General features: G+C 34.1%; 16 protein-coding genes across 16 annotated transcripts; 9 read left to right on the forward strand and 7 right to left on the reverse strand.

The window, feature by feature from the left end:
• Positions 1-7,322: 7,322 nt before the first annotated feature.
• TRIADDRAFT_58466 (uncharacterized protein) lies at positions 7,323-10,435 on the forward strand (the record flags this gene model as incomplete). The annotated part of the gene is made up of 7 exons (XM_002114502.1): positions 7,323-7,374; positions 7,567-7,644; positions 7,818-7,953; positions 8,747-8,849; positions 9,571-9,628; positions 9,784-9,880; positions 10,345-10,435. 7 exons carry the CDS (start codon positions 7,323-7,325, stop codon positions 10,433-10,435), a joined length of 615 nt encoding a protein of 204 aa, XP_002114538.1.
• Positions 10,436-26,604: 16,169 nt separating this feature from the next.
• On the forward strand, positions 26,605-27,420 carry TRIADDRAFT_4071 (uncharacterized protein; the record flags this gene model as incomplete). Its single annotated transcript, XM_002114503.1, has 1 exon — positions 26,605-27,420. A coding segment is annotated over one exon (816 nt), but the record flags the coding sequence as incomplete, so codon positions are not given.
• Positions 27,421-33,796: 6,376 nt separating this feature from the next.
• Positions 33,797-34,360, reverse strand: TRIADDRAFT_6667 (uncharacterized protein; the record flags this gene model as incomplete). Its single annotated transcript, XM_002114671.1, has 1 exon — positions 33,797-34,360. A coding segment is annotated over one exon (564 nt), but the record flags the coding sequence as incomplete, so codon positions are not given.
• A 5,316-nt stretch (positions 34,361-39,676) lies between these two features.
• Positions 39,677-41,043, reverse strand: TRIADDRAFT_17956 (uncharacterized protein; the record flags this gene model as incomplete). The annotated part of the gene is made up of 3 exons (XM_002114672.1): positions 39,677-39,765; positions 40,135-40,218; positions 40,956-41,043. Coding segments are annotated over 3 exons (261 nt in total), but the record flags the coding sequence as incomplete, so codon positions are not given.
• A 14,107-nt stretch (positions 41,044-55,150) lies between these two features.
• TRIADDRAFT_28327 (uncharacterized protein) lies at positions 55,151-58,354 on the reverse strand (the record flags this gene model as incomplete). Its single annotated transcript, XM_002114673.1, has 8 exons — positions 55,151-55,314; positions 55,427-55,571; positions 55,685-55,744; positions 55,860-55,913; positions 56,064-56,142; positions 56,507-56,556; positions 56,715-56,837; positions 57,788-58,354. The coding sequence occupies 8 exons, from the start codon at positions 58,352-58,354 to the stop codon at positions 55,151-55,153; spliced, it is 1,242 nt and encodes a 413-aa protein (XP_002114709.1).
• Positions 58,355-59,763: 1,409 nt separating this feature from the next.
• Positions 59,764-63,520, forward strand: TRIADDRAFT_58471 (uncharacterized protein; the record flags this gene model as incomplete). Its single annotated transcript, XM_002114504.1, has 11 exons — positions 59,764-59,808; positions 60,239-60,279; positions 60,765-60,826; positions 61,044-61,123; positions 62,261-62,314; positions 62,466-62,506; positions 62,596-62,656; positions 62,736-62,816; positions 62,992-63,054; positions 63,134-63,205; positions 63,383-63,520. 11 exons carry the CDS (start codon positions 59,764-59,766, stop codon positions 63,518-63,520), a joined length of 738 nt encoding a protein of 245 aa, XP_002114540.1.
• A 1,412-nt stretch (positions 63,521-64,932) lies between these two features.
• On the reverse strand, positions 64,933-65,229 carry TRIADDRAFT_17418 (uncharacterized protein; the record flags this gene model as incomplete). Its single annotated transcript, XM_002114674.1, has 1 exon — positions 64,933-65,229. A coding segment is annotated over one exon (297 nt), but the record flags the coding sequence as incomplete, so codon positions are not given.
• A 2,064-nt stretch (positions 65,230-67,293) lies between these two features.
• Positions 67,294-70,270, reverse strand: TRIADDRAFT_50586 (uncharacterized protein; the record flags this gene model as incomplete). Its single annotated transcript, XM_002114675.1, has 11 exons — positions 67,294-67,390; positions 67,519-67,520; positions 67,642-67,693; positions 67,861-67,910; positions 68,119-68,168; positions 68,754-68,820; positions 68,948-69,094; positions 69,227-69,302; positions 69,435-69,530; positions 69,667-69,837; positions 70,077-70,270. The coding sequence occupies 11 exons, from the start codon at positions 70,268-70,270 to the stop codon at positions 67,294-67,296; spliced, it is 1,002 nt and encodes a 333-aa protein (XP_002114711.1).
• Positions 70,271-71,369: 1,099 nt separating this feature from the next.
• Positions 71,370-73,118, forward strand: TRIADDRAFT_58473 (uncharacterized protein; the record flags this gene model as incomplete). Its single annotated transcript, XM_002114505.1, has 4 exons — positions 71,370-71,531; positions 72,424-72,554; positions 72,687-72,757; positions 72,913-73,118. 4 exons carry the CDS (start codon positions 71,370-71,372, stop codon positions 73,116-73,118), a joined length of 570 nt encoding a protein of 189 aa, XP_002114541.1.
• A 1,976-nt stretch (positions 73,119-75,094) lies between these two features.
• Positions 75,095-77,454, forward strand: TRIADDRAFT_50587 (uncharacterized protein; the record flags this gene model as incomplete). Its single annotated transcript, XM_002114506.1, has 7 exons — positions 75,095-75,283; positions 75,518-75,747; positions 76,060-76,154; positions 76,281-76,420; positions 76,533-76,847; positions 77,008-77,112; positions 77,200-77,454. The coding sequence occupies 7 exons, from the start codon at positions 75,095-75,097 to the stop codon at positions 77,452-77,454; spliced, it is 1,329 nt and encodes a 442-aa protein (XP_002114542.1).
• Positions 77,455-78,632: 1,178 nt separating this feature from the next.
• Positions 78,633-84,099, forward strand: TRIADDRAFT_64116 (expressed hypothetical protein; the record flags this gene model as incomplete). The annotated part of the gene is made up of 11 exons (XM_002114507.1): positions 78,633-78,677; positions 80,439-80,662; positions 81,299-81,422; positions 81,547-81,629; positions 81,992-82,057; positions 82,253-82,307; positions 82,451-82,552; positions 82,676-82,749; positions 83,155-83,272; positions 83,431-83,532; positions 83,626-84,099. The coding sequence occupies 11 exons, from the start codon at positions 78,633-78,635 to the stop codon at positions 83,743-83,745; spliced, it is 1,113 nt and encodes a 370-aa protein (XP_002114543.1). The 3' UTR covers positions 83,746-84,099.
• Positions 84,100-85,107: 1,008 nt separating this feature from the next.
• Positions 85,108-87,081, reverse strand: TRIADDRAFT_58476 (uncharacterized protein; the record flags this gene model as incomplete). Its single annotated transcript, XM_002114676.1, has 2 exons — positions 85,108-85,394; positions 85,584-87,081. 2 exons carry the CDS (start codon positions 87,079-87,081, stop codon positions 85,108-85,110), a joined length of 1,785 nt encoding a protein of 594 aa, XP_002114712.1.
• A 417-nt stretch (positions 87,082-87,498) lies between these two features.
• TRIADDRAFT_58477 (uncharacterized protein) lies at positions 87,499-88,978 on the forward strand (the record flags this gene model as incomplete). The annotated part of the gene is made up of 4 exons (XM_002114508.1): positions 87,499-87,586; positions 88,031-88,193; positions 88,583-88,744; positions 88,882-88,978. 4 exons carry the CDS (start codon positions 87,499-87,501, stop codon positions 88,976-88,978), a joined length of 510 nt encoding a protein of 169 aa, XP_002114544.1.
• A 978-nt stretch (positions 88,979-89,956) lies between these two features.
• Positions 89,957-95,713, reverse strand: TRIADDRAFT_58478 (uncharacterized protein; the record flags this gene model as incomplete). The annotated part of the gene is made up of 18 exons (XM_002114677.1): positions 89,957-90,310; positions 90,404-90,535; positions 90,676-90,792; positions 91,139-91,186; positions 91,294-91,397; positions 91,554-91,663; positions 91,908-91,996; positions 92,124-92,231; positions 92,435-92,548; positions 92,652-92,727; positions 92,829-92,908; positions 93,288-93,350; positions 93,450-93,551; positions 93,761-93,862; positions 93,973-94,126; positions 94,252-94,444; positions 94,845-95,033; positions 95,335-95,713. 18 exons carry the CDS (start codon positions 95,711-95,713, stop codon positions 89,957-89,959), a joined length of 2,514 nt encoding a protein of 837 aa, XP_002114713.1.
• Positions 95,714-99,231: 3,518 nt separating this feature from the next.
• TRIADDRAFT_28293 (uncharacterized protein) lies at positions 99,232-102,739 on the forward strand (the record flags this gene model as incomplete). Its single annotated transcript, XM_002114509.1, has 7 exons — positions 99,232-99,387; positions 100,035-100,114; positions 100,547-100,597; positions 100,813-101,214; positions 101,498-101,621; positions 101,797-102,065; positions 102,244-102,739. 7 exons carry the CDS (start codon positions 99,232-99,234, stop codon positions 102,737-102,739), a joined length of 1,578 nt encoding a protein of 525 aa, XP_002114545.1.
• A 2,667-nt stretch (positions 102,740-105,406) lies between these two features.
• TRIADDRAFT_58480 (uncharacterized protein) lies at positions 105,407-110,900 on the forward strand (the record flags this gene model as incomplete). Its single annotated transcript, XM_002114510.1, has 18 exons — positions 105,407-105,451; positions 106,258-106,375; positions 106,971-107,071; positions 107,326-107,394; positions 107,677-107,799; positions 108,077-108,205; positions 108,360-108,470; positions 108,556-108,638; positions 108,751-108,865; positions 109,054-109,130; positions 109,214-109,293; positions 109,377-109,489; positions 109,575-109,874; positions 109,963-110,106; positions 110,187-110,327; positions 110,405-110,511; positions 110,623-110,677; positions 110,835-110,900. 18 exons carry the CDS (start codon positions 105,407-105,409, stop codon positions 110,898-110,900), a joined length of 1,977 nt encoding a protein of 658 aa, XP_002114546.1.
• Between the last annotated feature and the right edge of the window lie 271 nt (positions 110,901-111,171).

Here is a 111,171-nt window from a genome sequence, read left to right on the forward strand (position 1 = left end):
TTACCAAAACAGAGTCATTTCACACCAGGAGCAAAGCATAAATGGATTTACGTCAAAGATACTGGTAATGCACTTACATACCTATGTGCAGCTTTTACACTTACATTATACACTGTAGTAACTTAACTTGCATAACCTTCCTGTATCATTAGCTGCTACAACTATAATCTCCCTCGATAAATTCAGAGGAAAATTTGAACAGAGCTTGGAAATTTTAACTACTTATCAACTTAATTCTCCTAGAGCTGTAGATGCTTTTGTTGTAAAGGTAAGATGAAACTGTTTATTCCGATTTGTCGTTTGCAACCGTTTTGTGCTTTTACTAATGTAGTGAACTTGGTAACGTGTTTCTACAGTTTGATGTGACGGTTTACTACTGTGATGATCTTACTGGAACATGTAGAATAGCTGATTCTCGGCTTGTCCTACCAATAGCAGTTACTGAAAAAGAAGAGGCCGTGAGCTCACATTCAATCGCCCTAGACTTTATAGTCCAGTAGGTATACTAGCATAGTGCTTTATGGGATAAACCTGCATAGTTAAAGTCTCTGGGTAGTGATAATTGCCGAAATTATAACGAATCAGTATCGGATTGAATTTTACTATGAATGAAATCCGCTCAGACACCCAACTTTTGCTTGCGATTGCGATGCTGAAATATAATTATAGCACTCAATCGGATACTCTGCAGTATAAGTCTTACTTTTTGATTCATAAGTAATCATTTTGTCCGTTCCTACGAGTCTTAATTTTAAATACTAAATATGAATCATTTTCATATTAATATCAAGCTCAGATAGTTAAGTATTTGTATCAGACACGGCGTTTTAAATTATGTACGCTAAAAATAAAACTGAGTACGCTTATAATTTACTTAATGGTATTGATAATACACGGCAATTACTCTAGAATTGAACATCATGAGGCAATGGTACCCTATAATTTAATTTTAACATAAATAATTGACTAATATAACATATATAATTAGATGTATCTATAGTAGATTCAGTAATAATAATTTCGATGGTGCTGCTGCAGCAATCTGCACGTACAAATTTAATGTACGTTTTTATATTACTTTTTGAAGAAAATTGACATTTATACAGTATTATAGTGGTGCTGCGGTGAAGTAATATTTGGATATTGATGTTAAATTAAATTAAAATGGGCCTATGATTAATATTTTTGCTGTTATAGTAGAAAAATGTTACAAAAGTTAATTTTCGACAGTTATAATTATTATCTGTTAGTGAATGTTATGGCTTTATTACAGTTTATTATTAAATTATACGAAAATGATTAAAGAATATATGTGTCGAATATACGATAATTTTAGTATTTGCAATTAGAAGATACGATTATGGTTAGTCAAGACCAAATCACGAATTTTTTGTGAGTGGTCTCATAAAACCACATTCAGACTGTAGCCTGATATCATTAATTTTAGTACTGATACTTTATATGTTTACGTTTAAATGGTACTACCTTATATACCAAATTTACGAAAAGACATTATAACGAAGACTGTAGCTATAAAGACTAGATGTTTGGTAATCAAGATCATAAGGAAGTCTTTGATATTTGGATTGATGCTGCAGATGCTGACTTCGACCAATGTTAGCTTAAAATTATATTAGTCACTCTAGAGCATGAAATAGCATGGACACTCTGCAATTGATGAATTTACTATTTCTCGGTAAAGTAGAACAAGTAAGGTGCGCTGTACTCGGTATAGAAAGCTTCGAGTCTGCGATATTATGCACACTGTGTACGCACCACAGTACTGTCCATACTGCAATCAGTTGACTACAATTAATGATACATGCTTATCCTTTTCACATGTAACGAAAGGTGTTCTTCATTAAGCTAGCGCCTGCTATTATCACTAATAAATCACAAGATCAAACACTAGATAGAGCTGGAATATATTTGATGAAACAAGTGCTTACTTATAGGCAATTATTATATATATATTACCAAAGTGCGAATGGAGTATCAATTATTGAAATCAATTTCAAGGATGTAGTTCGTATATGTGTAATTACTGTTCCGTAACGTTTTACCAATATTCCGTAGCTGAGGTTGCTTACATACGCGTATATGTATGACGTATACAGTAGTAATATAAGTCACAAAATAAAGTGGATCGATGATGGTATTCCTTTGGTTGCATATTGTGTCATCATGTCAAAATGATTGGAAGGAGTTCGATTCAAAAGCGACTAAGACTACTGCGTAGTGCATAGTTTCTGTGAAAGTGTTATCAGCACTATAGCCGAATGTTAACATTCGATAAGCTTTGAAGGATTATGATACTATAGAAATTGATATTCCTGCAACTAAGAATGATTTAGCACAATAAGATACAGTATAATCTTATAATATATAAGTATATTGTGCGAGAATAAATTTATAGCATCTAAAGGTAGATTTATATACTTATTCAAAATGTAACGATGGAGTTGAGATCCTACAGTAATCGAAGATTTAGTAAATTTATTCAACTGTTTAGATATCGTATCATATTCCGTCTTATGCCGTTTATTTATGTTGTCTGGTCGCTTCGTGATTAAATTATCATGATAACAAAGATGTGATTATGAACGATGGAATTATGCCACATATACATATTAGAGATGTGCTATAAACAATGATGTTAAATTATTTGGTTAATAAATAATACAGGCTTTTAATAGCCGTAGTGACTTTACGCAACATATAAATCTATTGTTAGCATATTTCGTATATGGGTAAACGGCAGTAGTATGATAGCTGTTACAGTATAATTATCATACCGTAATGCTTTCGTTTTATCATTGGCAATGTACATTCTTTTATTCATCAGCTGTATCAGGCAATGAAAGTACAAGCAGCATTTAATTTCAGTAACTAAAATACGGATGCACAACCTAATTATAAAAGTTACTCATATTTTTAATTAAGGATTAACAACGGTATTACTTCATGAAATCCTATTAATTTAATACATTCTGAATCCTATTTAGGTTAGATGAACCAAAATTTAATGTCAAATAACTTACACACACAGCTAATAAAATGCTACATTTTAATATGTTAAAAGTTATGGTATTAAAACATTGATACAGACATTATGGTTTATTTATCCTGTATTAGACTTTAGGTAAATGGTAAAATTATTTTCATCAACAGTAAATGAGTTCTAAGTGCTGTATTGCTAGCGAGATATCCATAACTTACAGCGGCTTTCGCTTATTAATTATAGCCTTACATATCATTAGATAATGCAATTATCTTAACCCACCTCATAATTTCAGTTCGCTTTTATGCCCTCCTTAGGACCAGTATATGTGTTTTAAGATATAAAGTAAGTGCAATATGTGGCTGAAATATCGCCTGATTATTCATTAATAATGACCAGTCCCGTAAAATGTATTACATGCTAACATTGGCAATTATTGCTTGCTGCTTATGTGCTGAGTACAACACCAAGTAAAACTATAACTCGTACGGTATGGTGTGCGGCAAGTTGGTTTTTATAAATTGGCATCATTGTTATAACAAGATATTGTAAATTTTTAAATTCGAGATTTCATTGTTACACACGCTGAGACTATATAACTTCAGTAAAACTAGTTCTATAATCATATTCTCAAAAATTGAGCTTATTATTAAAATGCTCCATCTATATGAGATTAGTCATCATACCTTTCTATACGTATTTTAATTATATTTAACCGATTTAGCAGAGATATAAGATTTAGCATGTCTCATGAGTAAATTTTAAGTGAATATTCTAAAAGTCAAAATATTGCAGTTGGTGAGATTAAACAAAGCGCTAAATACTTTTACATTTAATGCTGCTATATTAAACTTGCCTATAAATTTCCATGCTGTTCAGCAATATCTCTGATCAGATTTTGAAAAGCATAGAAAGCAGTTGTTCTGTGGCGGTCTCGCCACATAAATTCGCTTAGATATCCAAGAATTTCTGGAGCATGACAGCATTTCATTGATTTCAATTCCCCTTTGTTTGATTCCAATAAAATTTGTGTGCTCTATATCCACATCATGCACGGAATCAATGAACCATAACGGATGATTTGCGGTACCATGAGCAGCGACATTCGATAGCTGAGCAATAATGCAGTATCCTCTCTATTCGTTAGAATATATCTACAATAATTTCCGGAGTTGTATGCTCCTGAATAATAGATAAGAGCGTGGCAGGATTCCTTAGATGTACAATCTGCGCAAAACCTAGTTCGGGTACCTGAGAAATGCTAACCATTCTTAATACCTATATCTCAGAAGTTGTTGGGCGGCCGCGGTCTTGTTGAACACACTAATTTAAAATTAACTAATTCGTATTGTTTCCTTGTTTTAACAATTGCTGCACTGTCTGCACATCTATAATTTTAAACAAGTTTATAAAAAGGACGAAAATCTTCTTGATTGATATTAAAAGAACATTACATCACATGATATTATTTTGGATTTGTGTCTAAACAGATTCATCTACTTTGTATTACACTATCCTATTTCGACCTCAAAGGACAACTTTAGTTTGTAAAAGCTTTCAGAACATACTTCTCTAAACTATCTGTATACATTACAGGCAGTATTATCATCAATTCCGATGTCTTCGCTGGCTTCTGTTAAAAGATATTCTCTTGACTAATTGTCACAAATTTCGTTTGTGACAATGAATTCTTCTTCTATGATTACCAGTAAAACCTTCTACCGTATTGTAAATCTGCTACCACGTGTCACTACTTTCACTACCTTCGTGAAGGATCTTAGTCATCAGCAAGAGTCAGTCTAGAAGTTTACTAGGTAATATTACAAAGCTATCTTTATTCAACTGTCGTTCCACTCAGCTTAAATTACTCTCGTCTCTTTTTAAGTACAAATGCACTTCCTTAGATACTTGTGCCAAATTCCACCTGTACAATCTGTTAATTATTTTCTATACTGTAATATAGTCTTTTTCTATACACTAGTAATTATATTAATAGAGCATATATATGTGTTAATTAATATATTGTGTCCTAATTTAAATCAGCTTAGTGCCTAACAGATTGCATGAAAGTGTGACAACCGTCATTTTGATTATTACACGTATTTAGAAAAAGTACGTACTTAACTTAAATCTACGCAGTTGTTAATGGAAATCCATTATCAGTTGAATATTACAATTTTACAATAATATTTACAACTGTCTATCTCTAAATCAACTACATTATCACATTTACTGTCTTAAACCATAGCACTAATATAGAATAAGAAGAAGCTATTTCTACAGAAATATAACACAAATGATACATAAAAGGATATTCATCTAATACATTTAGAGGTGATGTAAAAAGCTAATATACGGTAGCGATAATATTTGGAATAAGTTATTACTGTATCATAAAATATTCGGAACATGCTATTTCATATGATAATTAATATATACGTTCGTAATAAATGTGCTCATATGTTAATATGGATGTGATGATGTAATAAAAGGTAATATAATCTATATTACGATAATATAGTATATGTATTTGGGATAGGGTTTAAATAAATGAGCGATAGTTAGGTTTCATCCATGGTACAGTATACCTATATGATATTGATTTTACAGATACTGTACCGTATCGTAAAGGCAAAAACTTCATCATGGAGAACACTACATGATTATAATTGACGCGACAAAGTGTACAATATGAAAGTTACTATTGCCCTCGTCGTACGGTGTAATGTTACCGGATGGTATGCTCGCAAATGATGCTTCTGATATGTAGAATCTTAAGGACAAAACCACTCTTAGGAATGGCCGTAACATATATATGTATATAATATCTTAGAAAGAGAGAAAACGAGAAGACTACGAGGAGAGCATTGGTTGAAGAATACAGTAGATTGAGCGTACTCCGGATATACTTATCTTACCTAGCACAACAAATATGGATATTTCCCGTATTAGCTAGGGTACCACTGCACTACGTATTAATTAATAATCCCTGGTACCCTTAAAGTCCATTTGCCAAAAAAATGTTATACATTTTGTACATTCTTCAATTTTAATTATTTTTCAGTTCCTCAGAGCTTAACTCTCGATAAAGTTCTCAGCCAAGCTTAAGCTATATTCTCAATTTGGTTCCAAAATATTTTCGAATTTTCACAATAGATTGGGTAGGGTCCATTAGACCCCACTTGCAGCTGAGCGTCGTTATAGTAACACTGTGGCTAAGTATACAGTTTAAAGACTAATAAGAACCATTTATTACAGTCAATTGCATCTACTACTTCTTCTGCTAGTATCAATGACCTTTGAGTAATGTCTAAGAATTACAGCTGGACTAACAAATGCAAATAAGTTACGAAATATGAAACGATGTATAGCTGTTGCATAGAAAGTGATATGACAGCCATTCTGTAAGGGGTTGTAAAACCCACCACTACAGCTTGGTACAGAACAAACTAACGCTATAGTTTCAAGTTATGAAGTAACATGTACTAAAAGTAGTATCTTCTTTAGGACGTACTTTTTCAGATATAAATCTAAACATTAAGTTCACCATTTGGTTAAAGTGAATGGAGATGTAAAACACAACGAGTAATAAAAAAACTCAATAAATTCCTTAGCCTAGGTGTAGAACGCCGGCGGCGGGTAGCGGCGCAGCTTTACTGCGTATTGTATCATTTAAACTTTACATTATTTAAGGCATATAATTTTTGTATTATTGAAATCTTCATGACTAATCACCAATTGTTTTAATTGGAACTTCAATTTTTCTCTCTTGATCGGAAACAAATTCCGCTTGTTATTTTTTGTATCGCAGTTTTAATGTAAATTATAACTACTTTTATACAAAGAAATTGTACGTGAAAGCACGGTCAAACAAATTGCGTCTGTGAAAACAATAGTTAGTAGTTTATTTGCATAAGGTAGATATTGTTCAAAGCTTTGCTAAATGACTTATCAGTTCGAATTGTTCGTGTCTTACAATAGCTTTCAATCAGCATCCGATGTTAAGAAAACAATAACAAGTACGACAATTTATGGCCTTATATAGGACAACTCTGACGTTTTGCAGTATTACGTAAGCAAGGCTTTAGAGCATCCTTACAAACCGAAAAAATTTTCCGATGTAACAAGTTTTCGCAGCTTTTGATCGAAATATATATTCAACATACAGCATCAGATTTAATTGAACTAGTATCGAAACAAGCTAGTTATAAGTTGATTTTAAATCGATATTTAATACATCTGGATAAAGAACCAAGATTGGATAGAAGTTACAGGTGGTCAAGATTCGTTCAAAGTATCTTCAGCCTGTTATACAAGTAGTATGGCCTTGCCTCAATTAATTCTGTGTATTGCGCTGCTATCATGCTCTCACGGTAAGATATTTAATACGATTTTGATATTTCTGTAATAATAATTGTAGATCATTAAAGCTAAAATTGTTTCTAGATATAGAATATTTTACAAAAGAGAAACTTTAACATCACTGTAAAAATTTCCAAGTACTAAAAATCTATGAACCGGTCATATGAATCATTAATTTCAACTCAACAATTACTTTTGTCTAGGTGCAACCATTATTAACAATATTACACCGACAACAGGCAGCACGGCAGGAGGCACCCGAGTCACAATTTATGGGGAAGGTAAAATTCGTATATTTGATATACTTCAATCTTTAATATTTCTATTCTAATAGAGACTATGTCCAATTATACTGAAATCTATGCATAAACAATATTAAAAGTAATAAAGCTAGAACTATTGCAGTTGCAAACTGATATCCATGCAAACTTATACCTTTCATTTGATTAACTAGAATTCAGTCAAGATCAATTCAATTATGATGTCCCTTCTCGTGGCAATATCGTATACCTCTCTTCAGATCGAAACTTACTAAGATGTGATGTTATCACCTACTTAAGTAACACAAAAAAAATCGTCTGCGATACACGGTAATACATATTAATGTAGACCGCATAATAAAACTACTACTCTTTTTCATTTTTCGAAAATTATTCGTTCATGATACTTGTAGCTAAGACTACTACGAGCGAACTTCGAATAGTACTTCTCTTCCTATATGTGACTGCTCGATATATACTACTAACTACTTCATAGATAACTTTACTATTATTAAATGTAAAGTAGTTGAAGTCTCTAAAATTCTAACTAAAATATTACAGCAGTAACATTGATACTGCTTCGGTGCACTGGAAAATATTATATATATACATAGCACTGTCATTTATCCTTTTATAAAATATACTGCATTCTATCGAATTTATTATTGTATGGACCATACAGAATATCTTGCATCAACTTCGACTTTAATATGCAATAGTGCGCAATTTACGTGGTCATGAATATGCCAGATTTTTGGATAAAAGAAACTTCAGTTATGCTAGCCTCAGTATTTAATACTGTACGTATTTATATATATATATACCATTATTATTAGTAACCTCTACGTGACAAATAGAGACCCCTAAATTAGTTACGTACGTAATAAACAGAAATCTACACCAATAACGTTTACTATGTCTGCCGTAATAGTTTATTCACGTAACCATCTGTGAACCACTATTATAAGTATTATTATTAAAATTATTTATTATCCTGGAAAATATAAATGCTGAGATAATTATTCCAATATTAAATGACATTAAGTAATTAATTATCTCATAAGGTATTGCATTACGATCACAAATTATCTGTTTAACTATTACTATTACATATTTACATTAGACCTTCACCTTCCTCTGAAGTATATAAATTGATCCTTTTCGTTGACGGTGTAAGAATTTCCGAAAATAGTGGAGCATACTGTGGCAGTCAATGTAATTACCAGGTATGTAAACTATATGAAATCGTAAAGTTAATACTGTACGTAATCAAAGCTTTATCCTCTATTCAGTTGCATCTTCTAATAGAACTAACTTTTGATGTTAATTCATTCAAGTAAATACTTCGTAGTTATCAACGGCATATTTAACCTACTGTCAACAAATTAAAATAGTATACAATGCAATGTTCTCATATTTAATTACTGATAAAATAGCAAATGTCAAGGTTAATATACTAATAGTTTGCTTTTCAAAATCATGATAGCAATATTTTACATTGGAGCCATAATAATATATTCGATTATACTAACGGGCATACGGAAGTTGCCGTAATTACTGAGAAATACTGTAGAGTATAACATACGAAAATAACGAAATAATAAACTTAGCCTTAGTTCGTACTATGTTATTTGATAAGGCTGTATTATTACAGATAACCTTTATTATAGTATTATACTGTGCAATAATCTCCATAATACTGTACACTAAAACGATTGAGACTCCGCAACCTGTGATATCACCTATAGCCACACGGAAACATCAATAAAATACTTGTAAAGACATAGTAAATTAATCTTAAAGATTTTGTTATTGCTTTTTAGAATATAAATCATTAAAAATATAAAATGGCTCATAGTTAAGATTTTATCTCAGATATAGTGAAATATAATTAATTAATGTGATTCTTCATTTAATGCATCTATTTATCTCATTCTCTACCTTTAGTATTCAGAAAGTGTTTCACCGACTATAACTGCCATATTACCGAAAAGTGGTTTACCGGGTAAGTGGCGTAGTCAATTTTTGAGAGCAGAATGTATTACAAAATGGATAATTGCCTACTCCTACAAATCACAAGCTAGTTTATGTATGTGATGCTCACTGTCAGAATTATTTTACTATTCGCTTCAAAATATACTTTACTTCTTCTATACATAGGAACCATAATAACAGTAAAAGGTCGAATTTTTACCAATTCTGTTAACAGTATTCAAGAACTTGAAAACGATGCCACCGATGTCAAGGAGATTGTAAGGTACATTGCACCGTAACGTTATTATGAGAATAAAGCAAATGAACCTAGCAGACAGTATTCTAAGAAGAAATTTTTCATTTACTGAATACTCACTCAAAATTCAAAACCATAGTGATAATCTAACTCAAAATAGTGTTATTAATTTAAAATTATGGCTTATCTAACGAACCAAAGCTAAATATGTGCGTATTATGCAATCTACAACTCGCACTAATTTAATTATTAATTCTTTCCGTGTATCTTTTACCACTGATAGATTATATTTTGGCAGCACCAGCATTTGCAATCCAATTGATCCGTCCACAAATGATGTGTATGGAGTATTAAATTTATTTTTCATGATACAGAAACCAATCATAATGATAATTTGTTCGATGTTGAATACCGCAATTGTTCCCACCCCAATACAAATAATTTTGCCTGAAATTTAAGTGATTTTATAATGAAATTATCTACTATCATAGATACGGCACTGCAATGAATTCTGAAACATCTACCGAAGGCTACATCAAATGCAAGCTATCAACCACAATAATCGGTAAATATAAGTTTTAGCTATAAGGAATAATTTCATCAGGGTTTGAGATTGACGGACTAATTAAAAAAATCCTTAGATTCAATCAATGGATCATTTATCATTTCTACTCTGGGAAGGTAAAATAATATTATTTTAAATACTATAGCAAATACATAACAGCTGTTACTACCAGTTATATGTGTAAGGCATCTATTACATAGCGATTAATGCGAAAAAAGTAATGAGACTTTGTATGCTAATAGATCTATACGAACTAACAAGGCACTAGTCGCGGACTCCCACCTAAATTTACACCTGTTTCAAACTCATGCTGGTAATAATTAATTGCCGTTTATTACTGTATTAAGCAATTAACTAGAAATGATCTTTGCGAATGAAGCAATCACTATCTATACAATAACTTTGTAATGTAGCGAGGTCACGATTGTTAGGGGTATCATCTTGATTGTAATTAATTATACACGTATAGCTATAAAAATTTACTAACAAGGTGTAGTGCAGCCCAAATATAGCTTAAGATTATATACAGTATGTGTGAATATCGTGCATGACGTAATTACTAGGCTAATTAAGATAGATACGCTTGTATAGGTGCTAGATCGTAGAGTGAGATTAAATATGTGAGGATTTGTATCAGTAATTGCAATACGGATTGTAAAAGTTATTAGTCATACTGTTTGGCACCTCCAGGTACGCTAGAGGTGTGATGTTAGCCTTATTAAGGTAGATAATGATTTATGTGTCACGAAGATACTCTGTACACAATTGTATATAAGCAGGAGATTTTATCTCCGAAGACAGAGTAGCCATAGATAATCTAGTCCTTGGTAGAAGACGTAATTATTGTAATAAAGTGATTTTCCTTCAAGTTTTGGAAGTCGTTGCGTTTCGATAGACACATTATTACACAAGGGTACGATATTTATAAACCGCTTTCTTCTAATACTCTTGTAGCAATCTCAAATATCATTCCAAATGTGGGTAGCACAGAAGGCGGAACAACTGTTAAGATAATGGGTCAGCATTTGGGTAGCTATCCAAACAACACCCGTGTCGTAATAGGAAATGTAGATTGCCAAGTTGTCAATATTAGCAGTAATTTAATAACCTGCATTACAGGAAAATCATCAGCGCCTTCGGAAATGTATTCAGGTAATAGTCGTATTAATTTCTAATCACGCAAGGTACAGTAAGAGGCAAAGAAGCATGAGCATTCCGCTAAAGCTTTTAGCGATCTTAAATAATCACTAAAATTATTCATTTAAAGTGTATAAAATTTGATAGCTCTAGCTAGGCTGCGAAGATATACTGGATATTAACCTATAGACTAAACATATGTAGGAAATAGAGGTATGCTTCGTGAGATATGGCTATCCAGCTTTCCTAGTACACTATCAGCGATTAGCAACTTAAATTCGACATCAGCTGATTATCGGTCGGAAATTGTCCCTACCGCTGCTATGCCAACATCAGCTTCTTTTAATGAATCTATCCGATACAGCCAGCGACTTTCCGGCTACTTTGTTGCTCCAAAGAATGATGATTACTCCTTTTTGATAAAATCTGACGACGACAGCGAACTATATTTCAGTACCTCTGAAAGTGCAAAGAATAAGGTACAGCAATTGACTGCATCAGACGGTACTATTAGATGAATTACATTACCTCCTCTAAAATATTTAGTTCATGCCGTCTCTGGCCTAATGTACGAGTTTTACGTATAAGAAATACTAATAATTCACCCTATTAGCAGAGATTAATTGAGAGGTTGCACCGTATAACGGTATAATTTCGCTCAAAAACAACAGATAAATACTATTGTTCTTTTCAATTAAAGTTTTTAGCCCTCGAGCATAAAATGAATTCGATTATAAGACTTGCTCTTCGTTTATCTTCAAACTATAGGTAAAAATTGCATCTTGTCCGTCATGGTCTAGCACCTGGGATAAGTATTCAACGCAGAGGTCAAAGAAATTGAGCCTTAAAGCTGGAAAAATGTATTACATAGAGGCTCTTCATAGGCAACGTTATTCCCATGCGGACCTTCAAATTGGAGTGCATATCCATAACACTAGATACCTAGAAGCACAAACTGGCCAAGCTATAAACGAACTGCAACAAATTGTTGAAACTACTATCGTCCAGAAAGAAATACAGGTAAGAATGTATTTCAAAGCCGTATCTTCTTTCAATTTTATATTATTTGAAAGTAATTTCCATTAGCGATATTGAACTATTAAATCGGTGTTTGTAAGTGAAATACTATTTCATTACTGCTAGAAATGTAAATAGTACTAAGCCTTTTAACGTTGCCGTTTACTCACTGAACCAATCTTGATCCTATTTATTTTATGTAGATTCTAACTATCAATAATTGGGATAACGGAACACTCTCTGAAAAGCAAGAACTCTACGTTCCTTTCTGCTTGACTGGAAACTACTTTCAAATCATTTACAATAATGAATCAAAGGAAAACGAATCAATACCTTACTGCGAATACTTAAATAGTTATAGGCTAATATTTAACGGCATGGAAACTAAAAAAATACATCCTAACACTACGGCTAAAGGCTTGGCCAAAGCATTAAATAATCTAAGCACCGTCAAAGCTATAGGATACCTAACCGTGATAAAATATCACAATTCCACCGGTAATAAGTACATTATCGAATTTCCAATCAATTTAGGGCCCCAAAACATGATAAAAGTTAGTACACCAAATTACAATGAGACCATTACGATTACGGAAATACGTAAAGGTAGAGCACCTTTACTTGAATTTTCGCTTGATTGGGGCGGTCAAATCTCAGATCCGGTTCAATTTGATATAACTGCCAAAAATCTACAGGCTAACTTACAGTGGTGGTTTGGAACATGGTGCCTTTATTTAAATGCTGACCCATCCGGAAAATCGCATCCAATACCCACTGCTTATTTTTATCAAGATTACGAAGGCACCAATTCTAGTTCTGAGTCCGGAAAACGGGTTGCTGACGTTCTGGCTAGATGTGGCAGGAAATCATTAAAAAATCCATATTATATCTTCCGTGCTGGCCACACTCGTGATACTAGTGGCAAGACCAAATCTGGCTTTGATGTGCAGAGAAGCAGATATGTAAGCAGTAAATCAAGCAAACATTACAGCTAACAGCAAGCCAACGTAATCATTTAAATCACTTCTACTGGCTGTCAGAATATAGCAGAAATGTCATAAAATTATAGCATTTGGTAATTATATTTATTACTGATATTAATCAATTTTTTCCTACATAGGTCTGCTTTTCTTACAAAGGCTTAATTAAAGATTCCGTAACTTTTAAGATCGAATATCAAAATGACGCGGGCGACACTTATCAATCCTGGAGAAGCTACCAATTTACTGCAATACAGGACAATAAGTGGCATGATGCCTGCATAGACATAGTGGAAAAAATAAATAGTGATAGCGGCTATTTTAGCAAACGGGCATCCATCTACACAAAATATATTGTTAATGAAGTCCGAGTCTACAAGCTGAACGGAGATCTATATATTGATGACACTTACATCGGCAAAATCAAGCCCTGGAGTATGTGTAGTATCCACTTAAGCCGATGTGTAATTAACTTTAACTTTGTTCATTGAGCACATAATATAAGAAATAGATAAGTTGTACTGCTGCCGATACATCCAAGTAAGCGAATAATTGATAGTGTATTCTTTTTTATGCCACAGTCTATACCTATCGAGCCGCTGCTCAGCCTAATGGAGCGATCATTGAGACCGTTAAAGTAAAGAAGTTGAGTGCTGGGTCATTTGAAATTGAAATGAAACCATTTGCATGTGCTCACAATTTAGGACTTATAAAGGTTGCTCACTCAACAATTACTCAAACTAAAGAAAATTCCAAAATTTATCGCGGAGATAAATGGCACGGCAATGCTACCGTTACTGTTACAAGGTCTGTATATTTGTGTATCTATCTTGCACACAAAAGATGCCATTGAATGTCTCTAAAACAGAAAGAATTATTTGAAATCCACATCTGTACAGCAGCTCTACATAGCAATTTGTAATCGTATGGAGCTAAGCTACTATAGCAATCTAGTCTTATTTTGTGATATTCATGGCTGCATTTATTTTACAGGACACGAGCTGCAAGCCCGCCAATCGGAGGAACTTTCGACCTTAGCTTTCAGGGCAATACCATCAATAATATCAAAGCAGATGTCAGTGCCGTCGAAATGAAAAACCTTTTAGAATCTAACTTCAATATTGGCGTTGTTCAAATAGAGCGTAGTGGCTCTTGCTCCGGTTATCGGTGGAACATTAAATGGATGTCGCAAGGCGGCGACAGGGCAGCTATTGACATAAAAGGGTCCTCTCTTACTGGTCTTTCACCAAAAGTTAACTCGCATACTTTAAGTGACGGGGGCATCTTCTTACGCCCAATTCCTGGTGATATGCTTCGAACCGCATCTCTTTTACCTCAGGCAAGACTTAGCTTACGAGTATTTTATGATGCTTTCTTAAGTACGAATTTATTTCTTTAATAAGTTGAAAGGGTGTAGTTAAATTAGGTAGAAAAATTACTGAAAAATACAAAACTTTTAATGACTAAATTTTAAAGCATGTATTTAATTTTTACAGGCTGTGGTAAATATTAATCGGATACCATCACTCTGCACAGGAGACTGTGTATACCAATACCAATTATCGTCAACGCCTACAGTTACTGGTATAACCCCAACTTCTGGCACAGGTGGCTTAAATCATTTAGGAACGGAGATAAAAATTTTCGGCACGGGTTTCGGCACCTCCGTAGCAGCAGTAACTGTAAAGATCGGAAAAGTAAATTGTTACGTAACGAAATGTGCTGACAATAACATCACTTGTCACGCTGGAATAAGCTCTGGGGGCCTTCGTCTTGTGGAAGTCACAATAACTAATAAAGGTAATTGAGGCTTTAATAGCCAACGAAACCCGCTTAATTTTGTATCATCAGGATTACAAAAGCGGTAATTGATAGTCCTAGTGTGGAACACAACTTTTAAAACATTAAAAGAAATTAATCGTAAAAATGAAAATCATAAGCTAGTGTCGGAAAAACAGAATTATTTCTAACAATTGGACCATAGTCAGGTCTAGACCATACTATTTCTACGATTTAAAACAGGATAAATTTCAGATATATCGCTAAATTAAAATGTTGGACATTTATAGAATTGTCAATAATCGTGATAGTTCTTACACAATGTCAAATGAGATTTGTGTAGGAACTACCACAATCATTGCCAATATTCTGTAAATTCTGCTGAAATATTATATTTATGCCTACAAACTATACACGCTTTGAAAGTATGAGGCATTAAAAATTATAATTACTTTAATAGAATTTAATAGATTTATTCCATGTTAGCCCATTAGAATAAGACTATCAAGATCTTTAATGTGATTACGATATCTAATAATGTCTTTAGGTAGAGCTCGCCATATGTCTAATATTCCGACTAATGCGCAAGGAATCTACTTCCAGTACCCAGTCTTGATAACCAATATCACACCTTCAGAAGGTAGTGCAGGCGGTGGAACGATCTTGACCTTAAGCGGTAATGGTTTTAGTTCTGTAACTGGAGAAATTGCAATAACTGTCGGTGGAGTAGAGTGTTCTGTAATCGGAAAGAAATCAAACATAACATCTGTGGCATGCATAACTGGTCAATACTCGCAAGTAGCCCCGGCTGCGGTAGATGTTATTGTTTCCGTTAAAGACGTCAATGCAACAGTCGTTAGTGGTTATACATACAAAAACACAGGCGAAATTACCTCCTTTAGTCCGAATAAGGGCAGCGTCCTAGGTAAGTAAAAGAATGTAAATCAATTAAGCATATTCTGATCAAAACATTTCTTAGCACCTGATGCTATACGATGTGCTTGCAGGTTTTACCCACAATTTTTTTAAAGGTACTAGAACTATTTCTTTAAGTTAAATCACTACTATTTCATCTATGATATTTTGTAGGAGGAAATTTAGTTACTATCAACGGAAATAATTTTGGAAATTCCAATAATTTGCAGTTTCCGGTACTAATTGGTGTATCCCCATGTAAAATACAAACATACAGCAATACTCAAATCACATGCATTACCACTTCACACCAAAGAGGTACTTTTAAACTTCAGGTAGCCATCGAAGGGCGTGGCATGGCCATCATAAATGGAAACGCTAACTACGAGTACATCTTCAAAATCCTGAATATAATTCCAAGATTTGGCTCTATTACTGGAGGAACAGAAGTTACAATCAGTGGAGAAGGATTCGGAACAAACGCATCCAATTTCATCATAACTCTCGGCTCATCAGATTGTAACCCGATATCAAGTAATGCTACAGCTATCAAATGTATTACAGAAAGTTCGTTGAAGGAAGTGCAAATTGATAACTCAGGCCATAGTAAAGAATTTGGTCTTGGCTACGCATGGAACAAACCAAATGTTACAATTACTGTCGGTACATTTATCAAGTGGAGTTGGTCTGCAGTTGATTATTCATCTTTACGCTACGGTGTTGTTCAAACCAGTTCTAAAGACTCAACATTTTATGATGGAAGTGGATTCATCAGCCAGCGTTCCGCTACCGGTTCGTTCAGGCATCAGTTTACTGTCCCTGGAGTTTACTACTATTCCGCAGGTAATGTCGATGGGCGTGATCTAGTTAAAATGAATGGTATCATCAATGTCATAGTAGAAAAAACTGCAAGTGCAACTTTTTCGCTAAAAACTAAGCAAGGTTATGAGGCGAATTACGTTAACGAGGAGGTGAACATGACATCAGACAACTCAGGTTGCTCATTCGGAGATGGTCGCACTAGCTCAATCATTGGGTGTGTAGATCCTAAACCGTCAAATATCGAGCCAACCATGTTTAAATTTACTTGGTGGAGATGCAGCACCCCCATTATCTCTACAATAGAGCCAAATATCGGTACAAGTGCCACCAATATTGTAATTCGTGGTAAAGGATTTAGTACCACTGCCTGTCAAAATATTGTATCAGTAGGGAATTACTCCTGTTCAATATTATCATCTTCTACAACTGAAATCGTTTGCAAGCCTACTTTGCAAGGATCTATGACTCCTGGAATCCGTCAGGAGATAAAGTTGTTAGTTAAAAACTTAGGCTACTCATTAACGACAATTGCAAGTGTAAGTAAAAGATCTTTCACCTTAATGCCAACGATCTCCTCGGTGACTCCAAGAACAGGATCCATTGCTGGTGGCACAGTAGTGACAATTACCGGTGATGGCTTGTCAGCAAATAACATAGAACCTGTAGTTCAAATTAATGGTTCACTTGATTGTAAGGTCAAGACTAAATCATATACACAAATTACTTGCGTAACTCCCAAGGTCTTATCCAGTACAAATAACTTAGATGTGAAAGTTCATATCAATGCTGTCGACAGCGTTTGTCATGGAAATGCATGTAGTTTTGCTTTCACGTCAGCTAGGACTCCCACGATAACCAGCATTAACCCGACAACTTTTGTCAGTGGGACTACAGTTACTCTTTCAGGTTCTGGATTCTCAGCAAACTCATCTTATATCACTGTCAAAGTCGGCAATTTTAGATGTCCAGTCATAACTGCATCTAAATCATCAATATCTTGTAACACACTAAACGTAACTTCAGGTACACACAATATTAGTGTCTACGTAGCCGATAAAGGCAACGGTAGATTCCAATCCGATAATAAAGTGACAAATCAAGCTGTAATTACAGCGATTTCTCCATTGCATGGCAGCTTATTAGGCAACACCTTACTGACAATATCAGGCAGCGGTTTTAGTAGCAAGAAAGATACTTCAGTCAAAATAGGCGGAACATCCTGCACAATTCAAAGTGTAACAACTTCACAAATTAAGTGCAGAACTACGGCAAAGACCGAAGGCAGCTATGACGTATCCGTAACATCGCATGGGATAGCATATCCCAAACAAACATATAGCTACAGAGCAAGCTCAACACCATCTGTAACAGGAATTAACCCAACAGCCGGCGAGAGAGGAACCACAGTAACTTTAACGGTAACTGGAATAACTTCGGGAATCTCTGATATAAATGTTAAAATAGGAAGAGCGAGTTGTATTTTGCAGTCATTCACTGGTAACACAATTGTTTGCACAACAACAGCAAACACTGCCGGTAATTATGATGTACAAGTCATATCTGATGGTGATGGTAAAGCTTCAGGAACGGCTCAATTTAGGTATAGACTAAAGGTCGTAAGTGTATCCCCATCCAGATCTTTGCTAGGCGGAGGCCGCTACATCACCATTCAAGGTAACAGTTTTGATGTACTAGGAGGTACCACTGTCAAAGTGTGTGGCATTATATGTATACAAGATCAAAATACGAACCTGACCGAATCAATTGTAACTTGCGAGGCGCCATCCATGAATGTTAATCAAATGAATGATTTGAATTGTTCTATCGATGTTAGTACCAGTTCCGGACAACAAGCAACACTTGCTGATTCTTTCAGATACTTAGCGTCTGGAACCCCTGTTGTAACCGCCATATTTCCTAATCGAGGTGGTACCGCTGGCGGCACAGCAGTCACGATAAGTGGAACAGGTTTCAACACACAGCCAGGTAAAATTTCAGTGTCCATAGCTGGTACAGCATGTTCGATTAATTCTCTTACATCAACATCGATTAATTGTACGACCGGCCCACACCAACGAACCGAAAAAGCGCTTGTGAGGGTTTATACTACCCTCGGTAACCGTGCAGGCCTACCAATCTACAACACCACTGATAAAGAATTTTACTACGCTGACTTCTGGTCCTCTAAATATACTTGGGGGGGCAGGGATCCTCCAACGGAAGGAGATTATGTTGTGATCAACAAAACCCAAACGGTTATTCTAGATGTTGATACACCAATTCTAAAATTTCTACTGCTGAAAGGAGGAAAGCTCATATTTGACGAAAAAGATCTTACCTTGAAATCCGAATACATTCTTATAACTGATAAAGGCGCACTCCAAGTAGGTACTGAAGACAAGCCGTTTCAACATAATGCCAACATTATTTTATATGGCCACGTGCGTTCCAAAGAATTACCTATTTATGGTGCTAAAGTGCTTGCCGTTAGGGAAGGAACATTAGATCTCCATGGTAGGCCAATTCCTGTTACTTGGACAAGGCTAGCATCAACCGCCCATCAGGGAACTACAACTCTCAACTTAGAATTAGCAGTAACATGGCAGTCGGGAGATAAATTAGTATTAGCTTCCACTAGTACCAGTCCTGAAGAGAATGAGGAGGTAACCATTGCGAGTGTTACCAATGGCGGGAAAACGGTGCTACTACAGTCGCCTTTACGATATACACATATCTCAGTATCTCAAAATATTGCAGGTCAGACCATTGAAACCCGCGCAGAAGTTGGTTTATTAACACGAAATGTTGTAGTTCGAGGGTCGAAACATTCAGAATGGATTGAATTTGTCAAGGAATGCCCTGTCGACTTTGATCCCGGCCAGTTTGCGACTCAAACCTGCTTCTTAGGTCGTTACGGGAATGAAACACTGAGCGATCAATTCGGTTGTCATATTATGATGGCGTCAAAAGAAATGGATAAAGATCTGATCGTTGGGAGGCTATCGTACATCGAAGTAACTCATGCTGGTCAGGCCTTTCGCCTTGGAAGATACCCAATTCATTATCATTTAATGGGAGATATACAGACATCTTATGTACGTGGCTGTGCCATACATAATACGTTCAACAGAGCAGTCACGATTCATGGAGTTCATAAATTGACGGTAGAAAACAATGTAGCTTATAACACCATGGGACATAGCTTTTTTTTGGAAGACGGTATCGAAACAGAAAATATCATACAGTACAACCTTGGTATCTTTACGAGACAATCTTCAAGCTTGCTTAATGTAGACATCACGCCAGCAACATTTTGGATAACTAACCCCAATAATACTGTACGCCATAACGCTGCTGCAGGTGGCACTCATTTCGGTTACTGGTTTAAAATACCAACTCACCCTGAAGGGCCTTCATTTACTACAAAAATTTGCCCAAGGAATGTCAATATCGGCCAATTCTATAACAATTCAGCTCATTCTTTCGGTCGCTTTGGTTTATGGATCTGGCCGAATTATCATCCAAAAGTAGGTGGCAGTTGCAATTCCAATGTGGATGCCCCGGTAAAATTAGAAAAATTTCTATCCTACAGAAACCGTAAAGGTGCTGAGGGAGTAAGCAGCGGTTCAACACAGTACGTAGACTTTACAGTAATGGATAACATACAAGCAGGTCTAGAAATTCACCAGGTATCAGGTAAATGGGGAGAACAAGGTCCTCTAGTGCATAATTTGATTACGGTTGGCCATAGCCAAGTCCAAGGTCCTACTTTTATCTGCCAGCAAGCGGGCTTAAAAACCCCCAAATCTTCTAGGCTAACAGTTAAAAATGCTACGTTTGTCAATTATGATCGCACTGGCTGTTGGGCTTTAATCCCTTGCGCTTTTTGTAAAGCCAATCAAGGTGGATTTCCAACAAAATTTGAAGAAATAGCGTATTTAAACTCACCTAACAGGGTGCGGTTCAACTATGCTCATGAATGTATTTATGAAGACACTGATGGAACGTTAACTGGTATAATCGGAGGTAGTTATGTCCCTTGGAATGACAATTTGCCGCTATCAAACTGCGTCAAGGGTGAAGTAGAAATAAGCGATGAAGCTCCTGGCGCTAAATGTGATGAAACGGTTGTAATCAGACGTTTATCATGGAATCAGCCAAGTCCGTCAGCTTTACTATTTAAAGATACAGTTCTTACCAATCGTTTCGGCAGTAGTGTGGTACCTTATAAAAAGAAAAGGCTTACCCATCCTAAGGGTTGGATGGCCACCCTTGTTATGGGAGAGGACTACAACATGTACTGGAGAAATGCTGCTCATTTGGTAAATATAAGCTACACAGCTGGATTCTACGAATTAATGAGCGAAGATTATGTTTACATGAATCACCAATTGACTCAGATACCGGACCATTTCGCGACGACTACTAAGTTTATGAATATGTCCGACGGTTTACCAGATCCGCTGACTGCAGAAAATGGAGAATGGTTTTTTAACCGTACAACTAAGTCCTTTTATTACATTACCAAAGGTAGTGAACTAGAACAACCGCTATATAAACGCAATATGCAACCGAAAGTTTACCAATGCTACTTCAGGGATTGTGTCAAACCTGTACCTAAACCAGCTCCTAGACAGCGTCCTTCAGACTATCGGTTATGGTCCGAGAAAGGTAGTTGGAATGGTAAAGTTAATAAGGCTATACCGAAGTTTGGGGAAGAGATCGTAATTGAGAAGGACTGGTGGATGGTACTCGACGTAGTTGATCTACCCTACTTCAAAAAAATTACTATTTATGGAGCTTTAGAATTTGACGATAATTCTGATAAAGTCTTAAATACCTCCTACATTTTCATTCACGGTGGCCAATTAATTATTGGGTGGGAACATAGTCCGTACACCCATAAAGCACACCTTATACTTAGTGGAAATCATCAAACACCTGAAATAGTTTTAACCAACGGACCTGTTTTAGGAGCCAAGGCCATCGGTGTTTTTGGCTATCTTGATTTACATGGTAAACCTAAATCAACAACATGGACGCATCTAGCTCAAACAGCTCCTGTTGGTGCTAATGAGATCACGTTAGAAGAAGCAGTCGATTGGGAACTAGATGATGAAATAATTATTACTTCTTCTACGTACGAACCTTTCCAAACCGAAAAAGCACAAATTTCCCATATTTCTACTGATAAGCGCACTATTACCCTATATCAGACTTTACGCTATTCTCATTTATCTGCTGTTAACATGGTCAGTGGGCGCCAGTATGCAATGAAAGCGGAGGTGGGATTACTAACACGTAATATTGTGGTTGAAGGAGCAGAAGATGCTATCGGATCGCTATCAAAGCAAAGCTTTGGTGGCCGTATTTTAGTAGGATCATTTCAGCAGAATGATGGTACAAGATTTACAGGTAATGCCAGAATTGACTACGTGCAATTTAAAAACACTGGGCAGGAAGGATATCGAGATTATTTCGATCCGCGATTTTCCATTGCGTTTCTGGATATTGGTTTCGTTCCGGCTATGAATCAATTTTATTCTTACGTTCGAGGGTGCAGCTTTCATGACGGATATAATACCGCAATCGGAGTTTTCGGCACTGAAAATATGACCGTATCAGACAACGTAATTTACAAAACTGTAGGCTCTTCGATTCGAGTTTGGGGTCGAAAAAATCGAATTATTCATAACTTAGCTTCTTTGACGCTAGCCGTCGCTACCTACAATGGTAGATATGAAGAAGAAAATACCGAATGGGAAGCAAGTTTTGAAGTACATAAAGCCGTTGAACTAACACTGCGTGATAATGTTGCCGCGGGTTCCCAACGCGCCGGATTTCGTATCCGTGGCGAAAAATGTTATAATATCAATCCGTCGATCAGTTGGTCAAATAATATTGCACACTCGAACATCCATGGTATCATGATGGGTTTTCAAGACGCAGAACCAGGCTGTACAAGAATTGCAAACTTTGTTTCTTATCGTAATTACGATTACGGAATATTCTTTTATCAATCATCCCGTATGATAATGTATAATGTTACGTTGATCGACAATGTCTGCGGTATTATGCCGTTTGTTTATGCTCCGGCATCAGTGACACATTTAACAGCAAATAAATTTGTTCGCATCCAAGAATCCATGATTATAGGTACAAGTCCAAATTTTGATTGTAGTGCTGACTTCGTGATCCCTAAAGATACTGCCATCACTAAAAAGCATCGATGTCCTAAACCTGCCTCTGGTGGTAGAGCCGGGATATTTATGACCAGCTTCGTCTCCGGTACAAATGCAGCCCCCTTTAAACCGTGGCATGGAGTCAAAAATTATCCTGCTATCAACGGCATAACAGAAATTTCTTCTGTTATATTTGCTAATTTTGGTATTGCTTGCGGAAAGCGTGATGTAGCTATTAGTTCAAATAAAAAAACACCTGATGCTATTCATCCGATTCAAATGTCTGGTATTACGCTGGACAACGTCTATGAATCATCGAAGTTATACTTCTTCCCCCCAAGTATCAGCTGGGTCAATCCATCTGATTGTGTCGATATGGATTGTGATGGTCAAAAACACGCATTGATAAGAGATTTAGACGGAACCTTTCTAGGTAAGACTGGCAATACAGCTATTGGCAAAGCGGAATATGAATGGGATGGAGATCCCAGGCGTGGTTTAGGTGATTACCGAATACCCAAGACATTTTTAACTGCACTAAACGGATCTCGAATCGCCGTAAATTCTGTAGCGCCTTATAAAGGTATTGTACGCGGAAATCGTACGTCTTCTAACTGCAACTGGGTAAGTGAATGGAATGCTTATAGGTGTTCAGGACTCGATCACCAAATGTTTATCATAGAGAGCATGGATAAGGATACCGAAACGCGTCGTATTTCCCCAGTAGCTCTCGCTGCAGATGGTTACCTGGACTTATTAAATGGTCCTCAAGACTTTGGCTGGTGTCTTGGCTATACTTGCCAAGAACGTTTATCTACCTTCTTTACTACTGTGTCAACTGGAAAACTCTACGATGTTCACTTCACAGGAACTAACCCCCAGCACTTACGATTGCATTTAATCAATTCTAATTATAATCAAGCCATTGTTGTTGGGATCTTTTATTCCAATCCTCAACGTCTTGATGTCTATCAATTAGGCACTTATGTTAACCCCACTAACGCTAAACTTAGTGGTAGTACCTTCGAGTATCTTCCGAAAGATCCGAAAAATCCTACTAAGTTTATTCCTAACTTTCATGGAATAAATGGATTGAACTATTACGATAGTGCTAAACAAACCCTCTATATTTTGGTTCGAGGAAGCAACCCAATCGATATTATCACAATGCCGATAATACAGCTCTCCTTGAAATTGCCCGCGATTACGATAGACGAGTTTTTTGAAAAGAATTTAGTTAATAATATTGCTGAATTACTAGGTATCGATAAGTCAAAAGTAAGGTATGTTGAGGCCATTAATGAGCAATCGAATACCAGACGAAAACGAGCTTCTAGTACTATGACAGTTATTGTAGAAATTGGCAATCCACCAGCACCAACAGTTAACGTTGTTGCAGAAGAATTTTACGAAGTAAACTCTACTGACGGTATTAACTCGACTTTACTTTTCCCTCCTCCTACTTCTGCTACAACTAATCCAACTCCAAGTTCATATCCTCAAAATTATACCGGAACTTCAGAGCAGATGACCCTTGTTACACTGCAAGTACTAGCCAATAAAGTTGTGGAGGTCGCCCAAATTGGCGCTTTTCACAAAAAAGGTTACAATCTTCTAGAAATTACTGTTACTGATCCAAGCTCTAGTCCTCAAGATCCACGAGAGGGGAATCCGTATACAAATACATCTGACTCACCAAATGGAACGGTCTTATATCAAGAGTTACAGGAATCACTGAAACTAAATTCAAGCTCTTACAATAGTTCATCGTATACATACCTAATTGCCGGTCGACTACATTTGCAAATGCAACCATCCGGAAGCAACGAAACCGTTTCGCTTCCTACTCAGCCTAGTTTAGCAATGCTAGATATAAATGGTAATCTAATAAAGCAACTTGGACATCGTTATAGCTCTAATCCATGGACAGTAACGGCATATTTAAAATCTGGATACGGTCACAACGATGCTTTCATTGGTGGTAATAATACAGTTTCTTTTTCTTCTGGAATTGCAAATTTTACTGATTTAAGTATTTCTCATAATGGTACGTATGTACTATGTTTTAACGTTTCTCAGCCAATAGAAGCAAACTTTAGTATTTGTTCTCAAGAAATAGAGATATTAGAACGTATTTTTTACCTAAAAATGATACGAGAAATTGCTGGAGCAAATGAAACTGTACCATTTCACATGCAACCAGTTGTGGAAATACTCGATGCAGCAAATCATGAAAGAATTACTAATCTAGGCTGGAAAAAGCGTAATTGGTTTATGCACGCCAAAATTGTAAATCAATCAATTGATGGAAAAATTGGCGGTCAAAATGTATTAAATCTTCTCCATTTACAAGAAATTGGTCTCGCTACATACGAAAGTTTAAACATCAATTACGCTGCTAAAGATTATGTTTTAAGTTTTTCTTTAATAACAGAACCGAAGTCATCCTATACAAATTTATCAACTAATAGTGCTCCTTTTGAAGTTAAAGAACGTATGTTTTACCTAAGTGTTATTCGACAGCCCAGAAATTGCAATGAAACTGTTGCATGTGGGCAACAACCTGCACTCGCTATTCACGATAAAGCCAACGGACAAATTGTGAACAATATAGGCTGGCGAGGTAGAAAGTGGTTCATTCAAGCGTACTTAGATGGGAACTGCTCAACAACGCTAAATGGTCAAACGAGACTTCCGATACCAGCTAGCGGCATAGCACAGTTTACAAATTTAAGTATATATGATTCTGGTGAACAATTCTCATTGTTTTATAATGTTAGTTTAGATCAATATTCTGCGACTTATTCTGGTTTATCGGTAAAGAGTAAGAAATTTAACGTCGGCATGAGAGAATTCTACCTCCATGTTACCATGCAACCTTCTAATGCCAACGAATCTGTAGTTTTCGGACAGCAGCCGATAATAGAAGTTCGTGATGTCGGTACTCAGAAGATTGCAACGCCATTGAAAGAACCTTGGTATATATACGTTTCTTTAGTCAAGAACCCATGGCCATTGGAGAGTAACGTTTCTCTATTGGGTACTAAAAATGTGACTGTATTTAACGAACGGGCAAGATTTCAGAATCTACTGATAACGAAATATGGTATCGGATATAAGTTAAAATTTATATCCACACCTGCGAGCAAAGTTATTAGATCAAAGTTGTTTGAAGTATTTTATGTCAATAGCTATTCTCCGGTTTTTAATGAAACTAATAGCTTGTATAAATCTACAATATCAGAGAATGTTGAAATTAGAAGTTACGTTGTTACAGTATTTGCAACAGATAATGATACTGGACCCCAAGGTAAAGTGTACTATGAAATAACAAATGGAAATTCCGATGGTGCATTTGATATTGACAAGACGAACGGTCGTATCGTTACTAATGGATCACTTGATCGAGAAAAAGTTTCAGTTTTTACGTTAACAATAACAGCATATGACGGAGCAGTGATCGAGAAAAGACGATCTACAAACGCAACAGTCATTATTACATTGCTTGATGTCAACGATAATACTCCTTACTTTGCAGAATATCCAGCGCACTATATTGTTCCAGAAAATACACGGATTGGCGAAACTGCTGCTATAATTGATGTTCGCGATCCTGACGCTGGCGAAAATGGGGCACTAAATTTTACGATGCTTTCATGTGATTTATGCGGCTACTTCATACTAAATTCCACTACTGGAGCTTTCATTACTAATAAGAGCTTGGAACTAGAAAATTCGACTACATTACTACCGTATACAAATTTTACGTTTAATATTCACGTTGCAGACCGTGGTACTCCACAGCCCAGAGCAATTACTGGAATAGTTATCTTAACAGTTATACCGACTAATGAATATGCACCAGTATTTACTCGAACTAACTTATCCCTAACATTAGCAGAGAACACGAAGGTTGGACATTTAGTAGTGAAAGTTTTAGCTACAGATCGAGATATCGATCGCCACGGTATCGTGGATTACTACATTGAATCAGGAAACTTTCGTAAGACATTCTCTATTGCTAAAACAAACGGTGAAATTATTTTAATGCAACCACTAGATTATGAAACATATTCGTCGTATAAACTCGTAATTACAGCACAAAATGGTCAAGATTACAAGAAGGCTACAAAGATGACCGTTCACATAACGGTTACTGATATACCAGACACAAATGGAGATGTCATCTTAATAGAAGATGTTTTGCCAAAAATTGCACCTTATCAAAGCGTAGCATCATTTGCTGGAATACCTAGTTTTAGCCCAATCAAAGTTATTTTAAAGTCAAAGCAAGGCAAACGGACCGATATCACCAATGATGTATCTCAAACTATTTTTGATAGTGAAGCAACACATAATTCTCTAATCGTTAGCCGTCGTAATGGCACGACAGTAATTACCGCTGAACGAGCTACTGTTAACCGCCTGAAGGTTCGTGTTATTAATGTCGGTATCATTGACGTTCCATTAATCGCTGTAGATTATACAAGTCTACAATTACAAGCATTTTTATTCCCAAATATTAATAAGGAGGAAGTTAGAAAGGTTTATCTTATCGGCCGTAGTAAACAATTCGTCAAAGTCGTTTTTTATGCAAAGATAAAAATTAGTGACGGCGAAGTTATTGACGTAACTGATAGTAACCATACCAAATTTTCAATATCGTACAAAAGTTCTGCCAAAGCCGCGTTAGATTCTACCATCAAATCGAACAATGTTCTAACCGTTAATAAAAGCAGCCCAATCGGTAAAATTATTATACATGGGTCTTTCGCTAATCAATCGAGACAGGAACTAGTTTTGCACGTTAGTCATGAAGCTGTCAACATTTCTTCTATGCTATCGGTCAACTTAAACCTTCGAAATAACACTCTGTATGGCACGGCAAATTCAACGATTGCCAGACCAGAAGTCGTGATGAAAATGGCTAACGGAGATAAATTGATGATTAGCAACTTTGTAACATACCCAAACCTAGTGACATTCACTGTGTCAAAATCGAAATACGCTCGCGTAAACCGCACAACAGGCATAATAACATTACTAGCCAACTATTATGACCCTGTGATTTTTACGGCTTCATCACTTGATAAACCATTCATCAAGACCTTTATTTCATTTTATTGCAATGTAATACCAGGTTTAGGAGGCGTCCATCTTGGCGAACTTGTCGGGCCGGCAATTGGAAGTTATCTAAAAGGACAAAATGTCAATGTTAACGTCTATGTTAATCGCGGCTCAGCTAAACTGGCAGCTGTTAATGTCCTTATTAAATTCGATCCCAATAATATAAAAGCAATCAGTTTTACTCCTAGTCATGACAATGATATTATTTTCGCTTTATACAATACCACTATAAAGGTTGGAGGTCTAATCAATGCTGCTGACAATACTTATGGGATAATGTACAGGATTGGATTTATTTCAGCGATAATAATGAAGCCAGGTTATCCAAACATTACTGGGCGTCCTTTGGAGATTATCGACAATTCTCTTCAATATTTAAACAGTAACATTGAGGTAAAGAAATGTGTTAAGCCCGCAATGGGAGACAGTAACGGAGATTGCAGTTTTAATATTATGGATGCAGCATATATAAAGATCGAATCCTCGAAAGCCTTGCAGCCTCTAAATGTATCACTGGACTATGACCATAATCAAGTTGTCGATTATGCTGATGCCTTATTTTTAGTTAAAGTATTTTATAATTTAGCGAGATTTATCAAAAGCGTGTCTGTTAATATCCCACACAATAAAACTGACTGCAAGTTGAAGATCGTCTTGCAATTAATGAAAGGCTACGGAGAAGTTACCAGTGACAAGCCTGATCTGTATGTTGCATTCACTTATGGTAATAATTCTATCGCACACTTTATGTCCACTTCTCGATTTGAAGTCGGTCAAATGATGCGTGAAGGCACCGTTACAGGCAATACTATTAATGGGGTAATTGTGAAAGCCGAAAGTGATAACGCTAGAAATTACCACATATCTGCTACAACAAGCCATGCAATAGGTAAAGTTGGAATATCGATATTCCAAGTACTGAGAGATTCAAGAAACTCGGTGGGAAATATTGCAATCTCGTCAAGCGTTGGAACGAAACAACCCTATTTATACACTGAAACTGTTAAAATACAGCTCGCTAGTAATCTTAGTGTCGTTTATAAAAATGGATTTTCTCCAATGCAAATCTATAATATAAACACTTCGACCTATCTATGTTACTATCCTATTACCACGAAACAGGTGATATGGAAATTTGAGAACGATTATGATCGAGTTGTAAAGCATAGAGAAGCGCAATTTTACACCTTTATACGCAGTATCATAAGTTCTAGATACCAAAGTATAAGCTGCACGGGCTTTAAAATTAGCAAAGGTAGCATTTTAGTCCAGTTTAATGCTACCGCACCGTTTGATCAATTGAATCGGTCGTTGGTAATAATGTACACAGAAATCCAAGCTGGAATTTCTATATCATATCATGGACATGTGCTAAAAACAGTAAAGGAAATGTTGGTTAATGGTCAACAATACTTTGGCACAGGAGAACGTCCTGGATTAAAAGGTGGTGAAGCTGCCGGCATGATTATTGGAATCAGTTTAGGAATTATAATCACGATAATTTTGGTTTATGGTGGCTATAAATATAAAACTCAATTGTCTAACAATGCAAGAGTTTCTTCAGTAGAGCTGCCTAATGACACAAAAATAGCCAAGTCCAAGGTTTCATATGAAGGTTCCTTCGATAATTACAACTGTAGCAAGAGTGATATAAAATCTAAATGCCAAAGCGAACAACATTCTACTGAAATTACTGTGGAATCAACCATAAATAAAGTGCTTTTACCAGATATTGGAGATTCTCTGGCTTCACCGTCAAAGAATGAGGAATTTACTCCTTCAATACGTTTAGAAAATGGCTTACAAAAGTCACCATCTGTCAGTTCAAATATGGGAAATAAATTGTTGGTTGATAACTCTCGTAGTCGTGGAATGTCCATAATTTCGTTACCTCCAAACTATGTAAATGAAACTGATGCTATGGGTAAGTGCGATAGACTAGATATTATGTATTTGCAATCATATTTTACATTCTAGATAAGTAAGGAAAAGATTGTGAGTTACCAGCAATATACCCAATAATTGTTTACCAAACTATTCTGCAGATGGAGCAATAAAAATGTCAGTCAAGATTAAAAAATGCAGTGGATCATTTGGAAACATTGGCGTTATAAGTGTTTTACCGACGGAATATACCTTAGCAAATATTCGTGCGGTTATCCTTAAAGTCCTTGGTGAACAATTGATTGGTAAAGAATTCATCTTCATTTCTGAAAAGCTTGATGAAATTCACCCAGCAAATGAACGGAAAGCTATTGCAAGGGATATTTTCCATGAGGATACAATTCTCATCAAACAACTTAAACTGCTGTGTAAGTATATCATTTTAGCATTTCAGTAAATAACGTATATATAAATGAAAATAATTATGTTACCAATGTACGTAAATGCGTTATCTTCTGTCCCGATTTTGAAATATCAAACAGCTGACAATCGTTCAGAGACTTGTACTTGCGGAAACCAAGCGAAATTCGAATGTTGCAGACAGCAATCATACTGTAGTATCAGATGTCAGAAGTTGGATTGGCCGTTCCACCGAGCCAACTGTAGAAAGCCTGCTTTGGATAAGATTTAATTAACGATAAAATAACAGGAAGCATTCCTTAGTATATTCTTCTAGCATTATCTAAGACTAATATAAACTCGCGTTAGCATATTTATTGGCGGCTTTTATCATTTACGGCATCGTAGACTTCGCTTTAATCGAATAAGTTATGGTCAATGCCGGCATATTTTGTACTGTAGCTCTCATACAGTAGCAATAATCACAGATATTACGTATAGAATTATATAATTACTAGCATCAAGATAACTACTCGTAAAAATATGCTCATGATTACAATCCAGCCTGATGCGAGACTTCGGTAATGTTACAACCTAAGTTGTTGCTTACAATTTAATTGTCTCTTCGTATTCACTTTTAATATTACAATACCATAAATCTCTTAATTTCAATCAGCACAAACGACCTTAGTAACTAAACGCATAAATTTATCAAGTCCTAAGTTGTAAGTCTTGATACTCGTCTTGTATTCATCCTATGTTCGAAATTTTATTATATTTATTGTAGTTATGTTTCTATACCGTTATTTCATTTTTATCTGCATTTAATAATAGCACTAAATTGAGGGTCAAACTTAACCCGACATGATTTGACTTTTAGTTATATGAACAAATTTAATCTCAATCTGTGCCTATTAAATGTCGCCTGAACTACTAGGCCCGAACGTACAATTAATTAGTGCTGCTAAATATTGTCCTTTATGTTATCCACTTTACAACTATTTATTGACACTAATAAACAATCACATCAAATTTATATTGTATAATATAGCGAACCTTAACTAACACCTTAGATGATGTTACCGAAACGAGTCCTTCATTGAACCTAATCCTAACTATAAATAGTTCTCGGTTTACGAGTCCGCAAGTTAACGTCTAATGAAGCAATATTTGTACGGGAAAGTATGGTAATATTGCGCAGTACATGTGATTAAATAACTTCCTAATTGTAACTTTAACATGCGTGGCATCTGAAATCGCCGCAATGTAAACGAATATCCCTGATTACATAGTTCATATTTTAAACAATCTACAATATTGCCAACCCTTAAGTTAAGATAGATCACTATCACTCAGCTATATAACTTATTTGGTGACCAATAACATTCTTAAAATGCCTCTCCCGATGTATAATAATGTAATATTATTGTATAGACGTCACTAGTAAACTCAGTCATTGGTAAGAAGTCAAATATCGTGTTTTTTAAATGTCGTACAATATTCTAAGAACAGAGCTGCGTTCTTTTCCGTAAATTATAAAACGAAACTGCAGCTCTTACAGAATTGAAAAAACCAATGACTACATTCCTTGTTCCGTACTTTCCGTGTTAATAACCTGAATTAATGTATGAACAACTACTAGCTCTTCTCTATCTGGAAATTCTACTGTGAATTACGTTACTGAAGTAATTTTTTACATTTATAATGGGCGGGTGTAGACGAAAATCAAAATCATTTTGTATCTGTTATAAAACCAGCTAATTGAAACCAATTCCAAAGGATAGCATGATAAATCGTACGGTTTATATGAAATTTATGAAGTACGTGTCTCATGTAGAATTAACAAGCCATATTACTTTAACAAGAATGAGAGTTACAGAAATGCTTCAGCTATCTCAATTCTATCCCAAATTTCAGAATATCCCGAAGAAAAGCATGCAATCATTCTATGGTTCGGTCAATAATTATGCTACTTGCCATTCCGATGGAAGTATCTATAAATTTAGTCACTGTAAATATGCCACGATTAGAATCGATGATAGCTAAACATTATTCCGCTACAGTCAATTAATTACTGGTAGAACCTCCCACTTGTGGTACTTCGCGCACTTGCACTGTTAATTTACTTATAACTAGTTAATATTTAATCTGAAGTGAAAGTAATACTAAACCTGTATGTTGTATGTACTTTTAGTTATCTTGCTCAATGTGATATAGTGCACTCTGCGTAAGTGGTTAACAGTTTCTGACACACTAATTTAATAGTTCATTCAACCCAGTAGCTATTATATCCAATATACAAAATGCGTCTTCACAAAGCGTGTTGATTCTTTAAATATCCAGTATTCCTATGTATACATTCATATTTCTATTAAGTTTGCCTGGATTATTGCAAGCGAGTGCGAGATCATTCGAAAAGCAAAATTATTTGTATTTATCTGATAGGATATTATTGATACAACGTAAAAGCAAATTAATCTAATCAATTCCATTCTTAAGATACATTAAGTCGTAGATTGATAACGTAATCAGGCACAAATTTTCGATACAGGTTCTCTATAGTGATAGAAAATGTAAAGTAAAATGTTTACTAGTTAAATTTTGTTCACGAAAGTTCTTGCGCATGGATATCACTAAACAAGAACAAGATTATGAAACATAACACAAAGGCTCAATGCTAGAGAATCATTGAATGGATCATATAATAAATCAGATGATAAACGATGCATATCACCTTTATACAATTGATGTGTAGACATCTACAAATAAAATCAAATGCTTCATCTCATTTTACACAAATACAGCATTATAGAAGCATTATGAAATGAGTTGATATAAAAATAATTATGTTCAATAATATAATTTACAATTTTAATAAGCAATTTCACCATCACTTGCTAAATGTAAGGTTTGATTTGATCATATCACCTCTGATCCACCATTTAATGAGTAACAAATGAATTATTAATTTTCTAAAGTACCGTATCTTAAGACTTTAGGCATGATTGTATGGTACATTCCCTTATTTCTACATTACCCCTTAACAACAGCTACTATCAATTGCTACAGCGCTCGAAGAATTATTTGATAAATCCTTTCTATCTACACTAACTGATGCAGCATTACTGAAATTTTCACCAGGTTTAATACCATCCCAGCCACTTTTAGGAGATAGCAGGCCTTTTTGAATAAGTTTATAAATATCACGAGCCAAAGTTGAAAATGCTTGATCGACATTGTGTTTGATCTTGGCGGATGCCTCTAAAAATTGCATTTCATTAACTTGGGCAAATTTTTTCCCCTCTTCTACAGATACTTGGCGCTCTTTTTCCAGGTCACATTTACACCCAATCAATATAAAAATCAGTCCATGTGGCTCGGAGAAGCATTTGGCTTCTTCCAACCACGAATGCAAATGATCAAAAGTATCCCTGTTACTAATGTCGTAAACCAATAAACAACCTACTGAGTTACGATAGTACGATCTAGTAATGGAACGAAATCTTTCTTGACCAGCAGTATCCCACAACTGTAACTTTATGTTTATATTATTTCCGATATTAACAATCCGTGCGTTAAAATCGACACCAACAGTTGGATCACAAAAATCGAAAAATTTTCCATCGCTAAATTGCCTTAATAACGATGATTTGCCAACAGTACTATCACCGATTAAAATAAATCGGAGCTGATAAGCGTAACCATAGTTTTCCATGAACTCTACTGGCTGAATCTTTTCTACGTCCAAAGAGAGATACAAAATTTTTAGTATTGTAAAGTATTACAATAGTGAAGAATGAATAACTAAAAATCTTTCCGGGTAATAACATTACCACAACTGATAATATAGAATCAATTGCACAATTTTATTTATTGTTCAATGCTAATGTATGACAACACTTCTGTACATACGGTATAGTGAAGTCCTGTATTCATGTAAGAAGATTACGAATACAGAATACAACGCTTTCACGTAAGTCAAAAAATCATTCATGAAAGGTTCAAATACCTGTCTTTTACTCCTAGTGCTTTACGATAACGATAAAAGTGCAAGATGTCTTTCCTGTTAGTTGATAATCCTTTTCCACAAGCTTGAATCTTGATGATATTTCTTGCCTTGCGCTATGTAATATACAGTACTGTACATACAGTAAACAGTACCTCGAGGACAGTACAGTGTACAGTACAGTACTGCGCGGTACAGTACATACTGTACTGTACAGTACAGTAACTGTTGTGAACTGTACTGTACACTGTACAGTACACTACTGATTCTACGGAACCTGCAGAGTGCAGACTACTGCAGAGTGAAGATAAACGCACTCTATGCAGTGTGTACGGTGTACTGTACAGTACTGCTGTAGGCGTAGACCAATATACTGTACAGTACAGTACTGTACAGTGTGTATCAAAGTATTTTGTCACTTTGAAAAGCATCAACCAGTGATTTTAATAAGCAAATACTGATTAAGAGTTGTTATATTCCATAGCATTCGAGTTACATTCTAACTTGACATCTAAATTTTTCCTTTACATAGTCTTGTTTAATCATAAAATCAAATTAAACGCGAAATTTTCTACAGTACCAAGTAAAGACACTCGAGATGTTTTGTGCCAACACTCGCTTTGCTGATAGCGTAGGGTACTACTGTACAGTGTACAGTACAGTATGATTCACGATACTCGTAGAACAGTACAGTACAGTCAGCAAAATGGGCGCTGTGTTTTACATCGTCTAGAGAAGTGCGGTATAATTATAGTGCGATGGTGGGAATTATTCCGTCACTTTTTATGAGTTTTTAGCGGCGATTTGTCCGCGACTGTTGTCACAGGAAGCTGAATTGATTAATAGCGTAAATAGAAATAGAAAATCGATATCGATAATCTATTCTGCAAAGCACACGAAAAGAAAAGAGATAGATACATTTACTTGTACTTTACTTATGGACCTTGCAGTCAGTAGTATGCAAATTAGCGTTAATCTATGTACTGTACTGAGTAACGAATCAATATTATTATAAGACACATACAATACCAGTCAGATCCTTCAAAAAGTTATACAAGTAATAGCGAAATTGCCACGGCGCACGAATAGAGCATAAAGTTTATTGGCCTTAGCAAGTAATGCTATTTATTGTCTACGTGCACGGATGTCAGTATGCGATACAGACTTAGTACACAACGTTGTGGAATGGAAATTATTGCGGTTGTTGTACTGTATATTACTATCTAGGGTTAATACTAACAACCTGTAGCGCCGCGTAAATTAAATTTTAACTTAAGATTCCTTCAGTATGGACTAGCTGAGTAATACTCTAGTTATAAGTCCTAAGTACTAAAGAAAGTAATAGTAATTTGTATGAAGATTTTACAGTCCTAAGTATCAGGATAATTATCCGGCTTATCTTAGCCAGGTGTCGTTTTTGAGTTTGACTAATTTTCAAGTAAGGAATTACTATATATAAATGCCTGACACTCCGGGCAATCTACGTAAAACCCCCTGTTTTACAATCTGGACAATGTACAGTACAGTATATGAAAAAACTTCTACTATACAGTATACAGTAGAATGCCCGGACCCTTACATGGACCGTAACTTCGGGTTTTGGCCGTAACCTATATATACAGTATATATGCAGTATTTTACGTATTAAAAAGTGTTACAAAGAGGATAATGCCAGTTAGTTAGCAATCTGATAGGCGAAGGCGAAGTGAGCATCGTCGAAATGCTCGATCGTTGCGTACATTAAATCAATCTGAAAGTAATGCAAGAAGTTCTGACGTACACGATACTCAAGGAGATCAGAACCAGTTCGTAGACAGTCGTATTGAAGGCTCATACTACTCTCAATAAGCTTGGGAAACAAGAGATTGTACACGTAGTTGAAGTTATTGTAAAATTAACTACTAAATCCTATTCTTTCTCTTTCTTGAATTGCAAAGCGACGGCTTATATACTAACGCCGTTCACACTTACAACGCATTATAATTACAAGTTTGTATAACATTGAATTCGCTAGTGTACGCAGTACAATCCACCATTAACACGAAGAATTAACAAGTGTACGTTAACACTTGTAGAATACCATAAATATTCAATCGCAAGTATTATTATGTAACCTGTGATAATAACAAGTTGTAACGTACTACTAACTCTAGGTATTATTGAGTTAGCGCAAATACGCAAAAGCAATCTTAACTGTACAGTGTTATTACTGACTGACTCTGTACAGTATATAGTATTGCATCGTACAGTCTAATAAATATAGCGTCGTATATAATAACGATCTGTAAGTTCTGTACACTCAGTAGACTCGGTACAGGACTATAAAATGGCAGGATCATGGATTACTAAAATTACAGACATAGCACTGTACGAGTACTTTTTGCAACAGAAAGATTCGCGTCTGATTGCCAATTTTGTCAAATCCTTTTAACTGGTTCGTGTTGCCGAGAAATTGGTTACACTTTAGGGTTTTTACGTGTAGTATTAATGTAGTACACGGATGTCCAACGGTAGATGATAGATATATCATTGATCATTACTTTGCTTACCGTGCAAGTGTATACATTCACATAACACTGATAATTATATTTATATATATCCCATATATGCGTATATATAATAATGCGGATGCGCTTTGCTGCCGGTTTGTGTGATTTTGCATGGCATTTTATTCATTAATTAAGCAGACATTACAACGAAATAAATAGCAGTAGGAAGATTAAGACTGCAATGTAGTATCTACACCACTGATACGTATCATAGTCACGCTAACAATTTTTCTGTTGTAATACGTACTGCTGGCCAATCTCTGTCAGTGAACTACAGATTTTTACTGTTACACCTAGTATACCTAACTTACGACAGATCAATTAAGCAATTAAAACGAAGCAAGGACCCATTGATGGATATGTCGGATCTTTATTCCTGTGCGAACTATCGTAGATATTATAAATCATACCCCTTAACCATTAAAGTTAAATATTACAAGGAGTCTGAATATATCGAGATAAAATAACAATTTTAAGTATTGAGAGAATCCTTTTAATTTTGAAGCATTAGGCAAAATAACCATTACCTGAATTAAATGTTTAATAAACAGATTTAATAGCATAAATACCATATCTCTTGAAGAAGCTCCACAGTTAAAGTCAGAATAACGCTTATTGTATCTTAATTTAAGTTTACCGGTCATTCAGCATAACTGTGAGCCAAGTATTTTGGGCAAGATTGAAAATGGCAGTTACAATACAGAAAGAAATCAAATATCTCTACGAAGCATTAGTAGTAATTAATAATTTCAATGACATAATTCTCTGAAAGCAATTTTTGTAAATATAAGTATTGATATCGAATGATAAAAATAGCTAGGGCAGTTACCATAATGTGAAAAGATTCAATCTATAGCAATAATAACGTCGTAATTTTGCAACATATGATAATTTATACTTTTTCTTTGTATTCTCGTATCGCAATATTCAATAAATAGATATGTAATATTTTTATGCACATATCGATATACCGTAGTTTTACTAGTAACTCTGTTTTATAACTGAAGCGATAGCACCGCATCACATAGCACATGCTAATGCAAAGCTTCCATAAGGTGTTGATAAGGAGTAAAGAAAACTTATTCCAAAAGCTTATGCTGAATATAATATAACGAAGGATCTAATATTTAGATAATACTTATATAAACCTAATCGAAATCCTTAGATAAAATTTCAAAGGTGATATCTCCTTGCATAACCAGTGCCAGTCTTAATTCAGGGAACCAGTTCGAATTCAATATCAACTGACTATTCCATCAGGGCGTTGTCAAGAATAACTCACAGAATGGATAATAATAATAAGTACTACAATATGCAGCACTCTTAACATATCAAGACTTTCAAAAAGCCCTAATTCAAAACGTGTTGATAAATCCATCAGCACTTATCTGCCATATCTATGCAGTCATGTGCATGGTTAGCACCAAATGAGTAAATAACGACGGCCAAGTTGCGAATCCAAGGGCACAGATTAATGATGGTACTGATGAAAATTTCAAATGTGTACTTATCAAGTACCCATAAAGATCGCCAGGCTTTCAGATACGAAGCCATGATATTTAAAAAGTCGTTACAATAAAAATAAACGAATAAATTCGGTCGTTAATTGCAAAGAACGGTCTTAACAGGGGCCGTAAACATAAATTGTAGAATGTAATTTCAGAACCATAACCGATATTACGTAGCGCAGAATTAATTATGTTAAATACAAATTTATCTTGTACTGGTAGTTTCGGAACGAAACAAAATTTGCAAAAATTTGCTGCTGCTTCACACCACAAGCACGTATAGAGTTTTAAACTTTAAAAGATTTCATTGTTTGAGAAATGCAATCATAAATGAAGTAACGTTTGATTAATATAGCTTAAGTTAGTAAAGAAAGTATTAACAGACTAAACTAGCTAGATCATAAATGCTCTCAATCGCAATCAATATCTCTGAAATGCCGCAATATAAAATAAAATTATTCTGAGTTAGAACCTTTTTAAATGAAGTACACTGTCTTCACTTAGTGAATTATGAGGATAGAAAATACTTTAAAGGAAGCAAAATCAAAATTATGAGGCAGTCGATCTGAAATATAACGGTGATAGTTGTATACTTCAGTGCAGCACAAGAAATCAAACTGTACAGTAAGTTTAATAGATAGCCAAATCACAGAAATATCTTGACGAAGTGCAACTATGTTAATTCTAATTAGTACACTTCAAGGAATAAATGAAAAGAATAATACAATATTTGGTACTTTAGACGCATGAAAATATGTCTTAAAATGAAACTGAGTTAAATCTAATCAAGGTTGGAGATAAGCCGTGATACATTATTCCGTGAGATGCAAAAGGACGAATCAGTATTATCGTGAATGCTCGCGACTTTCACCTTTCAGATGTTTACTGAGCAGGGTCGACATTGACGATGACGGTTGCTGAGGCTGCTGTTGCTTTTTATTCATTGCTTCCGCTTCTCGAAAGTGTATTTTGCTGTGGCGTCTCCTTTCATCTGAACGAGCAAATTTTCGACCGCAAACATCACATTCAAACGGTTTTTCACCTGGATTTTATAATACCATTTCAAAAATTTAACAAGGAATAATTCAACTTTGAAACAATGTCGCTATAATAGATCATAACCAATCACATTCACAACAATATTAATGCAGCATTTAAGGAAAAAATTATACAGAAGTATTTATAGCAAGTAATAAATCAAGCAAGCATTTGAGAAGCAATAAAACAAACGATAACCAAACACCAGTCAGGAGCATTAACCTAATGCTGTCTAAACGTCAATTAGCACGTAGGAATCACATCAAAATTATTCTCCTACGCATCCATAAATAATTGTATTTATAGTTTCTATCACATTGCTCTTCTTAACTTCTTAGATAATATCTTAAATAAAGATCTTGGGTGTACATACCGGTATGAGTTCGAATGTGAGTTGTTAAATGGTCTGAACGAGAAAAACTTCGCATGCATATCCGGCACTGGAATGGCTTTTGACCTTATAATATTCCAAATTTGTTTGTTAGAGCGTAAAATTTATTCCTTAATTGATAAGCTTCGTATTATTCAGACCGAATGTAACACTACGATATAACAAGCCAATTATTTCAGAGCTCCACATTTGTAAATTCTTCGAAACTGGTATAGATTCAGCCGCAAGAATTTTCAAACACAGCAGCTAATCATTCTTGCATGTAATGTAATGGTACTATCCAGTGCTAATATTATTAATTGGATAGTAATTAATATACCGTACTAACAGGCTCCTAAGCATACGTACAAAATGTAGCGTTTAAGAACACTCTTTTTTAGTTCGTTTTATCAAGTTTAGTTGCATAGCATGATGATACACTCTTCTGTTTGCAACCTGCTATTTGCTAGTAATATAAAATTGTGCAATGTCATGCATACTTCCTTCAGCAATCTATAAAGGGCTTTTAAATTAAAAACATCTATCGAATATCAACTAAATTCGTAAAAGTAATAAAATCAATAACCCTATAAGGGCCTAGACTCATTATGGCGGGTATGTAATTAATCGCATAGCAAAGCTACGTAAAATGGTCTGTAAAGTATTTGCCTTGGAAGTCTAAAGGCTGCCTATTTCATTGTCACTTCACAACTGGAATGGCAAAATCGTATGTAACAATACTATATCATTATAGCAATAGTATAAAATCAGCAGAATGAAGAAGACATCGCCATTGGGCGAAAATGTCAGTCGATAAAACTTACCAGTATGAGTTCTCATGTGGCGTGTAAGTTCATCAGATCGAGAGAACCTACGTCCGCAGCCTTCAACTGGGCATCCGTGCGGACGTTCACTTGGCGGCGTACGGGATCGATTTGAAGCACCACTTTTTTTTTTGGGTTTAGTGATTTCCTTACCACTTTTTATATTTAAGGACATTTGCTGTGAAGTAGACGAAGTTGTCCGTACATCTTGCGGTGCAGTAGTGTGAATATTCTGCATCAAGATATCCCTTACGTTAGCTTGATGTGAGATAGTGACAGCTGCTGAGCTAAAGGTTTGTTGCTGCTGCACCTGCTGCTGGGGATGGGCAAACGTCGATGGCATCATACCACTTAAATTGATGTCTGGCCACTGAAGTGAAGCAGGATTATTAGATAGTTTTTGAAATGGAGCCGTTAATCGCGGTTGCGATTGTTGCTGAACTTGTTGGAGTGATTGCATTCCAGTCTGTGAAGTTTGCTGATGCTGCGCAAGCTGTTGGTGTTGATGCTGTTGTTGTTGACTTTGTGGATGAAAATGGCTTTGCGAACTCGTTGTACCCCAAGTATTAGGAACAATTGGGCTGATTAAGGGTGGATCGCTCAGCCAAACACTAGCATTATGAGGTGCCATCGAAAAGTCAATGGCATGGGGTTTTACGTCCTTATACATCGGTAAGTAAGAATGTGGAGTTGGCATAAATTCCGTAAATCTGGGGCCTTCAGCTGCTCCATATTCTGGAATTACTTCAAGCTCACCTGATTATGATTTAAAAGTGACAATGATGCCGTATTTAAATTATGTTGATTAATATTATATAACTGAAAGAAATGCTATACAATCATATTTGTATAATATTGTATTTGAAGTCAGATTAATGAAGCAATTCATTCCACCGTTTAAAATATAACCGTATACTCGTATACGCTTACGTATAATATCATACGTATTTAAAGGTAATGCATTACTGCAGCAGTAGACCTTGCGACAACAGTATCTGTTGACTTCTATAATAGTAGAACCCTTTTTACGAAGGATTACTCAGTGTAATTAGTCCAATTGTTGCGTAGTGATTAAGTCTATACGGAAAGTGTAAGAAATAGAATGATAAAAAATGAATTTGTTGCACTTCAACGATGAGCCTGCTATGCTTGAGTTTGAGAGAATTCTGACAGCTGACGCTTGGATCACCGTACGGTTTTAGTACAACGTATGTACTGTGTGTATACTGTATTGACTGTAAGGTACGTTACTTCAATATCGACCCCTTCACGGACTCTGAATACATGACTCTAATTTTACATTTTTGTGTACCACCATATTTTCAATTTACGAGTTAGCTTGGTGCAAGTCAAATTCTCGTAGTATGCAATCTATTGAAAGTAAACTGTAATGCAGAACTAGGAAATCAACTACTATACTAAAAGACAACGACCACTACTTTAGTATGACCTACAGTGCTGCACAACGGGCATCACTAAAGAAATTTTCTAATTTGTAAACCGTATACAGTATGGTACTATTGCCTAATGTCTTAACATGTAGAAGTGCGATCGAAAATTAAATGTCGTTGAAAGTGTGAATATCATTCTGAACTGCATTACTACTTGAAGGTGAAATCCGAAAAAACATCAAGCGATAGATTAGGTACTACCTGGTACGATATACGTATGTTATGACGATTCGTACGATATACTACAAATGTTTAAGTGATGATACCATCATTGTAATGATATAATTGTCAACTCTACTTTCTCAACTACTGTACTCGCTGTACTGTATGCTGCCAGACTGTTTCGTGTTACCGTTCTATACAAATAATATCAATGAACCATTAACGCAATACACATCGGGCACACCATGGATCACTAGGTTTCATTGCTATCTTGAATATTGTACAAAAACAACAATCAACATGGATAATATATGACTCCTACAGTGTTGATATTTGAATGGTGCTAATTTGCCAATCTATCTTAAGTTAAAGTGCTACTTTTACAGTTCACTGGTATAGTGCAGGTCATCTAGGTTATAATCTTAGTTACCAATAAGCAATTTTTAATTATTATTAGAAGCACCATGAATTGTCAGTTGCCTATAACCAACAATGAACATCATGACTAGGGTTCATAGCAGATTTAACATCCATAGTAACTAGGCATACAACAGAGAAATGCTGGATCAAGCGAGACCCTTTCGCTGATCCGCTAGTCATGCTAACTTTGTAAATCTTCAATAAAAGGTTTTTTAGGAACGCTACAATAATTTCTAGCTTCAAGTTGGCGTGTCCAATCATTATTTTCACATATAATACACCTTACGGCATACGCTTTACTACAAAAGTAGCGCCAAGTAACATGGCACTAAACAGTCTATGATATATAAATGAACTTTTGATAATACTGGTGTCTAGCATAATCGATTACAACGAGGCTTTTAAGACTATCTTTAATGGACTGTGAAATTTTAGTCTGGGATAAAATGTCCAATACTATTAACTGCAGTATTGCAAACGATTCAAGCCAACACTACACGAATACCTTGTACACTATAATGTACAGTATAGCAGAAAACGCAATACAAGTTTAAGTTACCGGTTACATGTAATATCCGAGCCAGGAATTCAACGCAGTGTACTCTAAAATACACTCAAATACAGAATATATCCAATCGCATAATACGTTGTCCTGAATTTACCATTTTCCAATTCAGGACAACAACGTAACATTCTAAATTATATTACTGTACCTGTATAAACACCGGACGTATCGTGTAATTCTTCAGCAGGCAACACATCTGCGGCAACAGAAGCCATCGTAGTTGTAGTGCAGCTGGTAACAATGCTACTTTCCTTAGTAGAAATTGGTCGTGAGGTTAAAGGAGGTTGTAAAAGGCTGGACGAGTCGGTTGTGTATGCTAACTGATCAGATGCAACTTGAGCTAAGTTGTCCAAAGCTTCCATTAAATGAGATAACAGTAGGTTGAAAATGTTATGCTATTTTTTCCGATTCCTTGTGGTGTAAACACGATCTATCTCCCCTATATAGCGAAATAAGAGATTAACTGTTATTACTACCAAATGGAAGCAAAACGCTTTACGTACAGTACCACCGTGCTGCTCATAGTGGTCCAAAATAGCCTAGTACTGTACAGTGTACAGTACAGTACAGTACAGTACAGTGCTGTAGTCAGTACAGTACAGTACTCTGAGTGCAGTACTGTACTGGCAGTAAAAAAAATTCAACTTCAGTACTGTAGAGTACAGTACCGTGCTGGACAGTGTACTATAGTACATGTACTGTACTGTACAGCACGAATTTGAGTATTGTACTGTACAGTACAGTACTGTAAATCACGTATCAGGCGCAAGAAATACAGTACAGTACAGCACTGTACAGTATATTTTGCATCATACAAAGTAATGTACTGTACTGTACAAGTGTACAGTACAGTACAGTACAGTATGAAGAATGCTAAGTGCGCACAAAATGTACAGTACTGTACTGTACACTATACAGTACGGTACACCGTAAGTAATAACACTGAGCTTTAGTACTGTACAGTACAGTACTAAAGCTCGTAAGATAGCGGTACAGTCCTCTGATCATCATGATGTCCACAAGACTGTACACTGTACCAGTTATTGGAATTATGGTACTGTACTGTACAGTATGCCAACTATACAGTACTGTACTGTACGTACAGTACAGTATAGTAAATTACAGGTTCTCAGGCGTGAGTACAGTACAGTGTATACTGTACACTACAGTGTACAGTATACACTGTACTGTACAGCGGTCAGGATAATAGCAGAACTCCTACTGTACAGTACAGTACTGTACAGTGTACAGTATACAGGCGTACGAATCAATAATTTGGCTCACAGTGTGGTACCGTACTCGACTGCACTTACAGTACTGTACTGTACAGTATTCTGTATTGCAGCTAAGAAGTTATACAGTACTGTACAGCAGTGTACAGTACTGTACAATGCTGTACTGTACACGATAGCTACAGTCTACTGTACTGTACACTATACAGTACAATGTACAGTACATGTCAGTACTGTACTGTAAATACTACTCAATACGATCGTAGCTAGTACAGTTTACTTAGCAGATGATGTCAATAATGTTCTGTATATCCACTGTACACTGTACAGTACACTGTCACTATACATTACTGTATTACTTACGTCTTAGTGATCAACTGAAATTTTTAAAAGGAGTTATAATTACTTATCAGTCACCACAACGCAGTAGACTATAATCGTCTGGCGAGTTGACGATGTATGATTTAGTTGGACTTACCTTTAAGTGCACACTCTAGCTGAATATAGCGCAGTGGGAGGAAATAGCTATTGCCAAATGTGACACCGACTTTGGCTGATGATCATCAATGGAAAATATTACTTCGAGGTAGTATTCGTATTTACGGTTTACCATCAATCTCACTACAGCAAAGATAACAGTCTTAATCCAAGAAAATAAACCGGCGAACCTGAACGAGGCAGCGATTACGACAAGTGTTGCGATATCATAAAGCAGATTGGCCAGCAAGATCAAAAGTTGTTATCAATCCCTGATAACGATAACGCAGAAGTCGTGAGATTGGTAACACACGTTACCAGCCGATGTTGACTGTTGCAATTGAGATTAGCGTAGTAGTAACTAATTACGATGATTAGGTAGGTGGCTTTTTAACAAGATGCTTGATACTTAAAACTGAACTGCAATCGTGGGCGGTCCACTATTTAAAATAACCGATTATTTTACTGGAAGTTGGTTATTAACATTTACCCAATAAACTGTCTTCTATTTTTAGGGCACACGTCAATGTGACGTTTTAATTAATTCCGTATGCGGCTTAATACTGTTGAAGTGGTGTGGGAAAGAAGTACCAATGATCTGTGGATCGAAAATGCTGTACCAAGTGATTGACATTTTTATTCTTAGAAAGCGAATACAAAGGAGAGGAAGGGCAAATAATATCATAGAAATCGAAAGAGCACAAAACAATTTCGGGAAGAAAGTCTTTCGGCCATCCTACAGCATTTATCATCATCTGCCCTTTGTTCAGGCTCTTGTTCATTTTTTGTAAATTGATAGCTATTTATGTTGCCTTGAGTCTACATAGACATACGATACATATAGATGGATAACAGCCAATAGAACTACTATAATGTAAGGCAATATCAGACAAAAAAAAAGATAAACGAACTCAAATGCTTCATGATTTAATTGAACGTACACTATACTCAGATAGTACGTGCGTATATGAATGTATATATATAAAGTACAGTAGACTATGAGACAATAGAGTGTATCACTTATGCCACAACCAAGCATGCACGCATATATTTATAAGTAATAAATGCCTCTCTAGGTTATGTATGTCCTTATCAGCTAACTAACCCCTCTTCATCGGCGTGCCTTACCGGCTTTGTCATCAGCCGTAAATTAGAAATTCATTACCGCTATCCCAACCTTTATGTTTTAGTCGATGAAGCATATGGAAAATACAAAGTAAAAATCTTGAAAGCTTATGATGAGATCAAATTTAGAATAGCCAACTATTCGAGTATGCTATCATTCATAAAGTTATATTGCGTAGGCAGTAGAAGAGTAAAATACCGCAACACGGATAACTCAGTTGCGCTGATATAGAAGGACTTAGTTTGTCATTGACGCCAACCTGAATGGAAATCTAACATATCCATTAAACTATTATAATTATAGAGCAACTGACACTCACTTCATAAGACCGGAATTTTTTCTTTCTTCCCACCCACTTTCTCGCAATTGTGAAATTTATACCAAAGATAAAATGAAACAACGTTAGCATTATTCTATCTGATACAATGTCGACAATGCAAAAACTTTCAATAACATCCTAAAGCTATCAATATTTGATTTAATATTATTATCAGCTATTCAATTATGCATAAGTAAATTAAGGTTATTATCAGTTGAATATAACTTCCAAGAAATTTCTTCAAGCAGTATTATAGGTCATACATTCAATCAATACCCTTTTATTCATCATCGATATATACTAAGAAAAGACAAAAGTCACATAAAATAAATGATATACGATTCTACTACAACCTTTCTTACCGTATATACAACACTACTGCGCATAACTAGGTATATAAATTTAAACTTATTAATAGTAGTATAACTTCACCAATGCATCATCCACAGTTGTAATTTGTTATATTCGATAGCTTACTTAATGCAGGTTTTAACTAAATCTTTAATAGATATTTAGTACCATTGATAAGTTTCGAATCATCGACACTGAATCAAATACGGCACTTATTTGAACCCTGTAATAAAGAGCAGGCACTACGGCTATGAATTTATTATATTAATAACACGTAATTTTTGCGATGATATAGGATGATACGTAGATGCACTACAAAGTACGCTTATTGAGATAACATCATCATTTTGGAATCTGACGGAATATCTTTCAGCAGAAAAACTTTCAGATAAGAGATCAAGAAGTTATAAAAATGGCTGATGAATACACAGTAGTAGCAGGTAAAAGCACTTTACAACTACGGCGAAAAGGGATAATTTTAAAATATTATGATAAAATTTAATACATATCAGTACAATGACAAAGCTTAGAATTTTTGAACAACAGACCAAAGAAGCCATATGATAGTTGATTTACATATTTTTACTTGTTACGAACGTTATTATTCTGTACTATAAATTCTATTATATTAACTTGACAACGGCTGAATCAAGAACCGTTAGTATAGCACAGTATATATCCTTCATATAGATTAGGTAGTCAATTAATTCGTAAATTGCTACAGTATCATTGTAAAATTAAGCCAGGTATATCCTATACCGAGACCATATAAATTATTATAAGTATTCCCGCATATTCGAGCGCATACATTTACACAAGATTCATTAAATTACAAGAAAAATAAGATTTCGATATAGCATATTAGTATTTCTTTTCGTAGCCTGCATAACATAAAATCAATAGTTGATTCGCATATCTGCAAAGCTTTAATTAGAACTGTACAAAATAAAATTTAGCATTAACTGTACTGCTTACAAATTTGGTACTTCATATCATTCATGCGAATGATCAAGCGTTAATATTTCACTTATAGTACAGTAACGTTCACATATGCATATGTTAATGTTAGCTATTTTGATAACTAGCGATGAGCTGGCTACTTTGGAGGCCGTTAACTAAAATTTTATTGTCAGGCCTACAGGTTGTGGCCTCCTTTCAACTCACATATCTGGAAAATTTTAAAGTACTGCTTATAACAAAATGAACCTTTGTCGACGCAACAGCAGAATTCTTACTTGCATAATAAAAACGCTGATATCATGTTTAACTTTTTACTTAAAGTCCCAGACGTCAGCACTTCAAGCCATCGATTGTAGACGATTGAGCAAGATGTAATAAACTTTGATTCTCTAACTTAAAAGTTCTTGACGACCACTTACCCTTCAAAAGCCAGTGAAGTCAACCCTTGGCAATAAATTTAGTCCCGTATGTTTCTGAAAGCTAAAGGAACATGAAATAAACTCCCAACATTACACTAATGTAGTAAATTTGTACTATGCCGCTTCTGAAACTATAGAAAATCTGAAATCTTACGCATTCTATTGATATCAAATGCTAACAACTAAACGCAAGCACAAGTGCAGGCATAAACAGGAATTTTATAAATATACTAAGTTTCAAACAGATGCTTACTATTACAATTAATATTGTTAAAGCTGGCTCTAAGTACCCGGGACTACTCGTATCTCACAGAATATATCTTCTATTTAAAGTAAAGCGAGATATTATTAACTAGTAAAGTATATCTGCACGAAAAAAAACGTAATTCTAATATTGACATAAAATATTAACATGGGAATTTGCGACTTAAAAACATTTATTTTTGGATGGTTACATTTTAATAGCGGTAATCAAGACTATCCAAATAGTTTTGATGCACTACTCTACCTCTACAGTCACTGTACGGTATCTTTTCAACCGTATTCATTTAGAAGTACTCCCTCAATTATTAATTATTGAAATATTGCATCTGGTAATAAATCAACGTCGATCAGTCAAGCGCCAATAAACTGTGAAAGCAAGCAATCGCAATTTCCTCCATTGAAGGTACTAGAAATCAGACATAGAGAGTCTATAGTATCTAGCTTCTATCAGAATCTGAACCATAAGATCTAGTACTGTAAGTTATATACAGTACTGAAGTAGTAGTTGCCGTAATTTAATGACAAGTAATTTATCTCCCACTATGCTTTACTATCACAAGTTTTACCGCAAATACGCATATTTAAAATAAAGTTAAAATTTGAGATCGAGCTGCCTTAATGTATATCCATTACATCTGTTCAAGATGGATTAAGTTTAAAAATTGTCTACGATATATGTTTGCGTGATAAATTGACAATATCGTAAATAAATAGATACCCTTTATTACGATAGCATAACTTGACGTATGCATATACTAAAGTGATATCTCATCCGGTTATAATGCACAATAGCATTTGTAAAATATACCTGCAATGTCATGTAATGCTGCCTTCATCGGATTTTGTTTATCTGCAGTCACTATCCATTGATCAAATGGCAAAACTTATTTTTGCTTTTCATAAGCTTGTAATTTATCATTTTAACTATAAATCCTGAAAACAGAGTTTCAGTGAAGCACAGTGCTATAATATGAAAAATAAAAATATCTTCTTTAGGGTTCAGGAATTAATATTTTTTAAAACCAAAAGGTTTTACTTAGCCACAGTATTACTAACTGTTTAACTATTATACTAAAGGCAGGTTGTTCCTTAGAAATGATAACTTTCTATTCATGATATATTTTCAAAATTTGCACTAGATATACCGAAAACTGCAATGTTTTGCTGCTAATATACTTTTATTAATAAGATAATAATAAATATAATTTTTAGTATTAAGTAGCTTGATTACACCTAATGTCTCGTCAATTACAGTAAAGAATATCTTAATATTTAATATACATCTCTATACTACCTGAATTTTTACTTTACGGGAGTAAAATTTTGGGGAGAACTGCGAATGATAATATATTATATTGGTTATTAATAGCTTTAAATAATTTTGCTCAATATGAGGGTATACGTGTCAGTTATCAATTTTTAATCACTAAGTACTTATAGCTAATAGTATTTTAAAATTAAAGTTAACGAGATATTTGAAGTTAGTTATCTGGATTGATTAGCGAGTATGTTACTACATTAATAAGTACTATTAGTAGTGCTCCCAGGATCATGCTTACCTTGATAACACTAAATATCGGTTGCAATTTCAAAAATATTGCAAAATTCATGCAAATGCTGCTGAGATATCCTTTTACTACATTAAATTTAACCTTCACACTTTAAATATACGAGCATTGTCAAATATAGACGCGTTACATATTCGAGGAAACTTAAAGTATAACATCTATTTCTAATTTATAGACCTCACATTAATTAAAATCCCTAAATTTTTTTATTTAATGCCAAAAACCCACCTACACGTACATGTGTGACATAAAAATTTGAAAACTTACTTATAGGGTGCGCTCTGGTATTTGCGATAGGTAGGTGTGGTCAGTTGTTAACAATCATAGAGCCAAATAGGTTTGATTTTACCTCTATGACAATAATACCGATTCACTCCAGAATTAGGATACAGTGTTTAACATACAGGAAACTTTAGATGACCGAGATATTGTAGTAAAACTTAGAGCGGCAGCGCATGCTTCTGGCGAAGTATTTACAAAAGTATCAAAAGATTGTAATAAATAATGCGAGATTCCATTTCGTGCAATATACCTCTTGTGTTAAACTTTTTGGCAATTTTGTATTGATTTCCTAAATGTGTAATCTTGAAGGTATTCTTAATTATTGTTGCCGCATTTAACACTATTATCGTAATATCGATACTATTACTATCTAAATATAGCACTTTGCCATTTTTATTTCCCATTGTACTAGAGCAGAAAGTATTTTTAAACATTTAATTTAATTTATAATATTAAATAATGATTGAGATATAAACAGCTTTTAATGCAGGCAAAATGCAAAACAGTAAGTTGACTGGTTCCTTAATATTTATTTATGATCTTTTATTTATCATTACTATTTTTTTACTATAATCGTTATTTATATGAATTTATTTTTACATTTTCCATAGCTTTCTACGCCTCTTTTATCCGCTATTATGTGTTAAACAATTCTTTTTATCCGACGACTGATCAAGGGTAATATTGGAAATATATTCACAAAAAAAATAATTATAAATTACTCAACCTAATACATTTAAATAGAATTAAATATTTCTAACGTTAGATTTATAAAATACAATGAGCATCGTAGAGAAAATAATAAGTTACCGTAAAAATCCACCAAAACCGTTGCTAATATTCCAAATAAATAATCTAGCAATCGAAAATAAATCGGAATTACTTTATAATGAAATTCATAATAGCAAAGCAGATACGGTTAAGCTATATCCTTGTCATCGATACAAATACTAATCATTATTTTCTTAATTGTAAGTTGAAAAGTCTTACATAATACATGACTTTGAAAAGAGGTTAAAAAATAAAAATGCACCTAGTTATTTTAGGAACTGTTTCAGGCCCGGAAATTGTCCAACCAACAATAGATAATACCATCAATGAACAATATGCTTTGTGAATGGTATAACAATGAAGAAAAAAATAATAATAAATTATATTAAGAAGTTTTCAGTTTCAATACGTATGCATTCTTTTCTTTTTCATTTTAGTCACGATGATAATTACTTATCAGAATTTAAGTCATGAATAGGTATAATTTTTTAATATAATTTAATAAAAATAGAAGCATTCCTATTCGCTATAAAAAATATGATTATAAACTCGAATCAATTGTATATGCAAATTTTGTTATGAGCAGAATCAAATCTGTGACCAGCTACTGAATATAGATATTTACAAAGAAATTTTCTTCCCATAATTTGATGAATATTTGGCATGAGCGCTAATTCATACCATAGCGCCAGTACACACAGTAAAATTAAAATTTGATAATGCTTATGATCTCCGTTACGTCAACTGCTTGGAGATTTCATTCAATTACAACTCGTCAAAAAATAAATCTTTTTCATTACTTTTACTTGAAATAACAAAGAAACAGTTATAAATTTTACTTCTAGATAGTAAATTAAGCATAAACTTGCAATAGTTTTATAATGGTAAGCGATTGTTAGGTCTTACACTTGAAGATCAACTTAAGACTTTTATCATTAATGTTACGGATACCAAGATTGATTGACATGTAATATTTACAAGCAACTTCCTGTTCATTCCATTTCTTATATATCAAAAGTCATATGTTCGTTCCTGTTTTCTTATTAGAGTTGTTAATATTATTTTATTGATAAGATTATACAAGCATTTACGAGAATGTTTAATATTGTAATCTTAGGCACCTCGAAGTTGCTTATAGGAAACTCAGAATGTAAGTTAATAAATAAGTCCAAAGCACATCCCATTTTCGTAATCAGTTTAGTTGTTTATCATAATGGCAAAAAAACAACTATATGAGCATAGTGTATAGTATTATCTCAAGATCTAAGAACATAACCATCCACTAGTCGATATACTAGCTTTATACCAGAATCTCAAATATAGTATAATTGTTTAAATGGTTTAAGTTAAAGTATGCCGTAGTATTTCTTTATTTTTACTTTATACTTTATAAAATTATCGAAACTATTAAGCTTTCTGCATGTTTCTTGATGTTCATACATATTCTTTGGACATTGTATAGATCTTAGAAGCAAGAAATTAAATATCTGATTTAGTCATACTTATAAATATTCAGTATAGGTATTTCTGATTAATTACTTTACATCAGTAAAGGTAATGACTGATTACATAAATCGTCGTTGTTTTTGTGTCGCATATTCCGGTAAAAGTGTCATTTAATGCAACTCGCAATCTTACATAACAGAAATATCGGCAACAAACACTCTTAGATTGGCAAAGTACATCGATAATTTAATAATAAGATATCGTCACATTATGATAAAATACCTGAAAATGATGATATAATGCTTTTAATATCCTCGATTCTACTAAAGTAATTGGATTTTAGAATAATTTTGGTAACAAATAGGTCAGGTAATTGTAATCATTACATTAGAAGGGAAGCATAATTTATATCAAAAATTCAATACTTCATTCCAAAACTAGAAATAATACTATTTTACTTAATGCGGTAACGTTTAATTTACTAAATAATGGGTAATATAATGTATCAAGTATGTATAGCATTCTCTCACTAAACTTTAAATTAAATGATTAATCTATTGACTTTGAACAAATGATGCAACTTATTGCCTTCCTAAACATGCCAATCTAATGATTTGCCCTTCAAATATGGAACTGAAATAATGAAGCCGTATACGCGTATATTTTAGTAACATCGAAAATATGACTATATATATAGATACTGCAAAGGTGCTATACAGTAAAGCCTAATCATATCAAGCTGTAGTTATTAATACAGAAGAAGAAAATGTTTCTGCCTATACACAATGCAATCATCATTCACAAATTATTTGACCCTCGTAGGAGTTAGCTTAGCGATATCAGAAATTCTTGATATTCTAAATGAGATATAGGAAATCATCATAAAGTTTCAATTTCGTAAGATATCTTGAAAGTAGAAGCGCTTTATAACGTTTATCTACGCCTTTAGTAGTTCACCTGTCAAAAATATGCAAGCTACACTAGATGCACCTAGTATACTGTTAAAGATTCCGTAATTGGTTACTTATTTGCTTACTTGTGACTCAGCACGACAAAATCTGTAAATAGTAATGCAGTTTCTGGACCACTAGGACGTGCTTGAGTGAGAATACAAGGTAAAAGAAATTTCATTCAAATTGATGATAGAGTATCAGATTATATTTGCAGTCTTATTTCTATTATCAACCATCTACTATCATCCCAGACTGCTGCGGCGTGTCATATCTACTTCTGTATCTTTACTCTTTACAAGCGTTATTTCCCAAGGTAGAAATACTACGGACTTCTTTTCATATCACAATGCTACAATTGTTGCAACAGCCATTCCTACGCATGCATTTTCATGTTACTTTACGACTGCTTGAATACTGGTCTATTTTATAAAGTTTAGATAGAACCCAACCTACATACAGTAAGCAACTATGTTTAATTTACACACGTTTTCAGTATTTTTCGAATGGATGCCCAGCTAAGAAATACTGGAAACCATGAAAGTTCAATGGAAACTTTCATCTTGCTATTAAAATGGGCGTTTATACTGAGTTCCAACACACTACAAATTATTGGACGCGCAAATATTTCCGATATTCTGTCCTAAGTGTACAAAGCGATTTACCATCCTTACTATGTAAATAAATATACTAGTAATTTGCCGAGCGTTTGGCTACTTGTATCGAAATTCCCGATGAACATATTTTTACGGTATTCGCACTTTACAAAGAACTTAGGTTTTTGATCAACGGCCGTTTTGGCATTCAGAAGTAACGGAGAAGAAATCTACATGCTACTCAATGCACATTTGCAATTGCGAACGATACAACAGCCTTTTGTAATATGGATAGATGATAATTTAGGTCAGAGCCTAGCTGTCGACGAATGCGATGTAGCAAGAGAACATACCGGTAATTGTAATGCATTTGATAGCTATTCTAGTACCTGAATAAATGGAAGTATGAGCAGGGCTAATACTATCTCTGCACGAACAAGTCACATCTCATCATCGGTAGCGCAAGCAAAATTAATTGAAAACTAAGATTTATTTTCTTTAGCCTGCTATTTAGATTAACAATGCATTTTAATTAACTCCTGCCGATTAAGAAATTTATAAAGAACTGCAAAATTATTTGCAGCAATACGCGATCCACGTACATGTAATATTATTAAATTACCTAAAGAAGGAAAACGTGGTATTCCATAATACGCGTGTCTTTTAATACTAAATTGTGTGAAACAGTCATGAAATAAGTTCATTTCTGTGATATTCAAACGGCTTTGCAAATTATAATATAGAATATTGATATCTTATCTCTTATTTCATAAAATCATTTAATAGGATTAACATAATTTCAATTTAAGAGAGCCATGTTAGTACGCTGCACCGGTTTACGCGAAGGATTCTATAGTTTCACCAATAATGTCGATACATTCCTTTAGCTCTTTTTCCGTCATTACAAGAGGCGGTGCAAATCGAATTTTGTCACCATGTGTCGGCTTGGCTAGCAGACCGTTATCTCGCAAGCGTAAACAAATTTCCCAAGCATTAATATCTACCGAGATAATGATTATAATTATAAATATCTTGCAAGACATTAACGATGAAAATCGTGTATCCATAACTAGTGCGTAAGTATAAAAGTACAGCAACGTTTCCGTATGTACCTTGTTTATTGTTAATAACAATTGCTTGTAGCAGCCCCTTTCCTCTTACCAACGATATGATATCGGGATTTAATTCCCGTAATCCACTCTGTAACATTGAACCTAAATACTCGGCTCTCTCAGCTAATTTCTCTTCCTCGAGGACCTGTAAGCAAAATTAATAAGCTTAACAATATTCTACAGCTAATAAAACTTTAAATGTTCAAAACAATCACCTAAATATCAGTACGATTGACTTAGTATCTACACACAACGTACCTGCAAAGCGGTTATAGCTACAGCAGAAGCAAGAGGATTGCCTCCATACGTTGAGCCATGCTATTGTTAAAATGATAGTTAAATAATAACATCTGAAAGATCATGTCTAAGGCATAGCAATATTATGAATCCTATCTCAGCCTAACTGAAAAATTTGCTAAGAATTAGCAAATACCTGTCCTGGTTTAATTGTTAGCATAATTTCATCATCACAAAGAACAGCAGAAATCTATGGATATAAATTGATGAAATGAATTCAAAGAAAACGGGGCTAATTGTATGCGGGCTTACATATGCATTTAAAAGTAAGTTATTTCACGTAATCGAATAGAAAGTGAGTAAATAATAATATAATCAACAGCTCCTTGTTAAATCTAACCGGATAGACACCACCAGATAATGCTTTACCAAGTGTCACTATATCAGGTCGGACATTTTCGTGATCACAGCATAGACGTCTACGACCGAAATTCGCAGTTGAAATTAGTAACGGCTGATCGTATAAATGAAACTAAATATGGTTAAGACATCTATTGACAGAACACTATTATCGTGACCTGAACATTAAGAAGCAAACGTTAAATCTACATATTAGTAGGTGAAAGTGAGCTTACTCGTACTACTAGAATAACGTAAGAAAATATAGCAACTATACCAGATTACATAGCCTACACGGTATTTATCCATCCGTTAGTAGCAGTACAAGCGAGTCAGTCATTTTAATAAGGTTTTATATAACAAAATATAGTCAAGACTTCATAAATATCTGAAAATCTATATAAAAATATATTATTGTAATTTAATTCGGACAATTCGTACTACCTTCCAGTTCGACCTAGACCAGTCTGCACTTCGTCCGCAATGAAGAGTACCTGTTGTTAGAAATCACAGTCGCTAAATTTTCAAGTACAGTAAGTATTATCAAATTACTAGTTTGCCAGTATTATCAGCTTCTGATTTAGTAATGCACATGAAAGTACGATAATAGTATGAGCTAGAATATTGTTAATCCTGATACTCAATGTCTTACATTATGCTTATTACAAAGCTGACGAACACTGGAAATGTAACCTTCATCAGGCACAACCACGCCGGCTTCTCCTTGTATAGGCTCTATCATAAAGCCCGCTACATTAGGATCTGATAAAGCCTTCTGTAAAAACAATCCACAAGAAGTTCATAAATAACACTCCAACCAATCCAACTTCGAGTACTAGTGAAATTGATTCTACGATTTTCACGTCACTTGCTAAATCCAAAGTCAATTAAGATTGTTTAGATTTATGTTCGTTAAAGGCAAGGGAAAATATTGTTGCCGTACTATCATATCGGAGCTGAATCATTAATTTTCCTCAAACATATTCACTTACAACCAATTTATAACTTTTTAATGTACATTATAAGAACAGTACATATAACACATACACCTATTGAAGGTCCGATCTTTCTAAATTGATGTAGTGTGATATCGTGTTATATCAGGGTATCTTTTCTATTAGGTAGTAGTTCCTTGCTGTACGGTATCGAGATTCAAATGCTATTTACATGTATTACTACATACGCTCAATCTCCATAGTGAATTATAACAGAACAGATTCGTCCGCGCTCTGATGGCGACTACAATAAGCTGTAAAGTGCGCCTAAAGTCGACTGCGAATGTATGGCATGACATTCAATATTAATGAAAACAAGATATAAATGATATGACCAATGAATATACTGTACTAATAATAATAACAGTGAAAAACTTTTAAGTGCAGTCCCGTTTTGTAGGTGCTTAACTGCCTTGGTATAAGTGTACAACTATATTGTGCACAACAATTCATTAATACGTAGGTTAAATAATTACTGTATAACTAAATGTACATTGTACATTCTATATCATAACTCAAAAATGTAAGCAAGAAAGGGGCTGGGTCGATGTCGGTAGAAAGACTCTTATAACATTAGAGTATATAACATGGACCGTGGCATATACAGTGTAGCACAACGAATGTAAAGTTTATACCAGCATGGAATAGTGTTGAATTGAAATATTCAGTAAATTAATTAGTAAATCCATAAATGCAATATTTCAGAATACTATAAAACTGTACCACTTACATCAACAGCTTGTAAGTCATTGTAGGGTATGATTTCGAAATTAGGCATGAAAGGCCCGAATCCACCTCGACTTTCTGGATCGGTTGATGAAGAAATTGCTGACAGGCTTCGTCCCCAAAAGTTATTTTCTGCAAATATAATCTTAGCCTGATTTGCCGGGATGCCCTTCACGTCATATCCCCACCGACGAGCCAGTTTGACAGCAGTTTCGCAAGCTTCAACGCCAGTATTCATTGGTAAAACTTTATCGTAGCCGAACAATGAAGTTATATAACGTTCATATGTTCCGAGCTTATCATTATAAAACGCCCGAGAGGTCAGGGATAATACTTCAGCTTGTTCCTTCAGAGCATTGACAATTTTAGGGTGGCAATGACCCTGATTAAGTGATGAATAACCACTTAAAAAATCGTAATACTTTTTATCTTCAACATCCCAAACGTTTACCCCTTTACCACGTGCCAAGGCAACAGGAACGGGTGCATAGTTATGAGCACCGTAACGGTCTTCAGCCTCAAATACTTCTTCTGATGGTGATAGTCTCTCCACCTTTGAAGGCTTACACATCCGAACAGTAGAAGTTCCAACACAACGTCGGAATATGCCTTTCACTATTTGACTACTTCCATATTTCGTAAACATTTTCCTTCAATTAACAATTAACAATCAATGGAAGAACTGATCAGACGTATATAGTCCACAGTTGAATTTATTGATTTGGTGGCGAGTAGTAGTCAAATAATGATGTACAGTACAGTATACTGTAGCACGGTACAGTACTGTACAGTGTACACTGTACAGTATACAATACAGTACAGTTAACGGTACAGTACATCCGGTGATTAAATCTGCTGCTGATTAGTTGAATCTTTCGAATAAAGAAGTATACAGCATTTCATTATCAAATAAATATTGAATGAACCCTTAAGGTAACTGTTCAATCTTTATGCTCTAACTCCTACTCGAACATGCATTATCAGTCACAGTCATAGCAATCGAATATTATAATCAGTAGCCATTGCTCTAGCTTGGTAAGAATCAGCAGTGCGCTCTATACTGTACGTTCTACTACTAGAAATAAATAAGTTCTACTGTAGTTTGAGGGTTTTTTTTTTTTTTTTCTACTTTATGATCCAGGTCTTCTTTAGTCTATGACTACAGTACAGTACAGTACTATTACAGTGTACAGTACATTGCATAAGAATGACCGGCGTGATGCAATCATGTACTGTAGGCTGAGTATACAGTACTGTACAGTACAGTACTGTACTGTACTGTACTGTAGTACTGTAGAAAGAATTTATTGGGAAAATTCTTTCTTTTTTCAGAACAGTACAGTACCAGTACAGTACTGTACAGTACTGTACTGTGCAATGTACTGTACACTGTACAGTATAGTACTGTACAGTACATACTGTACTGTACTGTTGTATTCTGCTCTGGAATATAGTTATCCATTTTGGGCCACCGTACTTACCTCACAGCAAGTAATTTACCTAAACTAAGTGCCGGCGGTTAGTACTAGTTAGCACCTTGGTTTAGTTGCGGGGGGGAAATACTGTATTTTTGTTGATTTTCTGGCGATAAATGCCAGAAAATTATCGTACAGTACTGTACACTAGTAATACGACTATAGTGCAACTGTAAACAAAATCAAGAATAAATAAAATAATTCTAACCTCAAAGACTGGGACTCGGAACGGATAGGACGTCGCCGAGGCTTACTGTAATTGCTGAAACGACTACTAAACTATACTGTATACTGTACTGTATACTGCAGTTTAGAGCACAGTACTGTACTGTATAGCACAGCCATACAGTAAGGTAACTTCTTTCATTTAATCAAGACTTGCTCAATTTATGTCGACAGAAGACGAGAGAAATTTTCAGAAATTTCAGAGTCATCCAATCCTATCAACAAACGTGAATTGATATCGTTCCAAAGAGATATTATAGCGGACAAAAAGTGCTTTAGTATGCCCTTTAAATTGGGATTTGTTCTAAACAAACGTTATATTGGTGTAAGTTAATAAATCGAAATCCGATAGCAATGACTTGTATTGGTAGATGATGTTTTGCTTGTACAGTACCACAGCACGAAAATGCGCCTGTGTAATAACAATCCCGATTAATAAATTACCTGTTCAAATGAACGTGAAGATATTAATCCGCACAAAGCCATAAATTAAAAGAAAATGAACAGATAGACTGATCAGATGGCTATCCTAAATATGTTCCTTATACGTTGAACACCAAATAATACAGTACAAAATTTCGCAACACTGAACTACTGACCAAAACACAATTCATAGATCCATCCAATCAACAATTTTTGATAATGCCGCAATAAATAACAAAGATAGAATTTATATCGCGTAAATAGAACAGGAATGCCACCTTCGTATCACTCTATAAATCATAATAATTTTTTTAATTTCGTTTACTGTATAGGGAGACAGGCGGTTAGATGAATACTGTAATGAATTACAACAGTAAGTACAATGATAAAATTGCTGTCGCTTCACAGTAATAAAATTAATTTTATTTTATTTTATGTTGTAAAGTGATGTAAACTCGTGTAGGCGTAAATGGATCACCATCATGCACACAGTGCAATATTGTATAATCATAAAGTAGTACCATGCTGTAGTGTAGTAATTGTACTATACAGTAAATTTCTGCATATTGCATTTAGTCATACTGTACACTATATTAAACAGCGTACAGTATCATGGACTACTAAAAGTACATCATGGTATTTTTAGTAGTCTATGACAGTATATTCGTTAGCCGCAGTTATCCATAAAAGTATACACTGAGTTCTTACACTGCATATTAAGAAATATTACTACTGAAAATAGCAATGATGGCAAGTAGTGCGCAGTATGCTTTAATTGTATCAATAGCATCAGAGGCATAAAATGTAGTGACTTCTGCAATATTGTAAGGATTTTAAGTGTCATTATTCAATTTTTAGCGTGGAAAGCTGTGCAAAGAAGCTATTAAAGGATGGCAAGAAATGCATTGACGTTGGGAAAGGTTCAAAGCATTGTTAGCTGTACCTTTAGATGTATTATTTACAGTGGAATTCGTTAGCATTATACCTTTCTGGGCACTTTGCATAGTACTTTTAGAATAATAACCTAAAAATGAGAATTTATCGCATAGACTGCTCATAATTACGTAAATCTAATCGAAATATAAATCAAATTATTATTACGATGCATGAGTATGCCTGTTTTATCTTCCTTTGCAGCAACCATGAAAATTGAAGAGCAAGTCTTTGACTGCTTATGCGATGTGCATAGCTGCGTTGGAAAATCAAACGATCGATTGGTACTTCAATCACTATATTTCTCTTATTACATTAACTATTTCATGTTTAAAATATAACTCAATAATATCCTTACATCCCAACAGTGTATATATATATATGGGATGCATTCGATAGTAGCTTGTTTAATTAAAGCAATACAGATTAGATAAATTAAAATGCCGTGCTTAATGTAATCACTAATGTGATTCAACACTAATTAATCTTATAGCATCACATATTAATAATCCAATGTCTGTTGAATACTATTGCTTATCTTACACTTAAAATTCAAAACTAAATCCTAGATTGTTCCTACGGTGCTTTACTATACAATACATTGAAGTTAAAGGTTTTAGCCAGCCATAAGTAGCATTACACGAAAATTATCGCATGTATCTAAGGACAGTACTACACTATGAGCTGTTATGTACTAACACTCCTGACGCCGAATGTTAATATCATTTTTATTATCATTATATTACTCTACTCTAAGAAACATTACGTTCTGTGATTGTGGTTAGCAAAAGTAGTTTATACTACGCAAAGCCAGCGGACTGTGTATTTGTAGAAGTTGAACATAATCCTTCGATCTTTCTCTGCGAAATTTCTTTGAAACAATTAAAAAATGCGATAGCCAAATTAAGCTAGTAATAGCGAGATTTATTGACGGCTAAAACAGTCGAACTAATGACATAACCGCGAACTGAAACAGTGAACTGACTGTACGGTGTTACAAGCAAACTTTTGAATATATGCAGTACATTGTTGCATCTTATAATCAGATCACATTTCTAGAACCTATTACAATAGATCTGTTAATAGATAATCGCTGATCAGTTCATTTACATTATATTGCATTTGGTATCGCTTAGTAAGCACAATTCTGTTGGCTAGCTGATAGAAAATATTGCTTGATCATATTGCGCGCACTATTCCACTTTATAACTAGTTCACTATCAGATAAACCCAGTTATCAATTCTAGATTCTGAAGTTAGTATCTATTACAAACTGAGAGGAATGTAATAATTTTACGAACTATTCAATTTGACACGATGATCATTCTTTTTCTGGCTTAATATTATAATTAGATAATACACCTTAAGATCTACTCAATGCTTCTCATTAATATGAAGTGACGCTATTAATTTTTTCTTAGGCTAATGACGTTGATATTCTTAAGGAAAGTCTACACCACACAGCTGAAGGATTGGTAATGTAGCGTATTAACTTTATAAAACTAAATGGACATGGCTATTTGATTAGCGTTTAATATCCGAAAGTTCCTCTTAAAGTACAATATGCACGAATGTATTACGACAGCGAATTTTTCAATTCGTAAGAGTATGTTAATTTTTGTGTAGATTTATAATTTTCGGAAGACTATTGCTGAGCCTCTCCACAGGTAATATTCGATACTGCTTAGAAAGTTACAGAGAAGTCTAGTATGAGAAAATTAAGCAAATCATTTTTGTTACTTATACCACGTCAAAGATTGAATTCAATTTTTCCCCACGCAAATGCAGCTATTGCAAAGTTCGATGGCACATTTAAGGTAGTAGCTACTGCTATACTCGTATTGTTACAGTATAAGGATACCGTAGACCACATGTTCTCTTAACATTTTAATATAGGAATGTGAAAAATTACAGGCCAAAGTCGATAAATTAATCGATAAAGCACGTTCTCCACAGCAAGATGTTAAGCTAGAACAGGTATTCAAATACAAGGTTTCAAACAATTGCTACGAACGCTTCAACGGCTTGGTTAACTTACTAATCTAACTTTGTCATACACGTAGTAAACTAAGTTAACGACATTGCAGCAATCATTCGAAGTATTAAGTATGTCCATGATGCCGTGCTGTATTAATATACGGTTTTCATCTAGAATGAAAAAGCGTTAGCACGAGTGAAAGCCGAATACGAAAAAAGTCACGAGGCATTACTAGAGGTAATTACTGTAATTGACACCACTTTATACTCATATTTGGTGTAGTAGTATTGCAACGACTAGACACTTTTATCGATAGGACGTAGAAAGCTTTTGTCGGAATTATCGGGAATACTTCAATGCCAGTATAGAAGCTTATTTTAAAATGCAGGTATGGCACGATTTCATTACATTAACCATGATATTTTAAAACTTTAAATGGATAAAATACTTTATGAACTACTGTATTAATTCCATGTTATGGTTAGAACCTTATAGAGCTTTTATGACACGATATCAACTAATTTCTATCATCCCTTGTGACTTTTTGGCGCTCAATTATTATCAGGCACTATTTTATGATGACTACGACAGGACCTTAGACTCTATCTCTAACAATTTTGATTTAACTGCCGCTGAATTGGACGATAGCGCATTTGATGACTACTTGAAAGAACAAATAAGACTATTGGGATCTGACAGCTGAAATCTAAACATTTACTTATGTCACAGTTCATGAACACTGTTGTAAATACTTTGCTACTAAACCACAGTAAATTCGATGACGATAACGTTATGCTTTATCGTAACTCGGCATCTTCTATTTCTATGCATTCCGCACTTTACAGGTATATTTTCATATCTGAAGCATTTACTGATTTAAGACTCCTTTCCAGATTTCATAAGTTAATAAAATGCGTAGAAAAATGTTGTAATATCCATTTTAGGCGCTACTGTACATTTTTTTAATACTGTAGTCCTCATCAGTCTAGGACCTAACATGGTTCAGTCAAGTAAAGTGCTTGACAAGCATTAGTTAATTGCTTGTATGCGTATATATATTAATGGACAGTAACAATAAAATAACTCAAGAGCAAACTGCTGTTGCCTTTATTTACTGTAATCTTTGCATATGTGCACTTGCAAAGATACAGGGCTACACTTACTGTGCTATAGTATATGCTGTATCATTTGCCATTTTAAAACCGCTACAGTACTGGTAAAAGCTGAGAACTTTTATTAAATGAAAAGACCGAATGGAGATCATACTTCTTCACGTACACGACGTAGTACTTGTTTATTAGTGATGGCTCTAACGCTGGATATCGAAATATTGACTGTACGTATAGCGTACAAAAGCTAATTTCTTATAACGACTTTATCAGGGCCTTCCATACAACATGATTTATGAAGCTATTACAAAATGTCCTTTGGGACTATTTCAAATGGCATGCATTTGCGACAAAGGTGTCATAATGATTATTTCAATAATATAATCAGATAGGTAAAAAATGAATGCTCGGGTTAATGCTGCATAAATACTCCAGAAAGCTCAAGCATTTTAATACCCGGCTACAAGAAATATTATTAAGTCCATATTTTACTTCATAGAACATAACTTAAAAATTAATTAATCGAAGTATTGATAAAAACAAACACCACACGAACATGTATCATTACATTTTGACAGATACAAATCTATATATACTGTAAAGTAGCTGAAATATAGCTACGTGCTAGAGACTGAAGTGAAACTAAACTCCACCGCAGTTTACCATACACCAGCACAGAAGTATAAATCAACGGCATTCGGTCAACATAGCCCTTTAAGAGGAGCATTATATAAAAGAACGCAATGATTCCAACGGCCGAAAGTCGCTTCTGCAGTATTCATTATTCACTTTCAACGAACTGATCTCTGGAACGGCTATTTTATTTTATTTTCTTAGATACAGTATTATCATCCTTCAATTTAGAAGAGAGCTTTTGCTTAGCAGACTTTTTCGAGAAAAACAATATGAAAAGGATCAGAAAAACTGCATATTGCAGCATTAGCCATACATAAGTATAAATATTTCCCATGCACATGCGACCTGTTACAGCCAGGCCTACCATTGTCATTAACACCACCGTGAACTGAATCAACTGAATGACTGTAACCCAACTTGCCCATTTTCTAATACGATGATCAACTATAGCAGTGGCATAGTAGGCATACATGATAACATGTACGAAACTATTGCTGAAAGGTCCTAGCCAGGAACTGGATACTGGATAATGCCAAGCAGACCAGGAAATACTCGGTGTAACAAAATGATGATAAACATGCAAAACCCACTTAACGTCAATTTCAGACTTTTGAGCTAATATTAGAAATAGAGTATCCATATATTCAATGTATTTGCTAAGATAAAATACATAAAAATAATTATCCATGCCCTCGAGTAGCTTGCCTTCTGGATCGCAAAAATATAGAGACCCTTGTAGGTTATAACGTTTCCAATTGGAATAAAGTGCGCGAGAGACACCAATGAAACACCATAAGGAGAAGGCAGACATTATAACATTATAAACTATTTTGACCAATTTTAACTGTATAGGCTTACAACCTTGCATTAGACGACGTAATAAGTGCACAGTAAGTACGTATGTTACTCCATAAATAGCCAAATCAGCCACGCTGTGATACTGTAGTCTTTGTTCGTTATTCATCCTTCTCTTTTACTATATGCACTCAGTGCGGGTAATTCTCGATTGAGAGTTTAGAGGAAGTTAATTCAGGTCAGGTCGAGATGGAAGATGATTGAATTCTCCGCGCACAGCAAGCTTTAAATTTGAATGAAACATTGTACAGTACAGTAGTTTGTACTGTGTACTGTATAGTACAGTACAATCCTGTACTGTATAAAACTTGAGTATGAATGTGCAGTACAGTACTGTACTGTACTGTACGCTGTGCAGGTTCTCTGTTGAACTTTTATCATACTGTACTGCAAAAGAAAAAATCTCAAAGTGTGTATCATAGAGTTAATTCTAGTAGGTTAACTCCATGGTGTGTATACTGGAGCGTACACTATTGTACTAGCTCATAACTGCTGTGCTGTACTGTACGGTAAAGTACTGTATGTGCACAAATAATAATAGTAATATTACTGTACTCAGTGTACTGTAATGTTACAGTACAGTAATATGATATGAACTCTAGCTATGATATGATTTACATTATAATAAGGATAACACGTGACGCAACTGCAGATAGTCATTCTATTCGATTCGATTGGTTAACACATTGATCATCCGATCTTTCGATTTGTACGATGCCATGCGCATCGTGATGGCAGGGACAACAAAATTACCGGTGTTTCGGCAATGGATAAGTGATGGGATGGAACATACTGTACTGTAGAATTCCTATCGCAGAGGTTCATTGAGATCCATGACGATAAACCCTGGGCCTGAAACTGCAGTACTGTGCATACAGTACAGTACTTGTAGTGTACACTGCACAACGTGCTTATTTTCGTTTCCAACTTTTGGATGGCAAAGTACAAAGTTATTACTATTACAGTACTATGTGCTTCGACTGTTCTTGCATAATGGTACAGTACTGTACAGTACTGTACACTCAGTGTACAGTATAGTAACTTTATTTTACGTCTTACAGTATGTAGTGTACAGTACATTAGTACTTTTGTACAGCATACAGTACGGTACACGGATACGCAGCAAAGCGACGGGAGTTTGCACTAGTAATAATAATTATAATCGACTTGATCCAATCATTCTGAATGAACGTTTAAGATTTTCGCAATTCACACAACACGAAATATTGTAGAAAGACAAACAGTTTACCGAAATGTGTACAGTATACAGTATATAGATGTACTCAATTATTCATACTACTGCACTGTAGCCATCGCCTCTGGCCTCAAAAGTTACGGTATGATTTTAGTGTACTTTCTGTAGTACTTACCACGAGGTGTCTGCAATGTGCGGAAAGCGAACCTATATTCATGACTGTGCGTTGATTACAGGCCGTTACAACCGTAATTAGATGCGATATAATGTAAATAATGGATTTTAATAAATGATAGTAAATCAAGGTCAATTTTCTTAAAAAGTAATCATAATAATAGTATTTCGTAATCGACTATGAAGATAGGATTAAGTAGCAGCATAGTCTGATTGTTTATTATCAAACAACATCAACGCAACGCAACGTAAAAGGTTTTAATAAAATCCATCCAGATAACTAACATACAGTACTGTATCAGGCTACGGTTCGAATCGTAAAGATGACAGCATTGCAACACAAACCAGGGAAAACCCTTATTAATCTGCCTAGCAAATCACAGTTTACACATTTAAGATATACGTATAGCTTAATACGCGTATATTCACTATCAGATTGTTATAACTATTACTATGGCATGTGCAATCCTGTTAAATTTTAAAAGTTTAAAATTCACTAAAATTGATTTATAAACCCTTATTAAAATAAACATATTGTGACTTATCGCCTCTTTGATTCATCTGATTTCGCAATTCCGGCTCCAGGTGAGAGACTAACATAGAACTTTAGAGTTCAAAAGACACAAGACAAGTATTAAGACTAAATAGCAAGAAATACTTTCATAGCTATAACATCTACCTTATGTAAAGTATTTAATTGGATGCATAGTAAACTAATAGTGATTATGTTACTGCTATATTATTTAAGTAGGTATAAGGTAATGTCATAAAATGAAGGATTACAGTAATTTATTACTGTATTACTGCATATAGTAAACTCCTCGATGCATATGATGAAAATAATAGAAATACAACTTGCCTTTCTTGAGGAAAAATCGCGCAGCAAGCAGGTGTCATAAATGTTAATCTAGAAGCAATTTTAGTTTAATTTATCTAATTATATTATAGAAACTTGCCTCCGTTGAAAATTAAAACAGCACTTAGTCGCCGTTAATCACATCAACAAATACTCGTACCATTTGAAGACAATGTCGATATCTTCCGATAAATGTTACAAATTTATGTAGTACTTACAAAATTCCGGTTAATAAAATCTGTATAGGAGCGCGAACATAAGGCATTCTCTAGAGATTGTCATGTCAAAAGAATTAAATTAAATGCTACCTATTAATTAATACGAATACTACATAACATTTAGGAAGTGAAAAACTAACGAATTAACTGTGTCGAAAATCGATGATTTAATAAGATATCATAATCTAATCTTAATCGAAAATTAAAATTTGCTTTAGCAGTAGTTACATTATCATAACTACAATACCAATCTTTTACCTGAATACTGGGTTTCTTGTCTAAGAAATTCATTACTATAGGTGATAAAACTTTACGCACAATAACACATTTAGTTTTAAGTTTGAACAGGCAAAGTCATAAACTTATTTTCTTTCAAAAGCTTCACTATTTGTAACGTATCTTTCCTATTTATTATACACAATCTTGCAAATGAAAAATTATAAATTGAATACTTGAAATAAGAAATGATAACTTCAGAACTGAGAATCTATTTTTTACCGCATAGAGATCTTTTTTTAAAAATTATACGGTATGTAACATAATTATAGTTTGACGCGTTCAATACTTGGCACTAAAAGATAGATATCGTACTGTACGAGCATACCTTTGAAATATACAGAAAATATTAACTTAAATATGCATTACCTCATACTATACTCGTAAATACGTTAAAAATAAATTATTCATGATCTTTTTTATACAGTTAACGTTAATATCGCTATGGGACATAATATTAAACGTTCATCTTACTGTATTTATTAAGTGCAGTTTTGCAACTAATACCTAGCAAATAACTAAGGTACGTACTGTACGAATTCTACATTTTAATAAAAGACAACTTCATATTTGTCCGTAAGAATATATACTGCGAAAAGTGGAATGGTAACACATACTCATTGCAGGAGACGCCATAGCAATCCTAGAAAATACAACTTGAGCAATAGCATTCCTAGCAGCTATCTAATAAACATATAAAGCAGATACCGATTGTCATAAAATTATAAACAGCACATTTATTTAATAACGAAATTGCCGAAAAATCTTTATTTAACAGGAAGTGAAATATATGCATTCAATAAATTCTTACCTTTGAGTATCCAATAGAGGTTCCATCCTTATCTTTAACTAATATCCCTTCAGACAGTTCTTTTTGTCGCATCATCGGAATGTTAATACAATTAGCAGCTGCTACAGCAGCGAATGGAATAAACCTACCGACCAATGGTGGAGCTTTCTATTGGTCAAATTTAAATTAAATTGCAATATCATGGCTTGCAGCATAATATAATAAACCGAGATTCTACGCGTTGTTTCGATATGAATTACGATTTTTATTTAAATTTATAATCAAATAAAGCTGGCTTACATGAGCTACTGAGTTTAGTCCAATTGCTGTAGTGACTGCACCAGTCGTAGCGAAGAAGTATGGAAAGAAAAGTTCTCTAAAAACATATGAGCTCTAAATCACATTGATGCATTAGCCAGTTGCATCAATAACTTCTGCAATATCTGCAGCAGCTATAATTACATCTACGGAAAGATTTCACCCAGAAATAAATTATCGTATAGCTCACCGGTAGCTAGGCGATTTACCGCTTCTATTAGTATAATTAACAACGGCATTAAATGACTGATTAATCCATTGCCAAAAAATAACGGCGGGTGTTGATCTATTTAAAGAGATTAATAAAAGAATTTAGTTAACTTTAATTTATTAGCTCAGTGAATAAAGTACGTACTAAAAAAAGAATAACCAAATATTGTTGCTTTAATATACTGGTAATGTCCAATATTATAAACGCTTACTTATAAAATGTTAGCATGGAGCCAATAATAGCCATGTTGCAAGGGGCCTGTGCTGACATGCGCCCTATTAGAATCATTTTTTCACCAGTCTCAGGGTGGAATGCGGAATCATAAATTTGTTTTGCTTTCCATAACTCTTTTACAGTAGTATTTGGTGGCTCTTTGCCTTGTCTAAAAATAGTTATTTACAAAATATATAAGTATATGTACATTGCCAAACAAAAATTAGCAATTGCTAAATACCATTAGCATCAACAAGCGAAAGTTCCTATAGCAGCATTAAGGAGAACATGTCATGGAACGGATCTTAATTTAAGATATTATCCATATATTGCATAGAGCATACGATTATTTTAAGTTTAAGATTAATTATTAGTACGTATCTAAAAGTAATTTATCTCCAAACATACTTATAAGCGCTGATCAATTTTTTGGAAGAATCTAACGCTGCATCAGAGTAGAATATATTGAATGGATTTGCTGAGGTAAAGAAGTGCTTCAGTCTACCGACATAATGACGTTGGTCCCATCTAGGAGAGTCTAAATCTAACCTATCGCGATTGATCTTATTATAATCTGATGATCCTCGGTCATTGCTAGTCATTACTCGTATATGTCTAATCGATTTCTGGTAATTTGATAACAAAAATACAGCCTTCACATAAAGCTATTACTATAAATTGTACATAAAATAAATGGAGGCATTCGACTTCGCCGCAGTTTCAACACATGCAGTGATATAAAGGCTACAAGGCACTAACGGATTGAATCGATAACATCTACTGTATCATAAATTGTATTGCACTTGTATACAAAAATATTAAATCTCTAACGAAGTACGTACAGTATGGTACTATTCAGCTATTCTGCCCAGATGTTTGCCAAAAAACATATTGTAAATTTACTGATCAAATACGATCGCAGATTTCAGTAGTTTATGCAACATATTTCGCTACATTTTATCTCCATTCTAACTGCCAGGTTTGTAACTATTTAACTATCTTGTAGTTTGAGAATGGTTTTGCGCGGATATTATAATCCTTTCCATCATAATTGTAATCTTAAATGTGATCGCTTACAATTAATCAAATCTTGAAAAAGAAGTTAAAGTACGCGTATACTGCTGATTATTCTATCTTATTCATTTATATCTAGTGGTACTGTATACCCGTATTTACTGTACTGTACTGTATAGTAATTGCCGTATCTGCAATTACAGGACTAATCTGCAAAATAATCAATTAATTATAAACAGTTATCATGAATTGTAAACTAACGTACAAAATCGACAGTGAGCTTGTAGCCAACTTCATTATCGATTTTCTACTGCAATGAATTGTTAGTAATTAAAGAGCATTCGGTTAAACGCTTCTTCGTCAAAACTAACTGTACTTGTACTGTACAGTACTGTAGTGTAGAACTATAGATCCCGCCGCTTTTTAAAATGTTTTGTGTACTTTATATGAAGTGAAGCTTGAATGGGTTTCGGACGGATATCGTGACCTTTACTTAATTTGCACACTGCCGTACAGTGTACACTGTACTGTACGTTATATAGAGACCAGTGTACAGTACAGTACCTTACTACTGTATATCGCGTTCAGAGATTGTTGACTAGTACTTTACAGCTAAAATAGGAATAAATATATAAATATATAATTAAAACAATAATAATAGTTATAACTAAACTCTACTCATCTAGCATGGACGATTACGGGATATTTTATCCAAATAGTAAATCTTTACAACAATTGCAAGTGCCAACCAATAGGATGGCGCGTACAAAACCTTTCAAGATAGTTAGTTTTCAAATAATGGATGCCTGTGGCATATGCCAAAAGATATTGACAAAGAAAGCTAAGCAAGTTAGTAACCTTTCAGCATTTGATCTAACGTAGATCACTATCTATTATATTATAGACGATAATTGAATTCATTAATAGTTAATCACTTCAGAAAATAAAGTATTTTGTAAATAGATTAAGAATCTACAACAAATTTATCATGCACACATTAGTACTGTACACTGCGTATGCTAGTACTGTAGATATTGCTGCACTATATTCAGCCGGATTACTCTTCCGTAGCACTGCACTGTACTGTACTGTACTGTACATTAGTGTACAATGTACATCAGGAATTAGTGAGTGGCTTGAATTCTCAGTAGTTAATGACGCTTTGTTCTCTAACACTCCTCGTTTACTAACTAGTAAACTAAATCTTTTCTACATATCGTCATCTCCGTTTTTATGTTGCCCCGTACCATTTGCATATACTGTGCATGTACATTGCACATTGTGCATTGCGTAAACATAAGCTGGCTACTCGACGAAGTGATGCAAGCATGCGTATGTTGCCGAAAGAGATTTATGATCAGCAGGTCGAGAAGCTACAGGTGGGCATGTTTATTCTGCCTAATTTGGTATTAAACTGAATAGATTATATACTGTACAGTTAGGTCCAACATTAGCAGCATACCTTTTTTGCCAATGTAAACAGTTAACAGCATGGCTCCTTAAGTTAAAATGTGATAAGAGTACTGTAATGCTATACGCGTATATCGTCATTGCCGATTTAATAATCCTTTACAATCCTGGAGGTGAATTTCTTAAACATCAAACATAATATACTTTGCTAATAGTAGATGTATACCGTATTTATTCAGATCGATATACTGTAAACACATACTCGTATTTGTATATGGTTTCGCTGTTTTGTGAATGCAAACACCTATAATTTAGTCCGTTTTATGTATAGAATGAAGAAGTTGAGCACGCCAAAACAAAGTCTTTATTGGCGAAAGAATCAGAAAAGCTTGACTTTGCTCTAGGTGAAATCAATATTCTCAACAAGCAATTGCAACGTGAGAAGGATGCGTTCGAAGAAGCGTGAGTAGCAAGTTCTTATATCGGCAATTTATTATTCGTTATTAACGATCATAGTGCAGTCGCCATCGCAAGTTTTCTATAAGCTTATGCAAATTTATATCATTCGCTCGATTTTACGTATACCTCCTCTAGTTTCGGAGACGTGCAAGAAAAAGCTGCACAAGAATTCGCTACTGCAGATCAGCTTAAGAGTAAATGTTCAGGTAACGTTGAAGCATATCCATTCTCTAGGAGTCTTAATAATTTTCAGTGGTCCATACTTTAATACAAAGAGGCACTCTTATTATAAGTACTCGTTCTAAGAAAATTTACACGCGAAATTTTTAATTTTAAATGAATTTTAATCTATTTGATCTAGAAATGGCAATAGTTTGTAACCGGCAGGAAGACTCCATTGGAGCTAAAGAGATAAAGATACGCGAGCTAAAAGCTCGCTTAGCAAAACAAAGAGAAGCTCACAGACTACAGCTATCAGAAATGGCTATTAAAATGCAACAAGAAGTATACATGAGTAAGCGATCGTTGCAAGGAGGAACAACTTTTCACGGAAGCGAAAATCACTGATTCTAATATTCCGATTGGTACATTTAGTTGTCAAATTATGATTTATAATCAGCGCTACTTAACCTTTCGAAATGCAATATAATTCTATAATCTCAAATATATCGTATTATCTTCAATACAGAAATCTTGAAGTTCGTCTCCTATGTTCATTGAAGATCGAGAATAGTACAGTAGTACAGTACTGTATTATTTGATGCAAAAGTAAGTAGAGCAGAGACCAAATCATTGGAATTTGTGGTGCAAGCTAAAAAACATAGTTGATAGATGTAAAAGAAAAGACGTTTGATTTATAGAGACCGATATTCTATTTTTTGACTGTGGCAACACTCTAAAATACTATTTAGTGCTTTGCAACGAGCGAATATGATTCGTAAGTTTTATCTCATAATATTCTACAGTAAAAGACAATATGGTATTCTAAACAAACCTTAATTGTGGAATATTTACCTAAGCGGTGGTTTGCTACTTGCAAAACCGTTGGTGATTGACCTAATGGTAGACAATGTTTCTTCTTAGTATCTGAAAATGTATGATTGATAGGAAAGAAAGATACCACTGTAATACTACGTGATTAGATTGAATTTATTCATTGAATGCCGATCTTGTAAATACCACTTGATTTTGTAGTGTGATTGCTAGTTAAGTAAGACAGCGACATTTGTATACTTATTGCTGTTTTAGATAATGAATTTCAGCCATTACCGTATTTTTATCTATTTTGTTTAAAAAATTTGCAACTTTGTCAGACAGTAAAACCTATACTTCTGCCTACTAAAGTACGCATATCGCATTATTGATAAAATAACTAAATACGAAGAACACGGTGTTCATTTCTGCCTACTAAAGTACGCATATCGCGTATTTAATAAAATAACTAAATATGAAGAAGATGGCGTTCATTTCTGCCTACGAAAGTACGCATATCGCATATTTAATAAAATAACTAAATATGAAGAACAAGGTGTTGATTTCTGCCCACTAAAGTACGCATATCGCATTTTTAATTAGTAAAATAACTAAATATGAAGAACATGGCTATCATACATACGTAGGTGTAGCGTATTACTATGTAAACTTTGCCCTCCTCCTTTCATTGCTTTACTAACCCGATAAATTGCTTTACACACGAGGTTATCTGCTAATATTATGGCTTATTACGTTATAGTGTTATACTGTGCAGAAAATTAATTTTATTAAATTTACAAATTAGCAGTTAATCGAACTCGGAACTACTATTCATCATCACAAGGTATTTTGGTACCGTAACGATTTACGACGTAAGTGTGAAAATGCTATACAGTACGTCTAGCCCAAGCGAGCTGCAGGCGGGAATACTAATCGATAATGTAAAGCACAGCAACGAAGTACAGCATACAATACACTACTGTACTGTATACATTAGGTAGTCAGTGAGCTATATACTGTACATTGTACAGTAGCTTGGTTCAGATTGAACTTGATAGAAAGGTCAGCTCAAGCAGATACGCTCTTTGCTAAGTATACTGTAAACACTATACTGAGTCAGCTTACAGTACAGTACGTACAGTAGGTGTAGTACTTTCATCCTTGCACTACAGTACTGTACAGTACAGTACTTAATGTGCTACTGTTACTGTACTGTACAGTACAGTACTGTACAGTATACAGTACTGTACAGTGTACAGTAGTGTACAATGTACTGTACATGTAAATGTAAAGTCATTAAATGTTTACATAATATTTTTATTCAGATATCTCCTATCTGGTACAAATTAATAGCTGATATTAATTAATTAAATATACAGGAAAGGATTTAGTACCTTACGATAACACACCTTAACTCGCAGCTGAATTTGTTGCTTGATTTTTTTTATTTATAGGAGGACGAGTTTATGAGTTTTCAGCTGAACTAGAAAATGAATCGAGTTTTAAGCCAGTTCTTACATAGATTACGCCCAACATACAACCCAATGGGAATGATAGCTCGTAGGCTATCGATGAATAGTGGACAAGGATATCGCTTAGCCGATCGCGCTAGATATTCGTCTCAGACATCAACTTCTGCTTTACCTAAAAGTGCAGATATTGTGATCATCGGTGGTGGTATTATCGGTACACTGGCAGCGGTTTACTTAGCAAATAGAATCCCTGGTAGCTCTATGTGCATTATCGAAAGAGATTTGTCAGTAAGTACTGTGCTGCACCTGTACAATGTACATTTGCACATATAAGCTAGCTTAGCCTACGCTCTTATACCTAAAAATTCTCACTTGAGATTTCGGCAAGTTCATCAATTTAGACTGTTATGTCTGTAGTCATGACTCAATTAGCAACGGAACAAATTAGTCCATATTGGTATAAGGTCTTAAATGTTCACGAGCATTATAATGACTCCTGATATTATTATTTGAAATACTTAGTATACCTATGCTTCCACGGTTCTATCTGCTGGGTCACTACGTGTCCAGTATTCTATTCCGGAAAATATTTACATGTCAGTTGAAAGCTTTAAATTTTTGAAAGATATTGGTACTCATTTACAAGTTGAAGGTGATGACCCACCTGATATACAATTGATAGAAAAGGGCTTTCTATTTTTGGCTCCAGAGAAAATGGTACCTCTAATTACGACATACAAAGGAATTCATGAGTTAGTCGGAATTTACTAAATTTATTTCTAGCGAAAATATTGCTATTTCATTGTATAGATTTGGTTGTGGCGTAAAAAATAATAGCTACTAGAAGAACCTGAGCGTTACTAGCAAAAAAATCATTTAGATCTTACTTTTCATACATCGTCAGGATATATATGTTATACATTTTGTAATATAGTTAATAGATTGCACAATCTTGCATGGCTGAATTTAACCGCAACTTATGTTTAATCAAATGAGGTTACTCTATGTCGTGTACTTTGACCCAACCCGCTGTATGTGCTGATAATCTCATGTCATGTCGATAGAAAATTAGGCATACCAACGGAAATATTGCAGCCGTCTGAAATAAAAGAAAGATACCCATGGCTCAATCTCGATGATATAGTCTTAGGCTCATATGGTAGGTCAATGCATCCTAGTTCCACGATTTCTGGAATCTACACTCATCTTGGATAGACAAGCATCGTTTTACTTTCAGTGAAATGAACCATGCGTATTAATGACCTTTGCTTGTTTGACAATCTAGGATGTGATTATGAAGCGATGTTCGACCCGTGGGCATACTTAATGTGTGCAAAAAAGAAAGCTCAATCTATGGGTGTACGTTATATTGAAGCTGAAGTAAAAGGAATGGAAAGAAATGGAAATCGTATAGATAATGTTTCGGTATATTAATGTAGAGAAAAAATATTTTTGTGATATTTTCATGTTAATGACATTTTCTAAAGTTATACTATAGTAGTGAATATAGCATATATAAATTTTTAATGAAATACAGGTTGTAACAACCCAAGGAGAAAGAGCAACGATAAATTGTGGCTCAGTCATTAATGCTGCTGGTGCTTGGTCGAGCGGAGTAGCTAAACTTGCTGGTATAGGAGCTGAAGGTGCCCCTCCAGATCTGAAAACTCCATTACCAGTGGAACCATTTGCGAGATACGGTTACGTATTCGAGTGCCGTGATGGACCTGTAGACACTCCAGCTGTTGTTGTTGATGGAGTAACTGGTGTCGCTTTCCGTCGAGAAACGTCAGGTTTATTTGCTGCAAGCGCAATCCAAGCAAGTCGTAAATTTTACTATTTAATGCGTTCAGTCTCTTAAGTTACTGTTGAGTACACGCGTACTTCATTCTGCTTGTATCAATACCCGTCGATTCGTTCAGTTTTCTGCCTCCGTAGATGCTTAGCTTGATCCGTAGTATTGCATTTACATTAGCGATATCCTAAAATAATTGTCATACTTTTTAATAAAGGGTAAAGATAAAGATAGTTCCAAGCTAGAAGTAGACTATGATTTCTTTGACGAGGGAGTGTGGCCTGGATTAGCAACAAGATGTGACGCATTTAATGGCTTAAAGGTATAATGACGATCGAAATTAAGTTAACGTAGCTGTTAGCACCTATTAAACTGATATAATTAATTTCTACAATTTTTATTCTAACAGTTAGTATCTGCATGGGCTGGCTATTATGAAATAAACACACTGGATAATAATGCGATAATAGGGCCGCATCCCGCCATTCCTAATTTTTATTTCTCTACGGGTTACAGTGGACACGGCTTACAGCATAGTCCTGCAGCTGGTCGTGCTATTAGCGAATTAATCCTAGATGGAAAATTTACAACAATGGATTTATCAAAATTTTCCTTCGACCGAATAATTCGCAATGAACCTTATAAGGAATTAGCAATGATTTAGTAAGGATCTCACGGTATCAATCGATTGCGCTATCGTTTGCGTTAAATCGACAGCTAATCTGCCAGAAATATTCTTTATCCGCTTGCCTCTTTCTCAAGATTGAAAATAAAATCAATTTTTAATTATTAGGTGAAAAGTCTATGTGCACCGACATCATATCCACCTGATGTTATACGATAATTTAATTTCCTCTTTAATATCTGATCAACAATTGATGAAATATATGGCGTTAAACAATAATTACTATAACCGTCATATAGTATTAACATATCTATTTTTGAAACCTATTTAATAAATCATGATATAAATCTGGTATCATATTCTCCTATAAATTAAATTATTCAGAAACTTATTGCCGTCTAAATAATATTGGAAATTAAAGGCTATAGTAAAGTTTCCGATTTTAATTTCGAATAAATGAATGAAAATATTAAAATAGGATAAACATATGTAGTAACTGTATTAATCTGTTATTTTAATGTATGATTCACAAATGCCAGTATGTTTTTGATTTTTTGATGATGATGATGGTATTAATAAATCTAAAATGCTTCATGGTAAGGCTTTTGTGTTTGCGACGGGACTCTATTAATACCTAAGATGAAGTCCTTATGCATTTCAGAATAAAATTTATTTATAGCTAAGAGACTTGCTAATTCGTATCATATAAAATTTCTAGCCGTTAGAAATACAATTCGAAAGTTAGAGCATTTAAATAGCGAGAAATCTTAATCTAATGTTAGAATAGTTTGTCACACTACTAGATTGGCGATGCTATGGAAAAGAAGTACCCATAGTCATTTAACCAATAATAGCTATATAGACAGACTCCATATCCAATTTTATCAAAAATTGATTACTTCTACACAACTTTAACCACTTACAGGGATTTTACTGTAAGTTAGAAAACAACATATAAATCAAATATCATTATATCATTATCGAAGAATCCCTGAGATAGATTTCTGATGTATTTAACTTTTGTACATTTCGTTGGTGAGTACGGTAGCAATCATTCTGCTATAAAGAATCACTATAAAGTATGATAACACCGTCTTCGATCCTATTACCTACAACACTGAAGAATAGTGAAATACAGCAATACTTAAATTATTGGCAAGGGTATCATATTAAACTAAAGATTTCAATTAAAATTCAGTAGTTATGGCTTTACACGGATGGGTGCGCATTCACAATATGTTGCTTTAAGATCCCTATTGCAGGTAAAGTCTGTACATATGATAGGTCAATCAATGAGTAAAATTACAATTATCGTCTATTATGTTACTACTGTATATACGAAATAAATATTTCCGCTTCATCTGCGGAGTATGCATAATTCTATATACTTCAATATTAAAAGTCTTTCGACGATAATTAGTTCAAATCATTTGAACTTTTAGTAAGACTATAGATGGACGGAAATATTAGTTAAAGTATTGGTGACTGTCCCATAGTTGTACCCTTTGTAATTAAATTTTTTGTGTTAGTGTGCATATGCTTCATTTCATACACTAAATAACCAGTGTACACTTTATTTGTGTGTATACTTTACAGCATACGATCAAAGTTTTATTATTGAAACTGTCTGACCCTCTGACACCATTATAATTGGATGCAATATATATATACTTAGTTGCGTGCTATTTTACGTGTAAGAACTCTATCGCTCGCTTAAAAGCGAGCGGGTTGTAGACTACTTTTAAATAACATAAAACTATGCTTGACTGCATTTTTCTTACGTGTGCAAATATACAGGCGCTGAACTCGTATGATTTGCTGATTTTTGTTTTATTTTACAACATATCACCTTAGGTTGATACTCTGCCCAAGGAGGCGTACAGTATTGCGTCATTAAGCTGAAGCTAATAGACGCTGGGTAGTCACGTACGATTATAATACTCCTCTACAACTAATAAATTAACACGAAATCTTAATGTCCAGTTTCTCAACAAGCTTGATATACAGTAAAATGCATAATTAGAACACAAATATATCAATGCACATTGGAAAAGATATCTCTAGATGGCAATTAATCTATATTGACGTCGGGAGCTACCTAATAGCAGTTTTCTACCGATATAAAGTGAACAATAACAACTGAACCTCATAAACACCTGGCTTGTTTTACGCAGAAAAAATTTAAAAATTATAGCTAAGCCGGTTTGATTAATCTCTATTCCTGAAAAATATTTGTTAATGATACGCTCCAACATTATCTCAGCAACAATTTAAGTGTTGAAAATTATAATAAGCGAATAAACAAGACATGAGCAATTGGAAATATTTTACCAAGTTTACAGTAGTTATTTATGAACATAAGTTGACTGAGGATAAGGACTACTAGAAAAAGAACTTTTTTCTAGTAGTCCATGCTGAGGATCATGGAAGGAAGCAAAACTCCAGCTGAGAAATAGGTTAAATAATTATAATAATAAATGTACGTTGAAGGGAATATTTACATGAAAGGAGTCACGCATTCACAATTTAAATATGGCAATTAGGCATTTCACCCGTTTAGTTCCAATATTCATGCAGTAAAGTTAATTTATCATTTTTTACTAATTATAATTATAGACTTTACACGTAGCTATTTATTATACCAGTATACCAACACGAGACGGAAATATACGGATGTAAATACAGTATACTATAGCGATAAGATTATGCAGTACAGTATAGTAAATGATAGAATTATGTATAGAAACATTATTAAGATGTTTGATATCAAAAAGCACTTCGTACTTTAGTCCCGAACATGGCATCAAAGTCCATCGACCATCGTAATATCAAAGTTTTTATTTATGATCCTTAGCAGGAGGCTGCCGTCTAAGGTCAATATTGTGGCTTATTTCTTGCCCTCTCATTAATCGCTGCTCACCATTCCAACGTGAGCTGTCTGCTAGAACTTGTAGCTTTGTCTAAGTTTACTAGCGCACGATAATTTTAATTTATCATCTACTTTTGCGTTTCCTTTCCTGTAGAAAAAAAGAGAATTAAAAATGGTTCTTCGCATTGGCGTAGTAGGTGCTGGTATCGAAGGCATGTCAACTGCCATCAACATTCAGAGACAGTTTATCGATGCCCAAGTAACTGTGATAGGAGCTGACTTTAGTCCACGTATCCGTGGTAAAGCAGGATCTACAAATTGTGGCGCAGCATTTATTATGCCTGAATTTTTAGCGGGTACACCACAGGAATTACAAAAGTGAGCTATATTTTAATTAAATATTTTTAATTTGAAGTCAGAACTAAGCGAACGCTTTTTCATAGACCAATTAGCTCACAATGTTTCGATAGGTAGTAAGGTCTAGTAATTTTTTATGTACCCAGTGGAGGGAGTTGAGTATAAAATTATCATCCTTCATTTAATAGTAAATCGGTTAAAACTTAGGGTTAAAGTCAGCTTAACAGAGTATCTTCATCAAGTATTTGTAATTATAGTTACGTAGGCAACTATAACAAACCTTCTTGCTTTCTAAATAGCTGTATATCAAATTTTACCAGTTTGATTAATTCAGACTCACTTCCTTAAAAAATGGCTAGCTTTTTATCGCGATAAAAATTAGCACAGCATAGTTTGCTATTTAAAAGTAAATTTAAAATATTATATTACAATAATTATTTATTTATATACGTATTATTCATCAGTTTACTGATTCAAACCTTTGCTACAGGTAGGCATCTAACTAACTGATGCTATATTGCCCAAAATTTTAGCTTCTTATTTCAGTATTCCACGAAATTATATGACAATAACTTACAATACCAGCTTAGTAAGCAAAATTTTAAGTTAAAAATGGAAAAATGTTTTCTAATCTTGATTTATGACACTTCCTTGTAGGCAGTGGACAAAGGCTACCCATGATCATCTAGTTAAGATCTACTATGGTCCTGACGCTAATAGGCTTGGTGTCAATATGGCTAGTGGTTACGCTCTCTTTACCGAAATTGGTGAAATTAGCAAGGTACTGATATAAATTTATTATAAAGGTATAAATATTACTATGGATTTGTAAAATGACATTTAATAGTTTATCTCCATAAAAATTTTACAAAAGGATCATAGTTTATTGCAATATTGATTAATAGGGTCCACCTCACTGGGCTGAAACCCTATTTGGTTGGAGAAAAGCTACTCCGGAAGAAATGAGTGTCTTTCCAGAAAAATTTTTGTAAGTTACTTTCGGTTATTAAATAAGTGACTAGAATCTATTTAAATTCTGCTGGTAGGCCTTATGCCGTATGATAAGATGAGTTCGCAACATGTAGTAATTTATTTTAATTAGTAGTAAACTTCAACTATTATCGGCAAAGTTTACATCGTAGTACTAAAAATTGTAATATAAACTATCATGTACGCGAAGAGTTCCACCATTCTTGCTATAACCAATTTTAAGTTATTAGAATTAGCAAGAGAGCTAATTAAGCATACATAATTAACATATACAATTAAATCATACCTTTCCATCATACATAAAAATCATCTCTTGAATAGTAAGGAAAAATTAAGATTACTTTAACTCTCTGTCGACAGGGATGGTTGGAATTTCGGCACCATTGTTGTAAATCCAGGAATCTATACCGAATATTTGTACGACAGGTAAAGTCATTACTAGAGTATAAATGTATTAACAATTTATATTAAAGATCTAGATCGTGCATTCATACATTTCGACCGTATCATTTGCTTATCTTATGAAAATAATTACATTAATAAAATTGTTCCTGTCGCTTCAGGATAATAAGATATCTATTGCACTTGGTTACACACGTAATTTTTTATTTCTTAATTTAGATTCCGATTACGAGGTGGAAAGATAGTACAACGTAGACTTGAGTCCATGGACGAGGTGCGCTATCATAAATTTTCCGATGTTAATTTAGAATTACAATATCGATTGAGCTAAACGAGCTGTACAATTAAAACATCTCTGCTGAAATCATGACACAGCTAGCATGAAAAGGTCTAATATTTATAATTTTAATTATCCAGATCGCTAACGACTTCGACGTGTTCGCTTGTTCACCCGGTCTTGGTGCTTTTGAATTACTTAAAGACGAAACTATGATGCCTATGCGTGGTCAACTTATTGCTGTAAGGACACTTTCATGAATACTTAGGCTTAGTATTGCTATAATTTCATCGCAATTCACCTCAACGATAACTTTATGATGAATTTAAATCTATAACAAATCACTTCCTATTTCATTTTTTTAGGTATCGGCACCTTGGGTTAAATTTTTCTACGGTTACGAAAAGGATGACGAAACTCTATGCTATATTATTCCTAGGTTAGTATTATTGAATGCATCTATATCCCTTTATATGTTTCGATAAAATCCGGTTATGTAAGGCTGCAATCGTTTATATTATTAAATTTTAAACTTCACTCGGATGTAATGCGAATACATTACATTAGTTTAGATTCATTTAGAGCACTAATCAGCTAATCAGTTAATAATAACGGAAATTATCTGCTACCTTAGTTACGTATTGATGACAGCTTTACGATTATGGCATAATAATAAAAGGAGTGGATGAGATTTTTGATTTATGCACCTTAATCTAATACGGTTAAGAGGTTAACAATTAAATTTCGTGCTAACGCCAATATATTTATTCTTAAATATACACGTACATGAAAATATATATTTGTATGCAAAGTCTATTATCAATTATTTCTCGTTGTATTTTAGAGTCAATGATGTAATCCTGGGTGGTACCTTCCAAGTAGGCGAATGGGATACCACACTGGATGCGGACATTACTAAGAGAATTCTGGATGACTGTACTGAAATTGTACCAAGCTTGAAAGTAAGGATAATAACCTTTGTTTACTATAATTAGAGAATTGGATTGTAATACTTTACAGTATTTAAATGAACTAAGATTAGCTTCAGGAATAAATTTTTATAATATCCATTTCCAAAAGAATTACAAAATGTGGCCTTTATTTTAATTTTTAAAATTAGCATGCCAAAATAGTAGATGAGTGGGCAGGTTTGAGGCCAGGTCGTCCAAGTGTTCGCTTGGAGTATGAACATCGAGAGTTAGACAGTGGCAAAAAGATACACGTAAGTCGCCAGTGATTGCAATAATTATTAATTTCGGATTTAATTTTTTGCATTATTCTTAACGCTAAATCAATTAATTGAAATTTATCACAGGTTGTCTATAACTACGGACATGGAGGAGCTGGCGTTACTTTACATTGGGGCTGTGGCCAGATGGCCGCTGGCTTCGTGAAAGATGCAATCGAGAAGAATGGCTTGAGATCTCTATTGTAAATCCTGCTAATGCAATAGAATATAAATTGAAATCTTAATTAATGTCTCCCGTAATTAGTCTTAAAAACATTGATTAATTTCCTTATATTGCATCAGTAGCTGTGTCGATGACGTAGGTAATGATAAAGTTGAGAACATTAATGCTTCAATATTAATGTTGTCCTAATTGCTGACTATCAAGCTGATAAGTAACCTTCCTATACGATTTACTATCACTATATAACAATATGAAAGCAATTCTCATTTGTAAGCTTAGCGGCTGGCAATAATTTGAAAAGTCTTATGCGCACCAACTCATGCTCTTGTGTGTATATTTCATTACTACATTTCAAAACTAAGTATGAAATTGCGAGTAATAAACAATATGATTCTATAATCGAAAGGTTATATTGGCTTGAAATTAATACATCTATTTGTAAATGTAGCGCATATTTCTGCGTTATTTTCTTCGAATCTCTCATGTTGAAAATCTATACTAGTACTGTATAATAATTTAATTGAGACTATAACGTAGAGATCGTTTAAAGTTACAACTATAATAATTCAAAGACAGTTTGACTCTGTACTGTATAGAATGAAATAATGAAACTTAAAAGTATATTTAAAAAATAGTTAAACATAACAAAGTAAAAGCCATAATATATAGTGTAGAGTATGATTAATATATAAAAAAGAGCTAATCAGGAAGTAACGTAGAGACTCCTATCACCATTTAAATTTTGTATATTGCGGCAACGCAGCGCAAAGTCTATCTCAGTGTTTATATCCAATGAAAATCTTCTCGAGATGCATTTATGATACTACTCTTATGAAATATTAGGTGATTTAGTATTTCTAAAATACGGTATAAGTTTACGGCTATGAATATAAATGATCATATGATTTTTGGCTTCTGTGGTCTCAATACCACATATTATTGCTTCAGTATCGTCATTAAAAGTAAATCGCAGACAATCTCTAGTTGATTCTGTACAGTTTTATTATACAAGTATATATACACAATGGTATTTATCATAACGCATAGCGTATATCAGTGTACAAGTGAGCAGATTGAGGCATTTAAAATCTGCTAATGACAATTGCTGAGCACCTACAGAATACCGATCGTCACAAAAGTCTCGTGTGAAGACTTTTCATTAATAGACGTAAATATGGCGCGCGATACCTTAAGTGATGTATTGCAATATATCCTCTCAACTATTATAGTTGCAGTTAATTACAAAAATGGGATATGATACTTGCATTCAAATAGAAAATGGACTGGCAATGTATAAATTTATTTATCTGACAGTGTTAAGAGTATGCATTGTTAATTGATTGATTGAAGACTTCCTACAATTCCGCAGTTTAGAGTCAAGTATTTTACGAAAAATTGGTTGTAAAATTATCCTGATGAACACGGGTGATGACAGCACGAGAAGATTTGGAACCACACAAACTGCAGAGTACTTCACCCCTTGATTCTTTTACCATATTTGTTAAGCAAGGGCGACATATAAAATGACAACATTTTAACTGAAATATGGACTGAAATGTTGTAATATCAAAGCGACATTCGCAGCAAGTGTGGATTAAATGTTGCTTTTCAACAGCGGCTGTCTGCCTGCTCAAGACCTCTCTAGAATCATCACTGGTATCATATGTTGATTCTGTATAATATTAAATAAAATAATTTCAATCGCTTATCGCATTATTATAGGCAAAATTTGTAAATTAAGGACACTAAAAATATTCTGCATACTGCACATACAGCAATAGCTAATTATAATTCTTATACGTGGGGCACAGTGAGGTTATCATTTTTACACAACGCCTTAGCTATAGCTATAATTGCTTACCCGATATTATGTCCAGATTTTGAATTGCACTACCTTCAGCATTAGGGACTATATTGGATGCAGATAAAGTGATCCCATTTGCAAACTTCGCGTCTTGAATTCCCGAATCAAAAACTTTGTTAGCACTAAAAGCTTGACTGAGGCTACGACGAATTTTTGCTAAGTGGCAAGATGGATCATGATTGTTTGTTGTATTACGCTTCAAGTTGTCTTGATAGTGAATTTCTGTTGCTTTTAGATTCATTTTCGATGATATGGGAGAACCGTTTATCTTTCTTTTAATTCCAATGGAATCAACGGAGCACTTAGGAGGGTTAATTTGATTATCACTATTGTGGCTGTATTCTTTCGCATCAAAGGTAACACCAGACGATAGAGTTGATTTTACATCGTTGATTTTATGACGTGCGCGGTTCATATTGGCAATTACTGACTTTACTGTTTTGAAAGGGTTGTGTTCTTGGTCATTGCTTTGTATCGTGCCAACAGTTCTACCAATTGAAGATAAATTGTGGCCAAAATTTACTAAATATTTATCTAAACGAATTTTCAGTGCCGTATTGAATACAGGTCTACTAGTTTCCGTAAACGGAATGCCTGTAAATGGATCACATGGGGTTTTTCCTTTAATAGACTGATCTTTGATCCATCTTTCCAACGTCGTTCGATCAACGTTTTGTCCTGACGGTAGTAGCACTGGCAAATGCATCATTTCGCAAGTTATAGAATCTAGGAAGTCATTCGGTACTAGTTGTTGTTGAGAAGTACTTGTTAACGGAGCTTGATCATCTGCTTGTACCGATACTTTACCTTGTGTATCAGCGTCATCGTTGTTAAGCTTACACTGAAGATTTGTCTCATGGGATTGGCTAATGGTCGTAATATTACTGGTATTCGATCCGATCTCCATTTTGCGTCTAATTGCTTGCATTTTTTTAACCATTTCTTTATCACAGCTCTTGCTTGGCTTTCCCCATATCTGAATAAGTCTAATTGCAGCTAAACTAGACTGGCTAGTTTTCAATATTTTGATAGAAATATACTGAACATCTGATAATGCTCTACCACCTCTCAAATAAAAATTACTGTTAGGATGGCACCGTGAATTATGGCCACTGTTAGCAATTTGCCATTCTTTATCACCAATAAAAGCCTCGTTTATAAATGCAAGCACACAGTTGCCAACTACATTTGATGGAGTTTCCTGTACAAAGGCTTTACCAGCCCATTTTAGCTGATCTACTTCTTTCCCTAGATAAATCTCCAATCCTGACGATATCTGACCGCCAACTTTACGATCAATCAATATGCATTCGATATCAATAGGAACTATAAGATGAAATTTTATTTCTACCGGAGGCTTGACAAAACGAGCCACAAGAAATCCTCGTGCTTTAAGATGCGAGTTATCACTTATAAGATTAGAAACTTCGTATCCATCACTACAAATTTGAGAACACGTCAAATTTTCGACCAGTAGATGATGACAAAAGTTCATATCCTTCTAGTTTTAGTGCACTGTATCAAATGTCGTGCAAAAAATTTTAACTATGAGATAAGTTATACATTGCTACATTGACAGTGTTATAATTACAATATGGCATTTACAGCACCATTTAATCATCGATCGATTGATATGATAGCATACAGTAGTACATTGATTCTGTTCGAAGAATTCCAGTGTTCATGAGCGATCGGCAGGTAAACTACAGTACTGCATGTCTGCATGTAACATTGTATAATCCGTATACTAGTATACTAATAGTGACAAGGATTTAATTACTGTTGTGCTGTTAAATGCAGGCTGTCCGCCGTCCGCAATTCCGCCATCTAGCTAGTAGTTGTAAACTCTAGTGTAGAGTGCTATACAGTACACTATTGCAGAGTTGCCGAGTTCTCTTGCAGAAACTGCATCATGGAAGGCTCAGCAAAACTAAGAAAGCGTTTTGAAACTACTTATAAAGACTTCGTACAAGACTCAAACATGAAGAGTATGAACGAAGGTATTAACTGCTAAACTATCAAATTATATTAATGCGATAGTACTTGTGTCACGCTCTGTGGTCAAAAGAATACGCTTACATTAAGTTACATAGTACAGTAATAATAAATAATAATTATATACAGGATATAATTCAATAAATGTGAATGGCTTCTGCCGATGATTTATACTATACGCATACTTTACGATATACTGTATTGTGGGCTAGATGCAGTACAAGTAAATATAAACTGATCGGCAGCGGCCTAGTCAGCATTAGTACAGATATTTCCGAAATTTTACGGCATGGCTCAAACGATGATGCATTGCACTTAAAATCAATATCCTTAGATTATATACTTATTAAAAAAGATTGAACTTGTACTCAAATACCCACAAAGTTATAATATGTACATTGTAGACTGTAAGTACTTGATTCATTCCATTACATATTCTGACATGTAAGTTATAAACCCAGATGATGCAGTTGAAGCCGCTCGTCAGCAATCCATTACCAGATCGACGGCTTGGAAAACAGCTGAATCAGTAATTTGGCTTTTAGCAGCACTTGGAATCCTTCGGTACACTGATTTCCTCTTAACTGTATGTTATGACCCGAGGATTAACAGGTAAAAAATGGTTTATTTCATTATTTTTCTATTTCTGCTCTGTATAGTATAGTTTCTTCTTATGAGCATCACCTGCCTCAACGTTAACGTTTACCTTCACAATATTTTTATCGTGAACTAAAAGAACTAATAATTTAGGGGTTCTTGTCATGCTGTAATATATGCTATTGCTATATTATTAAGTAGCGCATTGCACTTACCAATTGCGGGCAAGTGAATGCTGATAGCTTAACCATAACGTCATGCTTTATGATTACGTTTCATGCAATTACATTGCAAGCACGAATGATATGCCTTATTTACTGTATGTACAATATACTATACTATGCTGTACACGGTCGTAAACTCTAAAATTTGTCTTATTAGAAGTATTTCTAATACTACTATAGGTTATGGCTGTATGCAGGTGCTGGGTTTCTTGTAGTGTTCTCACTAATCGGTTGCTGGCTAATTATATGGTATAAAATTATCTTAAAAATTGACGATTATCAGAAGCGTGTGCCAGCAGCTATACCGATTGCAACAACGTCATTTATACTATCCTTTGGTTGGTAAGTAGTAAACAGTTATTTACTACTGTTTGTCAAGCTACAATGCAGTTATTGGATAATATGAACATGCCCATTTTGTATCCCAACACTATGCGATAGCATTTTTAACGTATATCTCCATTACTTTTCATTTTTAGTTTTACTTATGCTCTATGGCCTGTTTGGGGAATCTTAACACCGTTACTTTTATTTACGCTGATGATGGGTGTGATTGTTACGGTGTCGCTATTTTAGATATTTAATGTCAAACTTTAACTGACGACCAAACGAAAAATTATTTTATGGCAAAGTTCTTTGTCACATAAATACATGCTGATTATTTTAAGCATTTTGTACATCAACTTAAGTTCCTCTTTTTAAAAGACAATTAAGGCCTTGACAATTAGAGATACCATAATTGATATTTTAACCCTTTATCCAAATTATTACGAACATCACATAGTACTGTATATTTGGCCTAAAATAAACGAAATTTGATGATATTAAATTTGCTAGTTCCAAATGTCTTGGCTAAAAGTTTGATATTTTTTATGAATTAATCGTATCGAAATACCTGTCAATTGTAATTCTAACGCTTTACTCTTTCCGTAAAACTGTACGAACTGTATATAAGTGACTAATAAATTGGGTAATAAAAGACATTATATCAGAAATAGAGGAAGTTCGACGACTAAACTATTTATATGCGTAATTGCGTATTTATTGTATTATCATGCTATGATGAAATTTTTCACCTTTCTTAGTATCAGCACTATCAGGAGAAGAAAGCGAAGAAACTTAGTGGTTACTTTAATTAACTAATATTGGCTTAATTGTCTATGCACTATCAATTTGTTCTAAATATAAACTATGATATTATCTCGAAAATTACAACATAATTACTCATTCTTTGTGAAAACTAATTTTATAATTTCTTGATTTCATGAAGTTATTATCTTAAAGTATTAAAGAGTTGATAGTAATTTTTTTGTTTATTAATATGAGGATATTCTGGATTAATGAATTAAATATAGTTAATACTTAATCCTTTTTCATATACAGATATGTCTATAATAACTAAGATAAAGTCAGCAAAGGTTGATTTCCAGTTACGTATGCTCTACCAAAAAAACAAAGTATCTCAAATGACTGACTGATGTGTAATACACTATATATAACAACAATGGATGGTTTAGACCATCGGCAAGTTACACTCAAAGAGCCATTTAATAATTATTCTTCTTCTGGGTTTACAATTTGATGCGATGCGTCATTATCCGTATTTTCATTTTGCTGTGGAGAGACTGGGCGGCTGCCTCCAGCACGCGTTGTCGCCTGTAAAATCATACCAGGATTCGTAACAGTCGCCAAGATGTCTGCACGTTTATTCTTCATTTCGAGATTTTTGCCACGAATCGATTCGAGATTTGAGGTTGGCGGTTTAGTTTTTCCTTTATTTATGGCATTTCTTATTGTATTTGCTATCTTGTTATTCTTTCTCTTTTCTAGGTCCTTTTTGTATAATAAATCTGCTAATTCATTTAATTTTCGAATTTTTCTCTTATGATCTCTTTTCTTTTCTATCTCCTAAAAAACAAAATTAGGCATTTTATTGCTTAGATTTGCAAAGATATAAGTTAATCTCTCTTTTGATGCGATAGCTAGAAATAGTTTTCTTACGTCATGCTGCCACCTCATTACAACAGCCCGACCGTCGTGACCATCTCCTAATGCTTCAGAATATTTTTCTTGATATTGTAAACGTTGTTTGGGTTTAATTGAGGTTTCAATAACCAGTACAGTTTGAGCCCACTATCGTGTATAAAATAAGAATCTACGTTTTATATATACGAATAGATAGTACTGACAGTTGCATAATTACGTGTATTGTCACAAAGTGTTCTTTCAGGAATGAGCAAAAAGCGCTATGGTAACAAAAACTATGAGTGTACCTGTCTTTTCCATTCTTTGCGTGTTTCAACCGTTGTTTCATACGTTTTTCCCATCATTGCAATTAACATATTGACTAATAGTACATTAGCGATAACGACGTAGAAAACAAATAAAATCTAGGATAGAATTTATAAGGGATATCATTTAAAAAACAAGGATAGTTATTAGTTCTATATGTGATAGAAGCAAGAATAATATACGATAAATAAATAATATTCAAATTTTCGAATAAATGATATTGTAAGTATGAACTAGATATGACTTTAGCCGAATTGTTTATACGTGTTTTACTATTACTTCTAAACACATCGTATCAAAATTTATAATTGCAATTGATATTTTATGAAAATTAAAGCTAATTAAATTCCATGAGAATCTGTTATTGCTATTAAAATTTGCATAGCAATTATAGTAGAAAGTATGAAGTAATAATCCATGTTAAGATTATTTAGAATTGATTACCTTCACAAAGATAGGATGGGGCGCTTTGTCAAATTCAGGCTCTATTTCCTAATACCCGTATTTATAATATGCACAACATTATAATATATTTCACGAGTGTTATAGGCTGTCTCTAAAATTATATTATCAGACTAATTATAATAATGGAACTGAACCTCAAATTCTCCTAAAGATAGTATAAACATTCCTTCTATAGCCCGAAGAGGACTATTGAGAAACATTCGACTTCCCCCTGTGCCGGCGAATGAAACTACCATAGCTAAAAAATAAATCGCTGCATTAATTATACAATTTGATCATATGTATATATATATATATATCAGTATGATAGTATGAGCACTATAAGTTTGTGATCCGAATTATCGATACATAAGTATTTTGAACCGCATCACGAATTAATGAAATCGGACATTACCTTGAGAAAATGCTATCAAGAATATCAAATACAATAGCATAAATTTTAATAGATCTCCCTTGATCATTTTTCCGATCATTAGAACGAATGGGCCAACTAGCCTAAATCCTCTGTTAAAGAAGTTTATAACAAAGTACAGTATAAATAAAATATTTAAATACTATTTTATGTATTTTAAAATTTTATATATTACATTGCTCGAATGTTAATCAAAGCTATGCTGCTATTAAAAATTATAAGCACAGTACATGATAGTTTTATTTATTGCTTATCTAAATCAACCCTTACCGACAAAAGAATAGACAATATGGCCAGGCAAGAATAATAGCCAAAAACCAAGTAACATTCGCATACCGTGTTAGGGCACATATAAATAATCCAGGTATAGAAATAGTTACCAAGGCACACGACAACAGGAACAGAAATCTAGTAGGTGCATTGACCTGGATTAAGAATATCGTCAGTAATATGAAATATAACACAGGTACCACAAATATCAGAGATTGGAAATATTAGAGCTATACAAGGATAACATTGTCAAACTCCAAACTTTTGTATTTACAGTCTTACCAAACTTTGAAACACAATATGAAATCCTTGACGATTAAAGTCTATTATCAAGCTTCCAAGGTATCCTAAACTGCCTCCTGCAGTAAGTAATTCTAATATTAATCTGCCCTATAGACAAAATGCGAGTATACAAGTTATGGCTTAATAAGTGAAGAATCTCGCTATTATTCTTATTTACTTGGTAAGTATTAGAAAGTGCAACCATACCGAGCAAAATTTTTAGTAATAAATAAATATTATCAATTATATAAATATCAATGACAGTTACTGTAGACCAACATAACACAACGTGATTCGATACTTCTACATACTATATCTTTGGAATCGATCACTTTACTTGCTCCATTAGCAACTCTTGGGCATAGGAAGTAGTCTCGTCGTGTATCGTTTCTTGCGACACAATGAGATGTTCCAGGATCCGGTTGCTAAATAGGAAGAAATTCATATTGTTTTATTACACAATTCGTAAAATTTGATATTACGACTTGTTAGAATAAAGGATTCAAAATGTAATCTTTAATTACTTACAAAAGGTGGCCTCAGAATAAAAGCGGCATTAAAAATGATTAGGTACACGATGTAGGTGATTAAATGTTGATAAAATCTTTAAATTTTTAGAGAAATCCTTAGTTATCATCTTTTATTTTAAATTTGATGCAAACTATAAAAAATAAACGATTTATATCAATTATGAAATTACTGTACTTCTTTCTTGCAAATAGCGCCCATTTTTGTTCTAGTATTTCTACAATAAGACCATCAAGTAGATCTAGATGTCGCGGATTCTACAACGTGAAGTAACAGTAAAAAATAAGGTATTTTATTAGCTTTTTAACAGAAGGCTATTTTAGTAAAGTTTAAATTTTCTTCATATCAAGCAAAGAAATACTTTTACGATAGAAATTTGTGTCGACCATTTTAATCTACAGCTTACGGAAATTAGTTCTTATTGCTAATCAGATTACGTTTTATAGAAAGATATGTTCAGTTTTATTACCGTAGCATGACAAGCTATGATCTACGATGAGATAGTATTCTATGAATGTCGAAAAATTATCAAACCTTTAAAATTTAAAACAACTATTTCTGATAGCTATCTACACCATACATTAGATTTAGTTGTTTATTGCATTGTACTGATAAGTTTTACTATTAGGTACTTACGTCACTCGTTACTACAATATTTAAAACAGATTTACGATCAATAGATCCTTCCAATCCAGATTCCTACAATTAAGAAATTTGGGATTAAATTACGGTAATTCGTGACAGATTACAAGAAATAGTTATGTTGAAGGATATCAATTTTTAAAAATATCGAAATACCGTGTCTATCGTATCTAAGCTACTTAGCGGATAGGCTGCACAAGAAACTTCACCAAATGTCCAATACGGCTTGCGCTCAAGTTCTAATATATGTTTTACCATCTATAAACAAATATATTAGTAAGCATTTTTTCCGTCATAATATTTCACTAATAATACCGTTTTGTTTCATCTGGGAACGAATAGGACTAAGAGAAATATTACTGTAGGTCATATATTTATTGTTGTAAGTTTACCTTTATTTCACCTTAATATTAATAATGTTACTCAATCTGACATTTAAAAATATCACTTAGATAATTTAGTATGACCTCTTTATTGCCCATCTTCGCAGCTAGTGTTAAACAATTGTAACCACGATTATTCTTTGCATAAATATCAGCACCGTGCTCTAGTGCGAAGTCAAACATTTCCTGTAAAGTTTTTTAGTATAGTTAATATCTATTGTACTGTAAACGCACTCAATTGCCAGGACATATTACGCAAGTATAAAATGTTCTTTAAACGAAAAGTTAATACATACTGGCAAGTTACGGATTACAGTCAAATGAGCAACAGAATTTCCGTTAGCATCTTTGGCATTAATATAGGCTCCATGCCTTATTAATAGTTTACATATATCCATCTCTTCTAAACAAGCGGCAAAGGCTAAGGGGTATTCACCATAATAGGCGAAGCTAAATGATAACGTAAAAAGTTAGTTTTAATGATTTGTAGTAGTAATGGAATTTTTATAAAATGTATGGCGGGCTAGTATACATATACGTAATAAAGGAATTCATAGTGAGTAATTATTCTTTACCCTTCATAATCGGTCTCATCATCAGCCACCGTGACATATTCATAATTTGTATTGCTAACTCTTTTCATTTTTTGATCTTCTGGAAAAAAGAATTTACCACAGGCAATTTCATTAACAGGAGCATTTAGATCGATTAGAAATTTGGCCAGAAAGAAATCGCGATTAACTATTGCCATATGTAAAGGTCCTTCACCTATCAAACAAAAATTTAAGTTAAAATTTAATATCATAAAAATGAATCGAATTTTGATAGTTTAAACAAAAAAAGTACCTTACAAGATTATTTTATTCTACGATACTAGCTGAGTAAAATCTGTCTATTAGAACTTAAATTGATTACGGAAGGCTGTACTTGAATTTACGAAATCAGGTATAGTCAGCATAGGGTTTTTTTGATTCAATATGATTTATAGGGGAATATTATAATTTAGATTCACAAATCTACATATGGTATAGTTTACTATTAAAAAGATGAATTTTCAGTTTTCACTCAGGTAATTCTTTACCTTAATTGCTGAAAATTTTGACAATATTCAATTTATTGTAGAATATTAGGACGCAGGTTGTGCTCAGGGCCGTAATGATCACCTTACCGTAATACTCGTCACCTAGGTAGATATCCATGGCCAACTTAGGAAACACTGCAATTATTCGCCGAGCTAGATCCGTATGGAAAGGGTTGTTTAAAAGAAGACAAAGATGTACGATGTTTTCGCCAACACTTCCTCGCCTAGCAATATCCCAACAAACTAATCGGCACGGATTACCATGTTCATCGTGTTCTACATAAGAATAAATTTAAATTTATCGGAACAGTTTCATAGCTATTCGCAAGTTTTGTAGTTGCCTTTTATTAAAATTGCGCTAATATCTTTGATATTACTACGTACAGCATAGCTATTCAAGGCAGGATCATGGATATAACGACAGTACTTAACTGAATTTGATAACTGAAAAATAAAATAATAACTACAAGTATTTCAGTCCTGAATATAAGTCCGAGATATAGCCTTAATCAGGCTGGTTATTCCGTGAAGACTACATCGTGTGGTAAAATACAGTATTATTAATTTTCGTATTTACCTAATGATCCTGGATCAATGTCGTGCTGATCCTTAATTATTTGAGTCATACTGTAGTATTTCTTATATTGCAACAATTTTCTTTTAGTTTTTCGAACACCACCAAGGCGATAATTTTCACGTTCTTCAACGAGAGTTGATACAGGCACCAGTTTTCCATGACCATCATTGTACAGAAAAGGTTTTATAGTGTTGCGAAGGAATTGATTAAAATTACTTTGTGTTAACGGATCATCACTTTGATAAATTAATCTAAATTGATCGATTATTTTGCCACCACCATGTAGATCAGCCAATTCATACAGCGTTGATCCCCCAGTAGCTTGAGTTTTATCTCCACTGCTAGCAGATAAATGACTTGCAGATGCTCTGTTTCCCATCTGGTGGATTGTTATAATTGCAATTAATGGAATTTAAATTTATAGTTGGTTACAGTTGACGATATTCTCTAGCTTATGATATTTAGACGACTTTGATAAAAATATTGTCCTGAAATCCGACGCTAATCAGAAGATACGTGATCGTTAAACATGTGTTACAGAAAGTTATGAGTACACATATATTATATGTGTAATACGTATATCAAGTTCTCTCTTGCTAATGTAAGGATTCCTAATGAACGTAATACAGGTTAGCTACTTTTGGAAGATTGACTATGATTAACGAGCGCGGTAATACAGTATATAAATGGCGAACTGCAGTTCAATCAGTATTCTTACAGGTATGTTGTTTACTGACGAATATCAAAACCAACTTCAACCTGTTTAAATTATGTATACTGTACTGTATATACATTTACACCCGGTTGGATCACCATAACTCTAAATTATAAAGTGCATACTTGTTCCCTACCTACGTATATAAAAGTTATCACTCGCGTATAGAAATGTTATTGTATACGGGTAACACTATATACAGCCATACGTAGAGGATATTATATTATATGTACATAATGCGAAGATTATTCAGTATTCTAACAAGCAGCAACAATAGATTGAAGTATAATATTGTACTACATAACTGTATGTATTCATCCCGAATGTAACAGTAAATAATGCTACCGTAGTTCCGTTATGGTACGGTAGATCTATTTATTGTGGAATGCAACGCCAGTAGGGCATAGTTAAAATGCTTTTTTCGTTACTAAACATGATTGCTAATACTTATTCTAACACCACGGTCGTGCAGATAATTCTGAACCTCTAAATAATGATTCGGTTGCTATGACAATATTATGACGTATGCGGCAGATTTGATTTATTCTTGTTTCTAGCAAATACGCCCATTTAAACTTCAACAACGGGAATATGATCGAAATAAATCACTATTATCGTATGAAATGTTATAATTTAACATTATAGCCACTCTACAGAATTATGATATGCGTATACAGTGATAGCGAGTGACATCTGGAATACTGCACCTGTTGAGCGAAATCGTGAACAAAATTATACCTAACTGAGGCACAATAAATTCCATATTGAATAATTCCTGCCATCATCGTGAATTCGAAGTTATTATACATCATAATTATATAAGAGATCACAATATTTACCTACGTATACATCATTCCTCTTACAGTGCTACTCACTATCAGTACACTGACTGAGTAGTCTATCGATTGATGAAAGAAAGATTTTTGCGTAGTGCCATGTAGGTTTTTGCTTTAGTAGCCATATAATTGCATACAGTTATAAGTAATCCTAGCCATTCAGTATGCGGTATACGCCAATAGATCAATTCCAGCATTTGGGTGTTCATAGCTACCAAGAATATCTTTATGCAAATTTTAATGAACCCTTTATTAATAAGCTGCATTTACTTACTTCAGCCTTTATGATAAATCAAATAAGGGAAATGTATACTCACGACGTTTTACTCGTTGCCAAATAACAATCATGCTGCAAATACAGATAACGTAGGTACAATGATATAATAAGTAACATATACGTATATGAAGGCAATGATAATCTTGTAGCAAACATACGAGCGCATACCTGTAAGTATAAGAGAGGGGTAAACACGGATGATCTATTTCTTCTAGGATAAAGTTAATAGATACTCTTCGGATCGAGCAATACTAGCCTACTCTGATTCTGTTGATTTACGACTATACATGTCTTTCTTTCGTTCTTAATATCTAAATAAACTATTCGATATCCTCTAAATATCCTTAGTATCCTTCATTGTAGTATAGCTACCATACAGGTGAAATCCTCTAGGTAACAACAATCTTATTGCAGGTATCTTTCCGCAGGTTTTGAAATTCAATGACTTCACTTTAACTCTGTATAAAGTATCGTACTTTGATATCATCTTAAAATCTGCAACAAATTGACTAGACTTGGACAAGTTTTATCTAATCAATACAGCATCACTACAATTTTACTTATTTCACTCGTTGATAGTTCCCAAAAGATTTTCTCCATGATATGTTGTGACTGGAATAATTTGCATGAGATAAATGCAGCGCAAACCTTTGCTACAATATCAACGACAAGGATTGCGAATTTGCTTGCTGCAACTAAATCAACTTTTTGTATACCATTTGCATCATCAAAACAGACCAGAATTCAGCGTGCCACATTTTTAAAGTATACTCAAGTTAGCTGTCCTATTAAGATGAAAGCAATCCCTGCAATCACTAATCGACATGATCGACTGAGATCGGCCAGCCCATATATGATATGGTAGCAGACGTCCGTTGAGTTCGGCCATTCATTTTTGCGTTGTTGATTTCTATCTATACTCAGTATATAGTTGACCCAAATTGACCCATCTTATATCCGTCCTTCCGAAATCTGACCCACCACTACGACCTCGAGCGAGAGTATGAAAGATCAAGATTTGATACTCAGGTGAGTGTCAATGTTATATAGAACTCTATGCAACACATGTTGATTATTGAGTTTCATACCGGCGGTAACCACCCTTAGTAAGTACTGATACGGCACTGAAAGTAATAGCAGCATTACCCATGTTAGTGAGTAACAAGACGCTACCACAAGAACTTAAAATTTTAATTTTATAATTAGCTAATTTTAATAGAAATAAATCCCCAGCATGAACCCATAATAATATAGGAAAAAAGAATCTCCCCAGCACGTTTTATTGCTACTAATTTGGGAACACGAGTGCGGACTTCCCTTTACTCGCAACCCGCCAGGTGTTCGATATCTTGGCTATTGAATACAGAAAAGTAACTGCAAGACTTGTAGGTTACAGCATGTGGTAGTGAGGATTTATATGCTACCAATCAATGATTGAATTTGCACAAAGGCTGCCTCGATTTGGTGCAAAATGGGTCAAACTTTTCTGGCAAATTCGTGGAAGGATTACTATGCACTTTCTAAAATTGACCGAATAAAGAAAATTTTGAAAAAGTAATCCATTGAAACTGGATACAAAACCCTGATAACACTTGATAATACCGTCGTGCCGAGCTGAAACTATATTACGCGTACTGCTTTTGATCTAGAAGAGGAAAGTGTATTCAATTGAAAATTAAGTGCAGAGTATTACAAAATTACTTTTATATTTTGCAGTTGCACGCTGTAGAATATTGTCAGTATTGTATATACAGCTCAAGTAACATTAGCTTAACTCGCAACATGTACTCAACGGTAATAATTTTTTCTTGATTCAGATAATTCATAAGTTAATTCATCGTTACTATAGTGTGCAGAACGACGTTAAAAGTCAGTCGTAATTTTGTTCCAGTCCTTTATACAGTAATCTTCTAACCTAACCTGACTGATACAGACACAGTTCAGTACTGGATTACTTGTAAGCTGTAGCTGCTAATTTAGCAGTCATTTGGCTACAAAGACAACGGTCAATAATTAATTCATCAATAATTATTATTATTTACCCCTACCAACTGTTTGACGATCTTACGATGAGTGGTAATCATCATAACTCTACTGCAGTTCGATTGGCTTATGGATCTATTGCTTTCTTCTTAACTGCTCTTCATAACATATTTATTATATACTATGTGGACCTGTTCATCACTGTATATAAAATCGATCAAGTATCCTTTTGGATAGGGGAGGTACGTTAACTGAGTAAGAATAAATGATCTCAATCCTTCATATTATAAATTGACAAATGAAGACTGGTAATGGTTTTAAATATATGATGAATTTAAAATTGAGTTGCTATCTTTCATTGTATACGAGTATCAATGCTTGACGTGTTTACTTAGAACATTAACAGTACCTTAGCTATTAAAGTCGATCTAATAGCTACTCCTTTTTATGGCGTCGGTGTTTTAGAAGTGATACTGTATAGTCTGAGTAGCCAAATCAATGTTGATAGTCAAGACGCCTACATGAGAGAATTCTGAGCTAAGCTATCAACGATGATCCTTACCGGTTCTAGACTGCCTAGTATAGAAATAATCGCTAGAGTTGATTTAGAAAAGCTATAGTACAGTATATTACTGTAATATGATGTAGGTTGCAAGTTGTAACCCTCTTAGTGATGTGATAATATCACTCTATAGTAGAGCTCTTTTATACTTGGCGTCAAAATATAGTTCATATACTGCCACATTCGAATATAAGATTCACTTAAATGTGGATCCGTTGACTTTCCTTACAATATTGCCTCTAAATTATGTTCCTTTCTAAGAAATATATTTAAAATTTTGCTACTGGTAATAACTAGTGATGTTCTATTCTATGTATTCGTATGAAGACGATATTCTTAATATGGAATTCACTCAATGATCCCCTATTTGGATGGATAAGCGATAGAAAATCCTTATCGAGTTCTAGGTATGAAATATTAGTAAATAAATTTGTTGATGTTCTGCAGTGTACAGTATCACTGCATTAGAACGTCTTAATGCACCTCATTCCAATCTAATTCTAGTTTCAAATGAGTGCTATTTGATTTATGATATTTAAGGTTAAGCATTGATTTCACTACTAATATTGATACTCCGGTCTACTGTAACTTGGATATTCTATTATTATTGAAAAAAGTAATAATATATCGTCAAAGTTTAGGGATAAAATTTCGCTGAAAAATATATAAGTATAATTATACCGCAATTACTCACTTCTGATTCGTGAGTCTTGCAAGTCTCGATTAGTTAGTATATGACGGTGCTTTAACACCATAGTAGCATCGTCTTAAACTTCAAGAAGATACCTTATATATCGGCTTAGTGATTAATTACGTGTTCGTAGGTCCGCTTGTCAAAGTAATGGAGCCAATGAAGGTGCATCCCCTGAGATTGTACTCAAAAGAGTTAGGTAAAATATCTACACTTGTAATATTTGATAATTTCTTTCGTATAATATTACACAGCTAAATCTACTAAAAGCTGCAGCTAAGCGGTAATTTAATCTAGAATAAGAAAATATGTATAATGATTATATTTAGCCATTATTATAACTGAGTAAACTACCGATGCGTAAAAAGTGCTACCTCTAACAATTTCTTCTTGAATTGTTTTAATATTGTAAAGAACCATTCGAATATATGGACCCTTGTTTGCAATATCATTTATGTCATTATGGATTCGTTGGGCTTGGCCTGGACTACAGTTTATATTGTGTCTCTGTCTGTATGATGGATTTTTAACGATCATAGATCTTAATTTTAACGCATTACTAGCAGATTTGGCTGTGTCTGTTAGTGGAAGATCGTACTTGAACAGTTACTGTTCTGTCTTTAGTGGTCTTGGCACTACTACAGTTTTTCTCTCTTATGCAGTATGGAATCGAACCGATTTAGTCAAATTCCAGATCTTTTGCGGCGTCCTTACAATAGTCTCTGCGTTCGGATTTTTCATCAGTGCAACGATTCTAAGTTCCGAATATCGTAAAATGAATAAATTAAATATCCAAAGTGTCGAACCTCCTACCACGTTAGTATTTTATTATTCAGTAATGTAGGTGTAAACTAGACCGGCAGTAAAGTATAAAACGTATTCTAAAGTATAAGCTAAGTTGTAACTATCAGTTTACGGAGAACAGTTCAAACCGTTAATTCAACGCGATTATCTTCCTAACTATGCAATAAATAATTCTAAAGTTTATTCCAGTAATAATAAAAATGTTGATATTCCTTTCTTCGCATCGGTTTACTAAATTTGATAATAATGAGTGGTTTCCATCTATTAAACATATACTTATTACATTTTATAGCAGAGCCATGGGAGAAGGAATAAGTAGAGACACAAGTCGTAGTCAAAATGTTGGTGTACGACTGTTTTTATCCCAAGTACTTATTAACAAGAATTTTTTAAGCTTTTCGGTGATGAATTTATTGCAGGTAATGTACTGTATTGCTGCGTACAGCATCCATATTTATACATTGATTTAAGGTTTTTCAACTCTATATGACGCATAATAGTTTTTTATAAATTGACTTTTACGAAATGTCGTAGTTCCATACTATAGCATTTGCAGCTCTCTGAGTGTAATTCCTTATCTGTATATTTTTACAGGTTTTTCATTGTCACTTCAACAGCAATTTTTTCCCACTTTTCCTTCATTATCTTCTCGGGGATTATGTATCCCCAATCACTGCGTCTATTTTGTTAGGGGTATCATTCGTGGTTCCGCATTTTAGTAATATCTACTTGTTATCGTTATGTCGTCGATATGGAGTATACAATATTGTCCAGTCGTTGTTCTACACGAAATTAATAATAGGCTTGATTATGCTTACTTTTGGATCACACTGGCCTCGATTGTTATGCCTTTTTATTGTCAGGTACATATATCGATATCTTATTACGAATTTACAGATCTTGTACTTGAACTAATTTATCAAATAGTATGTGATTATATTGAAAAGAATATAATTTGGAATTAGGAAGCCTCACATATTTGTTTGTAATCGATGTTATACAGAACGATGGTTGTGACACATATATGTATAATCTCTCTAGTAATAGGATCTTCACGGAAGGGATCTGCAAATTATTAAACCTAGCTATTAGTGACCTAATTGACGAGGATTATGTACAGTTTAATCGCAAGGAACCGATATCAGCGCTAATGTTTGGGGTAGCTGCTTTTATCTCAAAGCCTGGTCAAACGATTGCTCCTTTGGTAGGGTCTTGGATGATTGAGAGTGTTACCGGCAAATCGCTTTTTAAAACAGATTTCGGCGAAATTAAAATTTCAAACGATAATGAAATGAAGATCGTAGACTTTCGTCAAGGCTGTTTTAATGTTTTGGTTGGTATATCCATCGGATGTGCTATTGCACAAATTGTTACATGGTCCTTTTATGAACTTCGTGATCAAAAATTAAAGGATGTAAAGCAGGCGCGCAGAAAGATCGAACTTGGAGAGGAACAACAGAAGATTTACCCAGCTGCATACTCTACGGTGGACGAAACCAGGCAGCAGATGTATAATTATGATATCAAAAATGTGTAATTGCGGTGGGCTGTAATTTCAAATTCAGAGATTATCTTAAGTTGTAATAAGCGAATTCAAAAGTTTTCGATGCTTAACGTGTGAGACTTAATCCATAATAACTTTCTTTCACAACTATCTCTCAGAAAACGGTAATATAACCGCTACGTATTATTGCTAATGTATACAACATATATTACTCTTAAAAGCATAACTATGTAAATTCGACATCAAGTAGTGATCGCAGTTGTACAGAACCAGTTTGAAAATTTAACGTGTGTTCATTGATATTTGTGCAGATATATTTGTAATTTAGAATTTAAGAGGTCATTTTTCTGTTGTAGTATAATCAACTGTAACTTCTTTCTTACTTTCATATTATGTCTTCTATCTTGCTAGAACGTAATGGAATAGATATTACGTATTGAAAAAGACAATATTGTTGCCGTCCTTACGTCAAGTTAATATGAATTATATCAATCAATATTACTCAACTTGAATTGAATAATGCATTTGACATATGCGTAAAAATTTGGGAGCATCAAGTATAAAATAGCGTCATTGAAGCCTTACTTATACAGCTAATTTAAATGGAGATACTATGTCATTATAATTATTGTTCTACGAATATGAGCACATTCTACATACTTTGTTCATTGACCTCAGAACTATGAATTGGTATGCACAATGTACATACACGTACATTTTAGTTGAAGAGTAGAGACTTAGTGCCATCACTTTCAAGCGGCACATAAACATTTCAATAAGTGCACTTGTATGCTTGCATCAGATTTCCAGTTTAATGTTTATGAAAGATGCGCGTATAAGACTATAGTGATCTATGGTACTGGCAACGGACAAGCTGAGGCATATATATTTGTTAGGAGTAAGATTTTAATATGAAATCTTCTTGACATTCACCAAGATTCTGCGTACTAGCCCTGTTTGTGATATTGGACTTTCGCATAATAGAATTGAAAGTTGATTTACTATTCATGTGTAAGGCTACTAGTTAATAAATATTCAATTCATCAAGAGAAAGCTACTGGCTCTATACTTTTCTAAAATTGTAACGAATTCGTTCGTCTGTATCAATTTTTGCTACTTTAAAGTTCACATTTTAAATCTGCAGTAGTCATTTATGTTAGATTTAATCGGTAAAGTCTTGTCTAAGGCTTAGTCAACCCGCTAAAGCATTGTAAACGAATTATGTTTTACGGTAATTTCTATCTTGCTTGGATGGTTTTTTGTCTACATAAATGAGGTTCTAGCTGTCTAATTAGTCCAATACTTGCAAAGCATAGAAATACCTTTCGGCTGCTGTTGTCATTGGTATAGTAGTTCTATGCAGTATTACACGAGTATACTATGCTATAAGTGTTAGATTGTATATGATTAGCAATATACGAGTATGAATATGCAGTGTTATACTGTACAGTATACGAGTATTATGTCGAAAGTGTTCGATTGTGCATGATTTATTTATGTAAAACATTTGAACGGTACAGTATAGTAGGTAGCTATAGCATGTATCTACTGTAATATCTGCAAAACATTTACATTTAATACTGCTATAACATCATGTAAGTTTAGAGCATTTACATTTGTTCAATTATCAATACTTTTTACGTGATAATTATAGATTATACTACGTATACTAATTAATCTACTCTTCCATAATTATAATTAATCTTAATCATAAGTGTTGTTATACATTTGTAGTAGTTTCAGCTAATAACAGTAGTAATTGAAGCACTGCAACATTGTAATCGTGAATGGCGTACGTATAAAAGCCGTCGTTTTCAAATCTATATCACTAGAGTGGGAATTAGTATTTCGTTTTGCATTAATATTGACTGCTTGTACATTTTCTTTTCACCGATGGTAGTTTCTCAAGACTGGTTAGTAGATTCATAGAGTGCTGTAAGAACTGAATTAACGATATAATTCGAGGTAATAAAAAAGAGTAGAGTATTTCGTTTTGCATTAATATTGACTGCTTGCACATTTTCTTTTCACCGATGGTAGTTTCTCAAGACTGGTTAGTAGATTCATAGAGTGCTGTAAGAACTGAATTAACGATATAATTCGAGGTAATAAAAAAGAGTAGAGTATTTCGTGTTGCATTAATATTGACTGCTTGCACATTTTCTTTTCACCGATGGTAGTTTCTCAAGACTGGTTAGTAGATTCATAGAGTGCTGTAAGAACTGAATTAACGATATAATTCGAGGTAATAATAAAAACTAAAAAAGAGTATTGCAATAACTTTGCCGTACTCCAGTACAGTACAGTTTACCGGATAGTACTGTACTGTACAGTACTGCAAACTACTGTATTGTACTGTAGCCTACAGTACAGTGTACAGTTGTACTGTACTGTCTACTCGTCTATAGTAGTCTATGTGTTTCCATACTGTACTGTACTGTCAGTACAGTACACCAGCGTCAAGTTCAAGAGTCCGCAGTAAAAGAGCAAAACAGCTTTCAGGATATTAACCCAAGCTCGGTGGCGCAAGTTTAATTTGATTTGGTTGGCAACGACAACAGTCCGGTGATTCTTCCTTCTTCTTGATTTTCATATATCCTACTTTCTATCCGTATGAAGAGCGCTTTAGTGCAGTACAGTATATCTAGACTATAGGTCGTGCAAGAGGACATTGAAAAGAGCACTCAAGTATCACCGACCATGTTCAATAGATTATCTTCCATACTTCATCTGGCGGTTGAAGCTGTAAGTTGTTGCATAACCTAAAGCTTACACGATTAACGCTCATATAGAAGTGTAATTATGGCTTTCATCATAACATCATCAGTAAAGATTATACTATACAGTACTATACAAGGCTGGTAGATAACACTGTGGCTTTTTATATTTATTGGCCATATTTCTCTGTAGAAGCAATTTATTGTAATGAACTAGACACTCAATCCAGTCAAAATATACAGCCATCAACAACAGATTCAATCTTGAGTATTGTCGTCAATTAGATATTATTTATTACAGGTATCCACTCTACAGGACTGTACATGGATAGATAATATGTGCAAACTTTATTCCATGATTGACGTATATTTTATATTGATATATTAAAGCGACTTGATCTGATGTTTACACGGATTTCTGTTGGGGGCATGCATGAAGTCTTTGAAGTCATGTACTGTAAAATCGTAATTTATGACGGCGATTAATTAAAGCATAAAATTTATAGTCAAGTCTGCTACGATGTGTTCTTGCTTAAAGTTGGTTATTGTAGCTTTTATTAGAATAGAATATCATGTAGAAAATTTGATTATACTTGTACAACTAAAGAAGCATCCTCTACACTAGCGGTTGATCAATCTGATGATCTAAACATACTGTATGTACGCGCATACTATAGAACATAGACAATTAGTTTTTAATGATAAGGTACAAGTATGTTTTTGCAACTGTCAACGATGCAATATAAGCTTAATTTAATTTTTTGCACTACTGAATGTGATGATCAGAGTACTAGAGTATCATCACTATTTTCTATGTACATTATTGTATAATAGACTACTACTCACGGTGATTCTGTTGTGTCCTTATGCCAGCTCAATCCTACCGTACCACTTCAGGAGGAGTTTATCCGTCACTGGAAGATCATCACAAACTATTTTATAGAATGCACAGGTAATGTATTCGACTTGTGAATACACATGAGTAAGAAATATTCGTACGCATCCGTAATTTTGGGCTGCAGAGTTTAACGTAATTGCATTACACTGTAGAAGTGTTAAAAATCCTTTGAACAGTCTTGTTAGAATACAGAAAGGAAGATTTAGGAATCTGATCTTCTAATAAAGCATTACAGATTTATAAAATATCACAATGTAATCTTCTCACCAAAATTATCCTTAACGAACCCTATAACACATCATATCAGTACCATTAATTATTGTACAATGACTTAATTGTAATTATACTCAACATATGATAGATAGTTTGTGATTTCTTGTATTAATACTACTGCAAGCGAAGAGAATTTTCATGCTATGTAGTGCTAGTTATTAGAGGCTTATTTATATATCATGTTACTACAGTATACTCTGTTGTGGCTGAATCATCGTTAAAATCAATCTATCTTACTAATAACCTTTAGCGGGTTTGTCAAGCGTACACTTGGTACCTATCATCTAAATTTGACGCTTATGCGTACTTTTTATAGTATCGTAATCAATGTGCCGCTAGAGTTCTGATATTAACGTCTTTATTGCTGATTGAATAGACGAGAATAAGCCTGTATCAGAAACGAAAATACCAGAACACCTACAACAGATGTTAACTGTTCTAATAAAAGAAGAAAAAGAAGGTGTTGGCGATGAAACGGTTTGCGATATTAATTCTCCATTAATATTGAATATTAACTTGATACTTTCATTTTGTAAAATTCTCTGGCAGTAAATGTAAAAAATGTAAAAAATCTAAGGACTGCTCGTGCTATAACTCATAAAATCAGTTTTAAGTTTTACGTAACGGATAATTGTAATATACAGATGTATTAATAAATTGGATGGTCTTTTCTTGTGGACATTACAGTTAAATTAATGCCCTTTATATTTCTTATTATTACTGTACTACAGGGTCCATGCATGGAATATACTCTTCGCCATAAAATCTTGAAAGCAATGGTAACTTTAGCCATAGCTAATGTAAGTAGAAAATAACAACTCGATGTAGTATTTTGCAAATGAAATTTAATGCAATCATCATCATTCTACGATAGGTTCCCCCTGGTATGACTCAATGCGTTTTAATTTTTCTTACTAAGCTCTTAAATACAATTCAAAGGCCTCTTCTACCATTAGTTAACGTCCATGGTCCAATTCATGTACTTAGAATTAAATTATATTACTCTTATTTACAATAATTTAGTAAATAGGTGTTTATTTTTATAACCACGTTAGAAACGGATGATATCTTTTCTTCTTTAGAAAATTTTATGTATGATCGCCAATACTGAGCTTGCTTTCTCAGAGAATGAAGAAGTGGAATTTGTATGGGCTATTTGCCAGCAAGTGCGCAATGATCCTTCCCTAGTTGATTTATTTATACAGGTGCAAAACTATCTCATGTATAATATACCTAATATAACAGATGGAATGCTATCGTTGAAAATGTGGAAATAAGTATCTTAAATTTATTATGGGCAGAGAAAAAATCAATTTTCTATGTTACTATTTAGTTGCTTCTGCATTGTCAAATTTGAATTTTGTAACATTTAAGTCAAATTAATGTTCGATTCTTTACTTAGACTATTAATTATTGTTAATATGATTTCATCAAAAAATTGACCTATTGATATATGTAAACCGTTTTATTTATTTCCTACAGCCTCCTCGAAAAGGTGGTGCGTCTACTGCAGACAATCCAAACAATAACCAAGACGAATTATTAATGGATTCAAATACGAATGGGAGGCATAGTTTGGTCGAAGCATTAGTTAAACTTAGTAAAAGCGAGGTTTGTCAATAATCATATGTAAAAATTTTATCTAAAAGCAAAATTATAGCCAAACTGAAGCTGTAATGTAGCTAATAATGTAATATCACATCGTACAAGAACTCACGCATGCACTCATACACTAAAGTAGTGCGTATTTTATTATATACCCTAGGACACGTTCGTTTTCGAAAGGGCTAGTGAAGGATTAATGCTCTGCACTTCACTACAATCGGAACAATCAGCTATTTATGTAGTATTGTATACGCGATTCTGTGATGTCGTGGTAAGAGCCATATCGTTTACTTTTTACAATTAAGTAAATTGCAAAATTTTCATTATCCGACTTTCAGCATATCTGACACTTTCAGGCGGAAAATCTGGTTAAACAATATAAATTGATACCTAGAAGAATAGCCCCAGATGATGTACTAAACTGTCCTGCTAAATGGGGGTAAAAGTGCATGAGTGAACACAGTTACTAAGATACAGTATAAAGATATCGTCCTATAATATTTATGGTTACGTTATCAAATATTAAAAATAATTTTCATTTCCGGTTACAGTGGTAAAACTGTTAAAGAAGAATTAATTGGGGAAAACTTTCCAGGAAAACAGCAATTATTGTCTTTCTTGTCATACTTGTATTTTCTAGACAAACTATGTGCACAAGCACATCAGGTTAGTTGATCTAGTCGTCGAGCATATCTTTACTTTTTATTTTATTAATAGCAGCTAAATATTCAATAAGACTATCGAAGTATCAACACATGGAACGCCACCTGCTGTAAAATTATTTCATAGTTTAAAACATTGCGATATGTGGGCAATACGAGAGATAGTAAAAGGTTTTCGTATTCCTTTAACAGCTAGTTGCACGGGCGGTTGGTAAATCTATTCGAGAACAATTCCTAATTGCTATCCTTGAACCAAGATTGCTAGAACCGTAAGATTAAATTGTTGCAATAGTTAGAAAATCATCTATTGACTAACAGTATTTGAACTAACATTTTATTATCATATCGAAAGAGCTGAAGAGGGCACTTTAACCAGTATTGCTCATTTAACTCGTTGTTTGATTTTGATACAATCAGAATATCTTATACACGGTAACAACTAGTCAGGATATGATATTAAACTATTGATTACGATAATACGATATATCCCTTACGACTATGATCTCAAATAACAGAGTTTGCAGTATTTATTTTGGGCGATAATTTGGAACCGGAGAGAAGGCTGGGCCCATCAGAAAATCAATTAAGACACAAGATGATTCATCGATGTGACCACTTAAATGAAAAAGTAAAAAAATGTCAGCCGTTGTATCCTATTGACTGAGTTAGAATTTTTATTTCGTTGTGTGTCTTTTTCTATAAACAATATCCAGATTAGTGCGGCGTCCATGAAGCTTTTCGAAGTATTACTGCAAAAACCGGATCAATATATTTTAGATAACCTTATAATCCGCAATGTCATTAAACGTAGTTACTATGACTTATCGAGCAATGTCCACAGCTTCGCCAAGATAGCATTAATAAATAACTCATTAGAGGGCAACAACGGACAGGACGAAGAATATACCCAGAAAGTCGTCAATTGCTTCTTATCCTTAATGCCTGATTTAACCAAGTCTTCCGATGGAAGTCAAGACGAATATGAAACATATTTGAAAGATGCTTACCGACAGGTATTGTACCTTGCACAATATAAGTGAAATAATCTTTAAACAATGCTAAATGTAGTATTTATTTTTTGTATTAAATTTATTTATTTAGCATACTAGTCGAACCATTCAATCCATTACGTGGAGCTGGCCCCATGAGATTATTTCTAGCATCAACCTGAATGAGAGTGATGAATTTTATGAAGGGGAATTTTTAAATGTTTTATTTAATAAATTGCAAAGAATATTAGATCAAGTAAGTATTCATAAAAATTGGCAATATTTATGATATGTTATATAGTACGCTCACAGTTTTTGTTAAATTCTTGCATATAGCCTTATGAAGTGAATTTACAAGTCACCTCTGTAATCTCAGTAATTGTTCAGTTTCACCACCCCTACTTACATGAATATATGTTGGATCCATTACTTCCATTAAAAGATGGTAGCCGATCACTGTACACTGTGCTGCAGCAGGTATAAATTATGCTTCGTATTTTTTTAATTACTATAGTATATAAACGATAAACTTTATTTATCTCCCGTTGCGATAGATTGTGAACGAATTACAAAAACGTATTGCTAGAATACCTGAGTTTAAGAAAATGGTTCATATTTCAAGGCAGTCATTACTAGGAAGTGAATTACCAAACACCAATAGGTATGTAGCACAGTGTATGGTAGTGATATTACGTAATCTTACATCATAAGAAAAATCGTTAGATATTACTTAGATAAAATTTTACAATAAAACCAAATTTAAATATCGCAGCCCCGTAAACAAAGATTTATTGGAAGGTACGATCGTATTAGAAGAATTCTGTAAGGTAATTGAGGCATTAGATAATACTTTGACCAATCCAGAGCTTTAAACTAACTCTATCGATAAAAATAGCGGATTTTGTGTATCCGTTACTATGCATTGTATATTATCAAGATAGAGCAACTTCTGACCCATTTCTTATCGCATATTCACCTTAATAGGAGATAGCCGCAATAACCTACGTCAAGTCCAAGTCTCCTCTCAGGAAGTCGCATATCGATTCATGATAATATTGATAAGATTATACGGTACATGCATATCCTAAATTAATTAATCGTCAATAATTATATATTTTGTTACACCGGTGTGAAGAAAGGGATAGCTTCTCCAAAATGTATACTACATCAATAATGTAGAGTGATTTTAATTTCTATTCGATATTTATCAAATTGATTAAATACAAAGTGATAGCAGACCTACTCACCGTTGGCGATTCTGATACATGACTAAGATTACCATAAAGAATAGTAATGGACTAAATGATACCGAATCGTGCTT

This window comes from Trichoplax adhaerens, genomic scaffold, assembly GCF_000150275.1.
Source record: "Trichoplax adhaerens TRIADscaffold_8 genomic scaffold, whole genome shotgun sequence".
NCBI classification, from domain to species: domain Eukaryota; kingdom Metazoa; phylum Placozoa; class Uniplacotomia; order Trichoplacea; family Trichoplacidae; genus Trichoplax; species Trichoplax adhaerens.